This window comes from Spinacia oleracea, chromosome 6, assembly GCF_020520425.1.
Source record: "Spinacia oleracea cultivar Varoflay chromosome 6, BTI_SOV_V1, whole genome shotgun sequence".
Classification (NCBI taxonomy): Eukaryota; Viridiplantae; Streptophyta; class Magnoliopsida; order Caryophyllales; family Amaranthaceae; genus Spinacia; species Spinacia oleracea.
In genome coordinates this window covers 147,510,955-147,655,133 of record NC_079492.1, presented here as the reverse complement: position 1 = coordinate 147,655,133, position 144,179 = coordinate 147,510,955, and the positions used below count along the sequence as shown (strand labels likewise).

The 144,179-nt window shown below is 34.4% G+C and overlaps 5 protein-coding genes across 6 annotated transcripts; 4 read left to right on the top strand and 1 right to left on the bottom strand.

The window, feature by feature from the left end:
• Positions 1-642: 642 nt before the first annotated feature.
• LOC110781740 (BOI-related E3 ubiquitin-protein ligase 1) lies at positions 643-3,070 on the top strand. Its single transcript, XM_021985790.2, has 4 exons — positions 643-1,360; positions 1,470-1,594; positions 1,693-2,096; positions 2,217-3,070. The coding sequence occupies exons 1-4, from the start codon at positions 1,314-1,316 to the stop codon at positions 2,748-2,750; spliced, it is 1,110 nt and encodes a 369-aa protein (XP_021841482.1). The 5' UTR covers positions 643-1,313; the 3' UTR covers positions 2,751-3,070.
• A 17,447-nt stretch (positions 3,071-20,517) lies between these two features.
• On the bottom strand, positions 20,518-24,785 carry LOC110781741 (chromatin-remodeling ATPase INO80). Its single transcript, XM_021985791.2, has 2 exons — positions 24,526-24,785; positions 20,518-23,170 (listed from the first exon to the last, which is right to left on the bottom strand). Exon 2 carries the CDS (start codon positions 23,117-23,119, stop codon positions 20,723-20,725), a length of 2,397 nt encoding a protein of 798 aa, XP_021841483.1. The 5' UTR covers positions 23,120-23,170; positions 24,526-24,785; the 3' UTR covers positions 20,518-20,722.
• A 29,530-nt stretch (positions 24,786-54,315) lies between these two features.
• LOC110781743 (FCS-Like Zinc finger 1) lies at positions 54,316-55,504 on the top strand. The gene is made up of 2 exons (XM_021985793.2): positions 54,316-54,783; positions 54,908-55,504. The coding sequence occupies exons 1-2, from the start codon at positions 54,404-54,406 to the stop codon at positions 55,101-55,103; spliced, it is 576 nt and encodes a 191-aa protein (XP_021841485.2). The 5' UTR covers positions 54,316-54,403; the 3' UTR covers positions 55,104-55,504.
• A 12,656-nt stretch (positions 55,505-68,160) lies between these two features.
• On the top strand, positions 68,161-130,671 carry LOC110781744 (uncharacterized). Its single transcript, XM_021985794.2, has 64 exons — positions 68,161-68,479; positions 79,392-79,495; positions 79,996-80,130; positions 80,221-80,274; positions 80,534-80,628; positions 80,702-80,819; positions 80,969-81,070; positions 81,164-81,352; positions 81,433-81,593; positions 84,280-84,450; positions 85,569-85,655; positions 85,761-86,079; positions 86,161-86,265; positions 86,355-86,447; positions 87,240-87,307; positions 88,401-88,521; positions 88,609-88,812; positions 89,015-89,215; positions 89,395-89,504; positions 92,474-92,576; positions 92,700-92,798; positions 93,090-93,254; positions 93,335-93,409; positions 93,485-93,895; positions 93,976-94,320; positions 94,425-94,556; positions 95,390-95,503; positions 95,577-95,761; positions 95,871-95,979; positions 97,065-97,208; positions 97,340-97,630; positions 100,471-101,073; positions 101,186-101,371; positions 102,856-102,959; positions 103,561-103,850; positions 103,956-104,040; positions 104,125-104,454; positions 104,734-105,087; positions 105,168-105,654; positions 106,146-106,309; positions 107,093-107,255; positions 107,362-107,631; positions 108,696-108,896; positions 110,111-110,153; positions 111,673-111,788; positions 111,893-112,393; positions 115,221-115,991; positions 116,097-116,170; positions 116,272-116,626; positions 116,705-116,803; positions 116,885-117,040; positions 117,741-117,919; positions 118,253-118,759; positions 119,224-119,398; positions 119,488-119,624; positions 119,945-120,071; positions 123,667-123,888; positions 123,963-124,322; positions 126,421-126,579; positions 126,681-126,965; positions 127,042-127,263; positions 127,690-127,742; positions 129,118-129,226; positions 129,903-130,671. Exons 1-64 carry the CDS (start codon positions 68,383-68,385, stop codon positions 130,254-130,256), a joined length of 12,948 nt encoding a protein of 4,315 aa, XP_021841486.2. The 5' UTR covers positions 68,161-68,382; the 3' UTR covers positions 130,257-130,671.
• A 2,003-nt stretch (positions 130,672-132,674) lies between these two features.
• Positions 132,675-138,924, top strand: LOC110781746 (uncharacterized). Of its 2 annotated transcripts, XM_056831246.1 has the most exons (8): positions 132,675-132,816; positions 133,953-134,103; positions 134,209-134,301; positions 135,214-135,279; positions 135,376-135,444; positions 136,279-136,887; positions 137,341-137,412; positions 138,398-138,924. In XM_056831246.1, exons 1-8 carry the CDS (start codon positions 132,809-132,811, stop codon positions 138,629-138,631), a joined length of 1,302 nt encoding a protein of 433 aa, XP_056687224.1. In that variant the 5' UTR covers positions 132,675-132,808; the 3' UTR covers positions 138,632-138,924. The 2 variants fall into 2 exon arrangements, with proteins under 2 accessions (XP_056687224.1, XP_021841488.1); XM_021985796.2 differs by lacking the exon at positions 132,675-132,816 and having other exon boundaries at positions 133,715-134,103.
• The last annotated feature ends 5,255 nt before the right edge of the window (positions 138,925-144,179 follow it).

Genomic DNA, 144,179 nt, shown 5'->3' with positions numbered 1-144,179 from the left:
CCAAATTTGAAAATAAAGAGATTGATTGCAAACAGAGGGGGTGGTCTGCAACTCAGTCTACCTTCAAACTCTCCTACCAAATATGACTAATTGACTAATCTAAAAATAAAACCAAGAATAAATAAATTGATTACTAATTAAAGTAAGTAAGAAGTTAATCACATTTGGTACTGTACTCAAAATTCCCCTTTAATAATGGTAACAAACACGAGACTCCCTCCTCAAGAAAAGCCATTTCTATCTCCATCTTCCAACCCACGAGAACATCATCAATTTATTTAATTATTTAATTATATAATTATATTATCTATTTTATATAAATAAAAATAATTTTTTTATATATATAAAAATAAAATATGTTTCTCTCTCATCTGTTTTCTCTCTCTAAAAAGGACTTATTCGTTTCAACCGCATCTCCCCCCTCTTTTCTTTCTTTCAACATCATTTCAGAAAAGCAACAAAAAATAAAAACTTACATTTCCCACCAAAAAAAAAATCCAAAAAAAATAATAAAAAAAGTAGGTGAAAACAAAAGATGTGAAATTTCTTTTCATTTCATTTCATTGCTTTAATCTTTGCCTTACTTTCTTTCTCATAAACAGACACAACACACACAAGTCTTTGATTCTTTCTCTCCTCCTTTCCTCCATCAAAATCATCACATATCAAAATTCTACGATAAATGTCGTGTACCGCCCTATTCACCTCCTAAAATTACAGTCCACTCACTAAAAAGTAAAAACTCAAAAGTCACGGTGAGTGTCGTATACCGCTATTTTCTCCCTTTTCAGGTTAATTATTTACCTCCCAAAATTACCATTCACTCAGATTAGATTAAAAAGTCTATAGCGAGTGTCGTGTACCGCTATACTCCCTTCTATTCACCTCCCAAAATTACTGTCGTGTACCGCTATTTATTGACCCTTTTGTCCCTTTCCCGGGAAAATTATTTACCTCCCAAAATTACAGTGATCGATCCGCATAATAATAAAAACATTGGGTTAGATTATTATTAGATTAAAAAAAGGCATTGAAGAGTCCGCCTTAGTTTTCCTGAATTATCTTGACAATTAAATCTCTCTTTCTTTCTATATCGTTCTGCCTCCTTCCCTACCCCTACCACCCTCCTTATTACAATCTCTCATGCATCTTCTGTGTTTGCCTTAATTTTCCCACATCTTTCTCTCTCCTCTCTTTATTTGTGTGTGTTTTCTTCCCCCCCACATTGCTCCATACTCTTCTCTCTCTCTCTTTTTATATCTTCGTAACCCACACAAATCAAATTTATCCTCTTCTTCTTTTAAAGGGGTGTTATGGCAGTTCAAGCTCAATACCCTTCTAATGTTCTCCTCTTAAACAGGTTTTTCTTTTTTCTTCTTCTCCCTCTGTTTTTTTTAAAAAAAATTCAGAAGATTGCGATTGTTATGAATGAATGATTTATTGATTGGTTTTGGGTATTATGAATGCAGAAACGTTCAGGAAAACAACGATTATTCTTTGCATCATCATACTGGTGGTGGAGGAGGTGGTGGAGGAGGTGGCGACAGCGGCGGATTCATTGACCAATCCCGAATGCTTTTTAACAATAATGGAGGTTAGTTTTTGTTTTCTCGTTAATTATTCAAAACGCTTTAGTTCTTAGTATTTTCTTAATGGGGGTGAATTAATGGAATTGATTGATTTTTATAACAGTGGGAGTTAATCCGAGAAAAAGAAGCAGAGAGGTTGCGGCGGCGACAACAGCAACAACGACGACAACAACGATTAATTCATTCAACTTCTCTCTCCAAAATCAACAACAAAATCAGAATCATAATCAAAATCATCAGTTGATCGATCTTTCGCAGCTTCAAAATCACCAGCAACAAAATCATCAACAACAGACTAATGTGGTATCGACTGGCCTTAGATTATCATTTGGAGACCAAAATCATCAGCTTCAGCAACTCCATCATCAACAACAACAACAACAGCAGCAACAGCAACAACAACAACAACCCAATAATAATAATACGTTTCTCTCTCTTCTTTCTGAAGAATTCGCCCTTCAATTTAAACAACAGAGTGATGAACTCTCTTACTTTCTCCATTCCCAGGTAATTTTCCTTTTTTTATTATTATAAAATATTTTGTATAATTCTCCATTTTGGAATGGAAATGGTCAACTTCTGCCATAAATGCCAACGGGTTGAAGTTTTTTTTTAACGTAAATTCAGGGAGAACAGTTGAAGCGCACGTTAGCAGAAAAGAGGCAGAGGCACTATCGTGCGCTGCTAGGCGCAGCGGAGGAAGCTGTGGCGCGACGGATGAGAGAGAAAGAAGCGGAGGTGGATAAAGCAGCAAGGCGAAACGCTGAGTTAGAAGCCCGAGCGGCCCAATTAAGCGCGGAGGCCCAATCATGGCAGGCTAAAGCTCGGGCCCAAGAAGTCCAAGCTGTGTCCCTTCAGGCCCAACTACAGCAAGCGATGGTGGGCCCTGGGAATGTTAACGGCGCACTACAGCAGGATAGAGAGGGGAGTGTGGTAGGGTGCGCCGGTGATGCGGAGGATGCCGAGTCGGCGTATGTTGACCCAGTGAGTGACCGGCGAGTTTCGTCGCCGAGTTGTAAGATGTGTCGGACACGTGTCGCGTCGGTGGTGCTGTTGCCGTGTCGGCACTTGTGCGTGTGTAGGGAATGTGACGACGTCGTTCAAGCTTGCCCACTTTGTTTGTCTCTTCGAAGTGCCAGTGTTGAGGTCTACCTCAGTTAGTTTGGCCCACCTGGCCCATTACAGGAATTCAGGCCCATTAAATGCGACCCAAAAAAGAAAAAAGGACCAAAAAAATTGAAAAAAAATAATGAGAAAATGGTAGTAATAGAAAAATTATATTAAAAAAAACAAAAAAACTTCCGCAACTTTGAAAACCGAGCCCCTCAAAACGACAACAAAATGAACTTTTGCTACTTTAATTTTGGGTCGTTTACAATGGGTGGTGAATGTACATGGCCAATGAGGCATTTTTTTTTCTTCTTTCTTGAAATTTAATTTCATACATAAAATTCTTTTATTCTATAATTAATTTTTGTTCACGGATTTTTTACCATTTACGTAGGCTTTTTGGAATTATATATTAAATGGTAAGTTATTGGATTGGTGAAATGTGTGCACATGAAAAATGAATGCGTATTCTACTCGTTAAATAAACTATGCATTGGTTTACCAAGTTTCAGTTAGAGAACGCGATTTTCAGTAATTTAATGCCACGGATCGGAATAAAGAAAAAAAAACTTTTATATAAAGCGGTGTTACATAAAATACCACCTTGGTGTCATATATGAGCAATGTAATCAATTAGTTATGCACTAGAACTAATTAATTAAGTAACGAAACCAATTAGTTAAGCAATGGAACTAATTAGTTAAGCAAAGAGGTATTTTCGGTAAGGCAATTTTACACAAAAGTTGCCAAAAATACAATCAGGATTCTTGGGAAAATAATGATTCCAAAAAAAAAAAAAGAGCTTGGTGCATTCTCCATATACAATATCATTTCAAACCAATCTAAACCTAGGAACCTAGCTTGTTGACATAGGACTCATCTAGTTTTAACTTTTAAGATCAGAACAAAGAAATTTGTACTAGTATTATTAAAGTGGGCAAGTTTTAGTAAATTCTTAAATTGAATCTTGAAAAATTAAGAACCAACTTAAAACTCAATGTATGAGTTGAATATAACTATATGGTAGTCAAGTTATGAAACTTTTAATGAGTTTATGAAGGCGAAAAGCTAAATTTGGTGAATATAAATATATAGTAGATCGAGTTTAACAAGAATTTAAATTATTTAACGTTAGTGGAATGTTGATGTGGCATACGAGAAAAAAAACTTAGACAGACCTGAAGTGTTAGTGAATATAATAGTGTAGCAACCAGAGTTGAAATCGAAGAAATTAGAAATGGATTTCGGCAATCAAATAAGGAGGGTGAGAGCTAAGTACATTCATAGGCCTAAAAGCTAGACGCTTTAACCAATTAGGCATTTTATTATTTTTTTACTTAGGCTAAAATTTGCATAAATAAAATTACTAATATCAACAGTATTGTAAAGATAGTTTATGTCCTTCGAGTAAAACAATCGACAACCGACAACCTGCCTGCCTCGTAAGTTAGTAATTAACATTGGATGAAATTGAAAGGTGTTGCATTAGCAAATCACTTAAAAATGGGAAAGAATATAATGTCGGAGGTCTATTCATTGGCTTGATTGCACATGCATGATAGGGGGATTAGGGGCCGGTTACCCTTCAAAGACCAGCAATCTAGTACGTACCATTGATTTTTATGTTTTCTACTGGTTCATATTTATTTGGAGAACTCTTTTATTTTGGCCACGAACTTTTTTTTTGTGCTTAATAAAAATCTAATTAGGGTATTTTGTTACTATGCATTACGCATATGTTTAACCTCTATAAATAAAATTAATTATATCTAAGGTAAATAATGACCATGCATGAGATGGGAGGTTTAATTATCATTTATCAACCTCTTATTCATGGTTATATTGTTTGAATTTCAAACCATTATTCAGATTAGGAAATTCCTCAATAGTATTCCACTTAAATTTAATTCAAATGTCTTTCCTTTTTCTTTCTTTTTTTGTTATAAGCTCTTTTAAATTTTAGTCCCTCCGTTTCTAAATATGTGTCACTTTTTCTAAAGTGGTGTTTCCTTATATGTGTCCACTTTCTATTTTTGGACATATATTTTTCTCACTTTTTCATAAATCATGATTACTTTTTCTTACACATTCCACACTTTTTCACTTTTCAATCCTCACATCCACTTTTATTTGTACTTTATCAATAAATAATTATATACTTTATCATTTCAAAAAAAAAAAAAACACTCACAATCATTGTTTTTCTTACATACTTCTCATTTTTATTAATTACCGGACAAAATTCATAAGTGACACATATTTAGGAACGGAGGGAGTAATATTTTTAAAGTCATATATTACGTAAAGAACGTGTTGCCTGCATTTAGATAATCGAATGTAGTAATATAATAATACCTTTTGGCAAAACAAAAAAAGTCACAAAAGATTATGTACGTGTATCCAAATTTAGGGAAATTCGTAAATAAAGTTGATTTAAATAAATATAGTCCCTTGAATTAATTCAAAAGAAACAATAATCAACAAACATAGTCTCTAGCATCCATGATTATTCAACAACAATAATCACAAAATAAAAAGGGCCAGATCGATAAACATGTCATATATTGAGAGTTGTGTGGGTGTTTGATAATGAATAAAAGCACTATCAAAAAAAGCAAAATGTAGTAATTGTATGATCAATATTGGTGGCATATATAGACACCAAGAATCCTTTTATAGGTTTATGATGATGATCCAATTAATCTCTCTTAGACTTGCTTGATTTTACAATATTGATAATTTTCTTTTTAAGGAACATTTTTTTTTTTTTTTAAATATTGGGGTTGTAGGAAGTATTAGTCAATTCTCTGCAAATGTCATAAAAATGACCGCGTTATTAACCATATCTTAATATTCTAATGTGTTTCTTTTTTTTATATCGACTATCTTATTTACATTTTTTCATAGTAAAAATATCGCATTGATTGTAAAAATATTATGATGAAGCATAACTTACGTGACGCCTATATGTACCAATTAAACTACGACACGTAAGATTGCGACAACTAAATAGTGTCACAACTTACGACGTTTATCATCACCCCGCTTTACGGAATACTTGGTATGTTACAAAAGATAAAGGAGGACAAGGACTATAAACAAAAAATGAAGGTCGTGAATGGTGATAATATAATTTTTGTAAACCTGTGAAAACAGGTCATATAGGCCATAGTGGTAATCGATCGACGAAATGATCAAATGCATTAAGAATACTGACAACAAACTAGAAGTTGACGTAAGTTTACTGGCATTCCCTGTCCCTTCTCAAATTATAGGTACTTAATTAAATAATAATGTTAGATATAAACGTTGAAGGCCGGACAATTACTAAATAATAAAGTATTGATTAATTGGGAGTTTTAATAATATTAAAAGTGTTTCTATTACTCCGTATATATTTTGGGAGAGTTGTACAAAATAAGCTAAAGTTTATAAAAATAAAAGAGAATTTAAGGTGGTGAAAAGTGGGCACACAAATATTTCTGTTTTAAATTATTAAGATAGATTATGGAATAAGAAAGAGGGAAGAAAGAAAATATGAGAGTTGCTAATTATCTTTTGCTTCATGAAAGGACACTTTGAAAAATGTTAGTTACTAAGATTATTGGGGAGTTTTTTCAAAGAAAATAATATTAAATTAGAAAAAATAAGGAGATGACAAGTGGCACTCCAAACTCCCTGCTATTAAATAGTATAGATATGGATTACATTATTTGCGAGATTGAATACTGACCGTAAATTCGTAATGAACGTAAACAAAGTGATAAAAGTTGGTTCAGTAGTGAACGTAATCAATTGACTGTTGGTTCAGTGGTGAACTGGTGATTGGAGATTGAAGTTGATAGGGAGGAGCCTGTGTTCGATCACCCGAAATAACAATTGGGAGGGGACTGTAACCTATCCACCCATAACTCGCCTCAAATCCGGATTTCCCTAAGGATGAATCGGGTGCTAACACAAAAACAAAAAAAAAACAAAGTGATAGAAGTTGTAACTTGCGACAAATTATTTGTGTTGCAATTGTTTTTCTTAATTACATAAAAATATATCATTATATTATAATTTCTAATTTTTTTTTTAATTTTTAATTTACAAGATAAAAGGAAATATATATTTATTATAACTATAACTAGATTAGGTCCAGTGCACGCACGGATATTCGAAAATTATTATTTGACCATATTTTTTAAAAAACATTTAACTGAAAGATTTATCTCTTAAATCTAATGCGTAATTAACAAAAAATTTGAACGTACTTATTTAATCATCTACTCCAATATGAAATTTTCGCCCTATGCGTATTATATACTTTATATGTTGATGATAATTTGACTAAAATATTCGATATGGTTAATATGATTATATGACCAAAATACTGAGTAAATATATTTTCTATAATTGATATGTAGATTTGACTAAACTATTACCAAAATCGTTTAATACTGTCATATTCTATAATTTTTTTTCCATACAACATTTATACAAAAAGAAAGAAAATCTAATGGTTTCGACTAATAAAAATAAGATTTCTAATTCATATTTGAATTAAAAAAAAATTGGTGCCACGTAGATAATTAATTAGGTGCCACATAGTTATTTTAATTAGTTAATACTAATATATACAACTTCATTCAAAATCAAACACTCAAATAATTAAAAAATAAATCTAAGGTTTTGTTCTATTCGACTTATTTTGACTTATTTCAGATAAAATAAGTTCAGTTAAGTTCAGTTAAGTTCAGATAAGTTCAGGTGATATAAGTTCAGCAAAAATAATTTTTTTACAGACATTTTCACACACAAATAAATTTATTTCAGACAAAATAAGTATTTTTCAAATAAAATAAGTTCAGATAAGTTATGTTAATTCAGATAAGTTCAGATAATATAAGTTCAGTCAAAATAAGTCCTATAGAACGGAGCCTGAAATAAAATTCATCTAAAATCAAACAATAATCTAAAATAAAATAAAATCCAAAATCAAACACTAATCCAATGTTAAAGTGACACATATGAAATCTAATGGTTTCGGCCAATGAAAAATAAGATTTTGTAATTATTTTAGAATTAAAAAAGTCGAGTGCCACGTAGATAAATAATTAGGTGCCACATAATTTTTTTTATCAATTAATTACTAATATTACGCATCAACTTCATCCAAAATCACATATTCTTATAATTAAAAACTAAATCTAAAATGAAATTCAATCCAAAATAAAAAACTAATCTAATCTAGTCTAATATACTCCTATAAAATATAGCAGTTTGTATGTATAGCTCACTCCAATTGTTACAAAAGGGACATGCTCACAAAAAAAAATATGAGCAGGTAGCCCACCATTGGTACAATAATGACATAAGCAGCTGTTAAAACATTATAGCTATTTGGGTTACGTGGCTCAAAAAAAATATAGCTCAAACAAATATATTGTTTAAATTAAATATAATAGGGAGCTACAACTTAAATTGTAATTTTAATCACTTGTAGTTAGAAATTTTATGTGGCAAGCTTAGCCACAAATCTTGTACTCCGTAGTTCACTATTGGAGTTGATCTAAGAGTTTATTTTTAACTTAATATTTTTTTAGGAAAGAGATTTTTAAAGGAAATTTTTTGCAACAGGAAGTGACATGTGTCATTCTTAGTGTCTATCTAATGTAATGTAATAGATAATAAACTTGTTTCCCTCTTTTTTTTTTTTTTTGGAACTAGTATAAAATAAGGAGTACATTAAAATATTTTTTTCCCGTAGTCTATAGTATAAAATCAGTACGTTAAAAAAATTTAGTTAAACAGTAAAACTTATAGTGCATTATTTCCGTAGTCTATAACAATTTTTTTTCCATATATAAACAATAAATAAAGAGCATATAAAATTAAATATAAATAAAGTAGTGATATGGCAGGAAATTTTGCCCAGGAAGTGACACGTGATATGTACAGAATATGAAGTATAATGAGATCGATGTATTGGATAGGTTACTTTGTTAATAAATAGCTAAAATTTTATTGATTAAGGAAGAACACTATTCCTAGTTGGAGCACTAAACCTCCCAACTACACCACTAGGACCACAATATTATTGTCAATTAAAACCACCATAGCTAGCTACTCCCTCCGTCTTTTTTTGTTTTTTACGTTTGCCATTTTGTACGTTTATTAACGACTAATTAATGTGTATTGAAATTCCTCTATTTTTTTATTTAAACAAAAAAAATTACGTTTATTTATAATGTTTTTACTTTTATCAAAATTATGATATTGGAAATATGAGAAAAATTTAATGTCCTAATAGAAAGATGTGAGAAATTAAATAACCAATGAATTTAATTGGTTAAAAAATCATTTGACACAAATTTTGATAGAATATTAAATCATTAATGTGATGATATAAAAGGAAATGTAAAGAACATTTTGAGACACTCAAAAAGGAAAACGTAAAAAACAAAAAGAGACGGAGGGAGTAGATAATTAGCTACCGGCTACATAACCATCGATTATTGATTCCTTGCCATCAGTTTAATTACTACTCCCTCTGTCCCTTAATACTCGTGCCGTTTTAACTTTTTGCACTATTCAAATAATTCATTTTGACTCAATTCTATTTCCAGTATATGAAAATAAATGTTAGTATATAATATATTGTTCGCTTCATCATAATATATATTTTCAAAATATTAATATTTTTATAAGTTTTCATAATATGTAGTTAAAGATATTGGTGGTCAAAATTATGCATTGACAAGTATGTCCAGTCAAAACGGTGCGAGTATAAAGGAACATAGGGAGTATTGAATTTTGTCTACTATATATTCAACATATTATGTCATGATTCAATTTTAGAAATTGGATCACCGTTGCATATGTCTAGCTCTCGCATGTCCATTGACTTTAATTCACTACTGATTTTCGTGTTGTCCAATTAAATCATGTTCAAATTCACCTGAATTTTATTGAACTCGAATTAGTTTTATTGAGTGAAATTGATTTTTGCTGATTACTAGGTACAACTTATTTTATACTACGGAGTAGTTCACTAGTGTTACTAATTAGAATTCTATAAACTTTTATATAAGGCGGTCTTACACAAAAGACCACATTGGTGTCATATAAGTTAAGTAATGAAACCAATTAGTTAAACAATAAAACCTATTAGTTATGAACTGTAATCAATTAGTTAAGTACTGAAACTAATTAGTTAAGCACTGAAACCAAATAGTTAAGCAATGCAACCAATTAGTTAAACAATCAAAATTGTCTTTTCGGTAAGGCGGTCTTATACAAAAGTTGCCGTTAAAATTGACATTTACTAATTAAGTATTATAACTATACTTAATAATATAATTACTTCCTTCAAAACAATTATATACGAAGAAGTATATAACTACTGACTTTTATTGAACATTTTATTTTTGTATTAATGTGAACTGAAATAGTCGACTTTAAGGGGATTTTGATTCACGAAATAATACTCCGTGTTAATTTAGAATCAATTGATATCGTATTGGAACTTCTTACTGGGTCGAGTCAGGTTTCTTGACCCAAAATTTTGTTCAAAACCAAATACATTTAAGTCGGGTCTATTTTATAGATTATATTCTACTCAGGGGCGTATCTTTATTAGTGTTGGGGTGGGCCCGACTTTCCGGCCGAATTTTTTTGTAATGTATTTTTAGTTACAGCCCCTTAAAATTTGTATATAAGTTTATAATTACATAGTGTATTGCTTAATTATTTCCTACCGGCCCCTCTCGTAAAAACGTTCAAGATCCGCCACTGATTCTACCCGATTCGCCTTAACGTACGCTTTGTTTTGTTTAAAAGTAATTGTACCAAGTAGGAAAAAACAGAAGAAAAAAGAAAACAAATTACTCGTAAATGGCATCATAAATTATAAGTGCTCAACTAGTACGTTGATGTAAGATTTCTTCTCGCAACCAACAGAAGTGGGAAGGTGATGACTTTTTTTCCCCCAATAAGTAAAGTGCATGCTAATTGAATTTAGTACTACTTTTATTGATCGATCAACCACAAATATTAAACTAAGTAATTAATTAAATAAATAAATATTGAAGAGAAAGTAGTGGGGTAATCTATAAAGCTTTTGGGTATATAACTTTTATTTTTCTTTGATGGGTGAATATATAACTTTCTTTTTAAGGAAGCTTTCTTTAATGAGAATATATACGAAGTACATTTTTTAAATATTTTTCATAAATAAAATGGGGTTATATAAACAACATGAAGGAATTCATTTAGTAGTAATGTAATGTATCCTATAAATAAATATATAAAAAATGCACTTAGTCATATATACCATAGTAATAATAATTAGATTATTTGTAGTTGTAAGTGTAAGTGTTATAACGGATGAAAAGAAAGATTAAATTAATAACGTAAATAAAGAACGCAGAGATTTAACGTGGTTCACTAACAATGGGTTAGCTACGTCCATATGCAGAGGGGAGGAAAGTTTTATTGATTTTGAGGATTAAAGATTACAAGATACAACTAGGTTATGATCTAGAGAGTTTATACTATACTCTCAAAACGTGCTGGGGAGTTGCAGTAAGGGGGCTCGTCCGATTCAAGGCATTATTCTAACAGTAAGATATCGAGTTCGATTTTAAATATGCCCGGACATAAATTGAAGATTGATTCCAAAAAATTGTTTTCGTTGTTTCTATTTATCAAACAAGTATTAGACAAATGTTCCTAAACTTTGTACTCTATCACACACTCATATTCCTGAAATACAGAAAGTCAGAAAGAAAGAAATTCTGCGGTCGAACTGCCAAAAGGGATAGAAATAAGAGTCCTAAAAAATCACTTTGTATTTTTTTTTGTATCGAAAAGCTAGAACTTTCAATTCTAAAATCTATACTATATTCATATGTAAACTTTTCATTAAATAAAAATGTGTAGCTAGATTATTAGTCGGAGATAAGGAGGAATCAAAAGATTTATAATGTGTAGGCCACTTGATTTGATCATGTATACCACATTCCTCAATGCAACAATTTCAAGTGACTTTTGGTTGTGGGTGATGATATCATGATTCCCTTGAAAACCCTAGTAGCTTAGCTTGTTCATAATAAATAAATTAAATTATATCCATAGTTAGTTTCAAAAACACATTATTGTCTGTGTTTTAGTCTGTAAAGATTCTAATCACATAATTAACGGGCTTATATTAACTAATTGATTGATCTAATGAATTAATCCCCCATCTCAAAAAACAATATATTTATGTTAAAGTGATGGACAATCTTTCTTTCTTCATTTGACCAAGTCAGAAAATTGAAGAAAATGCATCAAATCTAGAGATTGAGATTGATATTATTTTATATTTTTCAAATAAATTGGAATTTTTGGGGTGTAACCACTTTTTTAATTTTTAGTTTTTAGTTCTTTTACATTTATGAATTGGCATAGAAGTATATATTTTGCATGACATGGTACCATGTTCTGAGGGTGGTCACATGACTTTTCTGAGCTTAGAGTACTGCCATTTGCATGGTTTGCCTAATTCATACGAAGTATTACAACAATTATTTACCTCTATTCTTTTGGCTTTATCTTCAAATTATTATAGTTCATCGATTTGCATGCATTATTATGTATTTATGTGTGAATTTGTAGATCATAAGGCTAATCCCTGTCACTACGGTGCATTGTTTCAGAGTACAGGATCGAGTAATCTTGGTTAAAAAAACAAGCCGGTAAATGATATAGATGAGATTCGATCATTGATTTGGATATAACACCTCTATATATACATTTATAACTAAGCTAGTTGATATTAGAGCGGATCAATATGGGCCCGGCCTGCTGGCCCAACCCGAAAATTACCGGGTTTTGGGCAGAATATTTTGGCCCGATTTTGGGCCTGTATAGGCCCGAACTTTTTTTAAAAAAATGTGTGCTTTGGGCAACTTAAAACCAATCGTTAACTGCTGTACCCGGGTACAGCCAGCTCTGGTTGTACCCCCTAAAACGACGCGCTCATATTATTTGTTCATTCTTGTCGACAGTTTGTTCTTTTTTATTGTACCGTTTGTTCATTCTTATTGTACTGTTTGTTCTTTCTTGTTGTACTGTTTGTTCTTTCTTGTTGTTTTTTAAATTCATCATCAAATTTTCATAATTGTTGTATTTTTTGTTCTTTTTTCTGGAATTTTATGTTCTTTTTTATATTGTTTGTTCTTTCTTGTTTATTTGTTTGTTTATAATAATCATATGGTTAATGTTCATAATTAAACTCTTCATTAATCTTTTTATTCTTTCTTTTTGTATTGCTTGTTCTTTCTTTTTGTACTGTTTGTTCTTTCTTTTTGTTTTTTAAATTCATTCATCAAAGTTATTGTTGTATTGTTTGTTCTTTCATGTTGGCTTTAAAATTCATCATAAAATTGTTCATAATTGTTGTATTGTTCGTTCTTTTTTCTGGAATTTTACGTTCTTTTTTATATTGTTTGTTCTTTTTTGTTGAATTATTTGTTCTTTTTTGTTTATTTGTTTGTTCACAATAAATATATGGTTAATGTTCATAATGAAATTGTTCACTTCATTGGTCTTTTTATGTTTTTACAAGCGCCTATATTGTTTATTTCCAAATAAATAAATAGATGTTCATTTCCAAAATAGTAAATGTTCATTCCAAATAAATAAATAAATGTTCATTTCCGAAATAGTAAATGTTCATTTTTGTAGTTTATTTCCAAATAAATAAATAAATGTTCATTTTCAAAATAGTAAATGTTCATTCCAAATAAATAAATAAATGTTCATTTCCGGAATAGTAAATGTTCATTTTTGTACCAGTATATTAATGTTCATTTTAAACAACACAAAACGACATCGTTTTGGATAGGGGTACAGCCAGCTTTGGCTATACCCGGGTACAGCCAGCTTTGGCTATACACGGGTATAGCCAAAAATTTGCGACTTAAAACAACAGTTTTAGTTATAAATTTTGGCCGACTCGAACAGCCCGTTAGGTTTGGCTCGAAATAGCGGATTTTGGGCACAAAAAATGGCCTGAAGTTGGCCCGACCCGCCTTTTGATCAGGTCTAGTAGATATCTGTTAGAATATGTCGTGAATTGGTAAAATCCACTTACGTACTACAACAGTCCATCACTTCCGTATATGTCTAGAGAGTATTATGTAAACTTTTTAGGTCGTAACCTAGTTGTATTATGCAATCTGTATTTCTCAAGATCAATAAAGCTAGCTCTGTTCTCCTCCGCATGTGGACGTAGCTAACACATTGTCAGTAAACCACATTAAATCTCTGTGTTTTTTTTTACGTTGTTAATTGTCTTTCTTACTTCCGTTATAACAACCTCCATATATATATGCACTTACACAGTTATATATGTACGTGTTTGCAGATCATTGTGATAAGTCTAGTCCTTAGTCTTTACATAACAATTATGTATGCCCGTATTATGACAATAATAATCCAACATTATAACTTAATTAGAAAGAATAGTAGATATTATTACTAGCTGTTTCGGTACATTGCAAAGGGTCCATCGTCCATGTCCTTTCTTCATTGCTTGCATCCAGGAGCATTGAGTATAGACTCGTTTCGGTACCGACACGTTAAAGACACGCGCAATATACACATGTCCCTTATTCATCTATCGATGTTTGTCGTTCATCTGTTTTCTAATCTGCACAAAATAAGTGGGATACAAATATGTAGTTTGATTGTTAGTAATGCAATCCGATAATTTAACTCTATCAATGATTTTAATCTTGAATATAATTATATCGAAAATGATAAAGGTCATAACATCCGACCTTTAAGCCGGGTTAACATGATAACATAACATGCTTATGTGTCATTATTTAAATTGGAAATTAAAATATTTAATTTATATATTCTACTTTCTCTGTTCTTTTTTAAATGACACGGTTATTTAGACACGTTTGCCAATGCACGATTTTAAACATTAATATCTTCAATTATGGATAAGAAAAAATTATAAAAAGTTGATGTTTAAAAAATATTTATTGAGATGAATCAAATAAGACCCAACACGACTATGTTTTTTCTTAAATATAAATCACAAAACGAAGTTAAAGAAGCGTGTGTGAATAGTGTCAAAAAAATCCAATTGTGTCATATAAATAAGAACCGAGGTAGTATTACACATGTTTCAAAAAAAGGTAAAAAAAAACTTAAAATCCTAATTTGTTTCCTTTTTTATATCGACTACCTTATTTACCTATTTTTATAGTAAAAATATTGCATTGATAGTAAAAATATTATGATGACTCATACAGAGTAGCTTACGTGACACCTATGTGGCTATGTATACCAAATAAACTCTAACACGTAAGATTGTCGCAACGTACGACATTTATCATCACTTAAGTAATGCAATCCGATAATTTAACTTTATCAATGATTTTAATCTTAAATATAATTATGTAAATCTCCTTAATTTTGAATTTGAATTAATTAAAAAGCATCTGGATTTTCATTGATCCAATAACAAAGCGATTTTCTAATGACTTCTAACTTCAAATTTTCACGGCGATGTTTCAGCACGAGTTACAGTGTCAAAGATTGGATTATTTTATATTATTTATTTAATTTAATCTAGTTTAATTACACTACGGACCAAAAGGAGAAGTACCAACAGTACCATCCGTTCGCTTGCATTTGGCCCCGACTTGATGTGATAGGCAGTGGGTGGAAAAATTAACCATAAATGATAATTGGCCTCATCAAATTACTGAAAATTTCTTGTCAAAAAAAAAAAAAAAAAACCCCGAAAATTCACTCTTCAATCAACACACTACCATTTAATTTTTCTGTTAGTTTTTGGATTTTTTTTATTAGGTTAGGTTGTCATGGGTTCATTTACCGCTCAACTAATCGGTTAATTATCTTTGTATTAATGTATTATATTCACCAAAACTTTTGGAACTGGGGTTGGAGTAGTTCGAGGTTAAAATGTATTTTGTTTGTATTCTTTATTCTCTTTATACTTTTCTGTGGTCTTCGAATCATTGGTATTCACCATTTCTGATAAACTGTACCTATTTACACTTTTCACAATCTGCAATGTTTACCTCGAGAGCTTTTTAGTTAATTAGCTCAATGTTACGAGTTACGTAGTAGATTAGTCACTGAATTAAAAGTTTAATTTAAAACTAAAATAAGTTCAGATAAGTGAATAGAACACAATCATAACCACTTAAATGAGGCTCACAACTTCACTAGATCTAGTGAATCAATAAGGAATACTTTATATAATGGCTTTTGATAAGAATCGAATCCATTACCACAGAAACTAGCTAGTTTGCATAGATCCGACCCGAAACAGTGCTAATTACACTTTATATTTTAAGATCTTCTTTTAATGTACCTTTCTTTTATAAGATCTTTGAGAATTTTAATCCTTGGATCCATCATCCATGTTGACATGTTGAGATGGTCTTGTCAATTGTGTTTTCTCATCGAATAGAATAGGGTGAAAACTTGAAAAGCATAACAGAACAAAATACAAATCATTCCTTTGTATAGTTTCAAATAAAGAGTTGGTGTTTGGGCCATGTGGCCCATCATGCACGAGGCATCGTCAGCAATCTTATTTGGGCCGCAATCAACGGCCCACAAGAAATCGGAGAACCAAAGAGATGTAAATCTAGTAAAAAAATATAGCTACATTTTCAATATAAAGATTAAATAAATTCTTTTGAGGGGGAAAAAAGAAAAAAAAAACACTCATCATTGAGAATTTTTGGCCATTATTATCCAAAATATTATCTAAATTACAAAATATTTATATAAGATTAACTTTTACCAAATGTTGTCAAAAAAAACTTTTACCAAATAGTTATGCTTCGTACTTTAGAGCAACATCAAGGGGGTCTTATCTTAAGACTTTTCTCATATGCCATGTCAGCTTTCCACTAATATTATAATTAATTAAATTTTGTTAAGACTTCCTAAGACTCATTTAAATTTAGTTCTTCGGCCCTCAAACTCATTTAAACATCTCAAATAATATAACATTTTAATTTATTTATTTTATTTAACTCATATATTGAGTCTTAAGTTCATTCTTAGTTTTTCAAGTCTCGATTTAAGACTAATCCACTTCAATGCTTCAAATCGATATGTCTGGTCTTAATACTAGATGAGTCATATGCCATGTCAGCAAAATTCAAGTCTTAAGACTTGACGCTGATGTTGCTCTTATAACCAAATTGTTATAGTTTCTAATCAAATAGTTATCTTTTCAATACTGTCATCAATGATCTTATGCATACCAAAAAATAATAATTATTTGTTGATTTCTTAAGCTAAGTAAGTAACACCAATTCAACAATGTTATTGTCATCAACAGAACAGTTTTATGTACACTATTATCATGTCTCCTTTTAAATATGATTGAATAGCAAATTGGGTATTCATATATCATAATGTTAGGTCTGTAGTAGTAGCTAGTTTGGCAGTTTCTTGGATATAATCAGGTCACTGAAAGTGAAGATACCTACAACAGTACAACTACACCTACACATCGCATTTGTTTGTCTATTTAATTTATGAGACTCAGCTTGTGGAGACATTGAGTCATGGTAGTTGGTAAATTAGGAGCCAATTTTATTATGTAAATTGTACAATTTTGGTTTTCTCACCTCCATAACATGTAAATAAATATGGAAATAACTTATCATCTAAGGCATTGATGTTTCATCATTGATGTTAATGGAATTATTTAAAATTTCAAATCCAAAAGGTCTTGCACGCACTAGGTGTATGTACAATAAATTTATTGTATGTTTGGATAATATTTACTCTGTTCTTGTTAAATTAAATTTTAACATGTTTGATTAACTTTTATATTATAAATTTTGTATAAACATTTTAAAGGGTTACATGATTATTCTTATACAATACGGAGTAATTTTTAATCATAGCGGAAAATTGTATCATTAAAAAATAAGAATTTTAAACATTTTGGCTTAACTTTTAATCCGATGTACAACATTTATTGCAAAATATGGTTTATGCACCAGAGTGCACAATGCTCATTGTGTACCCTGTTTTTAAATGAACATATAGTTCAAATACAAAGAACATATTGTTCATACTCAAAGAACATATAGTCAATGAACATATAGTTAAAATCCATTAGAACATATAGTTTAAATATTTCACTAGTACATGTACATTGAAATCACCCTCCATGTTCATTAGATTTTCAATAAATATTCAACGGGGTGCACAATGAGCACTGTGCACCCGGGTGTATAATCCAAATTGCGCATTTATTGTACACCACCTATAAATAAGAATTATGTAGTACTTTTAAGCCTCGTATGTTGGAAGTTTAAAATCAACACGATTAATACAATTTTTTTTTAAAAAAATAACGTATTTTATAATTCAATCTAAATTATGTCACTTTCTAAATCATAAAAATCAAATTTGGAAACTGACAGTGGTATCGAACATGTCTTTAGATACTCGAGAATACACATGTATTAACGAAAAAAGAGATCACCTTCTACAAGAAGCTAATAAACAGGTCATGATGTGTACAACCGTTGCAAATCGATCTACTCCTTATTTATTTCAAAACCAAAAGGAAATGAGAGGGCCCGAGCCTTGAAAGCAAAGCTAGTGGTAATGGCATGAAACATCGAGGTAGACAACGAAACAAGACATGAAAGTAGAAAAATGAAAGTCTATGAAAAATCAACCAAATATAAATAGTACTTTGCTTTGTTTGTTTGCTATGATCAAAGTTATGAGAGATAGCTAAGTAAAGCTGTTTTTGTTCAGTATTTTAGTTTTCTTGTGTGTTTATGATTATGGACTATTTATTTGTTAGGTGGTGGGAAAATATTCATGAGTTTAATCTTTTCCATGTTACTTCAATTTCTTAAAGCCCTGCCAAACAAGCCCTACATATCAATTAAAACTTGTAGGATATTGTATGATTGACATGCACTCATGTACAAAATTGGTGGTTCCAACTTTCAAATCATGTACTCTTGTAGAAAAGAAATGTCAAACACAAAGTTGAGAATTAAAAAGAATGCACTAGCTAGATGTGACAATTCTTCTAAATTGGTGTATACAAAATTGTACCATATCTCAAACTTCCATAACGTTAAAGAAATGTTATATTGATCGTTTATTTTTATACTTTGTACTCTATGGTTGGCTTAAATGATGAGTGACAACATGTCAAGATAGTTATAGTTTAACGTGGTATCAGAGCAATACTAAAACCCTAAACATACAATAACTGTAACAGTTATTGAAATAAATATCAAAGAAGAAAAACAAAATTGCACTAAAGTTCACAAAGGAGGACATAAGCAATCATAATTAACATTAGAGGAAATGTCACACGGTCTATATTTAAGCTTCGTTCCATTTGAATTATTTTGTTTGAATTTATATTTTCTAAACGTATTTGAATGTATTTTGTCTGAAATAAGCTTATTTATGTTTGAAAATGTCTAGAAAAACTTATTTTTTCGAAGTTTATTATCTAAACTAATCTGAATTTATTTTATCTGAAATAACCTTATACTCCATAATGACTTGTTGTGAGATATGTCTATACGATAAAATTTTGGGAAATTACATCATTGGCTAAAAAACGTACGACAGAGATTAGATTAGGTGAGGGGGAAATGAAGAATTTTTTGAAAGCAAAGAAGATTTATTTGGTTGATAAGATTAAGATGCATGGGTCATGGGTGGGTGAGTGGGTGAGAGTATTACCCATTTATTATTATTTGGACATGCGAATATATATATTTGGAACAAAATGGGACCATTACATTTTTCAGTTTTCAATTTCCAAACAAAGATATCATAATTGGTCCAATCCTAACACACCTAATGAAATGAAGATTTGATTTAAGGCAATGTAAAAATGGGAAAAAAAGAGAAAGGAACTTGTCAAAATAAAAATTTGAAAATGGACCACTCATTGAAGCATCAAACTTTAAGCCTTTGCTTGGGAGTAAATGGATTCCTATAGTTGATCCTTTATACTCAAGTAAGTACATGAGAGTAAAGATGATACCTAACACGAAAAAAGCACGAACGACACGAGTAAGGAGTAGGCATCGTGAGATGGGCTTGGGCTACATTTTTTTTTGGAAAAGCACGACACGATTCGGTATGACAAAGCACGTTAAATAAGTAAGTGAAATTAAGCTTAGGCAAAAAGACACGTCTCTACGCAAGACGAAAGAACATGGGCTTGGACCGTGCTTGACCCACTTTTGAAATTTTTTTAACTCGTCACAAGACGTGACCCGACCGTACCCGGCCTGAACCACCCTACAAATTTTGGTGAATTGAAAAATTAGTTCAAAACATCAATAGTAGACATTCTAGACAATATCAATCAACACAAGTGGTTAAACATGGCCGATTTTGTATTTGTTTCAAGTTGTACATTTATATCCCACAAGCCACAAGGCCCACAACTAATCTCTTGATACAAACTTTTAATTGAGAGCTACTAGTATTGGGTTACAATATAAGGTTACATTTTTGTTTATAAGAAACTCAAAGGCCCAATACACAAATTTTAGTGGTCATTTTGGTCCTTGAACTAATTAGAAACAATTAGTGTTTGCATAACATAAATAAGTAGAAATAAAACCATTAGAGTGGGCTTCATTTCTTAGTTGATATATTGGGCCTGTCCTGTCCAGCTCTAGAGAAAAAATAGCCCAAACCAACACTTCCTCCGTCTAATTTTAGATGAAACGTTTTAACTTTTATGTTTAATCGTGACGAAGAAATTCTCCAATCCGAGTTCTGAAGAACATGAGAAAGAACTTTTTCTTTTACAAAAGAACAATGATGAATCTACTCTACTATCTCTAAAGACTACTATCTGTCTATTCGTTGCGAAGGTAGCAAAATTTTCATGTATGTAGTAGCATGATCTCTATCTACAGAACAACAATGTTTAAATCATCCTCTTAATTACATTTTTTGAAAACCAACAAACTTCTTCATTACACTTGACCATCAGAGAAAGAAAACGGCGTAACTTTACCAGCGCTAGAAGGACTCGAATCATAGACTGGCGGCTCTATAATCCCGTGTTCTTCCTCCATACTACCGGGGTTGAGATCTGACATGGTTGAAGAAGCTTTAGGTGAGAACACGGATTTGTTGACTGCTTCATCTTCTTCATCTTGGCCCATTCTTTCTGAACTGTGATCCTTTTCTGATGCCATTGAAGTACTTGTACTACTCGTTGCATCATCATCTACGTTCTCATGAACTGCTTCTTCTTTGTGAAAGATATGATCAGCATTTACTTCTGCATTTGCTTCTAAACTGTCAACCAACTCTTCTTCTTGATCATCATGTAAAGAATCTACCATGTCAGAAGATTCACTGCTCGTTTCTTCAGAATGGTTAGAAACATGATCACTTTCATCAGCAACCAAGTCCTGTTTAGGTTCATTATGATCAGAATCAGAGGAACTCGTATTGGACTCACTTTCATGGCTTGATTCAGAATCATGTCTCACTTCTTGATCACCACCAACCACCTGTTCTGGAACAACAAACACAGGTCTCACTTTGAAATGAACAAACTTCTCTTGTGATGGAGTAAAAACATTTCTAAAAGCTGATCTTGTGTTAAAAGTTTCGTGCCTACGTAGTACTGCATCTCTTCTGTCTATTTCCATGAAATCCTTTCTAGAAGCTTCTCCTGTGTGATTATATCCAGTGCTAAAACTTTCATACCGGCGAAACACAGCATCCTTACGGTTTATTTCCACAAAGTCCGGTTTCAAAACGTGATTATATCCCGTGCTTGAACTTCCAGTTTCGTGAAATCCTGCATTGTTCAAGTTCGGTTTCAAACTGTTCCCTGTGTGATTATATCCTGTTCTTAAACTTCTAGTTTCTTGAAAAACTGCATTGTTCAAGTTCATTTCCATAGTTTCTTCTTTACGAAGTTCTTCTGTGAGATTCTGAACCGCTTTTGGAGAAGTGCAAGGAGATTCAAAAGGATTTCTCCTAGGCACACGTACAGATGGAGCAGAACCAGGAATAGGTGGAAGATTAAACTGATGCTGATATGTATTATTCACAGAAGGGGTATCAAAAGGGTTAACTCTTGTGGTAGAAATAGGTGGAATTTGAAAAGGAATATCAGGTCGGTCTAAATCTATCAAATTTCTCTCTGAAATCATTGAGAAATTCCTTTTCACCCTTCTCCTTGCTAAAAGATTCTCCAACCGTAAATCTCTTTCCAACTCGGAATTTCCCACAAGCCGTAAATTTTTCTCATCTTCTTCTGTCCATATAGTCACTTGTTTACTTACACCCTTTTCCACATTTGAGTTTTCCTCTTCATCATCATCATCTTCATCATCATCATCATCAGCTTCAACATCTTCAGAACTATTTTCATCATCTACCATTTCTTCCTCCTCATCAACTTCATCAATTGTTCTAGTAAACAGGCTTTCCAATTGTTGACTCTTCTCCATTTCAGCTTTAAGAGTTTCATTTTCATTAATGTTATCAGTTTCATCACCATTTTCATCATCACTTGAATCCGCACTACTGTGATTTGAATCAAGGGATTGCAACTCGAACTTAAGGGAGGCATTAGATGTATCAGGATGTGATGGATCCTCGGAGTCTAGAAGTGGATGAGTCTCCTGAATTGTTGGAATAATATCTGCAACCAAAGCATCAAAAGCGGACTTCTCCTTCTCATCAGACTCAGTATCTGAAAACACGTGATTAACAGTATAATCAGCATTTCTGTCCTGTTTACCAATATCACGGTGTAACTTTATAGAGTTATCATCAAACTCTCGATCCCTGTGCATTTGAACATCTGCCATTTCAAAGTTAGCAAAACCAAAACTACTCTTGCTCTTTTCCTTGTAATTTAGGCTTCCTTTACTACGCTTTCCATTGCAATAATCCCAGCCAATTTCATTAGTCAACTCTTCATTAACACTAATTCCAGAACTCAACATCCCTGAACCTCTCATTCCCTTCTCTACAATGTCTTTTCTAACTTCAGAAAATCTATCTTTAGAGAAGATTTCTTCCTTATCAACAGAATATGCATGATCATCAACTCCATTTCTTAGAGTCACATGTGTGTTACTCATTTCTTCGTGATTTTTGTTATTGTTGTCATTTGGTTCGCCATAGATCAATAAAGTTCCAAGCAAAATCGCAGTGCAAATAATGACAGGGGAAGCAGATACCAGAAGAGAAAACAAGAAAGGGAAATATCGGTGCAAGCATACCAAAAATAGTAGCATAACCATAAGAAATGGATGATTTAATACCGATCTATAAACAACTCGGAAATATGTCATCTTGAATATTCCCTTTGGCTGTTGATGTCTCAGAGAACCAATTGCCATTTATTTTCTCTTATTCTGAATACCTTTGTGTATAGTTTCCCCAATATGTTTCTGTAACAATAAGGATGAGATACATTAAAAACAGATCAATAACTAACTTGTTTTCGAAATATCATACAAGGGATTCACCACAAATATTTATATATTCTAGAAATTCAGAAAATACCACATTGTCTAAGAGAAAAATTAAAGAGACGTTGTGGCAACAATTCCATTAACAGTGTGGACGTATCACGTATGGTAACAAGTGGTTATCAAACACAAAGAACTAATAAAACATTGGAATGGCGATAGTAAACTACCACATAAGCTAATTCATTCTTTGTTTGGTGTGGGGGGTTCAACAACTAAAAACTTTCACTATATCAAACCAGCATTATATGAAAACACATTGGTTTATTATATTCATGACACTCGTGAATCGTGAGTACATACTATACTCAGCTAAAGAGCACTGCATTAGAAGATGGAAAGCCTGAAATGGTGGATTAACATTGGAAGATGTTGATTTATCATCCAGGGACAAAAATGCAATCCTCCTATTGCATTATTTTCAGGAGAACACTCAACAATATACGAATTAGGGAAAATAGATCTCTCGCTCTCCGTTATGCGTAATTTGGATTATACATTCAGGTGCACAGTGTTCATTGTGTACCCTGTTGAACATTCATTGAGCATCTAATGAACATGAAGAGTGATTTCAGTGTACATGTACAAGTGAAATTTTTGAACTATATGTTCTTTGGATTTGAACGATATGTTCAATTATTACTATATGTTTTTTTGTATTTGAACTGTATGTTCTTTGTATTTGAACTATACGTTCATTTAAAACATGGTGCACATTGAACATTGTTCACCCAATGCATAAACCATATTTTGCATACCCTTTCCTCAAAACCCCTTCATCCAAACACATTGTTTCGACTTTCGAGTATGCTCATTATTCAACTTTTGCTCCCAAGTGATACATTGTTCGACAAGCATTGATTATTTTAAATCAATGGAAATGCTCATTAACATTAGGCTAATTACAATTAGATAAGACAAAAAAGTAATCTCTAATGTTCATAAAATCATAAAAATCAGGGTTAACAATTCTATTTCAACAAATTCAGCATTTCAGCTCATTTCCTGATAAATGAAGATCGTCCAATTTAATTTCTTGAACATAATCGCAATTACAGCAAACTATTCTCAATATTCAAGCTATGCATGAATGTCAATACTCAATAATACAAACAAACATGATTCGATTCAATTCAATTCAAACAAAAAAAAAAGGGTATTCAAAAAAATCACTAATGAATCGAAATTTCTGCTCAAAAACAAATAAAAATGCAAAATAAATTCTGAAATCAACCCAGAAAGGGAAAAAATAGCACGATTGGATTAGAACGTACCTTCATAAGATGATCGCAAGAAAAATGTGCAAGCTTTTGAGGAAAAAGAGGAGAGAGAAAATGAAATGTCAAAAGGGGAGAAAATGAGAAGCACGTAAGAAAATTTGTAGCTTGAATTTAGAGCTGAGTCTTCGTTAATAATACAAACACAGAAAAAATGTCCCAAAATGGGGGCTTTTCCCCCCTTCTTTTGAGGAATTTTTAAATGTCAAACCAGAGCGGTAGGGTGGAGGAATGCAAGCAATATCTCACGATCTTACCATTATTCACTTTTTAATCACTATTTATTACTAATAATAACGTTAATTATGATTTTCTTGTTGGTGCCAAATAAGTCATTTGTATTGTGCTTGATTTGTATTAACTGATGTTTAGGTGATCATTATTCGTGTAATAATCTACTCCCTCCATTCCTTTTTGTTGTACCCATAAGGAATGTTGGGGTTTTTTTAAGAAAACTGAATCTTGGGTTGTATTGGGATATGAGTAATGATTGGGTGTAAGAATAATGATTGTGTGTAAGAAATAGAATAAAGTAAAGAGAGAGAAAGTATTAAATTAATTGGGGAAAAAGTAGATATTTATTAAAGTATTGAATTAAATCAACAAACATTTCAGTCACATGGGCTAGGGGACCCAACAGAAATTACATGGACCAATCAGATTACAATGAGTCACGTTTTTTTTGGCTGGAATATTTGCCCAAAAAACAGACTCCCAAATTTCCCTCCAAAATTTCCATGAAATTTTCCCAAAAAATTAAACATTGACTTAGTGTTTCCCTCCAAAATTTTGAGGGGTAGAAAAAGTGATATGCCTTTATAAATAGGCTGACTTTCCCCACAAAACACCAAAATTCTGATCCAACTCAAGTTCAATAAATACAAACACACACCAAAATTTATTCCTCAACTCAGCATTAAATAGCTAAAAAACAGGGGACTTAATGGCTTCAGATCAAGAGGAAGACGATTTCCTCGGTTTTTCTGATGATGAAGGCGACGGCATTAACTCCGATTCTGACTCGGAGGAAGGTGATGATGCTGCTGACTTGGTACAAGCTTCTCAAAATACTGCTGCTGAATTTGGGGACATTGGGTTTAATGAAGATGTACCAAACAGCACTGAATATGTACAGCAAGTACCAGAAGTAGAAGGGGAAGGGCAGCAGCAAACTACCAACTTTCAAGAGGTACCATTTATTTTTGATTTGAACTTTCCACCACCATCAGAAAATGCATCACCTCATCATCATCAAACAGCAACACACACAACAGATCATCACAAGCCAAGGACTCCAAGAATAAATAATGAATTGAGGCTAGAAATATTGGTGTTCCTGCTCAATAGAAAGATTCCAGATTCAGAAACTTTGTTGTATGGGGCAATAAGGGATGCAGTCATAGAATATGATTACACCAGAAAAACCATAGGCAAAATATGGGACAAAGCAAAGAAACAGAAGGCAGCAATGAATTCATATATTGTGCAAAGCCAATATCACAGATGTGGAAGGAAAAAGGTTCAAGTCTCCTATGACTCAATTGCAAAAATAGGCATGGGGGACAGAACATGCATCGTAGATCTTGCAAGAATGCTGAATTTGGGACCAACAACAGTATGGAGGCTCATCAAGAGGAAAATTATAAAGCCACACTCAAGTCCCTTGCATCCAGGCATTTCAGAAGCATGCAAAATGGCAAGGATAAGGTGGGCAATCAGACTGATAATGGACTACACTATACCACAGGAACCAACATATTACAGCATGTATGACTTCATTCATATTGATGAGAAGTGGTTTTATTTGACTCAAAAAAACCAGAGAGTTTATCTTGCAAACAATGAACCCTATCCACACAGAAGTGCAAGTTCAAGAACCAAGATACCAAAATTCATGTTCATGGCAGCAGTAGCCAGACCAAGGTGGGGTGAAAATGGGGAATGTGAATTTGATGGTAAAATAGGCATATTTCCATTCACAAATGCAATTGCAGCCAAGAGGACATCAAAAAACAGACTCAAGGGGACCATTGAAACAAAGCCAGTGAAATCTGTAAATCAAATAGAGACAAGGGCAATGATGATCAACAACCTCCTTCCAGCAATCAAGGCCAAGTGGCCACCACATGAAGGGGAAAAGGTCATCTATATCATTCAAGATAATGCAAAGGCACATATATTGCAAAGTGATCCTGAATGGCAACTACACTACAAACAAGATGGGTTCACTTTTGTGTTGACTCAACAGCCAGCAAACAGTCCAGATTGCAACATCTTGGACTTGGGATTTTTCAGGTCAATACAATCACTTATGCACAAGAAAATGCCTAAAACTGTGGAGGACTTAAGTGGAGCAGTGTATGATTCTTTTAATGAGTTGCATCCTAAGACATTGTCTAATGTGTGGATGACATTACAGTTTGTTTCTAATGAGATTCTAAAACACAAAGGCAACAATGATTACCAACTTCCACACAACAAGAAGAAGATTTTAGAAGATGAAGGCAGACTGCCAGAGCAAGTCAAGGCACCTATATGGGCAGTTAATGAATGCATGCAACTCTATGATGAATGGAAAGCAAACCAGTGAAGCAAAGTGAAAACAATTAGATAACTTTTTGTGTTTTGGGGACATGTTTTTAAATTGACAAGTAAAACCAATGTGTCACTTTTGTAAGCTTAAATGCAAGCATAACATGTAGGCAAAACATTTTGTAAGCATATCTTTTGGAAGCATCAATGAATGAATCTCATGTTTAAGTTTAGTAAAGTTTGTTTTCTTCATTCTTATTCACATCAATATAGAGTAATCAAGGCAAGGCAATAAAAAAGGCAGCATTGGCAGAAAAAGTACAAGGCACAAGAGGTAAGGCAGCATTGGCAACACTATAAACAAGGCAGCATTGGGTTCTTAAGAACAAGGCAGCATTTGCAATATCACAACTCTAAACACATCGGCTTCAAAATGGAAATAAATAATAATATCACATCATTTTCAGATGGAAATTATTCCCATTTTGAAACCGATGCGTCAAAAGATGTAATTTTGACAAAAACAATCAATTCATCATTGATAACACATGGAATATGCCTCACATAAACAAAGATTCATAAATATCTCAGACTGTCCCCAAAAATCATTGAATCAAACCCTTTCCAATTAAACTTAGCTCCTGAAAAACATCATGGATGCTAATGGTGCATGAGTTTGATTGAAAAACAAAGGGTTTGACACTCATAAAATGAAGACTCATCACAGATCACAAGGCATAAGTACAAAAACTTTATCACATCACATCTCTAAGCACATCGGCATCCAAATGGAAAGAATGCATATCACATCATTTTCAGATGGAAATTCTTCCCCATTGGATGCCGATGTGCCAAAAGATGTAATGGACAAGGAAACAAGAACAAAGCAGCAAAAACAAGGAAGCAATGAACAAGGCAACATCATTGACTCTCAGTTAAGTTGTTTTACATCATTGACAGATTTGTTTCTAAATGATTTACAACCTCACCACCAATTCACCAAAGGGGATACTAGATCAATCAATGATGTGACATGATCTGTATTCCCTTTGGTGATTGGTGGTGAGGGACATGTTTAGAATCAAATATCTCAGGTTATCAACACATACATCACAGATCAGAAACACTAACTTCATTGAATATCATAAACACATTATACATGTTTTGCAATACATGAATTGCCTCTCCTGTCTAACCTGACATAAGATCTCAGAATGTCCCCAAGCATCATTGACACAAACCCTATCCCCTAACACTTAGCTCCGGAAGAGCATCAATGATGCTAATGGTGCACAAGTGTTATTGGAACATTGGGTTTGAGTCTCAGCAAATGAAAGACTCATCACAGATCAAGCATAACAATATCAATCAACAATGCATCAGATCACCATGAACTGATCAAAACATAGGGTTTGAACCTCATCAAATGAAAGACTCATCACAGACCTCCACTGATTCATGGGACATGAAGCATTAAACAGATCATTAACATGTAGGGTTTCATTTCTCAGACATATTGACACACATCATTGATCAAGTAGTTTCAATACTATCATATCTTTAACATTCTTCTGCCGAACGGAATGATTGATATTCACATTCCATTGTGTGAAATGACATTCACTCCGTTCGACAAAAGAAGTTAAAGGAAAATTATCAAAACAAAGATCTCAGAATATCAACAATCACATCATTGAAGATCACAAACCTCCTAATATTGATCTCAGAATGTCCCCAAGCATCATTAAAACAACTCCAAACCACAAACACTTAGCGCCCGAGAAATATCATTACTGATACTAATGGCAGCACGAGCATTTGTGGTTAGTTGGACTTGTTCCTCAGCAAAAAAAAGACTCATCATCGATCACAACAAATAAAGGGACATTATTGTATCCTAAAGGGACATGCTTGGACATTAAGCATTCAACACCAGGCCACACTGAGAGGACTGAAATAACCCAAACCCTATCCCCAAATTATGATCATTTCATGCCCTTACTAATCCAAAACATAGTTATACTGATCAAATCTCATACTCACCAAAGCATCATATTTATCATACACAAAACATACCATAAAACAGGGGACATTAAGCCATCAAATCATGTTCATCACACAGACAACATTCCACAAAATTTCATAACCATATGGAAACACCATCATCCAATCATCATTATCAATATCAATTTCATAACATCATTATCTAACATCAACATCCATACAACTAATCACAACATCATCATCCAAACAACAACACCCCTGGCCAACAACAGATCACAGTTGTTGGCATCCACCTTATGACTCCACAGCTAGCCAGCATTCAATAAAATGAAAAAAGGGAGAAAGGAGACAGACTTATCTAAGCATCATCAGACGCTGAAGCCGATTTTTTTCCCTTCCCTCCTTTCTTTGAGGAGGGATAACCAGATGAAAGTTGTCCTGGAGACCCAATAGCATCACCATTCTCATTTTCACACTCTCCAACATACACCAGATCAAATGAATCAGACCCACTTGGTTCCTTGCAATCAACAGGGGACAAACAACATGATTAGTGCCCTCATAAAATAACAGGGGACCATGAATTAAAATCAGATTTAATCAAACAACTCAAAATAAAGTTCCAAATAATTTCAGATCACCATGGTTACCACATGCAATGAGATAAATGAGAGCAAATCACACAATAATTCCATTAAAATCCAACTAATTATCCGAATACATCCAGATCCCATTTTTACCCAAAAAATGTGAAATAATATCCCAAAAACATCCAGATCCCATTTTTAACCACATGCAATGGGAAATCAGATCAACAAAACACAGGAATATTCCGATTTTCTTCAAATAATTTCCAAATACCTCCAAATAAAATAAGAACTCAATTTTAACAACATGCAATGAAAAAACAGAGCACAAAATACCCATAGAACTCAATTTTAACAACATGCAATGAGAAAACAGAGCAAAGAATAACATAAAAAGCCCGAATGAATCCAACAGATCTCCAAAAAATTCCCAATCATTTCGAAATAATACCAGATCTGCATTTTTAACACATGCAATGGGAAATCAGACCAACTTATCCAAAAAATAATCCGAGTTTAATGAACAATACTCCAAATAAATCCAACATTTATCAAATCCCACTTTTTTAGACATGCAAACAATCATCAAACCATTTTATTAAAACCGACATCAATAACCCTTAAAAAATCGCAAAAAATCAAAAGTAATACCTCATCGGAATCTCCTTCACCGAAAAAAACGCAGATCTGAGGGAGTGGGTTTCCGATCGTCATATTTTGACTCAACCTCCTCTCCTGGCTCCACTTCCCTCTTCCGAAACCATTCTTCCAAATAGTTTCGAGTACTCGTATTTTCTTTTTGGGCCAAATACAGATTGTTTTTATATTCGGCGGAGTAGGAATGCTCGTTATTGGGACAGTTGCACTTGGATCCCCAATCACAGTTGGAATCGGGGATTCTTTGACCAGTAGTTCCCACCCCAGAATCACCTCGAGTTCTAGAAAAAGAAGAACCCATAACGTACCAGAAAAACAAAGATCAGCGACGATTAGGGACCAAAAAGGGGACAAAAATAGAGGGGATCTGATCGGAAAATCAATCCGAGTAATTTGTATGAAAGTTTTTCGGCAAAAACGTTTCAGATTTGTGAGATTTGGAGAGGAAAACCTAGATCAGAGGCGGAAAACCTAGGGTTTTCTCAAGAACAGGGGAGGGATTTTAAGAGAGAGAGAGAGTGAAATAAGAGAGAGAGAGAGATCCGAAGAGGTGAGAGAGAGAAATCAGAATGAGAGAGAGAGAAATCAGAATGAGAGAGTGAAATCAGAGGGATGAAAGGGATGGGTAATAAAGGGAGGGGGGGTAGGGTTAGGTTAAATAATTAAATAAGGTGGGTGGGGTAAAAGTGGGTGGGAAAGGGTAGAATCTTAGGGTATTTTTTGTAAATATTGGGGAATCTTAGGGTAAATTGGTAAAAAAACTATGGCCAAAAATAGTAAAGATTCAGTAGGGGAACAACAAAAAGAAACGCCAAAAAAGAAAATGGGAACAACAAAAAGGAATGGAGGGAGTAATACTCTGTAGGTTTCTCTAAAATAGTTAAACTCGATAAATGTTGGACTTATTAAGTTAATTGTCCCGAGTGAAAGTTATAATTCATATTCTTATCCGAAAGCTTCATATTAGCTTGCAAATTTGAGGTGGTTTTGAAGGGTTTTCTGTTATTTTATTGGAGAGTGCGGTTGATTTGTAGGGGATGGTGTATGCAGTTGACTCTCTGCCTTCATTTCGAAAATTCATACTTTTAGTTTTCTAGCTTTGTTTTTCTTGTTGGGGTTTTTCCCCTCTCGCTCACCCAAAAAAAATGTATCCCGGAGTTCGCAGTAAAATAATACGGAGTATTATTAACTAACAATCTAGACCTGAATCAATTCTGTATCTTTGTTTTTAAAATCAAACTAATTACTCATCACACTCAAGTAACTCATTTTTCCTCCTTGTAGTTTCATAAGGTTCCATTTTAAAACCAAAAGGTTGATAACTTGTACTACATTTTCCACTTAAACATCTTCAACTCCGGAATCTTATAGGGCTAATAAACTTCGAACAACCCTTTTCGACACAGCCATATTTAGGCTATGTTTTAAATGGAACCTTATGAACTACAAGGAGGAAAAATGAGTTACTATGTATTTAGCCCTTTAATTTTATATGTTTAGCCCTTCAATTTTGATATCAGGCTGCCCCGATTTCAAGGAGGAATGATAAATCAATATCTGATATGTATTTCACCAATACATATCACTCACTAAACGAAAAATATATGGATAAGACAAACGCTAAAGGACAGAATCAATTTTTTTTGAAAACGACATCCGTTTTTGGAAAATGACATTGATTTTTGAAAAACGACATTCATTTTTCAAAATGGCATTTGTTCTTTGAAAAATAGCACCTGCTTTTATTTTAGTCTTATATCTATTTTGTCGTTTAGTGGAGTGATAATTATCTTGAAATACATATCAGATATTGGCCTCTCCGCCCTCGATTTCAAGTGGTTTGTTAGGTTGTTAGCCTTAACCTAAAAGTCTGGCTTAGCAAAAGCATGCCCATTTTAGACCTTTTGACAATGGAACAATTCCCATGATCCCATCTATGTCATTAATTAATTACCCATTTGAACAACATAAGCTTTATGAATCCCATTATATTATATTACAAAGCCCACCCCATCCAGCCAAGCCCGGAGGCCCGTGACAACCATATCCAAAATAAGGAAGCCATGTCCACACTTATTTATGAGAATTGGGCTTTTCAAACTTGTTTCGACTTTGACCCAACTTAGACATATCTGTTCAGAATAATGGCAAATCTAGTAGTAATCACTTTTTTAGACACTTAACAACACGAAAAAGGTAGAGCTGTTCATGGGCCGACGGCCTGCTAAGCCGAGTTCACCTGCCCCGTTGAAATAGTGGCCAATTTTTGAAAATAATAATAATTTGGGCGGGTTAAGTTTGGCCCGTGATTGTTAACGGGCAGACATAAAAGCCAATTAATACTCCGTACTCCGTAGTAATCACTCTTTTAGACAGCAACAAGTCAACAACACAAAATAAGTAAGATTTTGGCACTGTTTGGTTAGGAGCTGTTAGCTATTAGCCGATAGATGGGTTGACTAGTTATTAATTGTTTGCATTAGCTGATTTGACTAGCTGGTTAAATTAGTTGTTTCTGTAAAAGTGTTTGGTAAATTAGCTGATAGATGTTAGTTGTTTAATATGTAAAATGACCATTAAGGACATTGACACACTTTGTTTCTTATTAATACTTCGTATTAGACAAATAGTTTATTGTGTTAATTTTTTTTTTCTCTTTATATTTTTCTAATAAACATTTACTAAATAAAATAAATTTATTTTTTAAAAAAAATTATTCTTAATTTAATTTTTTTTTTAATAATATATATTTTCAAATAGAGAATATTACTGATGATATTTCAAGTATGATTGCAATATACTTCAATTGCTTCAAAGTACTAATATAAAATTTCTTACAACAAAAAAACAAATTTAGTAAATAAGGTGAAATGAAAAAAAAAAAGTGTGAGTAATGTTTTTAGGAGAAAAATATGTAGGGTACCAAGGTTGATAGTGGTTGTAATTTTAGGCAATAGTAGGACAAAATAGTCATTTTCATCCACTTTCTCAAACCTCTAATTGCAAAAGGCTCCTATATTGAGCTTTTTTAAAATTAGATTTTTCACCCCATAACTCTCTTCATATCCTCTTCTAACTACACTCCCAATTAGCTTTTTCTAAAGGTCAAACCTCTAATTCACCTCCAAAAAGCTTTTTTTCCCTCAAATCTTTCCTAACCAAACACCCCGTTAAAAAATATAAAAAAATAATAGAATTATGTTAGAGACTCCCTCTGCTTTTATCTAGTATAACACTTTTGCAATACAAAATTATTACATCCCCTGTTCTATTTTAGTTGCATCATATGTAATCTTTGCCCAGTTTTTTTAATTGCAATATTTTTATTTTTAATAACTTATTCACTTGACTTTATCAAAACCATCTTCTTTTATATTTAACAACCCTATTTATTTTATCTCAAAAAAAAAATTATATCTAAAAATGAGGGCATAAGTTTGCAACAGTAAATTAGGGTGAACATTAAATATTGCAACTAAAATAGAACAGAGGAATTACATTACTTACCAGTTTGCAACTTGAAAGTTTACACACTTGCTTTGAAAAATGTACCCTTATTTGTGAGCAACTAAGCGGTCTTTTATTTTTATTTTCCTTTCTCAGTACATGAATCAATAATTCAACATGACTCCTCTCATTTTCTTGTTCATTCTCTATGATTGAGTTTCAATTCACTTGGTTGCAACTGAATACAAACAATGGAAGTATTAAATTATTGAGTGCACTAGGTTGCAACTTAATAAATAAATATGTATAACTCAATTTTATGAGCACTTATAAGTTATTGATTAATAATTGAAACATTATGAACATGTAGTACAATTTGTTCAAGAATCATGAACACTTAGTTCTTACATAATGTTACAACATATATACTCCTTAATATTTCTTTTATTATTTCAACATCAAAATTGAAAGTTTAAATTAGTTCAAAAATTATTTACATAGCAAAATGAAGGCTATCTTTAAATTGCTTGTTTTCTATTATGTGGTATAAACTTATTTATTTATTTGCGACCAAGATGTGTATTTGTACTTGGGTTAAAGATACAATGATTTGTAGAATTCTTGTCAATATTAAAAGCAACATAAATGTCTACAAATTTCTAAATAATACGTAGAAGTTTTCAATAAAATCATTCTACCCTCCTTAGACGTTTTATGTTAAAGAATTTAGAATTATATAACACTCGCAAGTCACATCAATCAATTATACTTCACCTATATTACACATTAGTCTTATAATTGGGGAAAAAATATATTATTTCTAGAGCTTCATATATAATTCTTTAAAATATAGCAATTAATTGACTGAAATTTGAAGACTAAGATGCTAATAATTTGTTAGGAGTGAAGAATCAACATAAAATTATACATCAAATTTTAATGACTTGTTCATCAACAACAATAAGATCCAATTGAATCTAATTTGTCAATGAATTTATGTCATGAAAATTCACAAGTCTTATTCCTCCAAATACGTAGGAATGACCCCTTTCAAATTAAGTAATTCAACCTAACATTTTTTTAATACTCCGTACTTCGTATATGAAAAAAAATATCCCATATCCAATCAAATTAACGGACATATAATATATAATACATAATAATAACATAATATATACACCTCATCACCCCGGGAAAATTGCATCAAAAAAATATCATCTCTAGATTCAATTATGATAGAAAAATTAAATATGTAGCTATCAGTCATCAATCAATAATATGTTAGATAATGACTACTCCTCCTTAATTAATTGAAAGTTTGATACAATCATACGTGTATTATTCTTTAATTAATTGAATAGTTGCAATTTGCAAACTACATTTTCCATTGTCATCAATGATGACAAGTTCCTTCTAGACGACCAATTAGCTTAGTCTTGTCTTTCACTCATATTCCATCCATAATTTAGGTATCATCAAACATTGTCATTAAGTTTAATTGTATATGTTATCACTTAGTAATGGGAGGTTACGACTATGAGACACCTTGAGTGAAATAGGTCATGCTAGTAGAATGAGACATCAACCCTTCAATTATTGGCATCCAGTTCATTCAAATTTCACATTATATATTGGCAAGTATCAATTGTCTGTTGGTTCAGTGATGATTGAGGCTGAACTTGGTAGGGAGGATCTCGTGTTCGATCCCCCACGACAACAATTGGGAGGGGACTGAAACCCATCCACTCATAACTCGCCCCAAATCCGGATTAACCCTAAGGGTGAACTGGGTGGTACACCAAAAAAAAAACATTATATATGGCAAGTTACCCTTAAACAATACGGAGTACGTCAATACCAATAAAATAAAGTTACCTTTTTATTTTTACACGAATAATATGCACTATGTACAAGGGATGTATACCGACCTGGCCACGTATCTTACAAATCTATACTAATATATTAAAAGGCGTTGTGAAAAAAGTAATGTGTCACGTAGTACTCTTCTCTTTGCGCCACATCATTCACTCATCAAGTGGTATGCCATGTCATGGACAACCAAAAATCATTACAACGTGATTTGAACCCCAAACTTGAAATGTGGATGACAACACTCATTACCATCTTAACCAACCACCAATTGTGTTTTATCTCTTCACATGAATTTGTAAATAAATGTTAACATGAAGTCTAAAATAACTAATTTTTATGTGACTTTTTATTTACTATGGATTATTTGGAAAAAAAGTTAATAATTAAATAATTATGACAAACATAAAGAAATATGGTGTCATAAAGTCTAATAAGCATCAACTACAAAAATGTCTTGCATGGCTGCATATATCTAATTTGGTATTTATTAATTGGAAAAACATAATTCAACTAGAAAATTAATTATACAAATTGTAAGATGATCTAATTGAAAAATTAGATTGTATGATAAACTACGTAATGTGTCTGTGTAGTTGACGAATTTAATGGAATATTTTCACTTTATGGTACACATGTGTTTTGTCAAATATTGAGCTCAAGAAAAATCTAAAATTTTAACTATTCGATGTATCAATCGGGGCATCGCCCGGACCACTCACTAGTTAATTATACTATAAAAGTTCGTTATAATCTCATACAATCATACTTACATTTATGGTATTAGTACAACATTTTGATTGCTATTACTATGATGGAGTAGCTTAATTGAATTAATTAAGTAATTATAATGACCTCTCATTTGCTACCTTCTCATAATAATGAGCATAGAATTTTCTGTTGCCTATCAAAATTTAATGAATTAATTACCCGTACTGTTTGACTATGTCTATACCCACTTCATTATAATTACGAGTACGATGTTATTGTACATTTGTAGTTTTGTACTATCCATCCGTTTAATATCAATCGGTTTCAATTGCATTCATTCATCCGTCGGTGGATTAAGTGACTAATGGATGAATGTTTATATTAAAAATATATATACACTACAACTCTAAAAAATAGTAATTTTCACTACAAGAATTTGTATCTTTAACGACAATCTAATTATGACGGGTCAAATTTCCGTCGCAAAAGTCTTTTGCGACGGGGCTAACAACCAAACAATGACGGGAATAACCGTCGTAAATGTATTTTACGACGGGTTTATTACGGGATTTTCTATTAACGACGACCCCCTTTTATGACGGGTTCGCGACAGGAAATCCCGTCGTTAATCAACGATTATTGGCCTTTCGCGACGGGATTTTCCGTCGTTAATAGTATAATTTCTTGTAGTGTTTCAACAATAAAAAGTAACAACATGCTGGTTTGTAAAAAATAATGTGCAACAAGAAATAAATATATTTTCTTGAATATGAAATTTAATAATTTTACTAAAATGTTGGAAGAAATGACCCGATCCGTTTCATCCATATAATTCAGGTATTTGTCAATTTAATAGCGGGTGGATCAAGTTCATGCATATTCATTTAGTATTACCATGCCAAATGGTAATCATGGGTTATTTTTCCAACAAGACCAACAATTATATTTTCTTCGCGTATAAATTACAAACATTGGTGATTAAAGTGAATTTTTAATTTTTGGTGTAGGGAGAACCACAATACCACATAGGACTAATGGTTAAATGGATTTCAATCCAGATCTTGGACGTCATCCCTTAAAATTTATCCACTATTAGTCAAATTTGTAAATAATGTTAAAACAAAAATACTAAAAACATTATGAAATGGATGTAGTGTAATTAAATAGAAAGCCAATAGAAATTCTTCAATCAATAAATTGACCAACTAATTAAAAAGATTTGGACAGCAAATATTTTCATAATACTTCGTACAATATAGATAAAAGTCAATTGTGTAGCATGGAGGAATAATTATTATTTTTGTTGAAATGGAGGAATAATTATAGGTGAAAAATGTAAGATTCTAGCACATGCCCTTCACTAGTTCCCTATAGGCTATAGCTATTTTTCTTCTACTTAATTAATTTGTCATTTAATTTGTAAATTACGTAAAATATAATACTATATGTAGACAATCAAGGTACCACTTGAACATTATTTGTAAATCAATCAATTATCAATCGTATAATTCGTATGGCTAAGGTCCTTCATCCTTGTGCACACTGCCAACACGTGTTGCACCAATCAGTGTCCGATGGCCGAGTCACGAATTTTCATTATTGATGGAATCCAAATAAAACTTTGAAAAACTAGAAATTGACCATTGAAGGAAATTGACAATTGAGAGCCAAATACAAAGAAAATTTATATAATTCTATTAAAATGGATAGACATTGCTTGAATCCATGTATGAAATCCGTTTGTCATGGATGAAGGAATTGGGGGAGGGTTTCAGCAGAGAGAATAATGAGGGTGAAAGAAACCAGATTAAAAGTACGAATGAGAGGAGAGAGACGAGCGGAGTTTAGTAATGTAATTAAAAGGAAACGCGTCATTTCAATTACTGTAGATAAGGTATAATAGTATTCCTCCCGCTTTTTAAAGGTTATAGATATACGATCAAAGGTTTTTTTAAGGGCATAATTATATATGGCATAATATTTCATATGATTAAATGATGCAGATGAAATTTTACATACACATCACGGCTTTACGTAATTATGCTAAGCGTATTTTTTTATATATTTTCTTTGACAGGTAAGAAGTATAATACTGAGTACTTCCTCCGTCTCTTTTTGTTCTTTGCGTTTTCCTTTTTGGGTATTTCAAAATGTTCTTTACATTTCCTTTTATATTATCACATAAATGACTTAGTATTCTATCAAAATTTGTGTCCAATTATTATTTTAACCAATTAAATTCATTGTGTCATTTAATCTCTCACACTTTTCCATTGAGACATTAAATTTTTCTCATTTCCTAATATCAGAATTTTTCTCGATTTTAATATGTTGACCACCTCTTATGTTTGAATGAGCGTATTTGGTAGGGCTAATTACGTTTGTTTCAAGTCAATTTTTTTGGCTATTCTGAGAAGTTTTTCAAGTAACTTAGCTGTTAACCCGACCATAGCAAAAACTAATGGCCGAGAGCTAAGATTACTTTAAAGACAATGATAATCACGGTCTTAATTTCTTCATCCTATAGTTTATTTCTAACACCTATCGCTGCCGAACAAATATCATGGTGGTGCAATATTATTACTAGAAAATTAGATAAAAAGAGTACTTACGTAAGACTACATTCGTTTCAAAATAATCTTTGAATTTTTCGTTTTAAGCTGTCTCGTATGTTCTTTGCATTGTTCTTTATACTTCGTACTATTTTTTGACATTAAAATTTACCATCTTGCCCCTCTTATCTCATTACATTTACAAGATTCTACTAACTTTCTCTTACTTTATTCATTCTTTCTCTTACTTTGTCCATATTTTATTACTTTCATCTATCTTTTTACACAATCTTTTACTTTTATTTTAATATTTATGCAAATATTAACGGTAAATATCATTGCTCAACGTAGTTAGTACTCCCTCCGTTTCTTTTTGTTTGTTACGTATTCCTTTTAGGGTGTTTCACAATGTTTGTTACGTGAGAGAATATTTCCTTTTATAAACTTATTATACTATCATTTTTTTGTGCCAACTTTTAATTTGAATTGGTCCAATTTTTTCAACTCATTAAATTTCTTTACAATTTCTCAAGTATGTTAAGTTATCAATCTTTGTGTTTTTCCATTATTGGTTCATTTTGATAAATAAAACAATCTTATTGATTGTTGTAATGATTAGGGGATTGAGGTTTTACTTGAGTTTACTTTTTTAATAAAAAAACAAAAGAATCTTTATTATACGTTAATAAACGTGCAAAAGTCCAAAGGGTAATAAACAAAAAGAAACGGAGGAAGTAGAAACATGAAAAGTGGGGCATATTTCTCCCAGTAAAGAAAGTTGAGCATAAATAAAAGAAGAAATGCTCTTAAATTAAAATTAAAGAAAAATAAATACAGAAAAGAAAAAAGATTCGCGAAGGGAATCGAGAAGTTTTAGATTTGAGTAACATGCCGGCCAATTGGAAACAAGATTATAGTTCCACGTGTCAACTTAAAAAATTTGTGCTGATAATTGCCGTCGACGCCCAGAATCAAATCCTTTGCCGCTGCAGAAGATAACGTCTATTACAAGAAATTCAATATAGTACGGACTACTCCATAGAATTTACTTCGTTTGTTTTTAGGAAAATTTGCCAAAAAGGACCTTTTATAACTCAAATTTTGTGAGAAAGGACCTTATATAACTTTTTTTGTGAAAACACACCTTAAAGTAATTTTTTTTGCGAGAAAGGACCTAAGGAATGTTTCCGGCATTGACTGAGCTTTTCCGGCCATTAACTTGCACGTGAGCAGCACGTGTGGCTTACGTTGGCTAAAGACAATGATTTTCCTGACTCTTGAATTTTCAAACTTGATTTTATTTCGGTTTTTCTTTTCAACTTTAGGTTTTAAAGCTTAGAATTTTGGAGGAAAATTGGGTGTGATTAGCAAAATAATGCCACACGTGCTTCTCACGTGCAAGTCAATGGCCGGAAAAAACTCAGTCAATGCCGGAAATTTACTTTTGGTTGTCTTTCGCAAAAAAAATTACATTAATGTGTGATTTCACAAAAAAAAAATTATATAAGGTCCTTTCTCGCAAAAAAATTTACATTAAGGTGTTATTTCACAAAAAAAAATATATAAGGTTCTTTCTCGCAAAATTTGGATTATAAAAGGTCCTTTTTAACAAATTTGCCTTGTTTTTATTTTCTATTTTCGTGTGAACTACATAAACCACAAAATAGATACTCCGTAGCTAGTACGGAGTAACAAAAACTTCTACGAGCTACTACGTATGAAGTATAACACTAGTACGGATTATTTCATAATTTTATAAAGAACCGTTCATAAAATCACAAATCAAATAATGTATGTTTAATTTATTTTCACCTAGGTTACTCTTTTGCTAAAATAATTTTATAAAGAACTGTTCATAATTCATAAAATCACAAATCAAATTATGTATGTTTAATTTATTTTCACCTAGGCTACTCTTTTGCTTTTAGCGTTTTGAGGAGTTATGTATTTTATTATCCTTTTTAGTTAAGTACGGAATAATTGAATAAAATGAAATGATGATTAATTAAAAAAAGTTTTTTCTCTCAGAAAAATGCTCATAAATAATGAATAAAAACATTTTTTTTGTGCGAATGAGTCATAAGAGCAAGGCAAATGAAAAATGGGAAAGGAAGATACAAACTTGTAACATGCTACGTACGAGTCATGAAAACATTAGGTTCCGTTCTATTGGACTTATTTTGACTGAACTTATATTATTTGAATTTATTTTAACTTATCTGAACCTATATGAACTGGAAATAAAAAAAAAACTAATTTTGCTTGAAATAAATTATTTGTGTGTGAAAATGTCTGAAAAAATTTATTTTTACTTTTATAGAACTTATATTATCAGAACTTATCTAAATTTAACTGAACTTATCAGAACTTATTTTGTCAGTAATAAGTCAAAATAAGTCGAATAGAACTGAGTCTTAAATATGACCCTCTACGTAGATTATGTATATTAATTAGCAACAGTGTAATTATGTAAAGCAGTAATTAATCCAAAGATTAAGTAATGGGGTACGGAATGACAATTTGTTTTCCGAACAAGGAAAAACCTAGGACACTTATTGGAGGATAGTCTAACCATTAATTACCACAAAAGGATCGAACGAATTGCATTCGGACTTAGGAGGGTACTTGATTTCTCGAGTCGGGTCACAAGCAGTGGCGGATCCACGGTCCTCTTAGGGGGTCCTTGACCCCACTTGATTTTTTTTCTTTTTTTATAGTTAAATTTTCATTTTTTTTAAATACATAATTTTAATGAAAGTCTTATCAGTTTTTAAATAGTGACCCCGCTATCTTGAATTTCTGGATCCGCTATTGGTCACAAGCTAATTTTTCTCCATATAAATCAATGTCTAAATCTATGGGTGCTTATATTGGGAACTTTGACGTCAATAAGATGTCCACATACAACAATTACAAATGCTGAAATGCTTGATTAGCAAACTGCATGCCCAAAAAGCCAACATTTGAAGACTTGTTGACAAGATGACGACTTTCATTTAAATGCATAATAATAGTTTAATATTTCAATATGTGGCAAGACAAGGACTTGCACTTTGAAATTAAATGGAAAATATGACATTGTCATTTTCACAAACTATATAATGCATACGAATTTTTTGTGGGGAAAAAGAAAATTATATTCTTGTGCAATTGTGCGTAATAATCACTCTAGTGGTGGAACCTATTGGGAAGAAGAATATTATCACTTTAATTAAATTAATTAGTTGCTTGTTTGGATCTCTTTCTGTAACACATTATAGTATTAGTATTAATATTAATGAGGCAAAGCTAAAGATTACGCTAAATTAAATTAAACCTAGCGCGCTAGCATCATTACATTAAAAGCTACTCTGTTCGTTAATGGTAATCTTGGAGTACTTTGTAACTGCTTGTAGTTTTGATAATCTATTAATTTATTTCCAATATCTTTACAAAAAAAAAAAAAAAAAAAAAAGCATAGTGGTGTCACGGTCTGAGTATTTTGACAACGGATCGGGCGGGCGCACTTTCTTTTGAGACGGCAAGCGCAAGCCTTGAGCAAGAAGTATGCCTCAAGGCTTGTAGGGCGCGATCAGGTGCTTGATATATAATGATCACTCTAGCGTACTGGTGACAACAGCGAGAGTCAATCGGGGTGTTAGCTTGTGTGCGCATAATAAGCACGAGCGCGAGGGACCTACACCGAGAATATATCTGCTTTGGGGAGACTTTGTTAAGTTTGTAAAGCTTACAAACATGAGATAACACAATATGTATAAAGACTTACAGCAACATTAATAATTAATCAAGACAACTTCTGATGATGATGAGTATTGAGTCTGATCAATGAGTTATTTAAGAAATTAATAATATCAATTTTTTATAAATTTTTAATATAACATTAAAGATATTGATAATCAAATACAGAGTATGACATTGATAAATGCGCACAATCAAAACAGAAAAAACATTAAGAAACGGAGGGAGGGAGGGAGTATTGTTTAAGCCTTTAAGGGAATGATTCCTTCTTTTTATATAGCCATTAACGCGACCAAATATCTTTGATGCATCTATGAAGTTATACTGTAGGATAAAAACAAGCAACTCATAGTTGGCAAGATCTTTCTCCTTAACACACATTTTTAAGTTTTAGTGCTCTTTAGATTCCTAATATTCTCAACATTTCGTCCTACACAACTCTTAAGGTTACTTTTAAATTATTAAAAGTCATCAGAAGTGTACAAAGTAGTTGAAATAAATCGTAAATTGTTTTAAGTTATCCCAATACATATTGTTGTATAATAAAGTTATTATATATACGGCATACATAATTTTTTCTATTGTTTATGTTTTTTTAGCTAGTTTTTTTTAGTGATTGTCCATGAATTTTTAAGTTAAGCCATATTCTATACTTCGTATTTGATGAATTGATGTAATAAATAAGTATAATGAATTTGTTTTGTCATAGTTAAACATTTCTATGGTCGAAAAATTAAAACTTTAAAGTTTAAGTACTTCATTCCCCGACATTAAATGTCTAAGGTTTTTCTTCAATTTTGTTGGAGAAATTGTCAAAAATATAACTCACTTAAGCCTTAACAACTCATAAATAGACCATTGTATTTAGAAGATTTTTCACTTTTTATGTGCAACTAAAACTGTTTTTTATGTGCTCACAAACTCAAAAGGAAATAACATTTAATTTGTATTATACCATGCACAAAATACAACCGATTGTAAATAGAAATTTGTCAAGCCAGTAGACCAAGCAAAAGTAGTGTATGGCTCAACTTAATTTGACATATTGTGATTTACTCGTGGCTATGCCAACTAACCATGGACCTACTAATATGTTAATGTATTTTAAAATACTTATAATAATCATCATTATTTTAAAAGCGTATATTGATAAGATCTTGGTCTTATGGTCTAGCTTGTACAGTATATAGTTAAGAACAAGGCTTGTATATAGTAAGTCACAGGTGCAACTCTCCCCCCAAAACCAATTTCAAATAAGTATGTAATTGAAAATCGGGAAGAAAAATAACTATATTTAAGCACAGGTCCGGTCCTGACATTTTGAAGGCCCTATGCGAAATAAGGGATTTTGGCCCCTTTTAAAATAATACGTCGTTAACTGAAATAATATCTCTTTTTTTTTGTGAAATTTAATAAAATCAATAAAAACTCACTATATCTCCTTTGTAGGATCCTAGAATTTCAAAATCCGGCTCTAGTCGATTTCTTGAAATATTTCAATAAAATAAATACTCAAACCCTAGACCTCTAGTAGATATCAAAACTTTAGAACCTACTTTCTACCAATGAGCCAAGGAAATAACATGTGTATTTAATGCGTTGTTTATTAATTACTAGTACTAAATTACTGGATAGACAATTATTTTGGGCCCCTTTCCGCCTTGGGCCCTAGGCGGTCGCACCCCTCGCCTACCCCCTAGGGTCGGGCCTGTTTAAGCAACAAACTTTGCCTTTCTAATTTATCGTTACCAACCTAACAATTTACTAATTAAGATATACGGAGTAACAAGAAGATATGTTTTGTTTAAATAAAATGAGAAAAAAAGAACAAAAAATAATTTACTATTACAAGAAAGCATGTTCTGTTTAAAAAAGAAAAGAAAGGAACAAAAAGGCTACAACGGTTGAGTTTTGATCGCGGATAAGGAGGAGGGTAAATATCTTGTGAGATCAATTCATACAAGAGTCCACAATGTTGAATCATTTCAACAAAATCTATACAACTTAAATATTTATGGTCAGGGGTGACCGTGGCCTCCCGGGCCACCCCTACAATTTGAGAACTCCGGTGTACGTTGAATAGCAATTGACAAACCCTAAACCTACTATGATTACTGAAAATAACAAGCGTGCCCTTTTGACCCTTGGATTAGTTAATTTGATTATGTCCAATATTTGATATATATGACACATATAATTCCACTATAGTTAGTCAGAATCCAAATTACTTAGCTATATTTGTTGTACTACGAAAAAAATCTACAATCAATTGTAAATAGAAACTTTATAGTTTATAATGGTATATTTCATTTCTCTTCTTTGCATAAGGACATACAGAACAAACGATTAAACGACATGTACAATAAACAATCTACATTGATTAGCCGAGGCTTTGCAAATGATGCATTATATAACACGACGAAACTGGCTTAATTAATTACAATTTGAGATTTGATTCTACATTTGTCATGTTTAGCCCCCCCCCCCCAACTCAAAAAGAAATACCATAAAAATAAAAGTCTCATTTATTCTTTATAATATAATAATGTAATGAATTATTCTCAATCAAATTAAAAAAGGAACGAGTAGGTGTAACATAATTTTAAAAAATCTACTGAAGAATAATTTAAAACAATTAAGAATTCAAGAAAGCAGAATCTCGAGCTAATCAAAGAACTAAAATAAAAAGTAGTGATATAAAGTTTATAGGTGATGATCAATGAAAATGAACAATATAACATAATAATTCCGGCATTACTAATTTCTACTCAACTCTCACGTGGTTGGTTTCCCACTTTGACATACAAAATAATGCCAAAGAGAAAAGGTGGAAGTTTTAATGATTTCTTTTCATTTTTTTTAATTTTTTTTTTTAATTTTTTTGCATGAATGAAATACTTTTTGATTTGTACTTTCATACCTTTTCATTATGCATTCCCCCTATCTACGACTATTTCCTATGTTTTGATCGATCTTTTGTAATTGAAATCTCCCTTTTCCGAATTTACGTACCTCATTTTCCCCCCCTTCTTCAAGATATTTTACATAATTTTTTATTTTTTTTTGACATCGCATAATATTTTTTAAGAGGCTTTTGATACATGAGAATGAGAATATAAAAATTAATATAGATAACATTAAATAAAGATCGTTGGGGAATTTATAGAAGATCACTTTAGGTTAATTTTTTTATGTCCCTTCTGTAAAATACTAATTAATACTACCCCTATCAATATTGTGATATTTATCTCTATGCTACTACGTAGGGGATCAATTAATTTTTTGATGTCCTTCTGTTAAAATACATATACGACATTAATATTTATATGTTGTAAAATAGTCCGTATATTATTTCAAAAGTATTTAGTATATTTGTACCTAATAAATAGTTTAAAATCACGATATTTAAATGAAATTCCATGCATGCATAAACACTATTACTAATACTCCCTTCGTCTCTTTTTGTTCTTTACGTTTTCCTTTTTGGATGTCCCAAAATGTTCTTTACATTTCCTTTTATATTATCACATAAATGCTTTAATATTCTATCAAAATTTGTGTCCAATTATTATTTTAACCCATTAAATTTATTGGGTCATTTAATCTCTCACACTTTTCCACTGAGACATTAAATTTTTCCCATATTCCCAATATCAGAATTTTGATAAAAGTGAAAATATTATAAATAAACGTAATTTGTCTTGTTTAAATAAAAAAAATAGAGGAATCTCAATGCACATTAATTAATCGTTAAAACGCGTGAAAAGTACCAAACGTAAAGTTCAAAAAGAGACGGAGGGAGTAAATCATAAAGATTGAAGCTTGGTCATAGTAATTTTCATTAAAGCTCTATTTGGTTTGGGTAAAACGTTTCAGTGAAATAATTTTCCATGGAATTTTTTTTCCATCAACGGAAAACAAGATAACCAAACTATTTAATTTGTTTGCTTCCTTAAAAGAAAAAGGAAGAATATAGTGAAGATTTAAGAAAAGAAGGAGGGAGGTAAGGTTAAGCGGTTTCCTCCAATCCCTTTCAAATTGAAAAGGGTTTTCCAAAGGATTGTGGAAAAAATAAATTCATCCCTTGCCAAACTAACATAAAATGATTGAAAATAGGAAAATTGTCTTCCCATTAAAACATTTTATACCTATCAAAACGGAGTATAAGAAATTTGTATAAATAAAAAAAGTAAAAAGAAAGTCAGTTGAATTTTAAATGCGAAAATTATAAAGGTCGCAACATGCGACATTTAAGTCGTGTCACAATGATAACATGTCATGCTTGTGTGTCATGATATCAATTGGAAACTTAAATATTTAACTTATATATACTATAATACATGTTTCAAAATAAGGTAGGTAAATCTTAATATTCTAATTTATTTTCTTTTTTATATCAACCACCGTATTTACATATTTTCATTGTAAAAAATATTATGATGACTCGTAGCCTACGTGGTGCCTATATATACCAATTAAACTCCGACAAGTAAGATTGCGACAACTAAATTTTGTCGCAACTTGCAACCTTTATCATCAACCTTTTAAACAATTTGGTTTTAAACAACCGCAAGAAAGAACGGTGGAGAATTAATCCAAGTCGGTAGATGTATAACTCAGGGACAGAAGATCACGAGTTACACACCATGATGAAGATTAAATCATTAAAGAGGTTCTTCCGTAATTACTTTCTTCTGTCATTCGGTCGGCATTTCTCCATCCCATTTTGTTCATTACATATTTTGATTAGGGTGTTACATGCATTTTACTCTTCACACTGATAATTTATAGAATTTACCTTATTTGATTGAAAAAAGAAATAAAATAATCTTATTCGTTGTTAGATTAGTTATTGGATTGAAGTTATATTTTGTTTAATTTCTTAATAGAGAATAAAAGTTGTTCAAAGTCCAATTTTAATTGGTTAAAGACATAATGTGTGATTTGCGTTAAAAATAAAACTTTATCATTCTTTATTAAACGTTAAATTGCGAATATGATACCAAAAGTAAAGAATAAAATAGTACAGATGAAATACTAATTACTCCCTCTATGAGTTTATGGGCTTTATGTCCCCAAATTATTGTTCAAATTAACTTTTCATAATACTAAGACATAGGAGTATTTATCAGGAAGTCAATCAAGCAGTAGAGCATGTTGTGTCACTACTCACTAATTCTAACTTTCTAGGTCATTATCATCAAGATTTGAAACCTACCAGGATATCGACCCGTTCTTAAATAGCACATTCTATTTTTAATAAGTTACGTAGTAGAATGTAGTTTTGAGAAAATACTTATTTTAACTCCATATTTTTTTCTTTTCAACAAAATTGTAAAAAATTATTGAGAGACAGGCATAACTGAGTACTTTTTTCGTCTTTTTTTGTTCTTTAACTATTCTATTTCGGGTGTCCATTTTATTCTTTATATTTCTTTTTATATTATCACATAAATGATTTAATATTATATCAAATGATTATTTTAACCAATTAAATTCATTGTGGCGTTTAATCTCACACGTACTTTCCATTGGTTATTTAATCTTTTCTATTTTTCCAATGTCAGATTTTTAATTCTCCGTATAAATGAATAAATAAACATAATCCCTTTATCTTATTTAAATAAAAATTAAATAAAGAAAGCTCAATACATATCAAATAATCGTTAAATCACGTACACAATACTAAACATAAATATCAAAAAGGTATGGAGGGAGTAAATATTTACTCCTTACCTTTTACCATTCTACTCCCTCCGTATTTATTTAAGGGATACAATTGTCTTTTTCAGCCGTATTTATTTAAGAGATACACTTGTCATATTTAGTAACTTATCAACTCCACCATCTAATTAAATAATATATCTAATTTACCCTATGATCCACCATCATATTAAACAAATAATTTCATAAATCCATCCCATCTCCCACCCCTAACGGGGCCCAAATGACATGGTCCCACTTATTTAGTTATTAAAATATCTACCCAATTTCACTTGCATTATTATTTTATTTTATTCAACTATTTTTATTAATATCCGTGTCCGACCAAATGTATCTCTTAAATAAATACGGAGAGTATTATTCTATACTCCGTACATGACTAACAACGAAGCAAGTCAAACAAAAATATGACTGTATTATTTCTTGAAGGGTAGTAAGAATTTAAGGTGAAATTTATTGCAATGAGACTCTCATTTGAGGACAGATGTAACACACTGCTCATAAAACAAAATAAACAACGTGGCAGTGGAAAGGAGTAATACGGTGCTACGCTGGTACAACGTTTTACGGTACACGTGTAACGGTGATGAATCAGGGATTAACTGCAAGCGTACCGGCAGATGCCAGAAAATGAGTGGGTTACCTGCCCGCGATTCTAGGGCAGAGCCTGCCCGTTAGGAAACAAATACCTCGAAACTCGTGCCCTACAACTTCCACTCTCTCCCTCCTCGACCTCTAGTCCTCTCTGGATTTGGAGAAGTAATTCATTTTCCGCTTCATTAATATTATTGGCTTTGCCTTGGCTCTACATTATTTGTTTTAATTAGTTTTTTTAAGTAGTGATTGTGGGCTTGTGGCTATGCTGCTTAATACGTTTCACTATATGTGACCTTCAAAATTTTAAATTATTTGAATAAAAATTAGTTTTAATCCGTGCGGTTCCGAATTCTTAACTTATAAGTTCGATTATATACATTACGGGACGAGAACGATTTACCTTTTTACGTTTGTCAATGAAACGTATAGACATAAATTATAAATATCTCTAAATTTTGTACTCGTAGAAATTATAAAAGTTGATATTCTGAAAATATATCTCGAGACAGATCAAATAAGATCCACTCGACTATATTTTTCCTTACCCATAAATCACAAATGATAGTCAATTTGAAATTTGTGAATAGTGTCAAAGGTTAAAATGTCCATAATATTTTGAAACAAAGAGTAATATATAATACTCCATTCAGGGAAAGATATAGTATAAAATAAGATGCATTTGTAGCATAGTAAAATTAAAATTAGAATGTGAAACATAAAAGGGGAATAAACATCTAAATAAAACTTGGTGAAGCAATAATGTAAATTTTTTTATCAAGGTTTATTTTTACCCCACATCTCATTTTACAAATCTTATTTTCAACAAGCTTTTTGCTAAAGATTTATGTTTGGACTCATGCACAAATAAATTATTATTTTGTTTTTTATTTACTTTTTTTTTTTTTTTTTTTTGGTTCTACTACGAGGAGTTCCCACCGCCTTCGGCGAGTGGACTAATCTCCCGCAGGGAGTTTGCATGGGTACCTCGATGGGCAGCATCCCTCCCAGTTGAGATTTTTTCCATTCCCAAGGCTCGAACCCGAGACCTTGGTTAAGGAGCAAGAGGCCCTTAACCACTCATGCCAACCTCAATTGGTTTTTTTATTTACTTTATGAAATACGAAGAGGCTTGTTTTAGTAACCTCTCTTGGAAAAACTTAGGTTAGGAATAGTAAGTTGGTATACAAACCTCAAAACATGGAACAAACCTTGTTAAGAACCTTTTATGGCTATTGCCCTTAACTTATTTAAGGGAACAAATACAATTATGACATTGTGATTTTGTAATAGTATGTAAATGGATATTGTAGCATGAATATCCTTAAAATACTGTAAATTAAGGTTGTGCAAATGATTAATTTTAATCAATAAATCCATTGGGGAGCTAAAATTTTCCCACCATTATATTCATATGTTAAATCTTTCACACTTTTTCAATGTCATATTTTGTATAAAAGCTAAAATATTATTAAAAAAAACGTAATTTATATTGTTTAAATAGGAAAAACTAGTCTTATGCATGGGAAAATAAATAGAAAGCAAAAATCATTCTATAGGAAACCAAAAGATCATTACGTTAATGACTAGTTCCTTTACAAATGAGGAATCTTTAGACCTGATCAATATGTGTCCGTCTTGAAAATTGGCGGATTTGGGCAGACTTTTTTGTCCGGTTTCGGGTTTGGTCTAATTTTGACGGATTTTGAGCAACGTAAAACTAACTTTTAGTTATAAACTTGGCCCACCCGAAAGTAACCCGGAAAACCCGACATCACAGGGCCGAATCTTGGCTGATCCGGCCCGGTCTGATATACGAGCTGGTTTTTATGTTTTGACCCAACCAGGATTCGACCCGGCTCACATTTTGATTAGGTATAGGAATCTTAATCGATATTAATTAGTTTCAATAGCGTGAATGTCTTAAAGAATAAAAAACGACGAAGGTTGAAACAACAATTAAACTAAAATTTGTAAATATTGTTTTTTTTTTTTTTTTTTGGTGTTAGCACCCGATTCATCTTTAGGGCTAATTCGGATTCAGAGTGAGATCTGGGTGGATAGGTTCCAGTCCACTCTTAATTGTTGTTGTGGGGGATCGAACACGAATTTTCCCTAACAAGTTCAGCCTCAATCAGCATTGAACAAACATATATTTGGTAAATTTGTAAATATTGTCCGTATTACGTAAAACGGAGGATGGTAAAAGTTACAAGTAGTGGTAAAAAATAGGGCACACGTCATGATGAAGTTGGGACCCAATTGAGGTCGAAGAGAGGGAGTATCATCGAGAGAAGGGACCCACGCAAGTGGGGGGAAATGGGGAGAAAACGACAAAAGAATCTGGCAAAAAGTGAGGGAGTTAATGACGTAACCTGTTTTGTACGGTGGCTAGTAAAAAGGAGTGAGAAAAGTTAAAATAAAAAAGGAAAAAGTTTAACGGAGTTTGAGGGAAATTATATTTTTCTCCTGTAATTTATGAAAAAGAATATTGGCTTATTGTGGGTGTTACACGTACTTCTTGGGTGCCTGATTGGGTTTAAAAGTTGTTAGACGTACGTCTAGGCGTTTAGGGGCCCGTTTAGCTATATGACGTTCCATCACGCGCTTACTTATACAACGTTTGTAAGCTACTCCCTACGTCCCTTAATACTCGCACCGGTTAGACCGGTGTGGAGTTTAAGACATTTGAATTGACTTACTAATTTAATGAGTGTTAGTTGATGGTGGGGTATTTTTTTTTTAATATAGTTAGTGAGAAATGTGTAAGGGGTGGGGAGTGGTGAGTGAAGGGTGTAAATTTTTAAATCATTTTTTGTATGCAGTAGGGTTGTAGTTGGGTTAATAGGTAAGAGTGGGAAATAATATAATATTGGTAAAAGTTTTCATTTATAGAAGCGGTGCAAGTATTAAGTGGGCCCGAAAAAAAAAGTGGTGCGAGTATTAAGTGACAGAGGGAGTACGCACTTCGTATTTTGTCCGGTTTTGTGTCATTATACACCCAAGTGGATGTGTACTACGTGATTTAAACTTGTTTTACAAGTGACAAGCATCACCTTAGAGCAAGTCTAATGGCTGAGAAAAGAGTCTAGCTGGTAAATATTATAAATGTTAAGCTACTAGCTAAACCATTGTTGCGTATTTTCCTATATTAGCTTTGTATTTGGCAAATTAGCTTTGTGAGCTTACAACATATTTTGCTTGAAAACATTAAAAAACCAAATATATAAATTAATAATTGAGAAGTAGTCAGAAAATGGACCAACGAATAGCTGAGAATTGTATAGCTTAAAATTTGATGTGGCTTTCAAACTATAAAATGATTTAACTGACCATTGAATTGAAGTTGCTTATATAATTGTATGTTTGGTTAGTTAACAAAATTATATAGTAACTTAATCAACCATATAGTTAGTATGTTTGGTTATTCCGATCCGATTGCCAATGTAAGAAGGATGACAAAATTTTGGTAGGATATGTATATGGAGTACGGAAACTCTAAGCAAATTAACCTAAACAGAATAACATGCAATTAAACTTATTATTACTCTACAATTAAAGTAAGATCGACATCAAAATAATTCATAAATAATTTCATTTAAAGAAGTAAATATGCATATCTAAGGATGGTATATAACAAATTAGAATTAAAAACAGATATTTAATTTGTGTGTATATGTGAATGAACCACAAGTGTAATATAAATTACAAATGAGGACGGGAATTGAGAACAATAATCGAAATGATAATAACATTGATCGAGCATTGTTTTTACATGAATTTGTAAATTATATACTTCTTAAAATAAGGCTTATTTGGATATTAGGTAACCGTTGTAATTTAATAACAATTTTTAGGGTATTTTTAAAATACAAAATGTACTATAAATGATATATGTTGATGCTTAACATTTCCATATGATGTATCGATTGATTGGGATATTTACCCACCAACTTAATTTTCCTTTGACAATGAAGTCGATCTAATGCTTTTGTTAATGCTTTATTGAAGAGCACCACTCCACTAAGTAAACGAATTAATTTTGATTTAGTATTTTATAAAAAAAAACTTCAATATATGTAAACATATCTGCATGGACGCATGGTGACCGTACAACAAATCTTAACATTTTGCCTATGTGCTCAAAGTTAAAATAAAAGAGTAAAAATAAAATAGCTTGTATGTGCTCATAAGTCATAACTAGGGTACAAATAAAAGAGTACTTCATTTTCAGATAAATGGTGGTAAATTATGAAGAGGAAAATACAAGGAGTTATTTTTCAAAATATTTATTAGTTTAAGTGTCATTTCTAAAAATAGGAAATAAAGAAAATCAATGCAAGTATACCATTTGCATGCACAATATACAACTGATTATACACTTAAAAGATGTCAATTTTGTAAAGTTTTTCCTCAGTCTACCTACTCCACTTAAATTAACTTAATTTCTTTAAAAATGTTTCTCTTTCAATCTATTGATTTTTTTTCAAAAAAATGAGTATTACCTTCGTAAGGATCGTGACTAAAATTTATTTCCGTTATCCGTAATGAAATTTTTTAAAAGCTTTTCCTACTGTTAATAATTCCATAATTGACATGTAAATTTTACCATAATAACCCATATTTTCACATCACTCTATAGTCAATAATGCATGTCCACTTCTTATTTTTTTTAAATTTTTTATTGTCTTTTGAAACTTTACATACCACTACTTAATATAAAAAGTATAACATTTGTACTTCCATTGCTTTTTTATATCAATTAGATTAATTTTCTTAATCGTCTCCCAAATTACAAACGGGATGAATAAATAGTGACGGGGAGTAGTCGAAATGAACATGGCCTAAATTTAGTGAAAATTAATCAAATTACTCGTATATTTTTGCAAGAAAAAATAATAAAAAAAAAGCTCTTTAAATGTAAAATGTACTCCAATCGCGTGTAAACCACGAGCTTCTATAGAGAAAAGGGAAGAAAAAGAAATACTCCGAAGTTGTCGTTTTCTCCGTCCGCTCAAGTGACGTTGAGAAAAGCGTTAAGAGTCGTGAGTCGGGACCCACAATGGCCCACCCTCCCAAAAATGAAAGCAAACATAAAACTTAGCGAACCCACCCAAAATAGACACCACCCCCTTCAAATCCCCATAATAACCCCAACAATAGAAAACCCAAAATACGACGAAGGGGTAAATCAGTAAAACCACACCCCACATCAAAACAGCCAATGGATTCAGTCTCACAGGATTCCATACACCCGCTCGTGGTTTACAATTTCTCTCCCCTCCTTTTTTATTTCTTTTTTTTTATTTAAAATTTTTCCATTTTTTCTTCTTCTCTTTCCACCAAACCCCTCTTTATAACCTCCCCTCATTTCTCCCCACTCTCTTCTCCCTTAACCCATTCACCCTCTCTTTCTCTCTCCTCAAAGTTTTGCTCTGTCTCCAGAAAAACTCCATTAAAATGGAATCATCTGCAACATCATCTATCAGAAGGCCTTTTTTCCGCGGCGGAGAAGACGACGGTTTAGCTTCAATCGCTGGTTTTTCCGGTAACAACCACCCTAATACTACCAACAATAACAACCACGGATATCCCGTAAATCATCATCAGAATCAGCCTTTTACGTGCTACAACGGCGACGGCGGTGGTGGTATTATGATGAGAAGAAGGAATAGTCTTAGAAATATAACTTCTCTTTCCCCTGTTTCTTCTCCTACTAGATCCGTATCCGCTCGCCTGTTTGATGCTAGATTTGAAGAGCTCCATTCTCCTCATTTCCTCGAATCATGCCATCTTTGCAAGAAGCCTCTCGGCGGTAACCGCGATATCTTCTTGTACAGGTCAGTCACTTTTCCAGATCTACTTTACAACCTATATTCCGCATTTTTTGGTGTTTTTAATTTTTATTTGTTTTTTTTTTCTTTTTATGATTATTGATTTGTTTTGGGATTGATGAATTTACAGAGGGGATACGCCGTTCTGCAGTGAAGAGTGTAGGCAAGAACAGATTGATATTGACGAATCCAAGGAGAAGAACAGAAAAATGAAGGCGTTAAGAAGCAAGAAAGAAGCAAATAAATCAAGTTCTGCTAATTCATCATCTTCCCCTAGTAAAACCCCAAGCTACCCTTTTCGGACCGGAACTGTCGTCGCTGCGTAAACTTCACTACTTACAATAACAGCGAAAAAAAATAAGGGAAAAAAGATCCAAATTTCCCCAATTAAAGACTTCAATTGGGGAAAAAGAAGAAAAAAGTGTTACATAAATATAAAGGAATTAGGGGTTTTTGTTTACTGATGATGATCTTGGAAGATCTATTTTGGGGAGAAGTTTGTGAAATTGTGGATTGACTTTGTTGATTTACAGTCAAAGGAGAAAGAAAGAGAGGAAAACAGAGCTCATGAGAGTGTTATGCAACAAGAAGAAGAAGAAATCGCAGGGATGTGCATATGATGATGGATGGGTTTATTTTAGATGGGAAATTACTCTATGAATGGCTCTTTTTTTTGTTTTTGTGAAGTAATCCCAATAAAATGGGTTTGGAAAAAAAAATAAAATAATTTTTGGGGGTCTTAGTAGTTGTAATTTTTATCTAGTTTTTGATAATAGTATATGAAATCAGATGTTAATGTTTACCACTTTTACTAAATTAATTAATGGAGATGAGATGCAGATGGAAAAAACTTGTTCTTGTTTGCAGTATTTTTCTTGTCCTTATTATCTGGTTATAAACTTATAATGGTATTAGCACTTGACAAAGAAAGGTTCATTAATGGAGAAAATTGACAGATTCTTCAACTTTTAAGAAGAAATGATTAAAAAATTGTGGGTTTGAGAACTGGAAAATTTGGTTCTGGGGAGTGTGGTTTACTGTAAATTTGATTCTCTGTTGATTTCCAGCAAAGGAAATATTTGGGAGAAAACTGTACTGCTACTCTAAAGATCTTTATTTTGGGAGTATTTCGTAATTTTAAAATTGAAGTATAAAATACGGAGAAATGCAATTAGACAAGTATACATCATAATCAATTCTTAATTATGCAATAACTTTTGTCAGTTTCATAAAAATAATGTACATGTAAAAAAGTTGTAAACTTTTGAGTACTGAGTAAGATTGTATGAGTGTCTTCTCCATGAAGTTTTTGTTTTCTTTGTATTGTCAATTTATTCAATTTATTACTGTTAGTTCTTCGTTTTATGTTATGCGGAGTACTCCTACAGACTACAGTAGTACTGGACAAAATAAGGAAGATGATGATAAAGTGGATTGAAAACAGACTATGGATTTACGGGGTATTTTCACTGTTCCTTAGAGCAACTTTAATGGTTAAAAAAAAAAAACATACTCACAAAAAAATTAAACATGCGAGTAAGTAGTTCATCATTGGTATAATAATGACATAAGCAGCGGTTTAAAACCTTGTAGCTATTTTGGTCAGATAGCTCAATAAAAATTATTTAAATTAAATATTACTCCGTGCATGGATCTATAAGTATTGTAGCTCATCAATCTGAAAAGTTGTAACTTTAATCAATTGTAGCTAGAAATTTGATGTGGCAAACTTAGCTACACCATCTTGTAGTTCACCACTAGAGTCGCTCTAAAAGATTGATGATCAAAAGGGTTCATTCTTTGTTTGACCTACATGGCTACGAGGAGTTCCTCCTTTCACCTAGTTCGGTTTCTCGTTGATCAAACGATGATCCCTCCATAATCAAATTGATTGGTTTTGGCAAAGGTCTTAATCATTTCGATCATGTTAAGTGAACCAAAAACTTAAAGAGGAGTTGAAATTTGGATTCCTCGTATAATAAATTTTTGTATGTTAAAAAATTATTGTTACTCGTACTTTGTATGAATTTTACCCTAGATTTCCCCCTTACTTTATGCCTCACTATACGCTCACCCCGATTATGGTATCCTTGTAAATTAGATGAAAGACGTGTTCGGCGGTAGCGTTTGAGGTAGTGGGTAGCGTTTTGATCTAGTAAAACATTACTTGTAAAATTTGTAAGCGTTAGGCAATGTAGCGTTTTAGGTAGCGGTTAGCGATAGAGGTAGCGTTTGAGTAGCTTTTGTCAAACGTTAAAATTAGTAGCTTTTAAGGTAGCGGGTAGCTTTTGACAAAGTTATAATAAAGTTCAAAATAATATTCTACCTTTTATTTTATTTAGAATATCAACCGCTACTTTGACAGCTAACTGTTACCCGTTACTTTGACAACTAAGCGTTACCCGCTACCATTCACTGCTACCCGCTACGCTACCGTTAATCGCTACCCGCTACCACTCACCGCTACCCGCTACTCAACCGTTAACCGCTACCATTCAACGCTACCCGCTACTCAACTGCTACCCGCTAGCGCTAATTTTGCCGAACAGGGCCGAAGTATTCCATTCTTTTTTATTTGACACATTTATTTCATCATGTTTTACAATGCAATATTTCAATCATTATTAATCTAATTATTATTAATTATCAATGCGTACAATTTACAAAAATTGATACTATAAATGCACACAATAATAATAATACTCCATATCAATAAAATTAATTTATACATAGTACATACTCCGTAGTACCGAGTATTTTGTACTTGTACACTTGTAGAGTTGTGGTAGCTTGTACCCCAATATGAAATGAAGGTACTCTTTATTTGAAAATGAACAATTTAAAGGTACTAGGTGGTCAATGAACGAGGTACTACGCATCTGACAATCGAACAAACAAAATAAGGTAGAAAAATGCAGCAAGTAGAAGCAGTGAGATTCAAATTATAGCTAACGTACTCCATTTATTAGAAAGTTTGAAGTTATAGAAGACCTCCTAATTTGGTTGTTTTTCAATACGGTAGTTTTATGACAATTTGATTTTACACACCAAAGTTGGTACCGTTTTAAATTATGCAATTGGTTCAAATATTCATTGGTCATCGTCTTTAGTGGACCACAAGTTGCAATTACACTCTTTTTTTTTTTTTATTTCAACATGAACAAAATTTTGGACCACTTTTGTGGCGTGTCTCTAGTAGTTAAACATCGGTTTCTTGATTTATACTTGTCATTAACTTAGTATTTGGAAAAGGGTTAATAGTGTTTGGTCAATGAATAGACTTGAAGGGAGTACGGAGTCGTAATCAAGGTTAATTTTAGTGGGTGTGTAGCTATATTTTTCCTAGTCATGAAATTAGGGGTTTAGTTATCTATTTAATCTCTTACCATAATGTCTTACACTTATTTAAGTGTCTTATAGTACCTAATTGGCTAGTTTATTTTTATTTTTTTATATATTTTTTATAATTTTTTATTTTGGTGTATAAAGAGAGCCACTAAGGGCAGGGCGACAAACGATATAGACTAGTTTCAATCTCATATCTTGGATACCACCCCCCTCAACTACCAACTAAACTAGTTAAAATCCACACCTAATTGTCCACTAGATTCACAATATATGTAAGATGGGTAGAAAAGGTAGAACAATAGAACATGCATGTAATTTGCTCTATTTAAAAGAAATTTTATTAGTTGTCATTTATTACAATTACAAGTTTTCAACTCTTTAGTTATAGTGAGTGTGTAACTATATTTCTCTTAATCATTAAATAAGGGGTTTAGTTGTTCTGTTAATCGATCTCTTATCAAACCGTCTTATACTTACTTAATTATCATATCATTCTAATAGTATTATAATACGCTAAATGGGTTGAGAGTAAGTGACATATCACGTAGTTTGATAATTAAATAAGTATCAGACAGTTGTTCGCAAGAACTTATATTAGTTTTCATTTATTACGATTACAAGTTTTCAATTCTCGATTTAAGAATGTTTTCAATATTTTAATTGGAATTATTGATTAAGAGTAAACTAGATGTTCGACATTTATTATGGAGTATTCTACTTTAATTACTTGAGTATGGAAGTATTTCTGATACCTATAAATGATGTGTGAATTGAAGCTTCTGAGAAGTTTACAATACTATTCGGAGATTGTCGCGTTTGGTAGAATTTTTGTGGCGTTGTTGTTAATTGCAACTTCTAGAGTAGTAGACTTTTGTGTAATATCGTTGGAAATATGTAGGTTTTGTTTTAATATTTTTTTATATGAAGGATTTCAATACCATTAAAACAACTTTATTTTGACAAACCAATGCATCCATCATATCTTCGTAAATTAAAGGAAAATGATATATGCAGCTTCAAGGGTTACATATAAGAAGCTAAAAATTAAAATATTAGTCTATGTTACTCACTTTGTTTCTTAATTTTTATATCTGTCTTTTTTCAAGCTTTTCTGAATACTAGCAACACTTCTTACTTAGCATAGAGTAATTCTTTATTGGATCTCCATATCACTAACCTCACTTGCAAATTCTTTATTGTCATTCTCTCCTACTAACTCTATTAACACCAATTCTTTATTATTTTTCTCCCCCGCACATAATTAAGCCCTATTAACTTTACTTGTACATTTTTTTATTCACATATTTTGGCGACAAACATATCTAAAACTATTTGCAAACACAAATGTTATGAGTATTAGGGAATAAAAAAGTAAATATTAATAATTACACCGATTTAGGCATACATATTACTCTGTTTTTACAGTAATTTATGGTGTTTTCTTGTCCTAGAATTATAGTGTCAGCCTAACTCTATTCAAAAGTTCCACTTTTTTTTTTTAGAGAAAATCTCTCAAACCCCTTTGCCACTTTATTAAAAGCCTAAAAAGTAATTAAATCTCACTAAAGCCTTCATACAAGTGCTCTTTAAGTTATACTATATATAATTAAAGTACTTGTTCTCAAGAGAGTTCCTAGGAGAGAGATTTTAGGAGAACTCTTTTAGTTCTCACTTCTCACTTCTCACTAGCTACTAGACTAAGCACAATCTCAGTAGATTATTGATGATGGTTTGTTGATGGATTTTTAAGGAAAGTGAAGTATACAGTTAATTCAGGATTTTAAAAGCAATATATGATATACTTTAAAAATTACACTAAGTAAAACTACACTAAGTAAAATTAAACATTTTACCGATCATAAATTATATTAAATGTTGATTTTTTTTTATTTTTTTTTTTTTGGTGTGAAAATAAGGGCGAAGCCCCTGAAAGAAGCTTGTCGATTAAATGTACCGATCATAAAGTAGATTAAATGTTGATAACTAACTAACTTTTTAGCTTGTACGATACACAAGTTTTATTTTTTGATTAAAGGAGAATATGAATAATGAAAAACATAAATTAGTTAAGTAGTATATGTATCTGAAGATGATGAGTTTGAAATAATATTATTTCACCTGAAATGACATTTATTTCATTATTAAATGAGTTTATTATTTTGTCTCTTTTAGTTATACATCAATTATAAAAAAAATACCAATAATGTCAAATGATCATCAAAATATGCAATAGATAAAAAATAAATAATTGTACGATTTTATAAGTAAGATTATGAAACAAAATGAAAATAGTATTTAAAGAAAAATAATGAATGATTGAAATTTGGCCACAAAAAAAAAAAAAAAAAAGACAAATACCAATAAGTTCAAATGATCATTATATCCTTTAAAAGTTGCTTACTTTAAAGGTGAAATGAAAAGAAAAGTAAATAAATATTATTTCACTTGAAATGACATTTATTTCATTATTAAATGTTTTTTTTAATTTGTTTGTTTAGATATACATTAATTAAGACAGACACTAATAAGTTCAGATAATCAATTAAAATATTCAAGAGAAAATACATAAATTAAGATTGTATCCTTTTATGTACGATACAAACAAAATGTAAAAAAGTATTTTAAGGCAAAAAAAATACAAATGACTGAATTTTGACACACAAAAAAAGACAAATATCAAAAACTCAAATGATCATTGTAATAATATCTCGGCCAAACGTTTCCTTAAAACTAATAAATTCAAATGATCATTATATATACTCTTTAAAAGTTGTTTTGCACTAAAGGTGAAATGAAAAGCAAAGTAAAAAAAAAAAGAAAAAAAAAAGGTTAACTTTTTGTTTATGAAAATCAAAGATTGGCCATTTTTAATACTATGAAAGTATGAATGTATGATTTGTGGGCTTTGAGCTGGAACAAGCTCAGCTATGGCCCAGTGGGCCCCATTGCACTAATAGTTGTCTGAAACATGAGGGATGTCAATTATATGCGGTCATGTCTAAATCATGAGGTCTTCTCTCATAATTAATGATTTTGGCAAATCCATGAACTAAGGGACAACAACCTTGCTTGGAAGGTTTTTATGATCTATGCCCATCATAATTCAATTTAAGAGGCTATAGAGGAGGAACATTGGAGTTATTCCTCAATATGGGCAAACCTATCTATCTAAGTAATAAAAGTAATAGTACATCCTCGACTGTTTTGTTGTGCATGATGCACTGGATGAGTTGAGAAGAGGATATATATAGAGAGAGGAAGGGTACGGAGTTTAGGATTGTGTCACGTTTAAGGGTGTTAATGAGCTAAGTCGAGACATAGGCTCAGATTGAGTTTAAAGCTCATCGAACCTGGGAATATCTTAACAAAATTTATATAATTAGGATCGTATGAGGTTGATCATCAAATATATAATTAGGAAATATCTTAACAAAAATTTCCATGTTTTTTATGTTAAAAATAATGTATATTAAAAACTAATTTATGCAAAAAAATATTTTATAAAAAAAATGCATGTATTAAAAAGAATTTGAGCGTGTTCCCAAACTTTTGAGTTGTGCTATTGATAGCTCAAGCTTGGTTTTCGTGCCGAATCTGAACTCAAGTCGAACCTGCTCGAATCGAGATATGACTGAGCTTTGTCGAGCCTAGTATCTAGTTGTTCACGAGCAGACTCAGTTCATTAACACCCCTAGATTGGGGCAGGCCTAGGTGGGCAAAGGTCCACCCCATTATTCAGAAGTCCTTTATATAAAAAAAAAACTTGTAGAAGTATTAAATTTAAATATCACTACAAGAATTTGTATCTTTAACGACAACCTAATTACGACGGGTCAAAAATCCCGTCACAAAAGCCTTTTGCGACGGGGCTAACAACCAAACATTGACGGAAATAACCGTCGCAAATGTCTTTTACGACGGATTTACGACGGGATTTCTATTAACGACGACCCCCTTTTATGACGGGATCGCGACAGGAAATCCCGTCGTTAATCAACGATTATATTATTGGCCTTTCGCGACGGGATTTCCCGTCGTTAATAGTACAATTTCTTGTAGTGTATGTGTCGGATTGGTGTAGTTGGTAACTTTTTGATGTGAATAATAGATCTAACAACTTGTACTGAAGTAGAAGTTTCAAACATATATTATATTTTATCACATATTATATCGCACTTATATAATAAAAATATTGTACATATACTATATTGTATATGTTCATAAATTGACACATGTAACAATATATCTCTAAAATTGGTAGATTGCGTTGAACTCACATGTTATCTTTTTCATTTTAACTAGCTAAAATAAGCTACATATATTCATATTCGTAATTAAAAGAAATTTATGCATTAGTAATGTCAATTGACCCGTACTATTTAAGCATAACTCCGCTATTTATCAAAATATAAACTTAGTTTTTGTTTGAGAACAAAATATAGATCTAATTTATATTACGGTTATTATAATTATTTTTAAGGAAAATTAGTAAAAATTGGTTTTCGACCCACCTAATATAAAATTATTGGATCCACCATTGCCCCTAGTCATGCCTTGGTTCGAGTCTACAAAAGTGTTTTTTTTTTTTTTTTTTAGGTCGTTTGAATCCGCCTCGTTCCTAGCCTCCTAGGTGTTGTTCGCTATATGGCATAATGCATGTAAATATGTACTCCCTCTGTATTTATTTAAGGGATATAATACTTTTTCCGACTGTATTTATTTAAAAGATGCGAAGGGAGTAATACATTCTATTTAGGAAAATTTGGCCCTTGAAAAAGATGACAACAACAACTATGGCTTGGGTGTAAAGGATGACAACAACAACTATGGCTTGGGTGTAAGGAGCTGCACCACCTTTGACTAGTATCACACTATGATACGAGTCAACGAGAGTTTTGTTGATAGAGGAACATTGGAGTTATTCCTGCATATGGGCAAACCTATTTATCTAACCAATAAAATTAATAGTACATCCGATATTGTTTGGCAATAAAAGTAAACTGTAGTAATGCATCTTCGATTGTTTTGTTGTGCATAGTACATTGGATGAATCAAGATGAAGATTTATAGAGAGGAGGTGTACGGAATTTAGGTTTGTGTCATGAAAAGTTTTTATTTATTTTAGACCTTTAGTTTAAATAAGACTGGTTCCTAATGTTGTTCGTTACACTCCCTCCGGATTTATTTAAGTCTTTTTCGGCCGTATTTAGTTAAGAGATGCACTTATCATTTTTACTAACTTATCAACCCCACTATCTACGGAGTAATTAAATAATCTATCTAATATATCCTATGTCCCACCACCCTATTAAACAAATAATTTCAGAACTACACCTCACCCCCACCCCCACCCTTTAAATGACATGGTCTCCACTTGTCTTATTACTTTATTTCATTCAATTCTTTTTCTTAATACTCGTGCCCGGCCAAGTGTATGCCTTAAATAAATACGGTGGGAGTATTGCATAATGCATGTAATACAATTTCTTTTTTGGGGGGAAACATCTATTATTATTATTATTATTGTTGTTGTTGTTGTTGTTGTTGTTGTTGTTGTTGTTGTTGTTGTTAATTATTATTATTATCATACTAATCTGTCATTTAAAAATACATACACAATGTTTTTTTTTTTTTGGTGTTAGCACCCGGTTCACCCTTAGGGTTAATCCTGACTCAGGGCGAGTTCTGGGTGGATAGGTTCCAGTCCCCTCCCAATTGTTGTTGCGGGGGATCGAACACGAGTTCTCCCTACCAAGTTCAGCCACAATCACCACTGAACCGACACACAATTGGTACACAATAATATTTATTGATTCATTAGAATCATTTTTTCCCGCAAGGGTTAATTGATTAATTATTTATTTTCCTTTTTATTAATACTTTTTCTACTTTAAGCGAATGGGAGATATTCAGATTGCGTGGACCGTAAATGAGATCATACAAACTGCCTTACACCTTCTCACGTGTGTTGTCTTCAAAGCTGATAGCTAGAAGTCAGGTTCAACGGGCGCATGATATAGCAAACTTATGGCGGATGAGGTGTCTCTCCTTTAATAATCTTACGTAATTTTCTTTGTCTTTTTAGCTATTGTCAATTTTATTTTATTTTTGGAAATTTTGGTAATTTAATGTATGTTTATATTGATTCCCTTCTATGTTGGAATGTAAAAATATTTTTACCTTTAATTTATTTTTGTTTTTCTGGTTTTATTAATGGGCAAAATAGAAAAGCATTTTTCGACGTCACCTCCTAAATTCCCTTATGTAATAAAGATTATTTGAATCCAGGTAATGTGAGTATATACAAGAGAATTCGTTATTTTAGTTGGTGTTGGATCCAACTAACACTACAAGAAATTGTACTATTAACGACGGGAAATCCCGTCGCTAAAGGCCAATAATTGTTGATTAACGACGGGATTTTCCGTCGCGAACCCGTCATAAAAGGGGGCCGTCGTTAATGGAAAATCCCGTCGTTAACCCGTCGTAAAAGACATTTGCGACGGTTGTTCCTGTCGTTGTTGGGTTGTTATCCCCGTCGCAAAAGCCTTTTTACGACGGGATCTTTACCCGTCGTTATTAGGTTGTCATAAAAGATACAAAATTTTGTAGTGTAAATTTTAACATGCATTTCTAAATTAGTTCCAATTTATAAGTTCATTACTCCGTACATTTTTATTGCAATCCTGATGCCTGGTGGTAAGTGGCGGAGCCAGGAATTTTCTTTTGGGGTGTCGGCAATGACGTTCCCAGGATTTTTAGAGTAATGTGTCTGGTGATCCTCCACAACACAAAATATATTACTAAAAAAAATGTATCGTCCTTAAATTAATCAATATTCATATTACAATCGTACAAAATTATTACAATTATTCTCTACGATTTTCATATGTGTGGTGAAAACTGAAAAGAATATCTTAATTTAAGAGAGCGGGTATTTAAATTCAAAACACCAAGAGACCAGTTATTTCTAAAGACTGCTCTCTTAAGATAACCCCCCTGTAGTTATTCAAACCGCTAAAAGAACGGTTGTTTCTAAAGACTGTTCGCTTAGAATTATCTCTATAGTATACTGATCTCTTACGTATGGGGCGGGTGTTTTTAAGTATAACATACGAGATCGGTTCTATATAATAACTGGTCTCTTAGCTCTCAGCTATAAGTTTTTTTTTTTTCATTTTTTTTGGGGGGGTCGGTGGACACCCCATGCACCTACCTAGCTCCGCCACTGCTGGTGGTGTCTTTAAATGCATGTGTAAGAGAAAGATATTCCCTCCGTATTTATTTAAGGGATACACTTGTCTTTTCCGGCCGTATTTATTTAAGAGATACACTTGCTATTTTTAATAACTTATCAACCACCATCTAATTAAATAATACATCTAATTTACCCACCCCACCTCCCAACCCAAAATGACATGGTCCCCACTTGTTTACTTATTAAAATATCTACCCAACTCCACTTATTTTATTATTTTATTTAATTCAATTCTTATTCTAATATCTGTGCCCGATTAAATGTATCTCTTAAATAAATATGGAGGGAGTACAACGTTACTCGTAAACTTACTAGGCCTAAACAATTACTCGTAGGTTACTTTGTAAGTATTGAACAAGACAAATATGATAAAGAGGGGGAATATTGTTTGGCAAACCTCAAGAAAAATAACGTTTGATTCGTCATGCTAAACTACTAGTGTAATAAATCACTCTATCCTGCAAAGTTCCCTAGACTCAATGAAATTTCTACACGCTTCCAATGATGATCCAAAAGCTTTGTCTCTATTCAAAGAATTTTGTTTTATGGAGTAGTAGTCATGCCAAAAATTCTCTTATAAAAAAAGTTTGATCGTTATTGGACTTAAAATTGTTATTTCTTTTTTATTTTTATTATAAAAATTAAAATTTTAAAGTAGCATTTGCCAAAATAGTATGGTGTGAAAATTTTAAATTAGGTAAACAAAGCTTTTTAGTATAAAATGTCCAAATCTTAAACATGCATATGGTACTCAAATTTACTTGTTTTTTTCATGATTTATTTTAGTTGTTATTTGTGCTAAATCGATCATCTAGCTTTGCTAATGACTTACTTATGCTCTACAAAACTACAAGAGTAATGTGACCTCTTTATTCCATAGGCCCATTTTATATTGTCTGGAGTTTACACTTTTAATTTTACCGAGGTTTTTTTTATCATTATTATCATGTAATATATTGATGAAAGTCATTAGAGCCAAAAGGATACAGAGGTGCGACCTATATAATCGTTCTTGTTCAAGTGTGGTCGTATACTGATGAACATCATTGTTATTCTACTTTTTCTTTTTTTACAATATACGGAGTAGCTAGTGGTTTTGCACACGACATGTGCGCTGTGCATTTTAATTTATAAAACAAACGTCATACAAAATATGTAACTACCTAGATAATTGAAAAAATTCTCAATTTTTGTTGTTAAAAATGATATTTCCTAGATAAATGAATTAGTTTTATTCATTTAAAAAATTTAACGCGGTAGTAAGGATAAAATACGTACTTCAAAGTTCAAAGAGCACAAAAAAATTCAAAGATATGTAGCATTCTCTTATGTAATACGGAGTAATTTTTTTTAATTTTTTAATTTTTTATAAGTTGTTTACAATATATTTGCAACTAGTTTCTTATCATGCATTCATGCCATTAGGTACACGCATTTTATAATTGGATGGAGGCCATGGAGTCATAGTCGTTGACTCGTTGCTTTCATAATGAATGAAGGGTTCATTGACCAAACTCCCAACACTCCCAACTCCCAACTCCCAAGTGATGTTGTTGGGCCTACATGAAGGTTATATTGGATCCATGAGTTAATTTTGAAGCATTTTCATGGTGGACCTATTTCAGTATGGGCTAATGGGCTCTATAGCCCCAAATGATTCCTCTGGGGTTTGGGCTTGTGGTTGAGTGAGGATCAATATCAGTTCCTAGTTCAAGACAAGTTTCCTCCGACTTGAACACGTTCTAACTGAATTATCTTAGTACACAATACTCGTTTAAGGCCCTGATATATTCACCTAAAACAAGTCATGATAAGTTCAGTAAATTTCATACTTGGTATAAGTTTTGGTCATCTTATTTTCAGTTATTTAGAATTAAAGATGATAAAGTTTAAATAAGGATTAATAAGTTAAACTACTTTTTGATAACATAAATTCAAGAAAATAAGGGATAACAAAGTTCAAATAACAAACAAAATGATTTCTTACAAGTTCAAATACGGAGTACCTTTTTTGATACACTATAATTAGGTAAACATAACATAACCTAAAAATATAGAGTACTCCGTCATATACAAATAATACAATCTAGAGATCAGCTTGGATCATATTTTGATATCGTCAAATCAACTTATTTCAAGCAAATCCCGGTTTGGACTTGTGGTTGAGTTGGACCATATCAAGGCTTAGATTCCGATCGTCAGTTAAAGATGGCGGTGGACTGGCCTGACCCGACCCGGTCAGACAACATGAAAAATGCACGGCCGGAGATGAGCATGAAAAAAGCACGGCCCAGAGCACAAAGTCATGGGCCGTGGGTTACATTTTTTCGGAAAAAAGCACGATAAGACACAACACGATTGACCCGACACGAAAAAGCACTCTAAATTTAGTGAAATTAGGCTTAGGCATGACGACCCAACCCGACCCGACACGAGGATTATGTTTGAAACTTTCGACCCGGTCCCGTCCGATGTAAAGTGGTCTTGACGTGAGCCAGACCCGTTCAGACCCAAGACCCCAAGCCCGACCCGACTTCAGCCCACGTTCATCATTCAAAATTCAGTTCTCACTTCTCACTCGGCACGTGCCATTCTATTTTTTGTTTTATTGTAAGGGAAGCACGTGCCAGTCTTAAATACTCCTCCTCCACCTTAGCAAAGTATCTCCGTCTTCCCCTCCAAAAAATGCTCCACGTGTCAAGCATGTGACCTGCCTTGCAGGCGAATACTCTTTTTCTATTCCTCCTCCCCCTCTCACACTGAAATAAAATATCTGTAAACAAAATCAAAGTACCTTTTTTTTTTCTTTCCATTTTCTAGAAACTGCCGACTTGTCCTTCGAATCTCTCTTCTCAATTTCTCTCTCCTCTTCCTAGATTTTTGGCGGTTTCAATTTCAATCATTTTCTGCACAGTAGGTGTTCGACGATTTGCCTCAACGAAACCTTTTTGTTTTTCCGGATGAGATTGTTTGCAGTTTGATCGAGAAAGAAGAAGAAGATGTTGGAGGATCAGGTAGCATACTTGCTGCAAAGGTATTTGGGCAATTATGTCAGAGGTCTCAACAAAGACGCTCTTAAGATCAGTGTTTGGCAAGGTATTGATCATTTCTCCCTTGTCTTTGTGATTTTTTTGATCAATTTTGCATTATTGTCAGTATATATACTGTGATTGCTCATTGAATTTCATGTTCGAGAGTAATTTCATTCTGAAATGTCACTGCTAATTACTTGAATTTAACTGAGAAATTTATTCGATTTTGTTATATTGTTAGCTAATTAGCTAATTTAGTAATTTCATTTTGAAACTTCACTGCTTTGCTTGAATTTAAGTGATTAGTTTTGTTAGTTTTACAGAGTTCCTCAAGAGGGGGGTGAATTGATATTTTACGTATTTATAAAAATTAAACTACAAGGAACAGAAATAGTAAAATATGCAAGCAAGATTTAGCGTGGAAAACTCTCTAGGCCCAATAGAGAGGAAAAAACCACGGCCCCTTTGGGGACTTAAACACTTTCACTAATTAGGCAAAACAACTTAGTTTCTTTACAAACCTAATCTACTCGGGCCACAATCTGCCAATCGCCTCTGATTGCAGATGACTAGGAACAACCCTCTTTGTTCCTTCCCTTATGGAAACAGTCCCTCAACTGTTCCTACTCAACTGATCTCTCGTGAGATATTCTCTCTTGCTCAAGTAAGCCTGACTCAGGCTTAACATACAATAACTCAACACTTTAATCAAACGTATAAGAATTAATTAACTACTTAACATACGATATAAGACTAAGTAACAAATACTGCTCTATATGGGAACAGGAACAGACTTCTTTAAAGATTAAGACTTTAAGGGTGATACCTGAAAGCTTCCGGTTGATGTAAATAAGTCTGATGAAAAGTTTCGCAAAGAACAAAGGTTGTATTTATACGAATCCAAGTGTTTAACCTAGATTCAAATCCAACCCAGTTTAGGACTCTTTTTAATAGATAGATTTTCGCAAATCTTACTTCAAACGCGTTTAGGAAAATCAATCTTTTCGTATTTTGAAAGTTATATGTTAACTCAAATTCAAGAGTATAACTTCAAACAGTTTTGTAAAATCAGTTTAAAACATTTGATGTTTATCTTTTTGTAAAAGTAAAACTGATTTATTTCGTTTCACGATATAACTAGGACTCTTCAAAATACTCTGTTCCCATACTAAGCATGTACTAAATTACATTGGTCTTATACCTTTCGACCCTTATAGAATTTGCTTGACTTGATCCTTGATTTAATCTTGCCCGTACTTTGAACTTAATTACTTCAAAGCTCCCTAGCTTGCTTCGGTTGTTGCATTTGTCCTTCTTTAAATATTAACCTGTTCCCGACATTCTCCAAAACGAACTATTAGTAGAAGGTAAGCTTGTCATCATCAAAACCAGGAATCAACAATTTCCCCCTTTTTGATGATGACAACCTTACAACTTGATAGGAGTAAATAACTTAAGGAATGAGATATGTAACCTGACAATCCAGAGTCAAAAACTTAACCAGGAACAGATGAGTCGCGTAGGTGGGAACCCAAGTATAAAAGCAAATATAATGGAACACAAGTTGTCCTCTCAATATCTTCCCCCTTTGGAATTATCAAAAAGGGAGTAGGGAAAAACGCCGAACCAAAGGAGAAGAAGAAGAAGGAGGATTTGGGAATCATATTACCCTAGCAAGCAGATAGTCATCATGCAGCTCAAGTCGGTCAACGAGTTTGACCGCACCCCTGCAAGCAGAACAAGAGAAACGCAACATATAGCACAACACAAGCAAAAATTCTACAAGTCAGAGTGGGGCAACTATCAGAACGTAGGAAAAGCGCACTAATGAGCATTAGTCATAAACTTGGCGCATCCAAAAACCAAACCAAAAAAATTGTTTAAAGAGCCAGCAAAACAAAATAAAATGTTTGATGGATAGCAGATTATATGGGGTAGGATAAGCAAAGATTTTGTAGCAGGGTCAGGTTTGGGGAGATCCAGGAGCAGCATCCTCAGCATGTGTCACCTCCTCGACGATCATGTCAGCAAGACGTTCTGTCATGTCATTGAAGAACTCTGCCTGGTCCTGCTGCATCTTGTGAATGAGCTCCTGCAAAGAAGTAACAGCTGACAACAGAACCATATTGTCCAGCTGCAGTTGATCCACTTTAGCCACCAAGAGCTGCACTGAACCGTCTGGTGAGGGAGCAGCAGATTGGGTTTCACCATCTTTGTCTGATTCTGAATCCTCGACTCTGTAGACCGGAGGAATCCCTTTGGAAGAGCTGGCTAGACGGCTACTGCGACGGATAGGCTGATAAGATGATGTGGTTGGAATGTTCTTGGGAGAGGAGGTGGCTTTGATTGGACTTGTCTCCTTTGGACATAGGTCAACAGGAACACCCTCTGTCTGACCCTCTGTCTCATGGCAAGGAAGTGGTGCCTCCTCTTCCGCATCTGACAGTTCATCTCCCTCATCAAGCTCTTCTTCTACTCCTTCTAAATCCTCCTCCTCCTCATCGACATCTTCTTCTCCCTCTTCCTCCTGAGGTGTAGTATCTCCCACATTCGTCTTACCAACACAGACGACTTCATCCACTACACTCAGGCTAATCCCATTCAAGCAAGCTTTGTTAAGGATATGGGCAGGAGTAAGAGGTTCAGCTGAGTAACGAGTAAGGTCAACCCCAACCTTTCTCATGATGAAGGTGAGAAGAGACCCATACCCAATCATATTGTTCTGGGAGATGGAGTGAGTGAGATGGGAGATAAAAACGACAGGAAAGTTTATTTGACGCTGAGATTCTAGGAGAAAGATGTAGATCAGATCTAATCTGCTTGCCAAAGCACGCTTGTCATGACGCAGAACAATACCTCGTCGGACCACATTAAAAAGGACCTTTTGAAAAGGAGTGAGGACAGACTGGTTGAGAGCTTTTGGGTGTTTCCCTTGACCACCAAAATATGAGTAAACTTCCTTCATTGTTGCACCCCCGAGCTCAATTGGACCCTTTGCCTTGTGATAGACCTCCTCCCCTAACACTGGGACTTTGAACCAAGACCCTAATTTCTCAGAATCGAAGCTAAATTGTTTCCCATTGACTTCAGAACTACAAATTCCCTTTTGATTGACAAAGTTTGAGCAAAATTCCCCCATTGCTTCTGGATACATGCAAGCTTTAGAACAAACCTCAAAAAGATAAGTCCAACCTTGAGACTCGATCGTCTCCAACAATTCTACAAACCCTATTTCCCGACACCAACCAAAATCTATGCTAAGACCAGGGAGCATACGATCTGGGGGAAAATAGAAAAATTTTGTGGGTTCGAGTTTTACCTTCTTCTCAGCTGGAAGATGAGGTTCCCCCTGAGTCAAAGCAGCAACTTCCTTCTTCAAGACCAGTTTTCGTTTGGTGGCGAGTTTTGTAGTTGATTTTGTGGCTGGTGGTTTTGGTGTTGGTTGTTTGGGAGGCATTGTTTCCGGATAAATGGCTTGAAGAGGTATGACGGTGATGATGGGTGTAGAAGGAGAAGATGAATTTGTAGGGTTTGGGAATTGGAGTTTGTAGAGGGTCATGATTTTATAGGCAGGGCTGTTGCGATTTACTAGGAGAGATAGGTGAATTTTGAATTTTAAAATTTGGAATTTGATAAGAAGGAGGGGATGTTCCGAGATTTTTATAGGCGGAATGATTAGAATGGGAAGAGTTTTGGTGTTGGGAATCGGAGTGTGGGAAGCGTGTTTGAGTGACTAAATATGGAATAGTAATGCATGCACCAGTTTTTGTAAGATTCGATGAATCAAATTAATTGCTTTCCATTCATTTTTAGTATTCCCACTTAGACCTCGAATTGAATGCAAGTATTGGGAAAAAGTGCGATTACCTTAATAATGTGCAGACGTGGCTGTGGTAATGCACAGCTGGTTTTTGCAATCCGAACCTGGTTGTTAGTCCATTCAGAAAATATGGTGCATACACAAAAAATAATTAAGAACATATTTTTTTTTTTTTTTGATATTTTCCAGTGAGGTTAGAAAATTGTTAAGGACAACCGGTATTATTGTATTCGTATCATACCGAGTTCTAACCTGAGCTTGTCGTGTCTGTCCCTGTTAAGTGGTTTGGTCAAGATGTCAGCTACTTGATCTTCTGTGGGACAGAACTCAAGTTTGACTAGTTCCTTTTCCACATAATCTTTCAAAAAGTGATGTCGAATGTGAATGTGTTTGACCCTTGAGTGGTGCACTGGGTCTTTTGATATGCAGATTGCACTTGTGTTGTCGCATAGAATAGGAACACACTTTAATTTCATACCAAAATCTCTAAGTTGTTGTTTGATCCATAGCATTTGGGAACAGCATGAAGCCGCAGCTACATATTCAGCTTCTGTTGTGGATAATGCCACTGTGTTTTGTTTCTTTGAAGCCCAGGAGACTGCACATGCTCCTAGGAATTGAACCATTCCTGATGTGCTCTTTCTGTTTACTAGGTCACCTGCATAGTCAGCATCTGTATATCCTTTGAGATCAAAGTGATCATAGTTAGGGTACCATAGGCACAAATCGTCTGTTCCTTTTAGATATCTTAGAATTCTTTTGACAGCTGTAAGGTGAGATTCTTTTGGATTTGATTGGAAGCGGGCACAGACACCTACACTGAATGCAATGTCTGGTCTGCTTGCTGTAAGATAAAGTAGGGAGCCTATCATACCTCTGTACCTTGTTTGGTCTACACTCTTACCTTCTTGATCCTCATCCAGTCTCGTGGTTGTTCCCATTGGAGTGTGGTTGCTCTTAGCGGACTCCATTCCATATTTCTTGATGAGATCTTTTATGTATTTCTGTTGATGTATCATGATCCCTTGTTCCGTTTGCTTGATTTGGAGACCTAGGAAGAAGTTGAGTTCTCCCATCATGCTCATTTGAAATTCTTGCTGCATTAGGTCAGAGAATTCCTTGCATAGATCTTCGTTAGTTGCTCCAAATATAATATCATCAACATAGATTTGAACAATTAGTATGTCTGTATTTCTTGACTTAAGGAACAGAGTTCTATCAACCTTACCTCGATTGAACTTACTGTCTAGCAAAAAGTGTGAGAGACGTTCATACCAGGCTCTTGGTGCTTGTTTCAGTCCATACAGTGCCTTATCTAGTTTGTAGACATGTGCGGGATATTCTGGATCTTCAAAGCCTGGAGGTTGTTCCACATAGACTTCTTCCTTGAGATTGCCGTTTAGGAAGGCACATTTTACATCCATTTGATAGAGTTTGAATCCCATATATGATGCAAATGCTATTAGTATGCGTATTGCCTCCATTCTGGCAACTGGAGCAAATGTTTCTTCAAAGTCTATTCCTTCTTGTTGGTTGTATCCCTTGACAACTAGTCTGGCCTTGTTCCTGGTAATCGTAGCATGCTCATCTTGTTTATTTCGAAATACCCACTTGAGACCTATTACTCGATTGTTCAATGGTATAGGCTCAAGATGCCATACTTTATTTCTTTCGAATTCATTAAGCTCCTCCTGCATAGCAATGATCCAATCAGAATCAGTTAGTGCTTCTTTGTAATTTTTAGGTTCAATCATGGATAAATAAGCATAGAAAGCACAAAAGTTTTTGAGTTGGGATCTGGTCGTGGTTCCACGTCCAAGATCACTGATTATTTGGTCAAGGGGATGTGAGCTTTGATGTTTCCAAGGTCTGGGTTGGAAAGGTGTGTTTGTTTCCACAACAGACTGTTCAACTTGCTCATTTGTTTCTGCTTGATCTTCGGCCTGTGCTGGTTCCTCTTCAACTATGTTATCTTCAGATGTTTCTTCGACTTGGGTTTGTTCTTCTGTTTGGGAACTTTTCCTTATCTCTTCGTCTTCTGTTTCTCTAGTGAGTCCTAGTTCGAAGTTTCCATCAGAAGTTGTACCTGCAACATAGTTTTGGGAGTCAGTTTCATCAAATATAATATGTATGCTTTCTTCCATGCACATGGTCCTTTTGTTGAATACTCTATACGCTTTGCTGTTTGAGGCATATCCTAGGAATATTGCTTCATCACTTCGTGCATCAAATTTTCCCAGTTGATCCTTTCCATTGTTGTGAACGAAACACTTGCAACCAAAGATTCTAAGATGGGTTATAGAGGGTTTTCTTCCTTTGTACAGTTCATATGGAGTTTTGTTTTTGATAGCTCTAATTAGCACTCGATTGAGCACATAGCATGCCGTATTTAGAGCTTCGGCCCATAAACTTTTTGGAAGTCCACTAGCAATCAACATAGTCCTTGTCATGTCTTCAAGAGTTCGGTTCTTTCTTTCTACAACACCGTTTTGTTGAGGTGTTCTGGGAGCAGAGAAGTTGTGATCTATTCCTGAACCTTTACATAGATCATCAAATCTTTTATTTTGAAATTCTGTACCATGATCTGATCTGATGTGGACCAGCTTATGATTGCTTTGTCGTTGAACCTTTGTGGCGAAAGCCAGGAATTCTTCAAACGTCTCTTCCTTGTTGGATAGGAAGATCACCCATGTGTATCTTGAGAAGTCGTCTACAATTACGAGTACGTACTTCTTTCCGCTTCTGCTCTGTGTCCTCATTGGTCCACACAGATCCATGGGGATCAGCTCCAGTGGTCTTGTTGTGCTGATTACCCCTTTTGATTTAAAGGACGTTCTTACTTGCTTTCCTTTGATACAAGCATCACAGACTGATTGTTTTGCAAACTTTGTATTTGGGAGACCTGTGACTAAATTTTTCAATTTTAATTTGTTCATTAGAGAAAAGCTAGCATGACCAAATCTTTTGTGCCATAACAAAGGATCATCTTCAATAACACTGAGACAGGTTAGATTGGAGTGAGGGACCGAGTTGAGGTTAACCACATATGTGTTCCCTTTCCTCTGTCCCTCTAGGATCACTGTCTCTGTGTTACTATTGATGATTAGACATTTATTTGAGAAGAATTTTGCATAATTGCCTTTGTCACAGAATTGAGAAATGCTTAATAAGCTATGACCTAGTCCCTCAACCAAAAACACATTATCGATGGAATGAGACTTTGACTTACCAACCTTACCAATGCCAATGATGTTACCTTTCTTATCATCGCCAAAAGTCACAATTCCACCTTCGTAGGTCGTGAGTGAGAGAAATCTATTTCTGTCTCCAGTCATGTGCTTGGAACAACCACTGTCTAGGTACCATGTGTTGTTCCCCCTCACTTCGACCTGCATGAAGTTTTTAGTTAGAGTTTTTAGGAACCCAGCATAGCTTGGGTTCCTTACTTGGAATCAAATCACTTTTCTTTACCCATTTAGTTTTGGTGAATTCGATGTTCTTTTCCAAGTACCTTTGGTTTTTAGGGCAAGAAACTCTATAGTGACCGATTTGACCACAGAAGGTGCATACTATGTCACTGTATAAATCTACTCTGGTTTTTCTAGGATGATGCTTTTTGTGGTTAAAACCTAAACCTTCTGTGCGTTTGGTTCTAGCTTCTTCTATCCATTTTGGTGTTCCCTCTATTTTGTGTCTGGTCCTTTTAGTCAATTCACTTTCTAGATGGGTCTTTTCTTGGTGAATTTTCACTAGTTCTAACTGAGCTTTTTCTAGTTCTTCTTTATAGAGGTTCTTGGTTTTGGCTATTTTTAGGTCAATCAGATCTTGTTTTAGCCAGGAGTTTTCATTGCGTAAGGCTTCACACATTTCTTTTATATGAAGGTTTTGATCAAAGAGTTTAAAGAAACGATTGTCAATATCTAAGTTTGAGTTTCTGGTCCATTCCAACTCCTCTGTGAGTTTATTGACAATGTCTTGGTGTTTTCTGTCTGAGTCTAGTTTTTCTTTTAGGAGATCCTCATAATCACTAGTGAGACAAGAAAGTAAGTCAAACAGTTCTACTTTAGACATGGATTCAAGCCTACTTTTAATATGAACAAGACTTGCCTGGAATTTATCAGATTCTGAGTCGGATTCTTCATCTTCATGTTCAGCTACAAGACACAGGTGAGCAATTTCTTCGTTGGGTTGTTCTTGTTCCTCATCAGAAGAAGTATCTCCCCATGCAGCGATCATGGCTTTTCTTACCTCAGTTTTGGAAAAGGAGTTTCTGTTGTCTTTGAATCTATCTTTTGTTGTTTCCTTTCCCTTTCCTCGTTCTTGATCCCATAGAGGACATTCCCTAATGCGATGTTCCAAGTTTCCACACTTATGGCATCCAGTGTCAGTTTTAGGGAACTTTCTATTTGGTTTGCTTCTGTGTTCCACATCTTTGTAGTTCCTAAACATTCTTCTGAACCTCCTAGCAAACAGAGCTGTCTCTTCATCTTCTTCAGAGTTTTCATCATTTTCGGTTTTTAGAGCAAGAGCTCTATTTTTGGTATTCTCTGAAGGTCGCGCGTTTAATTGCAGTTCATGAGTTAGGAGAGATCCAGCCAGTTGTTCCAGGTTAAACTTTGTGAAGTCTTTAGTTTCCTGGAGGGCTGTGACTTTAGCCATCCAGGGATCTTGTGGTAGACTTCTTAGGACCTTCCTGACTTGTTCCTCAGGAGTTATGATTTTGCCAAGAGAGTTTAGTTCATTGATAATGTTTGTGAAGCGAGTAATCATGTCTTGAATCGTTTCAGATGTCTTCATGGTGAACAGCTCGTATTGGTGCATTAAGAGATCAATCTTCGATCTCTTAACTTCGTTTGTTCCTTCATGAGTAACCTGGAGCAGATCCCAAATCTGCTTCGCGTTCTTGCAGCCCATTACTCTGTTGTGTTCATTTGGACCTAGTCCACAATGAAGGATTTTGACGGCCATGGCATTGAGTTCAAGCTTTTCATAGTCGGCTTTGTCAAATTCATCAACAGGTTCGGGAACAGTTTCTCCAGAGGAGTTCAACTTAGTGACTTGGAAGTCTCCAACTTCAATCACTCTCCATACTTGATAGTTTTCATCCTTAATGAAAATCTCCATCCTGTTTCTCCAGTAGGAATAGTATTTGCCACTAAACATTGGAGGTCGTTGTGTTGAGTATCCCTCTTCTAGTTTCTCCGTAGTGTTCATAGCTTCAGAATCGTTTTTCCCGTCAGCGTTACCTGCAGTTTAAAGGGTTCTGGCTCTGATACCAATTGTTAGTTTTACAGAGTTCCTCAAGAGGGGGGGTGAATTGATATTTTACGTATTTATAAAAATTAAACTACAAGGAACAGAAATAGTAAAATATGCAAGCAAGATTTAGCGTGGAAAACTCTCTAGGCCCAATAGAGAGGAAAAAACCACGGCCCCTTTGGGGACTTAAACACTTTCACTAATTAGGCAAAACAACTTAGTTTCTTTACAAACCTAATCTACTCGGGCCACAATCTGCCAATCGCCTCTGATTGCAGATGACTAGGAACAACCCTCTTTGTTCCTTCCCTTATGGAAACAGTCCCTCAACTGTTCCTACTCACTGATCTCTCGTGAGATATTCTCTCTTGCTCAAGTAAGCCTGACTCAGGCTTAACATACAATAACTCAACACTTTAATCAAACGTATAAGAATTAATTAACTACTTAACATACGATATAAGACTAAGTAACAAATACTGCTCTATATGGGAACAGGAACAAACTTCTTTAAAGATTAAGACTTTAAGGGTGATACCTGAAAGCTTCCGGTTGATGTAAATAAGTCTGATGAAAAGTTTAGCAAAGAACAAAGGTTGTATTTATACGAATCCAAGTGTTTAACCTAGATTCAAATCCAACCCAGTTTAGGACTCTTTTTAATAGATAGATTTTCGCAAATCGTACTTCAAACGCGTTTAGGAAAATCAATCTTTTCGTATTTTGAGAGTTATATGTTAACTCAAATTCAAGAGTATAACTTCAAACAGTTTTGTAAAATCAGTTTAAAACATTTGATGTTTATCTTTTTGTAAAAGTAAAACTGATTTATTTCGTTGCACGATATAACTAGGACTCTTCAAAATACTCTGTTCCCATACTAAGCATGTACTAAATTACATTGGTCTTATACCTTTCGACCCTTATAGAATTTGCTTGACTTGATCCTTGATTTAATCTTGCCACGTACTTTGAACTTAATTACTTCAAAGCTCCCTAGCTTGCTTCGGTTGTTGCATTTGTCCTTCTTTAAATATTAACCTGTTCCTGACATTCTCCAAAACGAACTATTAGTAGAAGGTAAGCTTGTCATCATCAAAACCAGGAATCAACAAGTTTATTCTAATTTAAGGATAATGATACATTGGATTAAGCTTGCATTGTGGAGTTAGTAATTTACTCGTTTAGTCAGTGAAGAGTCAGCAGCGGATTCAGGAAATTTTCAATTGGAGTGACAGTGATAATACGAAACAAATATTTTGTCCGAATTGATGTTATATGAACTCAAATTTGTACTTTAAAGTCCATTTAAAACTACAATAATCAGCCAAAGTGGCCACAGCATTGATACTAAGCAATGAGACACATGAATTGAGTGGATTGAAGTGAGTGATACAGGATCATGAGCACGAAACAGATCTGTACCTGATTTTCAGGTTTGTGGCACAAAGCCACAGTTCCTTGGACTGATTTGATCTTTACACACTGGTTTTCAAGTGGATGTATCTGAAGTGAATTTGGGAGTTCTAGTACTTATGAGATTTGTTTTTCTTTTTTTTTTCTTTTAAGTTTGGGTAGGAGTACGTGTCTAATGAAAACAGTTTGGTTAGAGAATATTTCTTGAGTTTACTTTCGGATTGTATCTATTATTTCGATTAGTGAGACTGTGAGAAGCATTGGCCAAAATCAGGTTTCTTTTGAGGATGGTTTTAGAAAATAGGAGGAGGATAAATTCCCTACATTATTGAAGTTACTTTTTAGATAGTGATTTTATAAGCTCAGTATTGGTTTCTTCGTAGGTGAATACTTAAATATAAAACTGTTTAGGTGTGGTTTTTATGTTTTGTGAATTCTTCTGAGGTCACACAGTTTCTGATTTTCTTTTACTTTTGAATAGGTAATGTGGTGCTAACTAACATGCAACTAAAGCCGGAGGCACTTAATGCACTAAAATTGCCCATCAAAGTTAAAGCTGGATTCCTTGGATCCGTCACACTCAAGGTAGGTGATTTTTACATGCCATTATGCCATAGCTTTAGATGAAACATTTTCTTATTTCTCTCAAATTTAAAATTGAAACTAGATGTGTAAGTATAATTGTAATTCCAAAACTACTTATCAGAGCAGAGTACAAATGACGTTTGGAGTCATGTATACGAAAATGAAGATAAGAGGACTTCTCTGGCATTATTATTCTCCTAAAGCAGTCCTTTATTTTTATTTTTATTTCTTTTATAGGTGTGCAAGTAGGAGTACATATCACTTTCACCTACAATATTTTGATCTGTTTTTGATGGTATAAGAATCATACAATATCTAAATATGTAACAAATATGGAAAAGTTGCACTTAGTGTACATATCATGATTATATGTTATCTTATGTTATGTAAAAGAGCTGCTGGTTCCACAATCTGGTCTGGTAGCCTTTATTTGGAATGCTTTAGCGAGGATGTTGGTGTTCAGTTTTTTTGAAGGTTTACATGATGGACCTTGATTTTAGGTTCCTTGGAGTAAGCTTGGTCAAGATCCAGTTATAGTTCAACTGGACGAAATTTTTTTGTTAGCTGAACCTGCCACACATGTCGATGGAGACAGTGAAGATGCTTTACAGGAGGCTAAAAGAAATCGTATACGGGTATGACTTCGTTGATCTTCTCATTGAAGGCATGTTCTTGACTGTCCGAGGTAGGAATTTTAAAATTGTTTCTTGTAATGGTTGCAATAGGAGACGGAAATGAAGCTGTTGGAAAGAGCAGAACGGTTTAAGACTGATGAAGTGGTATGTCATGATCTAGTTTATTCTTTGTATGTTTGAGCATGTAAATACAATGATGAGCACATTTATGCTGGGTCATTTAGTGGTTGGGATCCTCCCTCTCTCTTTCATATACATAACCACAGGGGATGTGGAGTTTCCTCTGAAGTTGTGTTTATTCTAGTGTCTACATCTTGGTTTTCCAGTTGTTGTGAATTTGTGATTATAAATTGTTTTAAGCTTGGTGCTTATGCCATTTACTGGTTCCATTTCCTTGTTCCAGAATAAATCTTGGTTAGGATCACTAATAAGCACTATAATTGGGAACCTGAAGCTTTCGATTTCAAATATCCACATCAGATATGAAGATGTCGAAAGGTATCTGCAACAGCTTGCAACACCTGAAGTTTCTTGTCTATTATACAGTTCTGATTGTGTTGTTTTCCTCCAGCAATGTCGGCCATCCGTTTGCAGCTGGTGTAACTTTGGACAAACTTTCAGCTTTCACTGTAGATAACAATGGGAATGAAACTTTTGTTACTGGGGGTTCATTGGACAATATCCAGAAGGTTTGTGTATCTCTTGTATTAGAAATTAGAGCCAATTGGATGGCTACTTGCTTGTAGTTTATTTTATCTTTAGATGATGTTGCACATGTTTTGCGTGCTTATATTATTACTCATGCTTCAGCCAACAATTTTTTCCCCAAATTATGTAGTCTGTGAAACTGGAGCGTTTGGCTTTCTATTTCGATTCTGATATTTCTCCATGGCATCTTGACAAACCATGGGAGGATTTGCTGCCTTCAGAATGGCCTCAGGTGTGTACTACTGTATTACAATACTTGTCTTGGGTATGTGTTGTTTGCTCATATCATGGAGCAGGGTAATTTACTAACACAATGGTGAGTCAGGTTTTCAAGTTTGGCACAAAGGATGGTAAAGTGGCTGGGAGTCTTGTACATAAACATAGTTACATTCTGGAACCAGTATCTGGAAATGCCAAGTACTTAAAACTGCGGTCATATGATTCTTCTGTTACGAGTCAACCTTTGCAAAAGGCAGCAGTGAATTTGGATGTTGTGACAATTTGTTTATCGAAGGTAGATTTTTTGACTTTAGAATCCATTTGTTGTGAGATGATTTGAATGGTGCCAAGGACCTTACTGATGCCATACTGCAGGATGGTTACAGGGATATGCTGAAGTTAGCAGAAAATTTTGCTGCTTTTAATCAGCGTCTGAAGTATGCACACTTTCGCCCAGTTGTCCCAGTTAAATCTGATCCTAGGTCCTGGTGGAAATATGCGTACAAGGTCGTGTCAGATCAAATGAAGAAGGCTAGGTTTGGGATCTCATACCTTTTTCTTTTCTTTTTGGGCTTGTTGCTTTTTGCTGCAGTAACAATTTCACTCATGTTCTTATGAAGCTGCTACTTCCCGTCTTCGATCTTTCATCTCTCTGTTAAAAGTCATGCTCAATTAGTGTGTTAGTGGTCCTTAACTTTAGGAACATGATTAGTTATGAATATCATTAGTGGGCAGTAATGTGTTAGTGGGTTATTCCACATTCTAGCTATGTAGTATGTTTTTTGAGCCTATAAAAGGTCTTTTGATATAACGTCATTACTTGGATTGAATGAAATAGTAGTAAAATTTTGCTATATTCTTTCCCCTCTCTCATCTCTATTATAATTTCAACACCCTCTGCTTTTGTAGCATACACCATTTTCTTTTTCTGTCATGTTCTATTTTCATTTAGAGCATGTCATAATTCATAATTACATGGGGATTGAAGTAAGGATTTTGTTTATAGCTTTTGAGGTAAACTGTGGATAGTGTTTGTACTTTACTCTTCAGAAGTCAAATTAACTCCAGTGGTAGTATTTTTTTTTATAAGGGAGGGGAGGTATTGCAGCATTTGAATTGCTATGTTTTAGCCCAGAAATGAAAATTAGGAGTATTTGGGTGTTTTCTAGCATGGGGAATGAGAATTTGTCTCTTCTTCTCACCTGACTGAGTGTGTACTTTTGTTTTTGACATAGAAGATCTGTAAATCATTGAAAGGGGAATACATTATTGGATATATTTACTTTTTACTCCCTCCGTCCCACATTAGCTCGAGGTTTCGGATGCACATAGTTGTAGGAGAACTCATACAAAAGTAGATGTGATCGGGGGTAGTGGGGTGTTATATTGTTATTATCCTGAAGTTGTAGTGTAGTGGGTCCAAAAGGAGGAGTATGAAAAAACAAAAAACTATTGGGACCGTACCATAAAAGGAAGGGTTCAAACTGATTTGGGACAAACGAAAAAGGAAAGTGCTGAAACTGTTACGGGATAAAGGGGAGTAATTATTTTCTTGAATAATATTTTGGAAAATATTGACATCAACAATCCCGACTATAACTCTTCTTCTTCAAAGAGTGCCAATTATTGAGTAATTAGGAGCAGTCCAAGTTTAGGAGTGTCTTTTGGAATGGTCTCCATTGACCGGTGAACTGGAAAAGAGCTAACCCCCTCACCTCCAAGGCAGTAGTACCCCTCCATCTCTTTCAACTACCGAGGATAAAAAATAGATCCCTTTATAACATTTATGATCTTTCTTTATCTCCGTTTTATTCCTTGTCCAACTACCTTCTCTTCCATCCCATCCCATCCAATACCCCTTTCCTCTTCTGTCCCCTGCTAAGTTTGCCTTCCAAATTCTCATGCCCCTTTCTCTTTCTCCAAAGAAAAAGAAATCACCATTTTGACGGGATTCGAACTCTATGCCCACTCTGGACGAATCAGCTAATAGGTGCTGCTGGTATTGAAGCTGATCGACGAGAAGGAGAGGATTTGATGGGTTCGGGTGGGAGCCTGTAAAGGACAGTCCACATGGGAGAGGGGGGTGGGGGTGGGGAATAGGTTCATGTAGTGAGGAAGTGCAACGATAAAGGTAAAGGCCATGCCATTGCACAAGGCTGCTGCTATTTTGCGCAGGGTTCAAATGTACGAGCCTTAACCCTTATTTTCATAAGAGGCTGTTTCCGACCCGTGACCTAGTGGATAGCAACTAGCAAGTAGATACTTGACCATCGCGCCATGGCACGAGCTTAGAGGTGCAACAGTCTCGGGAGAAATTAGAAGGGTTTGTTTACATGGAAGGAGTTACTACTTAGAGGGATGGTATGGGTTGCTGACTTGCCGGCAAGAATCGTGTACAAGAGGATGTTTGTGTTGTACTGTTATGCCTTTCGCATTCATGTCCATTATTTTTTGAAGAGGAATGTTAACTAGTTTCCTTTTTTTTTTTGTTCTGAAAAGGGATTTCCAATAATTTTTTGGCTGCTGGTTGATGCAAAGTAAGTTTCTTAGCTGCTAGAACTAGTGTCAAATGATGTACACGTTAATGGAGCTGAATCAGTTTGGGGGATAAAATCGGGCAGCAATCTTGTAAAACAATAAATAAATTGGGACACTAAATCACTAATTAAATTATGACATGTGGCTTTTGACCACATTAGCAGGTTATTTTCTGTCAAAGGACCGTTAATTCCTGGTTAATCAATAATTGGGACTTTAAGACATCAAAATTAGGACTTTTGGTTTCATTCTTTCCTGTAATATTTATTTTTCTAAGTTGTGTAGCCAGGCATTAAGTTCCGTTGCTCCCTCTTCTGTCCTTTCTTAGGACAGCTTGTCCTCTTGCTTGTTTATCTTTGTAATGTTTCTATCATATCTATTTTACTTACCTGAAAATGCTAATGTTCCGTCAACATTTCAAGATGTCAGATTGCAAGCTACTTGTATAAAATATTGTTCATCTTATTTAGAATTTGGAATTAAGAAGGCGTACGAAGCTTTCTATTGCATTGTTCTACAGTAAATTATTTCTAACTATATTGCTAATTTTTATGTTTGTTTGTTGTTTTGACATCTGACTACTCCTTTTGAATCCTCCCAAGTTTAATGTATACTCCGTATTTTACAACAAATTGTTTGGATTTGTATGTAACATACTCTCTGCCATTTTATTTTCCAATGCAGTGGGAATCTATCTTGGGAGCAGGTGCTGAGATTTGCGAGGTTAAGGAAGAAATACATATCTTTGTATGCTTCTTTACTGAAAATGAATCCAAGTCAGGCAGTGATTGATGACAGCGAAGAAGTTGAAAAACTAGATCTTCAACTTGATATTGATCTCATTGTGCAGTGGAGGTAAGATTTAAGGTTGATGTCTAAACTTATTATCTAACATGTCTTTGGTGATTATTCTAAATATAAGGAGAACTGATCTGTGCCCATGGATCTCTATAATCTAATTAAGCAGATTCCACCGTGTTACTAATGTCTATTTCGTATTTTGCAACAACACAATTTGGTTCTAATTCTCCTTACCTTTGAATTGATTTGATTTGCTTCTGAATTTATTTTGTACACTCTTATGAGTTCTTTTCCCCCCTCTAAATTCAATGAACAATTACCTATGTATGGAAAATTTTAAGGAAACGAGATTAAGAAATTTGTGGCCAATGATTATATTTGATGTTTATTGATGTGTTTTCTTTTCGTTTAAAGTTTAAATGTTCGATCTTATAGAATTCTTCAATGAATATTTAATTTTGAATTCATACGACTTACTTCAATGTTTTTCTGCTCTACTTTCGACAGATGATATTGGTTAGACTTGGTTTTACATAGTATGTTGCGGATTAGTAATAGAGACACATGAAGGCCCCAGGGGGCTGTCACAGTGTCACCTATATACAAACGCGGGGTTATGATAAAGAATCTCATGTGCTCAAGCTATCATGTAACATTTAAAAAAGTTTGGTCTGAGTAACTGAAAAAAACATGAAATCTTTGCTAATTTGGACTTCTGGCTGTGTTGTATAGTGAATCGCAAGTATAGGCACAATAGGGTATGCTGGTTTTTGGCTTATAACGCTTCTCGATCTGAAATGTTTCTACATTTGATACCAGTAATGGTATATGGACCCGTACAGAAAAACAAGCGATTCAGATAGCGTATAGCTTTTTTTCGTTGGCAAACAGTAATCACAACAAATAACCATTTAATGCAAAAACTAGCTTGTGGTTTAATTTTTTTGGGATCTACAACCAGCTTTTGGCTGAAATATTACTTAACCTAGGACCTAGATTTATTGCTACTTCAACCTCTAACTCCTACTTAATTCGTTACATTACTGTAAATAAGCACAAGTATATTACTTGAGAAGGCTGTTGCAGAATACGTGGGCATTTCGTCTGGTTTGGTTTTTTTTTTTTTTTTTTTTTTTTTTTTTTGCGATTAACTTGGTCCTTCTGTTGTCCAGGATGGTTGCTCACAGGTTTGTGGAGCAGTCCATAGAATCAGACTTGAGGAAACAACGAGAAAAGAAATCATGGTGGTCACTTGGGTGGTAAATATTTTCTTTCTTTTTCTTTCTTTTATTAGAACTTGGCTCTTACACCTCGGTTGATGTACCTCAGAACGCTGAAAGTAAGAATTAACTTTCTTCTCTCAGGGGTGGTGGTGAGCCATCTCAGGCAGAGACTGAAACATTACAGTTCACTGATGAAGATTGGGAACGTTTGAATAAAGTCATAAGATACAAGGAAGATGATGTAGGTCAAATTCTGGATGCGAAAAAGGATGTGATACATACTGCATTTGAGCTTTATATGGGACGTAATGCATCAAAGTTGATTGATGCCGATGAATGTGTCGCTGAATTGTCGTGTGAGAGTTTGAAGTGCTCTGGTAGTTTGTATGCAGAGGCAAAAATTTTGGACCTGAAGTTAGACTCATATCGTCTGACATCACCACGAGGAGTTCTAGCTGAGGTCTGATTCTGAAGCCTCTCATTCATGTGACGTGGTTTTACTTTTTCATGCTGATGACAGGATGTATTTTCTTGGAAGCAGAGTGCCACTGCTCATGATTCTCTAGCTGGCACCTTTGTTTACAAGCCTTTTGATGCTGAGGTTGATTGGAGTTTCATTGCGAGAGCCTCTCCGTGTTATGTGACAGTGAGAATGCTTTCCCTCATAAATAAAATCAAGTTTGTGACCATAATTGGCCCTGATTGTGCAGTAATATCAATAATTTTTTATTCCAGTATCTTAAAGATTCGGTCGATCAGATTGTGAAGTTCTTCGAGAGCACCTCTGTTAGTCAGACATTAGCGGTGGAGACTGCAGCCGCTGTTCAGGTATTCTTCAGTTCTCTGTACAACTTAGTGGGAAGAACCCAGTTGATATACGAGGGCCTTTTTAGTTGTAGAAATCATATTCAATTTCATTTCTTTTGTTATTCCCTCTTTTCTTTTTTTGTCGTGCATATTGTACAGGATACATACTACGCAACCTTTTGGATCAATAAAAAGATTAACACGGATGATTCAAACTTTTGATCATCTTCTTAGAACGATCCCATTGTATCAACTCTAATTTATCTCAATTTTTGGGGTTGTATGACTTGTATCTTCATAATAACAACAATTGATAATTAAGTTCTCACAATAATACCAGATAATGTCCAAAAATGTTGGTATGAGACTAGTTGAGAGCTGAAATTATTATAAAGCACAACTATAGATGATGGGTTTAATCTTAGTTCCTATCTAGGTGGGATTAATTTGATTAGATGGTTAAAAGTTGAATTAGTATTGTTAATTTTTTGCCTCCCTAGTTAATTTTGGTTAGGTTCAGGGTGCGTTCGATTCACCTGATTTTTACTTGTTGAAACTATAACTTATGTGCACTTATCAAAATTTATCGGAATTTATTTTGGTTGTAAATTGAACTTGGGTATCTCTTATTTCTCCTGAAATAAGTGGAAAGAAGGTGAACAAAATATAGTTTTATAAACAACACATATTACTGGTTTTGTGTTTTATTTTCTAGGTGAACTGGATTTACAAGAGTCCATCGTAGCTTTTGTGGCTTCTAGTTCTTTTGTTGTTTATGTTACTGTTTTTTAAATCTCATTCTGTTAATCTCAGATGACTATTGATGAAATGAAAAGGACTGCACAAGAGCAAATGTCTAGGGCTCTGAGGAACCAAAGCAGGTAGCTTGTCTGTGAATTTGACATTGCTAGCTTTTTTTTTTTGAGCGTCTCTCTTTCTTATGTATCTTTTGAACATTAAGATATCTTATTTCACTGATAATGAGAGGGATGCAAATTAAATATTTATTTAAAAATTTTGGCCTTAAAATATCTTCTATTGAATCAATTCTATGCATCTCCAATATATCTGCACATTTTTATTTGCGATCTCTTTGTCCGGCTTATTTATTTGTATATTTAGGGCTTTATGGCAGTCAAAGTATGACTTATGCAGTAGCTTTTGATAAGATCTGTGTTTGGTTGTCTGTAATTCCTCGTTTTGACCTTTAGAACTTAGTATCAGTTGAAAATTGTAATTATGAATATGATGAACGAGGTTTTTACCTATCTTATATCTCGACCATTTGTTACGTGTTTGTTGTTTCATTTTCAATTATATGGTGATCGGTATGCTGTTATTTTATTCTAAGGCTCTTTTGGGTTCTGTATAGCTTGTTAGTAAAGATTGTGGTGCTTTACTAGGGTTCAGGTTACATGATATAGTTGAAATATTGCACACATCCCGGTTATAAAGTGCTGAAGGGACTGGTTTCTTGCTTGATGTGCCAACTAGGTTGTTCTTTTAAGGTTTTATCTTGACTCAGCAGAAGTCAGGTATTTAAACATGAAGGATGCTGAGAGGAAGGCTGCTGTTGTTTATCTCTTGTATCAAAAAGCTATTTTTCTAGTACTAAATGAAAGATAAACTCCAGAAGGACTGAGCATGCCAGATTCTAGTATTAGAGAAAGCAATAGAATGAACTAGCCCCAATAGAATAATCACATTCTCTAACTGTATTACTGTATATGAAATCACCCAAGATATAATGTGCTAAATTCTAAGATGTGTTTGACTTATAAAGTTCACCTAACTTGGTTGTTCGAAAATAGGGGTCAGAGTATGAACTAAAATTTTATTTTTCTTCAAATGGGCTGAAAGAATTTAATTTAATTATTTAAGAATGCCATATGGATCTGCCAATTGAAGCAAGATTATTTCACATGATCTTATTTTCTGAAATTGTGAAGGCGTGACAAAAATATTTGTTGTCAGGTTTCTGCTCGACCTGGATATTGCTGCTCCCAAAATCACTATTCCTACCGAGTTTTGTCCAGATGGTGATCATCCAACAAAGCTTTTGCTTGACCTGGGGAATCTGATAATACGAACAAATGTGGGTTCACTATAGCTGCTGATAGTGAAGGATAAGCATAGTAGGTCTTCAGTTGCCTAATACGCCTGATATTTACTGCAAATGCAGGAGGACCGTGGATCAGAGTCAGTTGAGATTATGAACTTATACCTGCAGTTTGATATGGTGCTCAGTGACGTATCTGCTTTCCTGGTGGACGGTGATTACTCTTGGGGTGAAGCCTCTTCGGTTGGGCATCATGGCTCTTCCAAGTTATCTGGTGTTTTGTTGCCTGTTTTGGACAAATGTGGTGTTGTTCTTAGGCTTCAGCAGGTAATGGTTTCTATGTTCTCCAGCTTTAGATTTTAAATTATTTGGAAGATGCGATCATGCTCTAAATCCGTCTGCCATATACTTGTATTATTAGACCTTGTGGGAGATCTTTTCTACTGTACTATGCAGACTGCACATTTTCTTCATCGCAGATTTAGCTCCATTCTGTAGATTATTCTTGCTAACGCCGTGCTACTTTCAGATTAGGGTTGAAAACCCATCACATCCATCAACCAGGGTGGCTGTTCGGGTGCCGTCATTGGGATTTTATTTTTCCCCAGCTCGCTACCATCGTTTGATGCAAGTATCAAAAATATTTGCAGAGGATGACCATAATGCTGAACGTTTACGTCCTTGGAAGCAAGCTGATTTTGAGGGCTGGCTGTTTCTTTTGACCTGGAAGGTTGCTACTTCTTGAATCATCCTGCTTTCGTATTTAATTGCTCAAAATTTTCTGATTTTTGGTTCTTTGATATCCATTCAAAGATTAAGAATGAAAAAAAAAAACAAACCTTCATTGGTTTAGCTCTTAACTTTCAGCTGTAACCTCAAAGCGCACCTGGTTTTGTGTTACTTCTGCAGGGTGTAGCGAACAGGGAGGCTGTTTGGCAGCGAAGATACTTCTATTTAGTTGGCCCATTCCTTTACATACTAGAGAACCCAGACTCCAAGACCTACAAACAATATCTGAGGTTTGGGCTAATATCAATTTTCACTGCTTGGTGATGTTTTTTCTTTCAATATGTGGTTTATTCTCAATATAGAGTATAGAAACAGTCTGTAAGTTTTTCTTTTTGTCCTTCCATGTAGAGACTAGGTGTACCTTCTACTATGTAATGTTGCATCTGTGTGTTGTGGAAATCTGAACCCATGATGACGGTGCCCATTTTGGATGCAAGCGACCCATATTGGTTATAATAAGTGTATAGTTGCTATCCATTTGTACCAACAAAGAAGTATATTGGTACCAACAAAGCCCTGATTCTAATTGGTACCAATAACAAAGTGTATTTATACTTTTTTGGGTACCAAATAAGCATGTAGTTCCAACCTGACACGAATTAGTACCAATAAGGGTTGCTTGCGTTCAAAATGGACGTAAGCCATTGTTGATTTAGCTAACCCCTCTGTGCTAGTTGTTACTTTCAGGGGCTATCCAAGAGTGACACATTTGGTGGACAAAAATAAATTTAATGAAAGGATAATATGATGGACCCCCAGGACCCACTTAGTAATTAGTATTTAGGTCAGTGCTGTTTGGTTCAACAAACAGAAAAGTAATCATGAAAAAGAAAGGAAAGGGACCCCCCCCTCCCCACCATCTTTTTGCCGTTGTTCTGTAAGACAAAAAGAACACCGTCTCATATTCAACCATTTTCTCTCTCTTGCCTTCCTTCCCCTCCCTTCAACTCTTTGTTACCTCACCTACTGGTAACACTTTCACAATCTTTACCGCTCCCAAATTACGCGAAGGGGTACTTTAGGCAGAAGAGTAAGATAGGTAGTTTGTTAGAAGGAAAGCTTTATATATAGAGCATATTAGAGAGAGAAATATGCTGAATATTGTTTAGAATTTAGTTTAGAATTAGAGAAATAATTGGTAGAGAATCAAGCCTCTCAAAAGCTTGCGTATCATTTACAAAAGTTATAGTTTCCACTTTTGTTAATCAAACATCTTCTTCCCTTATATAATCTGCCATTAAATGGGTTCTAATCTAAGTTAATTCTTAGAATGCTCATGCACCGCCCGCTTATTTCCTCCACTGAGTGTATAAATCTTGTTAGTGAAGATAACTGTTGAAACCAAGAAACAATAATAAACAACGGAAAATATATTATTGATTTTAGATCTCATTAGAACAAAGTTGGGCCGTGGTATGATGACCACTGTCTTAGAAGCAATATTCGACACTACCAGTGTGATCTTCATTTGAGGGATGCTCCCTAGGCTAACACAATAACCTGAAGCCGCTCCCTCAGGAACTGCTTTTATCTCTGGTGGCTATGTTAGTATTTGTGTAATTGTGTTTATATGTTTAGGGGTTAATGTCTCTCTAAAATATTGAATAATAAGACTAAGAGTAATAGGAGGGTATTTATAGGATTACGAATAGGGAACAAAGGAATCCCAAAATAACACCGGTGTACCGCGGCTACGGTCTCATCAGGAGACCAGCTGGACGAGAACCAACCTCTCCGAAAGTCTCCGAAAACATGGAAAATGCTGCAAAAGGAGTGGGTAAAGCTCCACCCCGGGTTAACATACCTAGTCGGGCACTAATGCTCACGAGAAAAAAGGGAGGAAAAAGACGACTAACAGCTCCGCCTGGTGGGCAGGGAAAACTCATGTGGCACAGCACGAGCTGAAGTATTTCGATTGCATTACCGATTTCCTACAGATCTTAGCCTAGACCTTTACCTTGTGTGGTTGGATTAGGCCATCAAGGTACAATTCTTTAGCTAAAGCTTTAAGAAAATGAAAATTGTATATTTTGGAGACGATAGGCATAGGCTAAGCATTGTTGGATGGAAGTAGGTGATTGTAACACAATTTTTCCTTGCAAACAATAGAATAAGTTGATGGGGCTGTCTAGTATGAGGTATGCCGATGAGAGAGACTATAATGTACTTTCATGAGGAGTTTGTTGCTTTTTTCTATGAAGAACGCCTTATAAAGCCGCCTTATAAAGCCGCCTTATGAACTTCATAGAAACATTTTTAAAGCAGGGAGTATGGATGCAATCAACGAAGTCTGTGATGGCTTCAACATCACTTTTTCTAACACTGTTGGCAGGCCAACCCTTGTGATGGGAGAGGTAGTACCATAGTAGACATTTTCTCTAATTTTCAGGAGAAAGGTTTTATTTTATTTTTATTTTATTTTATTTTAAATTTTAATGAAAAGAGGCTGAATTGCTTGAATGCTGCTTTTTATAGTTTCTTGTTTCTGGGCTGTGCTTGTAATACCTACATTTTAGGGCCATTGCAGCACTCTTGCGTTTCTATAATACAATTTAGATGCTATTTTTATTGCAATTGGTAGCATTGATTTCTTGTGGAGGTCCAATTAGAATGTTTGTTGTGCAAGTTAGATTTAGATAAAGGTTTATGATCATGTTTCATGGGATTTTTTGACGTTAACTCTGAAAGATTGGGGTTTCTCGTAAACAGAGGTAGTGGGTTTGCCTTTGTATTTCTACGTCTCATTTTTTCAGTGTTAGTCAATGAATGCTAGCAGATTTTGATTTATTTTCTAGCTCTTGTGGTCATGTTATGGCGATCCTATTTAACCTCTCCTCTTCATTCTTGTGATCGAGACTGAGTCCACTTACATTTTGAATAATACTCTTCAACAACTCATCATCTCTTCTTTGATGACTTTCTGATATCGCAAGTATACTATTTTCGTAATTGCTTATGTCATTCATACTCACTCCTTTATTTAATGATCTGGCTGCTTAATTAACTTGTTTTTAGGTTTATCAATCACTATAAAAACCAATTTGTCATTTTTAAATTACCTTTAAAATATTACTAGTCAGCTTCGAAATGTTATCCGTTACAAGTTCGGAATATGTGTGCATAACCTTGATAAACAGTTACTAAGGGATGGAAGAATAACTAATAATGGTGATTTGGCCAACTCAATGCATTCTTGCAGTTTAAGAGGGAAACAACTGTATAAGGTGCCTGCTGAGACCGTTGGCAATGAGGACCGCGTACTTGCTATCCTTGATGCTACACGTGCCCATGCACTGGGCAAGGTTCTTTTACTCTTCCCTTCTCTTGAAATAAATAATCGCAAGACAACAAATTTTATATTATTCAAATTTGAAGGATCAAATCAATCCGTTTTCATCATTGAATCCTAATTTTTGCATTAACAGGTCATTGAGCAAGCAAATGCGTTGATCTTGCGCTTTGAGTCCGATGAATCTGAAAGCGTTTGGCATACCCGCCTACGGAGTGCTATATATCGTGCATCAGTATGTGGAAGTTGTCCCTTGATACTGTCTTTAATTTTCTTCGATTTTCAGACTCGAGGCTGTTTATAAATTCTTCCTTTGGCTGTAAATTTTCCATCTTAATATGTGGCTGTTGGTCCACTAGTTTAAGTATATGTTTTCTTTCCGTCTGATTTTGTCTTTGAAAAGTAAATGTCTATAAATTGTTGATGGTTTAGTCCAATATTGATTCCGTCTGGTCTTCTTTAGTTGCGGTTGTTTTCCCTTTTCATTTTTAAATGCTGTATTTTTATGGTTTTATGTTAAATGTAGATTTCAGCTCAAATTAATTCATTTTCTGAATCCTCATCGGATGCTGAAAGCTCGGAATCTGAGGCTCTTGAGCAAAATGGTGCTGTTGATGTTATAAATATAGAGAAAACTTATGTTACTGGTGTATTAGATGAGTTAAAAATCTGCTTCAACTATAACCAGGAGGTAGAACTACACTTTCATTCAGTTGTCATTTAGATTTTTGATGAATAGCTTACCAGTCTTTTTGCTGCCTTGAAACTTAGTTTGACCAGAGTTTTATGAAGATGTTACTATCTGAAGAGAAGCTTTTATTCGAACTTCGAGCTGTTGGTGGTCTGGTATGTTTGTAATCCTTGTACTTTTGTGTGATGTATATAACTATAGCAGCATGGTTTATTTATTTATTTGAACAGGTGGAAATTGCGATTAAGGATAATGATATGTTCATAGGAACACTCTTGCAATCCTTGGAGATAGAGGATTTAGTATGTGGAGGAACATCGCAACGTCGTTATTTGGCTAGGTCATTCATCCAGGGCCCTGAAGTTAGCACGGTCTCTAAAGAAAATAGACAGAGCAGTATTGGTGATGATGATAACTTCTACGAGGCTCCAGAGAATTTTCAAGAAACTGACTCCACCAACCCTGAAGTATCAGCATTCAAACCTCCCAACTTTAACAGGGTGCCTGGTCTTCTGCCTGATACCCTTTTTCTATCTACAGCAGAGAAAACTGGGCAGGATGATGAGTTGGGAAGTTTTGTTAAAGCTCAAATAGTTATATATGACCAGAACTCTCCTTTCTACAGTAACACTGATACCATGGTGAGTTGCTATATTTATTCTTTGCAGTGATGTTGATTGGTTTCTTGACGTCAGCATGGTTTTTTCTGTGGTGTCTGCAGGTTGTGGTGACCCTTGCCACATTATCATTTTTCTGCCGTAGGCCTACACTTGCTGCTGTTCTGGATTTTGTGAGTGGTATTAATTATGAAGATGCAAGTGGTAAATCATTAAGTAATGGCTCATCAGTGGCATCTCAACAACATGACATCCCCGTCGAGGGTGTTGATCCACAAAATTCAACTGCAGTTGCGCAATCTGTTGCCATAGGTCTCTTAGGGAAGGGGAAATCTAGAATAGTTTTTTATTTAGTGTTGAATATGGCACGTGCCCAGATAGTTATTTTGAAGGAGGATGAAACTAAGCTAGCTACTTTTTCACAAGATAATTTCCTTACTGATATTAAGGTTAACTTGAGCTTGCTTCTTACCTTACCTTTGGATTATGCTATATGACTTTCTTCTATTCTTGTGAAGTTGATTTTAACTAATTCTACTTCCTTTTGTCGTAGGTGTTTCCTTCATCATTCAGTGTCAAAGCTTCCATAGGTAATCTGAGAATAAGTGACGACAGTCTTTCCCAGGAGCACTTTTATTTTTGGGCCTGTGATATGAGGAATCCTGGGGGAAGTTCATTTGTGGAGGTACTCTATTTCTATGAATTTCTTTTCCGTGTTTCCTCCAGGAAATTTGTCCTCCAAAAAGTTCTGCATTTGTACGGACCTAGAAAATTTCTGATGTGTGCACCTTATGAAAGTATCTTATCGGAGGTTGGAGTTTGTATAAACTTTTTTCATTTATTTCCCAAACATTTACTGTATTTTGTATCATTAGCCTCTTGTTAACGTCAATTTTTGTTTATATTGATGCTACAGTGTAAAATGTGCTAGCATGGACCCTGGTGTTGTATGGTACTGGGTTGTCATTTCTTGTCGTATTGGTTTTATGTCGATTTGTCTTCTATGTATGCTGCATAACTTTTTAAGAAGTAATTAGTCTTATTCGATGTGGAAATGAATGAACAGAGGTTATAGGCCCTGTAACCTTTTATTTGGGTACATTTATCTCGCTGTAGTCTTTTTTTTTTTTATCTCAACAGCATTCACAAATTTGCTGTGTACATTAACAAAATTTTGGTACATACTTGTGTTAATGATGTCGCACAATGTGTCTCTTTGTTTCTCCGTTTTTGGTTAAATTGACAAGTTAAGTTGGAGTGTCTGAAAGGCTGAAAAATTTTCTTCGTAATTTTTCTTCGTAATTTTTCTTCTTAATCTATTAGATTGTCCAACCTTAACCATCTTACTTTGTATCACACTTATATCGCACTTATCTTGTCTCATTCACAATCATTGGTTACTTCATGAACTTAGATTGACTGCCCATTTTCTATTTTGTGTGGTCAATTCTGATTGACTGCCCATTTTCTATTCCCTCTGTTTCATCATTGTTTTACAGTTTGACTCTGTGCATGCAGGTGTTTTTCTCTTCGTATAACTCTGATGATGATGATTATGAAGGGTATGAATACAGCCTCTCAGGGCAGCTTTCTGAAGTGAGGATCGTGTTCTTGAATCGCTTCATCCAGGAGGTAATCAATTTCGCCTCAGCTACCTAACTCTGTTTTGTATTTTTTTCTTCTCACGGTTGGAAATGTTATGCAGGTTGTTAGTTACTTTGTGGGCCTCACTCCCAATACTTCAGCTGGTGTTGTCAAACTGAGGGATCAGGTCACTGATTCCGAGAAGTGGTTTACTACCAGTGAAATTGACGGTTCACCTGCTATGAAGCTCAATTTATCGCTTACAAAGCCCATAATTATAATGCCTCGGAGAACAGACAGTCTCGAGTATATTCTTGTTCTTTTTTCCCTTTCCCTAATCAACATAGTTATCTGTTTTTTTCCTTCCCCTAAAAGACAGTGGCTAATAGTGTAAGTATTGAATTCTACGCTGCAGTTTTTTGAAGCTTGATGTTGTACATATAACTGTCCAGAATACCTTCCAGTGGTTCAATGGCAGTAAACATGAAATGAATGCTGTTCACATGGAAACATTGACTGTGATGGTAAGTTGTGGCCATATCAGACATTTAATAGTATTTTTCAGTGTGATTTTTATCAGATTTTCTACTGATGGAAGTGGTTCTACTGTCTTTTGGTCCTTTGTCTTCCTTTGTAGTTGTAAAGTTTAAACAGAGTTCAAATCTTCTGCTGATATAGTCTTGATGTGTTGAAGAGTCTTTGAATTAACATGCTTTTGGTAAGAAAAGGAGACTATATTATCAGCGGAAAAGGGTGATAAAAGTAGGACAAGCTTACCCTCCTACAGAAAATAACGAATTAACATAGTTTGAATTTCCCCCCCTGCAGCAAATAACGGATTAACATAGTTTGAATTCCCCCCTATTCAGTTACTTCCTCCGTTCCGGAAATATCGCACCATTTGTTTTTCACACTATTCACACTACTTTGGCAATTTTTTGTGATTCGTACGTAAGGAAATTTTAGTCATGTGGGTCATGTTAGATTCGTATCGATATATATTTTCTACATATTAATTTTTTATAATTTTTACTTGCACACGATTTGAAATATTAAGTCAAAGTAATGGTTGGATGAGTAAAAGTCAACCATGGTGCGATATTTCCGGAATGGAGGAAGTATTATTCTAGAGTCTCCGCTTCCATAGTCCAAAAAAATCAACTTCATCCCACTACAAACTACACGATAAAGAAACTCACAAAGACGCCGAGCATACTTTTAAAAAAATTCTATGGAGCTATTTGAGGCAGTTCCCGTGCCAATTTTCAAGAATAATACATGTAACTATGTCAGGCACTGAAGTTGGTTATTGTTCGACCTAAAAATTCAGTGGACTAAATCAATGTCTCAGTTATTTACGTATTTATTAATTTCTTGTTTTCTGTAAATCAGTAGATCAATAAGTTTCTTTTTGAATGGAGGGTCCAACTGAAACAGCCCCTTTGCAATAGTACGGGTAAGGCAGAAAAGTGTATCTGCTATTTCTAGTGAGGTTATGTACACCTGACTTACCTCGTACCTTGTTCAAGAAAGGAGCCTTGTTAGACGTATTGGGGTACTGATATGGTTTGTTATCTGTAAGGCTTCAAAGTCAACTATTTTTGTGTAGGTTGAGGACATCAACTTAAATGTTGGAACTGGACAAGAATTGGGTGAAAGCATAGTTCAGGATGTCGATGGATTATCCATTGTTCTTCGGCGCTCACTTCGAGACTTGTTACATCAAATTCCAAGTACAGAAGCAACAATTGAGGTCATTTCATCTACCTCGACACATAGTCTTTCCTATACAAAGTCGATCTTCGTGGTTTCATATCTTATTTCTACGGGTTGCAAGTTTCATGTACTTATTTTATTAAATTCTTTGCTTGTTTGTGGTTGCAGATGAATGTACTGAAAGCTTCTTTATCTAACAAGGAATACCAGATCATCACGGAATGTGCACAATCAAATATATCGGAGACTCCAAATATTGTGCCTCCCTTGTTATGGCAGAAAAAGACGTCCTCCATTGACATGATTGAGTCTGTTGGTACTTTAGAGTTAGAACCAACTGAAGTTGAACCTGATACTAGGGAGGTCTGGATCAGCATGAAAGTCATTGTTGCTATTAATTTGGTGGAATTGAGCTTACATTCAGGTGTTGCAAGAGATGCACCATTGGGAACCGTGCAGGTATTTTTATTTTTATATTACTTTCAATGAGCATGTTGTCTCCTTTGTACCCCAAGGCTGCTGATTATGGTCAAGGATTCAGAATTTAGTTCAGAGTACTAATTCTTATTCAAGGTATTAAATGCTGGCGCGCCAAGGCATTAGGGGTCCTGCTGCCTCACTTGGCCAAAAAAGGCGCTCCCCCTATCGCCTCGGCATCCCTTTTTATACACTTTTCTTATTTCAAAAGTTGATAAATATAGATGATGGGTTATGTAGTGGTAGATGTTAGAACTAAAAACTAGTTTATGGGAATGCATAAATGAAACCAAATGGAGATGATACGTATTGTAAATTTTTTAGTTCCAAAACATCATGTATGATCTTCATGCAGATGGTATATGCATGTTTTTTTTTTCTATGGTCAAAATGATTGCAATGAATTATGTCCCTTCTTTTGTTCCACAAATTTTAATGTTCTGTAATTAACTTTTTTATGTGTAGGTAGTATTTGATACAAGTACTCCCTCCGTTCTTGTTTATTAGTCCCCTTTCCGTATTGGGATGTTTTTTTTATTAGTCTCTTTTAGAATCTTTCCTTATTTGTTCAACAATTATTCCCCCTTTACCTTTATATTACAATTGTAATTCCTTTTTCATCCCAATTAAATATGCAAGTGGTCCATTTATTTTCTAATTTAACAACACACTCCACCTACCCATATTCTTAATTTTTTCCTCTCCTACCCACATGGGTGGGATTCTTTAGAGATTCACATGTAAGGTGTTCTTTTAGTGGAGCGTTCAATATTCCACAAGGGACTAATAAAGGGAGTCCTATTGCTCTTTTTAGTACCTTATTTTTTTGCGTATTTTCTCTTTCTAGTAATTGCTTTTGGATACTTGTGTATAGAATTTTACAAAATGCCTCTCATTTTTACAAGAAGTATTCTACTATCTCCTTTTCATATTGTTCTCTTTCCGGTTTGGTCCGTCATAAAATGTTCTTAACATTGTGTTTTATTCTATGTTTGCATACCTATTTTACTATCTTACCCCTCTTACCAACAATTACGCATTTCCATTCTCTCTCTCTTACTATGGTCACCTTTTTCTTACATCCACGGACCCACCCACCTTTTTACGTATTCTCTCTTACTTTTTCCATCTTTTTCCTACACTTACTCACCTTTTTACCATCTCTCTCTCCTTCGTCTTAATATCTATTCAAATACTCCCTCTGTCCCAGATTAGTTGTTACACTTGTCTTTGCACAAAGTTTCAGGTGATAAGCGGTTGTTTGGTTATCAATTGTTATTTTATTGAAAAAGTAGATGTGATAGGAGTTAGTGGGGTATTTTTTTTAATTGAATGAGAGAGGATGTGGGGACAAAAAAAAGTTAGTGGAAAGAGAGAGACATTATAATAATTGTGGGGTCATTCCTAATTTAGAAGTGTAACAACTAACCTGGGACAGACGAAAAGGAAAGTGTTACAACTAATCTGGGACGAAGGGAGTAGTAAATGTTCATAGCATTATAAAACGGAATAGTATATGGCTCACCACGGATGTCTCGGAGGATCTTTTGATGGCCTTCAATCTGAAGCTTGTCTAGTAGATTTTAATCTTACCTCTTTCAGTATATAGATCTTTGAGTTATAAGGATCGGTTTGAACAATTTTGCTTAGTGTTTCCAGGTTTTTTTTTGGTAAGCAAGAGGTAAGTATATTGCTATAACCGGTCAAAAACCTTTCTACAACCTATTAGTTTAAGAGTACAAGCACTCCTAAACCCGAGACAAAAACAACGCATACATGCCTTGAACAAAACTATACAAACTTCAAGTTTGTGAACCAACTTCTATCATTGCTACTAATTTTCTAAGGTATTATGCTGATTCATCTGCCTATTTCCTCCTTCCAAACATTTCCTTGTACAACTCAATTGACAGAACTTTGTAGTTCCAGTGAGACTCATTTCTCACAATCCAAATATTATATACAGTAGCCGAAATGACAACATAATAAACTCCTTTCTCGAATTTACTGACCTTGCTTCGGCTCTTGATTCAGTTCATAACACCCAGTAGAGAAGAGACTCGAGCGGCATTGCGGCAATACCAATCCACTCTTTGAATCTTTGGTAGCAGGTTTTCGTAGGGGCATTAAAAAAATAAGGTGGAGGTTTCTTTTGAGGCTTTAGGTTGTATTGGAAACATTGTGTTTAGGCGGAGGTTTATTTCGAACTTGGAGGTCGTGACCTTGTTATTATGTTGGGTAGTACCCTAATTATTCTGGGTGAAATTACCACTACTTCCATTTCAATTTAAAAGCGGAACTGCTAAAGTTTAACGGTATATTTCCCCCGTTGCTCTAACATCTCTACACTTTCTTAGTTGGGATGTTTAAAAAATAATAGCAACACTTCCCTTTTTGGTAACTTTTGCAACTTGTCCTACTTACTCATATTTAACTCTTCCTCTCTTCCTTCCTCTCTATATTCTTAAATTATTACTTTTGTATAATCACACGGGTAAGCTACCCACACATTCACTCTTCTCTAGTCTAAAATGTTGTGCAAATTGCAAGTGTTGCAATTTTAGTGACCTTGCAATTTTAGTGAAACAGAGGAAGTATACGTCACTGCATCACTATTTAAACTGGATAGTATCATTACATTGATAGATCTGTTTTATAGCGTGTTTTCTTGTGTATAGATTTTTCCTTTTTGATTTTTCATTACTTTGTTAGACAACCAAATGTTGCTTATCACCTTTTAGTTAATTACTTTTACTTGGAATATTTTTTATTGTATTTGTTTCATTTATTGTGGGGGGTCAATATTGTCTTTGCTGTGGCAGGTCAACAATGCATGGGTTCTTTACAAGTCTACGACAGGTGGGGAAGATTTTATATCTGTTACGCTCCAGAGTTTTAATGTACTGGATGATCGTGAGAGTACACAAGAACAGTTTAGACTGGCAATTGGGCAGCCAAAGAGTGTTGAGTATAGTTCTTTAGGCATTGAGAATGAAACCGGGCAGATAGATGCTACAATGCTCATTGTTGATGCGACATTGAGCGAGAAATTATCATCGATATCTTTGTGTCTACAAAGGCCTCAATTGCTCGTTGCACTTGATTTCCTATTGGCAGTTATTGAGTTTTTTGTCCCAACAGTTCGTGGCATACTGTCTGAAGATGATGACATTCCCATGAGTTTAGTTGATGCAATCATTTTGAATGATTCTACCTACATCCAACCCTCATTTGAATCTTCTATTTCTCCTCAAAGACCTCTTATTATTGATAGTGAAAGATTTGATAATTTTATTTATGATGGCAATGGCGGGACACTATTGCTGAAAGATCGGCAAGGTTCTATTGTTTCATCTTCCAGCACAGAAGCAATAATCTATGTGGGAAATGGAAAAAGATTGCAATTCAAAAATGTTGTCATTAAGGTGGCTGGCCTTTATTTTTTTTATTTTTCGATAAAGTCTTTTGAGAAAACTTCTTTCTCATTATATGGAAGGTAAGGAAGAAACACTAATCTAAGATCTGTGTACTGTTCAGGATGGGCGTTTTTTGGACTCTTGCATAGTACTAGGAGCCAATAGTAGTTATTCAGTTTCCGAGGATGACCATGTTGCTTTGGAGCACGAAGATGAACCTTCACCAGATATTTCTGGGAATTATCAAGTTACAGAGAACCAAAATGTTGAAAATGGCGAACCTCCAGAATACATAATTGAGTTACAGGTTATGTTCAGTTGCTTCTTCCCCTTATTTATTTTTATTTTGCATTGGAGATTGTTAGAACTTTGGTTCAACTTTTTATGTAAGCAAAGAGGGGAACAAATGACAACCATGCAATTTTTTTACCATGGCATATCAGGGACAAAATTTCTCGTGATTACAAACTAAAGTATCTGGTAGTCGTGAGTCCAATGCAAGTCTGAATAATTTTTAGGAAAATATCCACTTTGGGTGGCTGAGGTTAGACATAATTTCATTTTGGGTCCTCAAGTTTAGATAATTCCATTTTAGGTGCCTCAAGTTTGCAGGTTATTCTGTTTAGGTACCATCCTTAATACCTTAGAACTTTCCATCCAAATAATCATGTCACATACATATTTTTAAAATAAATTTCATTTAATTGTGAAATGTAAATGATTGTGAACAATGGAAAATTTTCCTAATTTTATTTGATTCCAACAAAAGCTAGAAAAATTGAGATTCTTTTTAAAAGAAATCTAGAAAACCTATGTAAAATCTGTAGTTAATGTTTAGAAAGTATGTTAAACTTTTTCAACAAAATTTTTCAAACATCTACCCAATATTACCATATTTATATATACAAAAATTAACTGTATACAAACACTTCTCTAATTTTGCTGCTAATTGTGTATTCACGTCTAGGCACTAAAAAATAAATACAAATAGTTGGTTTAACAAAGAAAATTTTTTAAATTATTTTTTTATAATTTTGGGGTATTATGACCATTATCAAAATTATATTGCACATTTTGTACTATTTTCAAGACTTTTCTTGGTAATATTTTGGATTAATTTTCTATTTTTACACAATCATCAAGAGTTAATAAAAAAGGGTTAATAATTTTACTTTTTTTTGGTTTTGTTGGAAGAAAATAAATTTAGGGAAAATTTTCATTTTTCTTACAATCATTGTATTTTAATTATAATGAATTATATGAAAAAAAATTACGTCATATATATAATTGTGCATGCCATGTCATCTTGTTTGGATGGAGAGTTAACGGTGTTAGGAATGGGTACTAATGGGGATGGGGGATTTTGACACAATTTGGCCTGAAGATTCTAAAATAATAGACTATTTGTTGTTCTTTCTGGAAAAACTCAATTTGAGGATTTACATAGATTGTAGATCGACTTTGGCAAAGTAATAGTAAGGGATCATTGGTGAAGGGATGCAAACACTTATCCTCATTTCTATTATTGTGGCAAACATAGTTTTTCGTTCATTCTTATTATTTTAGTCTAATCATCTAAACCATTATTTCTACTCCCTCCTCTTTCTATTCCCCACTTCTATGTTAACCTCATAATAAACTATAGTTCTCCATATGCTTACACTACGAAAATAAGAGATATTTTTTTTTTGAAAGTAGAATAAGAGATCTTGATCGACCATCTGAGGTTTTCATTAATCTTAAAGGAAATTGAGTAACTTTCTCAAGGTAGGGTACCATGGATACTTTCAGGCAATCAATCCAGAGCTTACTTTCTATAGCTCATCGAAAGATGTGGGGAACTCGACAAGTTTATCTAACAAACTGTTGCATGCGGAGCTGGATGCGTTCTCCAGGTTAGAATCTCATATTGAATATGGCACAAGATGTCAGCCTTTTCTTATGAAGTTCAAAGAAAAACTGTGAAATATGTTGGTTTCATACTTTCATCAGAGCTCCATGGACTAGAATTGGTATGATATCGTTGTTGTATTGTATGTTCAGAAACATGTTTATCAAGGTTTTTAAAACTGGAGGGAGTAGTAGACAGAGGAAGTATACTTTCTCTCTCTCTTTGAAACCAAATAATAGCTAAATGAGTTGATTTGCAAAGAGCTTTTCTCCTATTATAGCTCCCCAGTCCCACATAAATAACCAGCATTGCTAGGTATAAGACGAGTCATATTTTCAAGACCGACAAACCCAATACAGCAAATACTTATTCCAGAGTTGTCGCTATCTTTCAGTGCACAAAGAGATGATTGTACTTTTCTGTAAGCAGAAGACACATGCATCTGGGGATATAAACTCGGATACCAAATTTATGTTATTTCAATTGTCTGTTGATGGATATAATTCAGATGCGGCATGAATGTTGTTGAATATTCCTTTTCTATTTAAAGAAAGGGGACCTTTAATGCTCTGATGTTATGTAATGCAGTTAATATTTGGTTTTAGGATTGTGTTAAAAGGTGACACTATGGAATTGACTGCAAATGCACTTGGATTGACAATGGAGAGCAATGGAGTCAGAATTTTGGAGCCATTTGATACATCTATCAAGTTTTCAAAAGTTGCTGGAGAGATGAACATACATCTCTCATCCTCTGATATATTCATGAACTTTTCCTTCAGCATCTTGCGTCTTTTTTTGGCTGTTCAAGAAGACTTCTTGTCCTTCTTAAGATTGACATCAAGAAAAATGACAGTTAGTTGTTCCGAGTTTGACAAAGTAGCAGTGGTGGAATGTGAGTTTGTATACTCTTGGACATCTGTTTTGGCTGGTGTTCCATAGTGTTTTTAGCTGCTATAGAATTTCTTACCACTATGTTCTAATTATTTTAATTCCTCAGGTCCCAAGAATGACCTCGTATTTTCCTTTTGGAGACCTCGTGCGCCTCCTGGTTTTGCTGTTCTCGGTGACTATATGACTCCGCTGTTAGTATAATCTCATAATACTTTTTTTGCCACAATATTTTTATATTATTCTTTAACTCTTATAATTCCATTTTTGCTTGTCAGAGACAAGCCACCAACCAAGGCTGTTCTTGCAGTAAATAAGAACCTTGTTAAACTCAAAAGACCTGAGTCTTTCAAGTTGATATGGCCACATACTACATCTGGTAATATCTCTGGTGCAGATGGCATAAACGGAACACCATTTATCCTTCAGGAGGGCAATGTAAGCTGTTCAATTTGGTACCCCGTGGCGCCAAAAGGTTATGTTGCACTGGGCTGCGTGGTTTCTTCTGGAACAGCACCTCCGCCACTGTCGTCTTCGTTTTGCATCTTGGCTTCTTTGGTTTCTTCTTGTCCATTAAGGGATTGTGTTGTGATTGGAACAGGCAATGAGTATGTGGATGTTATAACACTTTCTGACATTATTTTGCATAAGAACTGCAAGGAAATGAACTAGATCAGTTTCTCCAAGCTGTGTTTAGCATTTAATTTTGTCAAGCTATGATTTTATGTTGACAATATTGGCTTGAGAACCACGGAAAATTCTGCAAATTGTTGTATGGTCTCAGTTTTCGTGATAAATATGAACTCTTTAGAAATATGGAGTACTGATGTGATTTTATTAGTTGAAACATATCTATTTTGTGTAATCTTGTTCTTTGTATAATGCAGACCCTCGATGGATTTACCCTTTTGGCGTGTGGATAATTCTGTTGGCTCGTTCGTGCCAACAGATCTTAATTCAATGAAGTTAGTGGGTGGAGCGTATGACTTGAGGCATATTTTTTTTGGGATATCAGAGTTCTCACAAGATATTCCTAGGAGTAATCCCTGTCATGCCTCACCACGTAATGGACCCCTCTCTGCAGAATTAGCAATTGCAAACTCTGGCAGGCTTTTTGAGACTGTGACCAATTTTGATCTGGTGTGGAGCAATCAAGGTTCCAGGTCAAAGAAAAAAGTATCGATATGGCGTCCAGTGGTCGCACAGGGGATGGTATTCTTTGGTGATATTGCTGTTAAAGGGTATATCAAATTTGTAATAGATTTTAATCATTATACTGGTTTCTTTCCTAATTATTGACTGATAGACGTATTGGCCATAGGTATAAAAGTCCAAACGCCTGTGCTGTTGCTGAAGACATTGGTGATGAAGTTTTCAAAAAACCTATAGACTACCAAATGGTTGGGAGAATTAAGAAGCAACGGGGTATAGAGCCTATGTTATTTTGGTTGCCTCAAGCTCCGCCCGGTTATGTTCCTCTGGGCTGTATTGCATGTAAAAGTTCACCAAATGATCATGGTTTTAGCAGCTCAGTGCGATGCATACGAAGTGACATGGTTACTGGGGATCAATATTCTGAAGAAAGTTTGTGGGATAATGATGCTGGGATTAGAGCAGAACCATATAGCATATGGACAGTTGGTAGCGAGTTTGGGACTTTTCAGGTTTGGAGTGGAAACAAGAAGCCTCCCAAAAGATTTGCAGTGAAGCTTGCTCATACATATGTAGCAGATGGCAAGGAAGATACCATCATTGATGCAGAAATCAGAACATTTTCGGTTGCATGTTTTGATGACTATGGTGGCTTGGTAAGTGATGCCTTGTTTGCAGTCGTTTCAGTATATTCCAATCCACTTACCTTAACGGGTCAATGTATCATGCAGCCATTGGATTTCCTGAGTAGTCCGCGATATTTTCTGTTTTCCATGGATCGTATTTTTTAATAATGACTTATAGTTGTCTAAGTTGTCAATTTTCCTGTTATAATTTGTAAGATCCTTTACATTTGTCAAGAATTTCTTGGATATCATATTATCATTCTGATTATTGGATTATTGTTAGGCTATATGGTTGATATAACTTGGGACTTTTATGTGTACACATGTTAGAGATAAAATGCTGAAGGTTTTCTGTTATTTGCTGGGGCAGTTAGCTGCACAAAATTTAGGGAATGTTGAAAAGTTTACGTTGTCTTCCTTATCTTGAGGACTTCTGAATGTTTCTTTTTTTGTCGAAACGCGTAATTTCCTTTCTTAAATAACCAATTTGATGGTCTTGGATTATTTTTCAATTACTGCAGATGGTTCCGTTATTTAATGTATCCCTGAGTGGTATTGGATTCAGTTTACAAGGACGGCCTGACTACTTAATTTCCAATGTCAACTTCTCTCTTTCAATGAGGTCATACAATGACAAGTATGAGTCTTGGGAGCCTGTGGTAGAGGCAGCTGATGGATTTTTGAGGTAAGTATTTCCTTTACGCTGCTCATGAGCTGTTATAGGTGTTCCCTTTGAACTGATGAATGTGAAGGCTTCATCTAGAATTCGGTATTGTTGACATTTCTATATATATTATTAAAACCCCAATACATGTCTCTAGTTCTGCCTTCTTTATTGTGTGGTTGATATGTACGTAAGTTTTGTTTTTGGATTCTGTAAAAACTAGCTTTGAATTATTCTCACCTAGTGGTACTGTGGCATATAAAAAATTCACGGATGCGGTCGCGATCGCGTAACGGTTGCGTTATCGCGGAAACCGCTTGTAACGGATAAGTAGAACGTATCGCTGCTAACACGGTGTGAAGTTTCTCAAATAATTCACGTTAATAGGTTTAAGCTTTCTTTATACTCTTCCAAGTTTAGAAAAGCATTATTTCAGCACAATATAACCAACTCTTATCATAATTTCACGTTTTTTAAAATACATAACTAATTAGTAAAATATTTTTGGCCAATTTGTACAAAAGAACGGTGTAACGGAAAAAAAAGGTTCTAATGCGGCGAGGCACTGTTATGTAACGGACGACGCGGGGAGCAAGATATGATTTCTGTCACACCGTTATGTAACGGGGTTTAGCAGAACAAAAAATCCAAAACCTGGAACAGACGAGTTTTAATTCCATGTACTGTGGTAGACAGGTTTTGTAGTTTCTTACGCTGTTCGAGGGGTACTCATTTTAAAATGGTTGTTTTTATCTTTCTTGGATGACCTGGCATGAATCGCTGTCTCATGGTAGCAATATGCAGGTATCAGTATGATATGCATTCCCCTGTCGCTGCTACACAGTTACGTCTCACTTCAACAAAGGATCTAAATGTGAATGTTTCTAGTTCTAACATTAATATGATTCTTCAAGCTTATGCTAGCTGGAGTAGCCTCAGTGAAGTTCAGGAGTCCTACATTAAAAGAGTACGTTCTTTCCTTTTCCCATTTATTAACGTATTCTACATAGTGTAACTCTAGATTATCTTTTGTTAAGCTGTAACTCTCTGTGGCGATGCAACCAATTCTTCAGGAAATTATTTCTCCAACTTATAAGGATACCTCAACTGATAGCGTGCATCACAAAAGAAATTATTTTATCATTCCACAAAACAAGCTTGGTCAGGACATTTTCATTCGGGCTACTGAAATCAATGAGCTTTCAAGTGTAATCAAGATGCCATCAGGGGATATGAAGCCTCTCAAAGTCCCGGTACTGAAAAATATGCTGGACTCTCACTTCCGAGGGAATATTGGCCAAAAGACTCGTACAATGGTGACGTTGATGATTGCAGAAGCACAGGTGTGATCATCCTTTCATTTTTAGCAAATGATTCTAAAAGTTTCGATTTAGAAAAGAAATATGTTCTGATCTGTTTTCAAAGTTGTAATTGGTCTGTATGATAGGCTCTGTTTGAGTGTCTAGTATATCACATTCCATATTACTTATGAATTTGTATCTTACACGTTCGATTGATTGTTTATGACTACTGCAACGGTGCAACCCCATTTGGATCTTTATGCAAGTAGGCTATTAAAGTATAACATGGTTATTATCATTCCATGGTTGGAAGCTTGGTGTTGTGAACGTGTCTGTTCATTTTGTTAGTAACTGTTTGTTGGCTGGAGATGATCTGAGCTTCATTCAACAACAGCTGGTTGGATACTCTTTTTCGTGGGACATTGTTGTCATATTTCCTCTTAGTTATAGGTTAAACAACAGTGAGGGTTATATACAAGAAAGTAAGTGTAACAAAATTCTTTAGTCAAGTAATAAGAGTTCCCCAACACTAAAGGAGATGAATTTTACTGAATACAAGTCTTGTACATGACACCTTGCGTTTGCACATGGAGGAATAATTCTTGTTAAGCTCTGTTCCATTTTTTGTGTGTAACAATGTTATCAGGCTCGAAATTAAATTTGTTGTTGCCAGACACAAGCAATATTAATGCATCTGATTGTCTATGGAATTGTGATTCTCTATTGAAAATAATGTTTAAGAGTTGGACATGTGAATCTTCAAAATTCGAAGACTTGCCTTCTCTCGGTAAATTATCTTAGAAATTTTTCACTGTCATTACCAAAGGCAAAGCCGTTAATAATCCTGATAGTATATGCATCATAGCAGGTGAAAAAGTGATATTGCTGCTTTGCAGTTCTTCCTTTCATAAATATCTGATTGGTACAAATGGTCTGGAAATTGAAATTCCTGTTCTTTTCATGCACCAAGTGAATTGCTATTGATGTAGATGAAAATTCCATATCTATAGCAATGCGTGCAAATGTATTTCTAGAATTTATATTCGTATTTTGTTTTTATTTTAGTAGGGTTTCCTCATTTGTTAAATTCCTATTTTTCAATACAGTTCAAAAAACTGGATGGTCTATCTTCTCGTCAGTATGCTGTATCAATACGCCTTAGTCCTGGATCTGTGCTGTCAGATGCTACAGAACTGTATCAGCAGCAAAGTGTACGTACGTGTGGGCGCCACTCTGAGTCTTGCAGTTCTTCGGAGCTTGAATGCGTTAAATGGAGTGAAGTTTTCTTCTTTAAAGTTGATTCTCCGGTATGTCAGAAGTGATTCACAAATTTTTTAAGTTTCTCCACTAAATTTTACTATGGGTTTGCCATCTCTCTTTCATGGTTATCTCCCTGCCTCCCTCCACCCTCTCTCAATCTCTGCCGGTAACTCTTATCTATTTTACTATTTATCTGTATGTCTCTGTTTACCTATCTCAGTTCAGCAATGTATGACTACGAAGAAGCAATTTTGAGTTTTGTGTCTGCATAGCCTAGCATGTCACTGGGGTGGATGATGTTGACACTGTAAATGCAACCCCCCACCTAGAGATGGCCAGTGGGTCCGGTTTGACCCAGCCCACCCTGATACAGCCCATAATGGGTCACGTGGGTCGGACACACTTATGATCCATGATACACCCCGCCCAACTCGGATATTTTTTTGATGTGTTGTGGGTCAAATTTTTTCAACACAGCCCATTTTGACCCACCCCATCGAACCCGACACAACCCGCCACGGCACACCCGACCCACCCAACCCAAATCACGAACCTAACCCACCCAACACACGAACCCAACCCGCGAAACTCTTCCTAAATTATACAATTTTGTATTGTTAAAAATGCTAATAAATTCTAATTTTATTGTGTAAATATACATTAACCTCATTTATATAAGTAAGTGAATAACATAAAAATTTATTAATGTAAGTTCGTACAATATTTGTAACTTTTTAACGCTTAATTAATTGCCCAAACCCACCTGATCCAAATCAGTTCCTAAAACTCATGTAAACCCACCAAACCCACATGACCCATCGGAATCATATCTGTCGTAATCCACCAAATCCATCAGACCCACCCGACTCGCACAACCCACCTCGACCCACGATCCACATAACCCACGACCCACCAAACCCACCCACCCAACCCGCCACGTTGGCCATCTCTACCCCCACGCCAAAAGAAAAAAAACGAGGAGATGAAGTAAGGTTTATGAGCAGAAGTTGTTGCTTCAGTTGAAATTCTATAACCCTGCAGTTAAAGACACTTGGATTTTATTGCGTCAAAATTTATATTGCACTTTTTGATGGATTGAATTCTCTTGGTTCTATATATGTTGTAATGATATAGGTACATGTGCCTGTATTGTGAATGCTAACCCAAGGAATTGGTGTCACTTTTCCCTTAGTTCATGCGGACAATAATACTGCTCATAGTTTCTGAAATTTCACTCACTTTTTGTCTATTGTCTGAGCAGGAAAGCTACCAGTTGGAACTTATTATGACTGACGTTGGAAAAGGTATAGATTTATGTATTCAAAGCATCTGCTCTCTGCTCTCCTCCTTCGGGTATACTCGGATTTGGGATCCATATTGGCAAAAAGAGATTGATGGGATAGTTCCATGTTTTACTCTCTGATTTGGTAGGATGAATAACAAACATAAAAGAACAAAATGAATTAAAAACCTTTCAGAAAACATTACAGAATGCTTCTATTCCAAAATCCATTATATTCTCGATAATTAATTAATAGGCTGTGAAATGATTTTACAGGTTAGCGAAGGATGTGGTTCGGTATTATTTCTCCATGCAAGAATAAATGTTATGGCCAGATAATCTTTCTGTATTCCTAAAAGACTTTGGAAAAGTGCATCTTACTATGATTGTCCTATATAACGTTTTTTCGTCTTTCCTTGATATCAGTAAAGCTACTAGAGTTACTTGTCACAAGATATAGTAAATTGAGATGATGTCATTCTTCTGTAATTCTTGATCTGCATGAAATTAGAACTTTGTTCTGGAATAGGGATAAAATTGTGGGACACTGGGGCGGAGATAAAAGATGGGATGCACAACTTGGTAGTGAAGAATATTAGATTTAACATCTAAGGAAAGCATTTTTGTTTTCTCTGATTTTCGAGGTTAAAGAAAGTGGAGAAACTTACCAAGTTTTATTCTCATATCCATTTTCCATAGTGATGTTTAATTGAATAGCTATGATTGAGATTCAGAGTCAACATCATGCTTCAAGTCTAAAGAGTTGTATGGTGACAAAAGATCATTGGCGTATAAGTCATATCTTTTAATGTTATAGTAGGAGTCCTACACGGTTTTACTAGTCCCTTAAGGATCAGGGTTTACGTGTAGAAAAATATGTATTTTATTTTTGTTAGAACTTAGAAGTCTTAGACTCTAGTACAATTAGATGTATTTTTTTTCTATTGAAGTTAGAATTCTTATATTGGGTATATAAAGGGCCAGAGGTGGTTATTTTATTTACAATGTGTGATTGGATTATTTGAGTTTAGAGTTGTGTGGTAAAACTTGAGAGTAAGTGAGTTGCGTATTTGTACATACTAGCGTTTCTAGTTTGGTTTATTTCCGTTTGATAAAATTATCTAGTTTAGGTCCTTTCGACTCTCAATTAATGCCCTGGTTTTGTTATGTCGTCTGACCGAGCATAATCGTATCACAGGGCACTTGCATGGAATGTGCTTTGTAATTTGGTGTCAGGCAGTGGTATCTTGGAGTCACCTTGCACTTGAGAAAATAACTTATCTGATATTCAGCACGTTCACAACACTTCGACTATCTACTTTTGTATTAATTCAATAGTTGGATGCATTCCCATTCTCCTGGTCTAGCATCCAATTCTGAACATGAAATAAAAAATTCTGGAAAAGCGGGCACAATGAGTCCGATGATACAACAATGGATACTACTTAATCTCTTTAATCTTCACGTGCATGTTTATTGCTTACGCCTATATTGCTTAACTTCCCTCTTGTTCTGTGAATTTATTATGTGTGTTTTGGCAGGTGATTCGGTTGGATTTTTCTCAGCCCCATTGAAGGAGATAGCTGCTATGGAAAGTTCTTCTCATAATGATGACAATGAATGGAAATGGATTGATCTATTTCCTCCAGAATCAAAGGTGCTTTTTACTTATTTATATATTTTTCCATCTCAGCCAAAATTTCCTTGTCCTGAAGTTCTCTAGAGTTAGAACAAACCTGAACCATGATTGTTTCCTTGCAGATTTTAACTAAGGGAAAGGGTTCAACCGGATCACAAGGGAGATTATTGGTTTCTGTTCTTTGGTCATCAAAACAGGAAGTCGAAAACAGGAACCAGTCATTTGCTGATGGTAGGAAGCCTGGGTTTATCCAGATTAGTCCTTGTAGGGAAGGACCATGGACTGCAGTAAGGTTGAATTATGCTGCTCCTGCCGCTTGTTGGAGATTAGGCAATGATGTTGTTGCAAGTGAAGTTAGTGTCCGGAATGGCAATCGATATGTAAATATCAGATCCCTAGTCACAGTACGCAATGATACTGATTTCACACTTGATTTGTGCCTGAAAGCAAAGGCCCCAATTGAATCCAAGAGAACCTGGACTTCTGACATGTCTAATTTAAATGATGAAAGGAATGAAACAGTGGAATTTTTTGAAATAGAAAAATGTGTACCAAATGTTGGTTGGGTTTGTTGCTCTGGAAAGCCTAGTAATACTCAGTCAGCTGGTGGAGTGCCTGACACGGTGAGTTACACTAACATTGTGCTTTTTGCTTAAAGGGTTTAGATGATCAGGTTTGCTTTCCCTCCTTTTATGTATACTATTTTGACGATGATGTTATATATTGAGTGCCAATGTCCTTATTTCCAAGTATGGGTTGCCTGTTTTCATTAGATTAAAATCATCAGCTCTCTTAAATATGCGGACTTTCAGAGATGGTCTGGTTAATTGGTGTCCATATGACATGATTGATTTACTTCCATGTTTTTATAGTCACTTCTTTTGTAGTAGTGCGTAAGCTAACAATGAGCTTGTATTACGGAACTTAAACTCTAAACTTAGAAATAAGTTGGTAATTAATATGAGAGTATATTAGAAAGATACCAAGGGGGTGTCCCCATTTACACACAAAAAAAGTAAAAAAATGGAGAGATAGGTAAAACATTATAAATTCAACCTCAAAGGGGTTTTACTTACTGATCATCGAGGAAAGTAAGATATTTAAGTAATAATGCTTTCAAGTATTTAGGCTGTATTAGAGTCTCTCTCTAATTCAGTGTGTCTAGATGTCTGGGACAGTGGTATACTAGTGGTTTACTACTGTGTATAGACGATATCGTTGCCCGCCAGAAGTGGTTTGAGTTTTGTTGAATAGTTTAGTGTTCTTTTCTGTCTCATTCCCCAGGCTGATTGGTGGGTAGGGATTCAATGCTTTGAGACATGGTGAAGAGAGCAAGGGGTGTTTTGGTGGGTGGAGATTTCGAGTCCTTCTGCCTTCCATCTTCCCTTCTAAATTATGGAGTGGCTGCATTCAATTCATGAGGTTTGGAAGGGAAACGAAGAAGAAGGTGTTTTGGAGAAATGATAAATGGCTAATCCTGTGGCTATTTGGTTGGAACGGAATGCTCAGGTTTAATGGAGAGGCTGTTCCCTGATAGTTTATGGGATTAGGTTTCTTTGTTAGTGTCTTTATAGGCAAGTCTGCTGGAGCATTCATAAATTACCCAACTGAGGACATAAAAAGGATTTGGCTAAGGTGTAGTTATTTATGCTTAGTTTTAAAAAAGGGGGCCTAGGCTCAAAGCGCCTATCCTAGCGCCTTAGCCGTGACAGAATCAGGTACCCACAAAAGGCGCACGTCTTATGCGCCTTTTCCCTGGCTCAAGGCCCAGCGCCTTATGGTATAAGGCTCCAATTGCTGACATGTAATAATCCTTTCTTACAAAAGCTAAAACCACTTGACTTTAATGGTTCCCCAACGGTTTAGAATTTATAATGAAAAGAGAAGAGAGAAAACCCCAAAATTTTCTACATTTCTTTCTTGTCTCTTTCAGCCAGGCACCGACAAGGTGACGAGTAATGTAAAACCCCTCCTTTTATTTTAATTTTAAAGTAATAGTTTTTGTAAGGTGTGACATACTTCTTTTGAGAATCTAAATAAATAGTCAGTTATTGAAAACCTTATTTCGTCCCCTTTTTCCGTATTTTTTAAAAAGGATTTTAATTGTACTGTACTCCCTCCGTATTTATTTAAGGGATACACTTGCCTTTTCCGGCCGTATTTATTTAAGAGATACATTTGCCATTTTTAGTAACTTATCAACCCCATCATCTAATTAAATAATCTATCTAATATATCCTATGTCCCACCACCCTATTAAACAAATAATTTCATAACTACACCCCACCCTCTACCCTCTAAAATGACATGGTCCCCACTTGTTTTACTTATTAAAAAATCTACCAAACCCCACTTGTTTTATTACTTTATTTCATTCAATTATTCTTCTTAATACCCGTGCCCGGCCAAGTGTATCTCTTAAATAAATACGGAGGGAGTATTTACTTTTTTACCCATTTGTGACAAACCTACAACAAATAATACTATTTTGATATTTTTTTTACATAGAATATAAATACCACAAAAAAAAAGAGTATGTGCTTGCCTAAGAAAGGCGCGCCTTGTGCCTAGGCTCTAGAAACTTTTGCGCCTTGGTGCGCCTCATGTAATTTTTATGAGGCGTCTTGTGCTCTACCTGTATTCCTTTCCTTGTGCCTTCAATAAAATCTTTTATCTTAGCAAAAAAACTTAATAATGCTTCCAAGTTATAGAATAGCTCATGATCTAGTTTTTCTTGTCGAGTACTGGCAAATGATGTTCTGAATGAAGTGCTAGACTCCAATTATACAAATGCGTAACATTTGATAACTTTGAATCTTAACGTAAAACAAGACATACAACTCGCCCACTTTCCATGTCCACAGAAAACTAGTCCTTTTCGTTTGCCTTCTTTTTAATTCTGTAGAGCATCTATATCTTCGTTGAACCAATGCTTAAATTAAAAGAAAAGCAATATAGTAATGTCTCATTGGGTGAAGCTGTTAGGAAAAGCTTTAGCATGCTAATGAATTTTTTTTATTTGTTACTCCATAACTATTGACTTTAAGAGTAGTTATATATATCTTACCCTTCTAAGTAATTAACAACCTGCTAAAGTGCGATCCTTGTTTAAAATCTCAAACAATCTCATAGAAATTGAGGTAATCTGTATTCTAGTTTTCAGATGAGAGGACAGCTTGTACTCGTTGTTTCTTCTCCTTTTTTCCCTACTTCCAATATCATATCTTTTCTTATATAAAAAAAACTGAACATTTTGATTCGCTGTATTCTACATTGTGAAAGGGAGGGATGCGGCTGTGCGGGGGGGGGGGGGGGGGGGTCAATTTCTGGTTGCAAATTTTTTGAATTCCTTTAATTTTGGCCTGAGTTATCAAAGGGATGTTCATTTTTATCCATATTTATCAATATTGTCTTCCAACCATTAATCCTACTAAGACCTTTATAATGCAGGGAATTTCTGGGGTACAGCCGCCATCTGACTGGATATGGGCAGATGATTGGCATCTTGATGAGGCGTCAGTGTGTAGCACCGGTGGATGGGTTTATGCACCAGATCAGGAAAGTCTAAAGTGGCCTGAGTCTTATGATGCTGGAAGTTCTGTGAATCATGTGAGGCAACGCAAATGGATACGAAACCGGAAACTGATCTTAAGTGATGCACAACAACATGTATCCGTTGGGCTACTTAAGCCTGGTGACTCTGCTTCCCTTCCTCTTGCATGCGTAACGCAGGCTGGCTCATACGTTTTGCTGCTACGACCGTTAAATTTTGGAATATCAGATGAATATGCTTGGAGTAAAGTTGAAAACCCTGTTCAATTACAGGGTTCTAGCCAACCTCAAAAAGAATCTGAGATTTGTGTGTCAGATCTTGAAGAGTCTGAGAAATTGCTGTACTGTAAACATGTTACTGGAACCTCTTCTAGTGGCTCCCATAAAATTTGGTTTTGTATGAGTGTGCAGGCTACAGAGATCGCAAAAGATATTCGCTCAGATCCTATCCAGGACTGGAGTCTTGTGGTTAAGTCCCCCTTAAATATTGCCAATTATCTCCCCTTGACAGTTGAGTATTCAGTTCTTGAAATGCAATCGAGTGGTCACTTTGTTGCACGTTCTAGAGGGATTTTTTCCCCTGGGAAAGCTGTAAATGTCTACGCTGCTGATGTTACAAAAAGTTTATTCTTGTCATTGCTTCCACAAAAAGGGTGGCAGCCGCTGCATGTGAGATTCAAATAATATCTAATTGTTCTTTTTCTCTTGATGGTTTCCGATTTTGGCATTACATTTGTCATAATCATAGTTCTTATCCCTCACTGTTTTTTGCAGGAAGCTGTTCCCATATCTAAGCCTAGTGGAGCATCATCCAACACTCTGAATTTAAAAAATTTAATTTCTGGAAGGTCATCTCATACAATTAATGAATCTATTTGCTTGATTTATTTTCCCTTGCGTACGTCCTTTTTGTAGAGCCGAAGTTTTAAAATAAAATAAAATTGTGCAGGATCGTCCAAGTTATTCTGGAGCAATTTCTCGGCAAAGAACAAACAGCAATGCCAAAGTCTGTCCGGATTTATGCCCCGTATTGGTTCTCTGTTTCCAGATGCCCTCCGCTTACTTTTAGGCTAGTTGACACGGTTGACAAAAAGGCAGAAAAGTTGAAGTCAAGAACTAGCAATTCCGAAATAAGTGGGAAAATAACAGAAGATGAACTCCAGGAAGGTTGCACTATTGCTTCATCTCTGAACTTCAAATCTGTGGGACTACAAGCATCTATTGCCCATGATGGAGCATCTACTTCCCATGCTGGTGATGATTTTTTTGGCGCTATTAAAGATCTTTCTCCACTCGGTGACATGGTAAATTGCCTTTGTAACTGATCACTCTGTTAGCCTCTAAAAGAGTGAAATAATGACATGCCTTTATCCGATTTATAGGATGGATCACTGGACCTGTCAGCTATTGATTCTGCCGGTAATTGTATTCGGCTCTTCGTCACCACTAAACCATGCCCATATCAGTCCATTCCCACGAAGGTATTTTTAGAAGCCAAGCCATTTTGATACTCGTGGGGACAATAGAAATGATGAAGCTCTTTCTTTTTCTTATTTTTTCAGGTGATCTCCATTAGAGCATACATGACTTTCACTAACAGAACAGGTCAGGATGTTTTCATTAAGTTGAGCAGCAACGATGAGGAGAAGATCTTAAGGGCATCGGATTCAAGAGTGTGCTTTCTTTGTCAAGAAACAAGTGATTGTAACAAACTCCAGGTATTTAGACTTTATACTGAATTGATCAATTTTGGCGTAGGGTATCTCCCTTCTTTCTTAGCATCCATTGGTAAGGGATCTTTTTGTGTCCTCTAATAACATTTTCGTAAACTTTGAGTAGTAAAAGGGTTCAAGCAACTAATGTACACTATGTATGTATAATTAACTAACATCTTAGGGTCCGTTTGGTATCGTTTTTTATTTCCAGATTTCTGCTTTAGGAAACTAAAAACAAAAATATGGAAACCACAAAAAATGGTTTCCAACATTTTGTTGAGAGTTTTCAAAATAAACATGATAACTATAGGTATGATTAATTTTTAATTCATGATTTGATCTAAATCATGAAACCAAAAACTGACAATGATTAATCTAATTTCATGTCAAAGGTTTTGGATGTGACCTCAGTGGTATTGACTTCTTTTCTAGATATGTGGAGATAACATTGCTTTAAATTCTTATTTTGATTGCCTTTTCTGGAATTACATAGAATTTTTTTATTTTAATTCCATTTTTAAAGTTCCCTTAACATTTTCTCACTGTATGGTATTATAGAAATCAGCTTAAATTTTTAAGTTAAGTGTATTTTAATTTTAAATAAGGTGATTAGACTTACTCTTTCAAATCAGACCTTGTTGAAAATTTATGGTCATTCGTATGAGAGCCATGTCAATCTTTGAAAGATGGTCGAATGTTGTAGGTTCGCTTGGAGGATACGAAATGGTCATTTCCTATTGAGATTCTTAAGGAAGACTCCCTCTCTTTAGTTTTGCGAAAAGAATGTGGTGAACGGATATTTGTAAGGACAGAAATTCGCGGTTATGAGGAAGGGTCACGTTTCATTGTTGTTTTTCGTCAAAGCTCAAGAAGCCCTATCAGGTATTTATCCAAACCTAAATCAGCATGTATCACAAATATCCTTCGGGTATTGTATTCTGTAATTGGACCTGCATGTATTTACATATTATGTTCTGCACATTCATCCATGAAGTGGCTTGTAGTTGTAGTAGCATGTACACACATATTTGTTCTTTTTTTTTGGACAAGGAAAGAAAACTTAGGCGGACTACCTGAAATCATCCTTTGATGAAGTAGTGCATTCATATTTGTGGTTGTCAACTTGTGCTAGATGATTTTGATAGGAATTTATGTACTCCAGTTGTGAGGGATTTTCCCGTTGATATTTTGATAAGAAAAGGTTATTTCATACAGGATTGAAAATAGAACGAGAAAGACAATCAGCATCCGTCAGAGTGGATTTGCTGATGAATATTTGATCCGTCTGACACCTTGGTCTACAACAGACTTCTCTTGGGATGATCCATATGGTCAAAAAAGTTTTGATGTTAGTGTTTATAGTGACAGTGGTGTGAGCACTTCAACACTCAACTTGGAAACTGCTGCCACGTGTTCATTAGAGGGAGCAGGAGTACAATTTCAACTGACGGACACTGGTAAATTCACAGTCGCTCGATTCACAGAGGAGCAGGCGTCCAGGTTGAGTACAGAAGGAAATGACCAGATAATGATTGAAAATGGGGAGAGTCTTCAGATGCAGAGAATTGTGCGAAATACTGTTCCACCATTTGAACTTACTGTTGAGCTTGGTGTACTTGGTCTTTCTGTTATGGACCACAGACCTAGAGAGCTTTCCTATTTATACTTGGAGAGAGTCTATGTTGCATATTCCACTGGCTGTGATGGTGGAACTTCAAACAAGTGAGGCTTTTATTGCATTTATCTGTATCCTTCTGTTATATTCATGTCATGTAATTATGACTTAAGCTGGTCACTTGCTCTTATCTCAAATAAGTGTGAGCTCTTATTCTACGAGAAGCAACTCTGGGACAATCAATGCATTCACTGATGAAATAAACAACAGAACTTTTAAAGAAAATAAAATATTTAGTCTCTGATGGGATGGGATATGGCCGTATGCGGAAAGCATCTTGAAATGTTGCATTACTTAAGTCCTTTTCTTTTGGTTCATCTTTCATTTAAGGGGATTGAAGAAGTAACATTAGCTTTATCTCAAGTACTTAGACTTAATTTTTGCATATTTGAAAAATATACTGCACTGTTGGTACATTACAAGCCTTTAGTTTCTGTTTCCATCATTTTAAAGAGTTAACAGCTTTCAGTGAACCTCCTTAAGCTGACTGGTTAACTATCATGTGATACAGGTTCAAGCTTATCTTGGGTCATTTGCAACTTGACAATCAGCTTCCCTTGACAGCGATGCCTGTATTACTAGCACCTGATCATATTGATATGCTGCAGCCAGTATTCAAAATAACACTGACCATTCAAAATGAGAATACTGATGGAATTCAAGTGTATCCAGAAGTGTATATACGGGTAATGTCAACAGTTTTTTTCTTTTCCTTTCCTTACTTTTCATTAGAAGATGTCTGTATCCATTTCTGACGACTTTGATGACTGGACAGGTAACTGAGGAGTGGTGGAGGCTAAATATTCATGAACCCATTATATGGGCTGCAATGGATTTCTACAATAAGCTGCAGCTTGATCGTCTTCCAGATAACCCAAATGTCACACAAGTTGATCCAGAGATACGAATTGAGTAAGCACTTAATTTGTCCCCATCACTTATGTGTCTGAGACTCTGATAGCCTGGTTCTAATCCCATTACCGGTCGAAAAACATGAAGTTTGATAAACTTTCAAACTCGCTATTTGTCTGATTAATTTTTGTTTTGTTTTGTGGATTGCATATGATAAATGTTTGGCGGCTGACCTGCTGTCTTGTTGTCATCTTTTAGTTGCTTGAAGATTATGTAAATCATTTCCATAAGTTCCATTAGCTCCGTTTGTGGTGATTTTGGACTTAGTTGCCTTTTCTATCTGCAAATATGAGGTGGTAACCTTTATCCATATGATGCAGCCTGATAGATGTTTCAGAAGTAAGGTTGAAAGTGGCACTGGAAACAGCACCAGCTCAAAGACCACATGGGGTGTTGGGAGTTTGGAGCCCCTTATTGTCGGCTATTGGCAGTGCATTTAAAATTCAAGTGAGCTTTCTGCAATTCAATCTACTATGTGATGGAACCTCTTTTCCCTTCTTTTATTTTTTATTGATCAGTAATAAAATTTGTTGTTTATGTACTCCAATTTCCCATCAGATTTTTGGAACTAATACAAACTTGAAAAAGTACCTGCTAAACAACTTACTTTGATATTAACATATAATTTGTAATTGAGAAGAAAAGAGATCAAAATAGAAGTTTCATATACCAGAAACAATTTTAAAACTCAATGTAAATTAAGTTGGTTGATTTATAAGTTTTATATTACCAAATTCCTGATAAATTGAAATAAAATCTCAATAATAAAAACCATAGTACTACATTCCTTTCCTGTTTGTTCCTTATCCTTTTCCCTATATAGTTGTTCCTTAAAATTATTTACACTTGCTCTCTTAGTTTTAAAAAGCGTGTGCAGTAAGGTGGCCCCGTGACAGGTGCAGGCACCTATAAAAGGTGTGCGCCTTATGTGCCTTTTCCCACATCCTTTTGAAAAACCAAAACTACGTGACTTTAATGGCTCCTCGACAATGAGAATTTTTTTTACTTTAATGACAAGAGGAGAAAGAGAACCCAAAATTATTTGCCTTTCTTTATCTTGCCTCTTTCAGTCAAACAACGACTAGTCATGTAAACCCCCCTTTTTTCTCCCTTTTCATTATAAATTTTGTTGTTTATGTACTCCAATTTCCCATCAGATTTTTGGAACTAATACAAACTTGAAAAAGTACCTGCTAAACAACTTACTTTGATATTAACATATAATTTGTAATTGAGAAGAAAAGAGATCAAAATAGAAGTTTCATATACCAGAAACAATGTTAAAACTCAATGTAAATTAAGTTGGTTGATTTATAAGTTTTATATTACTAAATTGCTGATAAATTGAAATAAAATCTCAATAATACTTTTTCTCAAAAGAGAAAAAGTAAAAACCATAGTACTACATTCCTTTCCTGTTTGTTCCTTATCCTTTTCCCTATATAGTTGTTCCTTAAAATTATTTACACTTGCTCTCTTAGTTTTAAAAAGCGTGTGCAGTAAGGCGGGCCCGTGACTGGTGCAGGCACCTACAAAAGGTGTGCGCCTTATGTGCCTTTTCCCACATCCTTTTGAAAAGCCAAAACTACATGACTTTAACGGCTCCTCGACAATGAGAATTTTTTTTACTTTAATGACGAGGAGAAAGAGAACCCAAAATTATTTGCCTTTCTTTATCTTGCCTCTTTCGGTCAAACAACGACTAGTCATGTAAAACCCCCCTTTTTTCTCCCTTTTTTCTTTTTCCTATTCTCCTTTGCAAAATTCTATCATTTTTTATTTAAAAAAGAAACATTTTGTGCCTCTTCTTTGTTTTCTTGTTCCCTATTTTTCATGCCTTGTTACCCGCACCTTTACTTTCTCAATTTTGTGCATTGATTCTCTCTAGCATAACCTTTTGCGATTCAGTTTTTCTCTTCTATTTCAAGCTATGCTTCGTCATTTGAATCTAAAAAAATAAACCTTTTGCATTTCGTGCTTCACATTTCGCAAACGTTTCCTTATCATGTTTGTCGACCCCAAAATAATTTTGGACTAAGGGTTGTTGTTGTGGACTTGTTATACGGCACGGAATGCTGGGCGGTGAAACATTGTCACGTGCATAAGATGAATGTGGCAGAGATGCGCATGTTATGTTGGATGTGTGGGCATACAAGAAATGATCGTTTGAGGAATGAGATTATTAGGAAGAAAGTAGGGGTTGCACCGATTGAGTTTAAGATGATGGAAAATCGTTTAAGCTGGTTTGGACATGTAAGCAGAAGATCAAGTGATGCCCCGGTTAGGAGGATAGAAGGGTGACAAAGTGATAGAATCGCAAGGGGTAGGGGAAGACCTAAGAAAACTTAGAGGAAGGTGATTGAGCACGATATGAGCTTTCTTTGGATTGAGGAAAATATGGTGTTGGATAGGACAGAGTGGCGGGAGAGAATATACATTGATGACTTCATTTGACTTATACAGCTTCCATTTTTCTGTTTCTTTTTTTTTTTTTTTTTTTTTTTTTACTTACTAAAATTATTTTAATTTTACATGCTATGTTAAAATGTACTTCTTTTACTTATTCATTTATTTTAAACTTTACTTATGTTTATTATCTCTTATAATATTTTTTTCTGTAATATAACATTTTCTTCTTACCTTACTTTCATTAATTCCACTTTCTCTTCCTTGTTTTTATTTTTTAACTTCCCGCTCCTTTCTGGTTTGATTGGTGACAATGACGATCTCGTACGACGATTCATGTTAGCCGACCCCAAAACATTTTGGGACTAAGGCTTTGTTGTTGTTGTTGTTGTTGGTTGCTGTTGTGGACTTGTAGTTATTTTGTTTTTATTTTTTCGTAACCTACGAAAAGCATACGCCTTCCCCTAGAGTCCTAGACTCTAGGGAGTTTTGCACCGTGGTGCGCCTCAGCGGTCGGCGCCTCTGTTAAAACCAAGTCTGCACTTTATTCATTTTTGGTTATTAATGGTTACATGTTTAGCCCTTTACCCTACAAAAAGGACCCACATTCAGCCCACTTACTTACTTTTGCTCACATGTTATCCACCTTAACACTTAACAAACTCTTTTTCACTCCTCTTTTCTTAATTTTGTTGTAAATAGTAACCTTGAAGAACAAATAGAAACAGAGGTAGTATATCTGATAAATGATGTCTTGAGCTGCTTGAAGTTGGAAAAGTTGTGTCCTGCCATGACCGGTATTTAGGGGGTAGGCTCATAGACAAGAAATTTCGAAATTCCAAACATTGCTGCTCATGGGTCTTTCTTTGGCTTAGAAAATGGCAATTATGACTTATGAGTCAGTGGAAAAAGAGGGGAGGACATTTTGTTAGATTTTGGCACTTGCGTTCGCCCGAATGTTTAATGTGGGCCAGCGAAAAGAAGTAGGAGAGAGTAGTCGGACGTCAGCGTATTTTTTGTTTCGGATTGAGTGTTTGTTTGGGATTTTAAACTGAATTTTAAGGGCTGTTATGAGTGGCCAGGCCCCAGCTATACCCTATAGAAAATCCACCTCTGATGATGTATTATATGATATGTTAGAAAGGATGTCTATGAATATCATATCATTTAAGAAAAGCATTATAAATGTTCACATTTTGCATTCGGGCCTTCCTCATTTTCCAAGCAAACCTGAAGAATGATTTTTGTTTATGTTCCCAATTCCGTCTAGATGTTTTCTCCTAATGTTGATTAACCATCTAAGGCTTGCATGGTATCTTACTTCTTACCATTTTTTTACATAAAAAACATCTGTATTTAAATGTATTCGTAGCAAGAACGTGTATGTAAGATCCATTTTGATGTAAACAAGTACTTTATTTAAGACTTTTCCAGAGTGGGTCCTTACTAGAAAGCTTCTCAGTACTTATAATGCCCAAGTTTACTTTGAGTATGCTTTGAAACTGTCAACGTTTTAGGTGTGTATCATTCCAGTCAATACATTAGAATTTGTGGTTTTTGCAATATCGATACTACTGGATTCTTGAACTTCACATTGCAATGATCATCATAACTGTGTAAAATGCATCTTTTGCAGATTCACTTGCGGAAGGTTATGCACAGAGACAGGTTCATGCGAAAGAGCGCTGTGGTTCCTGCCATTACGAATCGGATTTGGAGGGACTTAATACACAATCCTCTACATCTAATACTATCAGTTGATGTACTAGGCATGACGAGATCTACTTTAGCTTCCCTAAGCAAAGGTTTTGCCGAGCTTTCTACAGATGGACAGTTTCTACGGTTACGTTCCAAGCAGGTCCTTCTCTCTTTGGTTTTATTCATTTGAAAGTTTTATATGGACATCTTGAACTTAATTGAAAACTTCTTCAGGTGTGGTCCAGAAAAATAACAGGTGTAGGTGATGGATTTATCCAAGGAACTGAAGCTTTGGCACAAGGTTTTGCATTTGGTGTGTCAGGAGTAGTCAGGAAGCCTGTTGAGAGTGCTAGGCAGAATGGCGTTCTAGGACTTGCTCATGGTCTTGGGCGAGCTTTTGTGGGATTTATAGTCCAACCAATGAGTGGTGCCTTAGATTTTCTTTCGTTAACTGTTGATGGAATTGGTGCAAGTTGTGCCAGATGTATTGAAGTTTTAAACAACAGAACCTCCCTCCAAAGAGTCCGAAATCCCCGAGCTATACGTTCAGATAGTATTCTTCGAGAATATAATGAAAAAGAAGCTCTTGGACAGGTAAACTTTTCTACTAGTTTTTTTTTTTTTTTTTAAATAATTAATTTGGTCAAGTGATTAAGAATTTCATTGGACAAAACCCAAGGGAGTGTCACTCATATGCAAAAGGTTGGCTAAGGACAACAAATGTAAGTCATGCCCTTGAGCTATGACGAAGAAATTTATGTTTATGTGATTGTTGATGACTAAATTATGGAAGCAATTTATGTTATTGGAATTTGCAATTAAACCTTACATCTTACTAGTTAGTTACTACCATTAACTAAGTGGTTACTAATATTCTACTCCCTCCGTCCCATAATATAGTGCCCGTTTGACCAAAATCACGGTTATTAAGGTAAAGTATAATATTGATAATAAAAACAATAATTATTTGTTCTTTCAAGATAAAGTACATGTTAGTTGGCTTTTATGGAGAGAGAAATTAGAGATTAAAGGTGTGTACATAATAAATAGGCCTAAAAAAGACAAAAATCAAGCACATGGGTTGAATAAAAGTCAAAAAATACAATTTTCAAAGTAAAAATTAATGGTTTAAAATAGAAATAGGCACATCATTTAGGGACACCATTTTAGGAAAACAGGCACTATATTATGGGACGGAGGGAGTATCTGTTTTGCCATACGTTACAAATAAACTTTCATACCTACGTTTGGACTTGAATTATAAATTTCAGCTAGGAGTTGCTTGATTCCCTCCCCTTTAACCTAGTTGTGTTTAGTACTTGGTCAATTAAAAGAGATAGTAGGATAATTTAGATATCATCGGCAGAGATACTAAAAAGATGCACCAATCACTAACATTCTGTTTATGCTGGGTAGCCTAAAGTACATTATTTGATTTTCTTTTATTGGTCAACACTTAAAATGTTTCTTTTTTGTAATCAAAGGAGTAGTTAAATTTAATATATTTTAACGACGTTTTTTCTTTGTCCTTTTTATTTGATTCTTGACTCATTTTGGGTAAGCTTGCAAGTCGTGCAATATTTTGACCTCCCTAGATCCCAGCAATATATGGATCCAAACTGGGTTTTGTTGTGGACTCAACCAAAGCAAGCCTTCCCATGCCACATCCGTGAGTTATGTAGCCTGTGTCTAGAATATGATTAAATCCTTTTTGTCTTTATAAATATAAGAACTGATCCCGTTACCCCTCTATCTCTCCTTGGGAAAGATGAGTGGAAAAGGACCTCTCTAGGTGAAAATTTCGGTCAAAGTAAGCACCATCATGAGAATATAACTAGAAGGTTGTGGAATTTGAAGGACAATCTTAAAATATCATGTTCCAAATCCAAACATCTAAGTTATGAGCATGCTCCCAAACCAAGCATCTCTCATCATTATCATTACCCCATTGCCTCAAAGAGGCTCCCGCAAGAAACGGGGTAGGGGGGGTGTCGGGTGTACGCAACCTTACCCCTGCAAATGCAAAGAGGTTGTTTCCAATTGACCCACAAATTATAAGGTACACCCAGTTGTATGTGGTTCTACATGCAACCGGGTTAAAAGCACATATTTTTACGGCTTAAAAGCACATTTACATAGTTAAAAAGCACATTTACATACTTAAAAAGCACATTAACGATTTAAAAGCACATACTTGTATATTTTTCATTTCCTTTTACTTGCAAAATTTTTCTTTTCATCTGTAACAATGTGCTTTAAAACTGTAAAAATTAAAGTGCTTTTAATTTGTAAATATGTGCTTTTAAACTATAAAAAATATGCTTTTGAGGGGTTAAAAGTATAAAATGAACTGGTTGCACGTAGAACTATTTGCAACCGGGTGTACCTTATACCAATTGCAATTGACCCAAAAGCGATAACGGGATGACAACGAGACGACCATCTTCTACTTCATGGAAAGGAAGCGAATAGGTTTTAAGAGCCATTTTGATTTAGCCCATTACATCCCAAACAAAGCATCTCTCCCAGTGTTAATTTAAGGCAAGAATTCAGAGGATGTGTGCGTGTAATAAATTGCTGGGTTTCCCGGGGTCCGCAAAAGTAGCATTTTTCCTGCATCCCATCCTTTCCACTTGATCCCTTGTTTGTTGTGTGTATCTGATCCCTTCATTGCTTTCATGTTTTGACACAGATGATTCTTTGGCTTGCGGAAGCAAGTCATAACTTGGGATGCACAAAAATCTTCAAAGAACCCTCCAAATTTGCCTTGTCTGATTACTATGAAGACCATTTCATGTTGCCTCCACAACGGATTTTGTTGGTGACAAACAAAAGGGTTATGCTTGTTCAGGTAATACGAGAAAAATGGCCCTTCTAGCTCTCTATCATATCTCAATATTAAAAGTTGATAGAATTTTGTGTGTGTGTGTGTGTGTGTGCGCTTGGATCTAGTTCAAAGCTTCAGAGAATTTGGACAAAAGATCTAGCAAGATTATGTGGGATGTTCCCTGGGAAGATCTACTGGCTCTTGAGTTGGCCAAAGCTGGAAGACTTCAACCTTCTCATTTGATTCTTCACCTTAAGAACTTCAAGAGATCTGAGCCATTTGCTAGGGTTATAAAATGCAAGCCTGAGGAACAATCTGAAGACGAAGAACCATTAGCAGTTAAAATCTGTTCGTCAGTGCGGAGAATGTGGAAAGCCTATCAATCTGATTTGAAAAGTTTATCTTTAAAGGTTAAAATCTGTGTTCTATTTCATAGGTCCTTCATTCTGAGGTACAGTCTGTCCTAAAGAAGTTATCCATGAGCAGGTACCTTCAAGCCAGAAACGTGTGCACTTTTCTTGGACTGAAACTGGTAAGAAAGATCTCAAGAACCAGACCAAGGTTACTGTTATGTCAAGGGAAACATCATCGGCATCGTCTAGTTCTGTCTCCCATGAGACAAGGTTTGTGGAACACAGCATCAACTTCACTAAGATTTGGAGTAGTGAACGAGAATCTAAAGGCAGATGCACATTGTGTAGAAAAAAGGTGAGAAATATGGTAACCGGCAACCTGTTCTATGCCTTTTGGAAAAATTGATATTATCGGTCCCAACTATGGCCGATTTACTTTAAAAGGTCCCAACTTTTGATTATCTCAGAGTGGTCTCAACTATAGAGAGTCCTTTCCAAAAATGGTCCCTTAGTTAAAATTAAGTGATATATAATTTAATTGAGACTCATATCTCTCATGTAATAATCTTATTTTTTAATTAAATTAAGTTAATAGAATAGTGATATGCTTAAATCAACTTAATTAACAGTTTAATTAAGCTAAATGACCATTTTGGGAAAACACACCTCAAAGTTGAGACCACTCTAGAATAATTAAAAGTTGGGACCCTTAAAGTGAAGTGACCATAGTTGGGACTGTCAGTATTGAGTAACTATTGTCTAAGTTGATTTTTTTATTCAGGCTGATGAGGATCAAGGCAGATGCAGCATCTGGAGACCAACTTGTCCTTCTGGGTAAATCAGAATCTCTCTCTCCTCACTCCTTGCCTTGGCAATTTACGATTTCAATTATCATTCAAGAAAAATCTCCTATTTTACTTCTAACGCATAACCTTTCTGTGGTGTTTTAATCCAAGCACTAGTAAAAAGCTGCTCACTATTCATACTGAAGAAAACAAGAGAAAATCTAAAAACATGCATGATACATGATTAAGGAAACAATTGAAGCAAATTCAAATAAAACTAATGCACCTATTTATAACATATAAGTGTATCATTAGAATGCTACGCAAACAGGCATGGAAAATATAGACATGTAATCATCATTATCATTATCATTACCCCATTGCCTCAAAGAGGCTCCCGCAAGAAGCGGGGTAAGGGGGGGTCGGATGTACGCAACCTTACCCCTGCAATTGCAGAGAGGTTGTTTCCAATTGACCCAAAAGCGATAACGGGACAACAACGGGACGGCCATCTTCTACTTCATGGAAAGGAAGCGAAGAGGTATTAAGAGCCATTTTGATTTAGTCCATCACATCCCACAGCCAAAAGAACAAATGAATCTTTGGCTCCATCGGAAATGGACAAAATATAGATATGTAAGAGAAAGTAAAATACTTATGAAGCTTCAGAGGAAAAACACTAAAATCTTCAACAATTACACAAGTTTTCTGATTCACCATTGCAATTCCGGTTACCTGTTTAGTATATGAGCCAAAAACAATTAATGCAGTAGTAATCAGCCAAATTTTCTGTAATATAATAAGTCTCACTTACTCCATATTAGCTGTATGCAACTAATTACTCATTCATTTTACAAGAACTGAGGGCTTGTTCGGCATGTTCGGCATCATTTTCAGTTTTTAGTTTTTCGTTTTAAAAAAACTAAAAGCTTGGTGTTCTTATTTTTCCAAAACTGATACTGAAAGTAGTAAAATAGAAACAGAACTGAGGAGCATTCTCTGTATCAAAATGAAGAACATACGGAGTACTTAATGCTCCAATATTTTTCACTTGTGCACCAAGTGGCAGCAATTTGTGCCACCTCATCAACATTTTTGTGCAATTAGTGCACAAAAAACTACTCTCTTGACAGACTTGAAAGAAACCACCATCCGTCAGATTAAGAGTTTGATCTACAAGACTACGACCTTGGGGATTTGGAGGATCAAGTATGGGTTTGAAGGATTCCAACCCTAAAATGCTGAATCAAAACTGGATTTTAGTTTAGGGGTGTATGTTCTATCTAAACTTGTGTTCTTAATCCTAGTCCGTTTTCTTCCAATCTGATTTGTCTTGCTTGTAATTTGCAAATTTTTGCGTATATTTCTTGTGTTGTCAAATGAGGTAGGAAAAAAATCTCAGAACTGTTTTTATTATTCTTCAGGTATGTGTCTATTGGGGACATAGCCCATGTTGGTGGTCATCCACCAAGCGTTGCTGCTGTCTATCATTACGATGACCAAATGTTTACACTTCCTTTGGGATTTGACCTGGTAAGAACTGTTCACATGCGGAGTATTTCGCTGCAGAATGTCATTTATCTTGCTATTTCATATTGTAGGAATCAACTTCTATTTTTAGAAACATCCTTTGCAGATGTAGGGTGTTTTTGTCAGCTTTATGGGCATAACACTTTGGCTGAAGCTATGCGTTACTTGCCACCTTTTGTCTTCATATTCAGCAACACCACAGAACCAACTTCTTTCATTTGGCTATTCGACATCTAGGCTCCGTTTGGTTTGGTGTAAAAATATTTTCAGCGTAAAATGATTTTCTATGGAGAACATCTTCCAAGGGAAAACATAATTCCAAACTAGTTTTCCTTTGTTTGGTTCATTAAAAAGAAAATGGGAGTAGATGGTGAAGATTGAGGGGAAGAAAGGAGAGGAGGTAAGGAAGAAAGGTAGAAAAGTGGAAAAGTGGTTTTCATCCCTTTCAAGTAGAAAAGGTTTTGTCCAGGGGGTTATGGAAAATTGTTTTTCATCCCTTGTCGAACTAAACAACGTAAAATAATTGAAAAACGTTTTACACGAAAACGTTTTTCACCCTACCAAATGAAGCCCTAGTTACTTAAAAAGTGGGACCACATATTTTTCTTCTTGGTCGTAGATTGGCACATAAAATTTCTTAGTATTTGACATATCATTTCTCTTTTGGGGTTTAATGTAGGTATGGAGGAATTGTGAAGACGATTATGTCACTCCCGCGTCTATATGGCTTCCACGAGCACCCGAAGGATTCATATCTCTAGGATGTGTGGCTGTCGCAGGGTTCGACGAGCCTGAACCCAATGTTGTTTACTGTGTGGCAGAATCATTAGTCGAGGAGGCAGAATTCGAAGGAGAAAAGATTTGGTGGGCCCCGGATTCATATCCATGGGCATGTAACTTGTATCAGGTGCAGAGTACTGCTCTTCATTTTGTAGCTTTGAGACAGTCTAGGGAAGAGTCTGGATGGATGCCAAAGAAGGTGCGCGAGGGTGCGGCTTCTTCGCCAATCGCCACATCACCACCCGGGACTTGATGAGTTGATGTTGTACTATTGGTAATGTTTTGCAAATAGTTTTCAATTTTTACCCCTTTTCTATTGGTTTTGTACTCCTGTGCTTGTTATTGATGTATATATGTCAGGAAACTTCGCCGGAGATACTGGTGTTGAGAATAAAGTGTATATGCTATTATACATACATGTAAATTACGGAGTTTTGTTAGTCCGGGAAGTGAAAATTTTGAACTGTTGAGTATATCAATTGATGATTGTATTATTCTTTTGTTTTTTGGATAGGCAAATGACAAATGTATCATTTGTCATTCTAACTTGCCATTGTAAATTCGTAACAGAGTGGTTAAGAACCTTATAGAGTTACAGACAATGTACACTTTCCTTATCTAAGGAAAATATAAAGTATCACTCGTAAAAAATTTATTTTACTTATGAATTTTGCTTTTAATAATTTACCTTTTCTGTACGTTGTCCGTCTTGGTTGCATTTTGTTTACTACGTGAAATCATCATTTCGGATGAATTACAATGACTCGAGTAAATTAGAGTATGTCTTGATTGCATGAACAAGAAAGAAAAGTTACTATTCGTAAGAGGTTTGATACTATTATTAAAAAATATTACAAAGTTTCTTCCAAAACCTTGAATTTTCTTTACCTAAATACAAATTCGCTCTTAATTTTTACAATTCGTTTAAGAGGTTTGATGATATATAAAATAACTTTTGTGTTTTATAAGAAAACTCAAAAACAATCTTTTTCTACTTCTGAAGCGGATAAATTAAAGGCATGTTTGGTTGACATGAAAATTTAATTCTTATAGGAAGTTGTAAATCAAGGGATTAACCCTGGTTGAATTCCTAGATATTTCCTAAATTTGTTAGGTTGACAATTAGAGCTGTCAAAAACTGACCCGACCCGAGAAATCGACCTGAACCGACCTGGATTTTTAAGGACCCGGACCCGACCCGTTACCCGAAATTTTGTTAAAATAGGAAACCCGTAACCCGACCGTATCAAACCCGTTAAAACCGACGACCGATTTCGACCCGTTAATGCATGACCCGGACCCGAACCTGATACCCGACCGAAATATAACCGATAACAAAACTGAGTCAGCTTACCCGACCGAAAAATGAACCGAATCGATTCAACACCCGACCCGATGTCAACCTGAAACCGATTATAACCCGATGAAACCTGTTATTGACTCAACTCGTGACAACCCGTTACCTGATTTTACGTGACCTGTTGACAACCCGATTTGTCATTTACCTAACTAAATAATAACTTAAATCAAGTTAATATTATTTTTTATAATTACCTAATCTAGAACAAGTGAAAAGCGTGAAACCAAATTTAACCAAATTTATAAAAGTTAATTATAAGGTTAAAACTTGACTAATCCTGATAGCTATCGTACACGGTCTTAACTCGTGTCCGATAGTGAACCCGACCTGAATTTTAACCGACCCGATAATTATCCGATCCGAACTTGACCCGACTCGTTAAGACCCGAACCCGTAATTGTACCCGGCTAAAAAAAGACCCGACCCGAACCCGAACCGAACCCGACCTATACCGAAATGGAAAAATAACCCGACATGACCCGATAAATATTCAACCTGACCGAACCCCACCTGAACCCGACTTGCAACCGGTGATAAAATGACCCGACAAGACCCGACCAGATCATGACCCGAGACCCGAGATGAGCAGACCCGGACCCGACTCGAGTAACCGTTTTGACTGGTCGGGTGCCACGTAGTTATTTTATCCTTTGATTATGGATAAAATTGTATATGCGTAATATTAATAATTAATAAATAAAATAACTACGTGGCACTCGACTTTTTTAATTCAAAAATAATTTTTTTATTTTTTTCATTGGCCGAAATCATCAGATTTCCTACGTTACTACGTAGTAGTTTAGTACACTATTCACAATGTGAGAGAATAATTTGAATTATATTCATATAAGAAAAAACATAGTTGTGGGGTCTTGTTTCATTCGTCTCATTGAATACTGTAGCAATATGAAAATACTATAGTTTTTAATAACACGTAATTAGACATATTAACAACGTAAATTGTGCATTAGCAAGTGTATGAAAGGGAAATGAGAAAAACATTCCGTATTAGAGGGAGTAAAAAGACATCGTATTAGAGGGAGTAAAAAACATTTAGTATTAGACTGGGGCGGAACCATGTAGACCTCAAGGGGTCCACAGGGGCTCCCTTATTTTAAAATAAAAAACAGAAAGTAAAGACAAAATTAAAATCGCAGCTAAATATCTGGAATTCTGGATTAATACTACGGAGTACTGTATTGTGCATAGGGAGAAGGTTAAGTAGGAAACAACCCAAGAAGCACATTGCACGTGAAATTGTGAAAGTGGAAAGAATAAATAAAATATACTGTAAATAAATAAATAAAAGTAAAAGGCTAAAAGTGAAAAACTCTGTCATTTCTCTCTCTTCCATACATGTTCGTCGGATCCGCCATTGCTAAGTTGCTGCAGCCTTGGAAGCTTGTCGCTACCGATTTGTGCCTCCATCACCTCTCGAGTCTTTAATGTTCAAGTAAACAATTGAATCAAATTTTTTTAATTGAAATTTGGGTGATTTCAATTTCCAGATAACATCAATGAGTTAATTTTGTGGTGTTTGAGTTCAAATAATATACGGAGTAATTGATTTATTCTTTTAATGTTTGAGTCAATGAGTCATTGAGTGGTTGCTTGATTTGATTTGTATTTTTTTTGTACATACGATTTCTAGACTTCTAGAGTTCTAGTTGTGGCAAAAAGTTTGTATTGATTTGATTTTTTTTATTTATCATAGGGAGTTCTCCTTCGTATTTATTTAATGGATACACTTGCCTTTTTGACCATATTTATTTAAAAGATACATTTGCTATTTTTAGTAACTTATCAACCCCACCATCTAATTAAATAATCTATTTACACCCCACCCCCGCCCCCACCTCCCACCTCCCACCTCCTAAAATGACATGGTCCGCACTTTTTTACTCATTAAAATATCTACCCAAACCCACTTGTTTTATTATTTATTTCATTCAATTCTTTTTCTTAATACCCGTGTCCGACCAAGTGTATCTCTTAAATAAATACGGAGGGAGTATGATTTATGGTTTATGTCCCTTTGTGGTAAAATGTCTTTGTGTTGTTGTTTTGATCCTGGTTAGCTTGTCAAAACTTTCAATTTCGAATGAACTCATGACTACAGTGATTTTCTACATTTTAATTAGTCCGTCATATTTTTTAACATATGAACAGTTAGTTATTTTGGTTTTGGGAATTGGGAGTGTATATTTTTTTTTGTTCTCTGTGTATAACGGAGTATAAATTTGGGACCCCCATTTTATAATTCCTGGATCCCAGGTATTAGTGGGAGTAAAAAACATTTAGTATTATTGACCATTTACGTGACATGTCCGATCCGGGTCACCGCGTGCGTTCCCGGCATTTACTTGAAGCTATATCGACAACTGACGTTACCTTCCGTTTATCTTCGTTATTTCTTCTAACATTATTTAAATCTCTACTTTTCAACTGTCACTCCCTCTCTTTCTTTCTCTCTCCATATCAAGAAAAAAATCTCACATTTTAATTTTAATTAATTAATTATAGTCGCTTTCTCTATCAATCTCTTGCATTCTACTACTACCGGAAAAGTTAACTTTAACTTTTTTTTAGAGAGAGAAAATCAATAATGGAGGGTTTGATCAAGGGTCTCGTCGACGTTGCGATCGGCCACCATGATCGACGAAACGACGACGACGATAACAACAACAACAACAACAATTCTGAAGCAATAGAAGAACGTTCTAGATCCAGCTGGGCGCAGGTTTGCTGAATTACCCTCCTATGTTCCATAAACATATAGAATTACTCTGTATAATGGAATTCATTTTATATTTGTTGATCGTTGGGAATTGGCTAAAATGCGCAGGTTGTATCTGGGGAGCGGGATAACGATCAAACGGATCAACACAATTCTTATGCTGCTGAGAATTCCGAATTCCGTAAATCCAGACCTCACCAGGTTTTTTTTCTTGAATTTTGAATTTTGATCATTTTATTTAATCATGGATTAACAGTTAATTGTTATTATTTGTTTTGAGATTTATAGTTTTTCAATGTAAGGTTTGGTTAATGAAGTGAATGAAATTAATTCAAAAAATTAAAAAAAAATGAAGTGAATGAAATCGAACAATTAAGGGTTATGCATACAAGGATTATGAAAGAAATTGTGATTAATTTTGGATTAAATAGCACGATCAAATGTTATGAGGGTTATTTTGATGAAAATTGTTGAACAATCCTTTGATTAGTGAATTTCTACCTATCAAATTTTGCGAAAATATAGTCAGATGCACATCATTTTATTTAATCATGGATTAAAAATTAATTGTTATTATTTGCTTTGAGATTTATACCTTTTCAATTGAAGGTTTGGTTAATGAAGTGAATGAAATCAAACAATTAAGGATTATGCATACAAGGATTATGAAAGAAATTGTGATTGATTTTTGGATTAAATAGCACGATCCAAATGTTATGAGGGGTATTTTGATGCAAATTGTTGAACAATCCTGTGATTAGTGAATTTCTACCTATCAAATTTACGAAAATATAGTCAGATGCAGATCATTTTATCCACTCCTAGTGATTGACTTTATCATTTTTCGGGGGGATGACACTTGTGAGTTGTGATGCTCATTGTTGTTGTTATTCGTAATCTATGATTCAAGGAAACAAGACATGTTTTCAGGGAAATCGAAATCTGTTATGTGCATCATCAACTTTAGTTTCATTTATTCACAGGAATGAGTGATTCGATCAAGCTATCTAGTACAGTACATTGAGTGTAATTCTGATTGTGGCAATTTGTCTCTCTTCAGATGCATTTGTACTAAATTAACTTGTTTGAACATTCTTTGGCATCTGTGAGTAGACTACACAAGAGAATTATCAACAGGATGAACATCAAGAGAGGCCTAGTTATAACCGAAATGAAGAGGTTAGTTTTGTGTACAGACTGCTGATCTATTGTGTGTGTTACTGTAGGGAAGTCATTTTTGTGGTTTAAAACTTTTCTCTTCCTTGGTCCATGTAGAACGAACAAGAGGAAAACGCTGATGGTTGGCAACCTGCCCACAAGAAGCATCAGAAGCGGCCTCAAAAGGTATGATGTACAGTTGTACACTTCCCATATGTATGTTTATGTTTAAGTTAGGATGTAGTTTTGAGAGAAGATTATCCTAATTTCTGTTCACTTTTCTTTATAAAAAGAATAAAAAAGAAAAATAAAAATGTATGTTTATGTCACACTTCTTTAGACTTTGATTAATTTGCTTGTGGCAAAGATGATCATTTTTCATTTCAAACTGAGAACTCTTTGGTGATCACTTTTCTATATGGGAATTGGGGAGGAAAATTGCATGCCTTTGTTTTGTTTAGGTTAACTACTTTCTCCAAGAAGGATCTGTAGATTGCAATGGTCATACATGCAAAACTTGTAACTTTTGAAGAAATAATTTCCGTAGGATTGAAATGTGAAGAGCAGTAGTGCAGTGCGGAATGGAAAGGAAAATGTAAGGTTGAATAGAAGAAATATGAGTCTTCTACTGGAAATTAATACTCCCTCTGTTTCTTATTAGAAGACACAATTGGGTTTTGGACAATATTCACACAAGCTCATTTGACTTCCTTTTGTGATTTATACTTAAGAAAAAACATACTCGTGTGGGATATATTAGATTTGTCTCAATAAATATTTTTTAAATATCAACTTTTTATAAAAAATTTCTTATCCATAATTGAATTCGTGTATTGGCAAACATGCCTAAATAATTGTGTCATAAAAAAGAACGGAGGAAGTACATTATTTACTGTTATGTTTTGTGTTGGTAGAGTTTGAAGCAAACATGAGTCTTTCCGCCATCAGATACTATGTATTGTAATGTTTAACCATGGATAGGGACTTAAGATTCTAACTTTATCTTTCATCAATTAACAGATTCATATGGAACATTGGGGTTCATATAAATGTCCAGCAAATGAGCAGCAATATTCACAGGAAGTCAACTATGATGGTGAAATGGACCCATCTGAAAATGAGCTTTCTGATTACAGAAGAGCTTGTGCAAGGCTATGGGAACTCGATTTAAACCGGTTGACACCTGGAAATGACTATGAACTTGATGTTGGTGAGGGAAAAAGGGTCCATGACAGGGAAGATATGGCAGAAGCCAGTCTCTTTTCATGGGTTAGTGAAGATGTTTTGAGGAAACCTACTTTTTCTCGTTTCTGTGCCTTGCTTGACAACTACAACCCACATGAAGGATATAAGGAAAAGGTAACAGAGGAAGAAAGACGGGAACAAGCCGCATTTGTTGAAGAGATTAGTAGAACTGCACCTATCAAGTACCTTTACAAGTATCTTTCAAGCAGTGGAATTTTCACTGAGAATTACCAGGAATTTAAGAGAATGCTAATAGATCTCTGGTTCACTCTTTATGGCCGAGGTGGTACTTCTGGATGCTCATCTTCTTTTGAACATGTCTTTGTTGGAGAAATCAAGTCGCGTGGAGAACAACAAGTTTCAGGCTTTCACAACTGGCTTCAGGTACATGCCTGTATTGCGATTACTACAGTCATAGGAAACTGGAAGTAGTTCTTACAAAGTCTCATCTAACATAACTAAATTGACATTATTGTTTATTAAGGCTCTGTTCTGTTCACCTTATTTCCACTTATTTTAGGAAAAATAAGTGCAATTTAAGTTCAGATAAGAGAAGTTCAGGAAAAATAAAGGTTGACCAAGTACAACTTATAACTAAAATAAGTTTTGATAAGTTCTAATAAGTTCAGGAAAAATAGGTGAAAATCAGGTGAATAGAACGCAACTTTCATAGTATGCATAATGATTAGACATGTAAACTTGAAACTTCTGTCGCTTGAATGTATACCTTTCTTTCCTTACTCATTTAGGTTTCTGTTAAGTATCGATTCTTCTGTGTCCAACGGAGTTTGTACTTTCTGAAGTCTTGACATAAAACACTTTCTGTTCTTTCTGCAGTTTTACCTTGAGGAAGCAAAGGGCAAAGCAGATTATCAAGGTTATATCTTGCCTCGCAGAAACAGGCAATTTGTAAGTGATTAACTGTGATCCTTTGTTTTCATTTTGGAGCAAATATGTAGCAATTCTGAATTATATGAAAATTAGATGATCACATCTCTTGATCAGTTAATATTATCTCTGCTTCTTATCATACTTTTGGGTAATCCTGTTCATAATCTGTCATTCCTGTTATGGCAACTGTTATACAAACCCCTCCAGAACAACAAGACTAGCTTTCTTGTTTTGCTGAACAATCTTTCCTTCTTCCAACTTAGGTACCACACACTTTTAGGTGCGATAGTATGCTAGTTCAGGCAAGACTAAGTGAGCTTCACTATATATTGACCCATTACCTGTATTAGCTGACCTTCGCTTTATAATATCGAGTCTTTACTTGTAATAGCCTATTAAAAAAGCATGTGCATAGAACACCTAAGAGAGGGGTCCTATGTAAGAAGTGTTCCTCATCTTTTGTTTCTTTTTTGTACAGATTTTTATGTGCATTTCTTAAATCTGTGGCAAAGTAAATATTGATTGGAGAATAAAACTAAGAGTTACTGTGTTCACACCAGATGATTATAAGAACAATAGAAAGCATCTCTAGTAGGCTCTCACTTTTCACTTATTTCGGGTCTTAGATAAGATAAGATAACATAGCATAATGGTCAATAAGTCCAGATAAGATAATATAAGGGTCAATAAGTTCATATAATTAAGGGTCAAGATGATATAGGATAAGTTTAGGGTCAATAAGATAAGTAAGTGAAATTTAGGTGAAGAGAACGTAACCTACGTGTCCAAAGCTCTAATAGGGTTGTGAACATGTATTCACAAAGAGTAGTGGGCATGTCTCTCGAGATATTAGACATCCCAAACTTCGCGCTATTTTGCATTTTTTGATTATTCCAAGACTAAGCTAATTTGTAGTGTTTTTCATTTTTGTTTCCTTTACCACTAATAATATTTGTATCACCTTAATAAACCTGGTTTTTCTCTGTCTATGTTTCCTCTGCAGCCTGATTCCGAGACACAGTTGCTCACAGTTCAGTTTGAGTGGAATGGAATCCTCAAATCTCTGTCAAGCATGTTTGTAGGAGTAAGCCCGGAGTTTGAACTAGCCCTGTACACATTGTGCTTCTTTGCAGGAGGAGAGGAAAACCACATAGAGGTGGGTCCATACCCGGTTAATATCAAGTGTTATCGTCTAGGAAACAAAATTGGTTCTGCATTTCCTATAGCTCAGGCCTGATCTGATCTGATCTGATCTGAATAAGCTATTATTGTATTTTGAAATCCATTATTGATATCAAGACAGAAAGACTCAACATTTTTCTGCTACATAATTTAATTTCATTTTCTGATATTTCTCAAAGAAATATCTAAATGGGATCACCCAAAAATGACTTTCAAGGGGAATATCCATCATAATCTTGTAGGTGCCAAAAAGAAACCAGAATAACTTCTCTTTAAATTATCACTCCAACTCTCCAAGGGAGTATGAGTTGTATTGTTGTAGCTTTTGAAATGGACTTGTTTATGCAACTTTTGTCTTAGAGTTCGATATAATCTTTTTGGTACATTTTAAAATAAGCTTTCATTCCCTTTTTGGTAAGCGGTTAATATTAAAATGTTTAGTTAAAATATTGTGATGTCAAGTAAATATTATATGAGGTCTCGAGTGTCTGTGTACGATAGGTTTGAGGTTCGAATCCCCTCCCCTATTTGTAATTTATTATTACTCTTGTGGTTCATTTGCACCAAAAAATATGTATTATACGAATTACGGAGTATTAACTTATATGAACTCAATCCCCTTGATGCATTATCCTAAACAAAGTTTTCATGAGATGTTTATAGGTTCCATTTTAATGTTTGGTGAGACAATTTTTTTTTTAAAAGGTGGAGTAATCGGGAATCAATCGAGCTCCTGAGTGTACAAAATTCAGAAATTGATTTGGCACATCGTTTATTATTGTGTCATGTCTTCTTTAAATAGAGCACAATATTTTGTTTACCCTAATGCATAGAGATTTTAGTAGGTCATACTAAAAAAATAAGGTATAAAATCAATAAATTCCAAATGATCTTTAAATAATGTTTTTTTTTTTGAGATTGGAAAATAATGTTATGTTAGTTTTAACATATGATGTCAAAAGCTTTTAGAGCTAAATCAAGATAGTTGTAATATTTCTCTATTTATTTTTGGTTTGCAGAAAAGAAATACAAATATAAACATAAATAATTGAACTTGCATTAGGCTAAAACCCGAGTTATAAATAAACCAACATTTAATTATTTTCGCATTACACTTAAGTTAAAGATTGAGAATGCATAACGAGAAATAGGTGCACAAATTCTTATTTACAATTGGTGTACAATAAATATTGTACACCGAAATAAAAGTTGACTCAAAATACTTAAAAGTTACGTTTATATATGTAAAAGTTATCTATTTTTTAATGATAAAATTTTTCATTTCAATAAAAATTATTTCTTCAAAATCACTAATAATGTATAAATTAATCATTTAACCCTTTAAAATATTTATCTATCAACTTTTTAATTTTATAATATAAAAGTTACAGAAAAATAGGTTAAAGTTACGAAAAACTGCATAAAAGTTATCTTGGTATACAATAAATTTATTGTACACCTTGTGCGCGCAAGACCTTTTGAAATAGGTGTTCTTTAAGAAAAAAAATTAAGTTTATTTGCTTATATGTCATAGTCTTAAGATGGATAGCTCAGTTGGTTAGAGCTTCCATTCCGGTTCCAGGTGATCCTGGGATCGATTCTCATCCCCCGCCCTTGTGGCTCATTAGCACCAAAAAAAATAGTCTTAAGATATACGGAGTACTTCGTAAAATGAAACAAAAGAAGTGATGATCATAACATCACGCATCACTAAAATATCTTGGGGAATGCACTTTTCTTTTGTGATTAGGACATCAAATATTGTATGAACTCAAAATTAGTTCATTGATAAAATAGTCATACGACATCTACAATAGAAATCAAAACTAACAAATACTCCGTACAAAATAATTTGAATCAAACAAAATTCTAATCCGGCAAAACCACGATCGTTGTGGATGAGATCTGACAATGATGAATACCCTCTGTCACATCGCTGTTTGATACAGCATTCAACGAGGGGGTCTTTCGATCTGTTGTAGCTTTGGTATTGAATTAAATTAAATTCGATTCAATTATGAACTCACCTCACTTTGAGTTCTTACATTAATAGGCGTTCAAAAATTAGGATATTTTCTTCCTTCAAAAGAAAAATAGGATATTTTCTTCCATAACAAAAATATTAAGATATTTTCTAGAGTATTGAGGACCTTTTTTGAGATTGAAGAAGGATGCGACTATTCATATTTAACTTTTTCTTAACTTATAAAATATCTACTTAAACAAATAAATAAATAATAATTATATCATAATTATTAATTACCATTTTAGCTTCATTTTAACGCTAATTAAATAGTTTGATTTGTAAAAAATGAAGTATATCAATCACCTTTTATTAGGTGAGGTTCGACATAAGTACTGTGCAAGAGAAATGCATTGACTAAAATATGTAAGTTAGTTAACTAACGTCAATACATAACTAACAAATGCATGCAAAAGTAACATTGGGCACATTTCTACAAAGTTCGCCCGTTCTCGTTACAATTTTTCTTTACCACTTTTTCCATTGGTTCACTCCCGAATTAAGTCTTTTAGCCTTTAACTCGGATTTCGTTAGCCCGTTCAACACAATTTTTATTAAGTGTTTCCACATACGCAAAGCTAGACTACTTTTTTAACATAATCACTACAAAAACGTGTATCTTTTATGACAACCTAATAACGACGGGTAAAAATCCCGTCGCAAAAGGAACAATCCAACAAAGACGAGAGCAACCGTCGTAAATGTCTTTTACGACAGGTTAACGACAGCCCCTTTTATGACGGATTCGCGACGGAAAATCCTGTCGTTAATCAATAATAATTGACCTTTAGCGACGGAATTTCCCGTCGTTAATAGTACAATTTCTTGTAGTGAATTGCTCATTGAGTACAAAGTCTTTATGGAACATGGTCAATATTTTTAGTAGTTATGACAAAAGATAATTATATGCATAGCTTCATATGCACTTGTGCTTACCTTTATCTATCTCCATTCTCATTAATTTTTAATGGCTCGTTTATTGGGTTGTCAACTACCGACAATCTATTGACCTTGACCTGCTTCAACATTCTTCAAAGTGACCCTTTAATGACCCAACCTTTTTTACTATGTAACGACTTTGTCCCAACCCGCACAGTAACCACAACTACATAGAGCTAGGTGTACCCAAAAGACCCAAGATTTTTTTTTAGTTAAGTATTTACTCTTTAGGGTAGGGTGGCTCCAAATGAACAAAAAGTGTCGTTAAATAAGCAACAAAATTAGACTTGGGTCGTAGGGTCATAAGCTCATAATGGACACATGCATTCACTAAAACACCTTTGAAAAGGATATGTGAATGCATAAACACAGCATATCTTCACATGATCACAAGATACCACATCAAAGTTGGTATGATAACTAATATGACATTCAATTCTACTTGAAAACATCCACACGACACCTTAAAGATGATTTGATATCCTTAACCAGCATATATTTCTTAAACAATGAAGTATAACTGCCCAACATTATCTCAAAGTACTGCTACATTATTGCAAACAAACCAATATTTACCATACTACATTATTGCAAACAAACCAATAATTACCAGCAAAACCGTCAAACTCCATAGCTAAGTGTATTGCTCCCTTTTTTGCATGTAGTTGCCATTTATCGCGTCAAATACACTACAACCATCTCCATCCGGGAGGGATATACAACTCGAAGTGCCTAGCACGTCTACCACAGTACGTACGTAGTACAGTATTACATTCACGTGTTCAATACACTGCAAAATGTATGCACTTTTTTTTAAGTACTCCACAAGTATAATAAATTACAATACGTTTGATTTTTATTAGGAGAAAATATATAAGTTCTAATACTAGATTATATAGAAAAGAAACATGATCATTATGTCAATACCTCAGCACATATATTCAGATATCCCTATTGCTCCATGCCTCTCTAAGAAACAAGTCAAACAACAAAATAAAAAAATAAAAAAAAAACAATTTCAAGAGAGAACCTTGAAGAAATTAAGACTCTTTAATGGAATATAGCATTAGAACATCAACTGTTTTGTACAAATTTTGCAATGAGCAATGACATGGCACTTTGTGGCAGTGCCACGTCAATGAAAAATGAGCAGCCAATCAACCTCCTCCGTGATTTTGGATCGGATGATTCAATATGAGGTGGAAAAATCTAAAGGTGTCAAACTAATTAGGCAAGTCATGTGCATAAAATTATTTTTTTGTTCCAATTTGAATAAATGTTCCCCAACTCCTAATATCCCTTCATGCATATGCAAACTAAATACTTCTATAATTTATGTTACATTCAAAGAATATTAAAGGAACATTAACGAACTCTTATTTCCTATTCATAATTTTGCAATCAAACCCAAAAAAAAAAAAAACCAAATGCACCTTCAATCACATTCCAATAAATCAATAATACAATATTTTCATGACAAACAACCCAAAATTTAGGCCTTAAAACAAAAATGTTTAAGGAAAAAACATGGCGGTTATTTATGACATGGACCAATAGATAGCGAGAGGTTGGCTTGATGAGGTGGAAAGTGGATGTAGAAATTGCTTCATTGTGAGGATATCAAGAACCCAACAAGTGAAAGACATCAAATTAAGTTTGAATTTCACTTGTGCCATATCATGAAGTGGAGTATAACACTATATGTAAGGAAACAAATTAAGTGTGTCCGACATACATACATTAAGGACTACAATTGACAGGAGCATATACGTTAATTTTAAACAAAAGGTCTTGCGCGCACAAGGTGTACAATAAATTTATTGTACACCAAGATAACTTTTATGCAGTTTTTCGTAACTTTAACCTATTTTTCTGTAACTTTTATATCATAAAATTAAAAAGTTGATAGATAAACATTTTAAAGGGTTAAATGATTAATTTATACATTATTAGTGATTTTGAAGAAATAATTTTTTATTCAAATGAAAAAATTTATCATTAAAAAATAGATAACTTTTACATATATAAATGTAACTTTAAAGCATTTTAAGTCAACTTTTACTTCGGTGTACAATATTTATTGTACACCCATTGTAAATAAGAATTTGTGAATTTTAAAATGCTAAATCAACCGAACCTTTTATGTTAGTTAAGAAACAAGCCGTAACCACTAAAGTCTGATTTTGTTTATCTTATTTCTACTTATTTTGGAGACATGAAAAATAAGGACCGCCATGTTCAATTTACAACAAAAACAGCTAGTACTGTAACAAATTCGATTGACATTGGAAAGATGAATACAACACTTTCAACAAGTGTTCTCAAACTACAATTGGTACGGTATTGACTGCATCATAAGGCATGTTCTATTGACCTTACTTTTCACTAACCTAGGTTAATTTACTTAAGTTCTTATAAGTTCAGATAAGTTTAAATAAATCATAAATGAAAATCGTGAAAACACCACACCCAAACCACATTCACACAATGAACAAAGCATGTAATGTAACTTGTATACATATTACTATGTACTCCACATTTTACAGAAAACATTTAGTTTTACCATCGGCATTGTCACGGTCACCTACCTTTTTAACCCTCCTTCCCGCACCCCACAACCCCCCCCCCCCCTCTAAAACAG

Excerpts from the sequence above, each read along its gene's own strand:
- LOC110781740 (XM_021985790.2), top strand. The coding sequence starts at position 1,314 with ATGGCAGTTCAAGCTCAATACCCTTCTAATGTTCTCCTCTTAAACAG. Across the intron at positions 1,361-1,469 it reads AATGTTCTCCTCTTAAACAG|AAACGTTCAGGAAAACAACG; the intron begins GTTTTTCTTTTT and ends TTATGAATGCAG. Across the intron at positions 1,595-1,692 it reads GCTTTTTAACAATAATGGAG|TGGGAGTTAATCCGAGAAAA; the intron begins GTTAGTTTTTGT and ends TTTTTATAACAG.
- LOC110781741 (XM_021985791.2), bottom strand. The coding sequence starts at position 23,119 with ATGGCAATTGGTTCTCTGAGACATCAACAGCCAAAGGGAATATTCAAG.
- LOC110781746 (XM_056831246.1), top strand. Across the intron at positions 136,888-137,340 it reads GCTTTCACAACTGGCTTCAG|TTTTACCTTGAGGAAGCAAA; the intron begins GTACATGCCTGT and ends TTCTTTCTGCAG. Across the intron at positions 137,413-138,397 it reads CTCGCAGAAACAGGCAATTT|CCTGATTCCGAGACACAGTT; the intron begins GTAAGTGATTAA and ends TTTCCTCTGCAG.
- LOC110781743 (XM_021985793.2), top strand. The coding sequence starts at position 54,404 with ATGGAATCATCTGCAACATCATCTATCAGAAGGCCTTTTTTCCGCGGC. Across the intron at positions 54,784-54,907 it reads CGCGATATCTTCTTGTACAG|AGGGGATACGCCGTTCTGCA; the intron begins GTCAGTCACTTT and ends ATGAATTTACAG.
- LOC110781744 (XM_021985794.2), top strand. The coding sequence starts at position 68,383 with ATGTTGGAGGATCAGGTAGCATACTTGCTGCAAAGGTATTTGGGCAAT. Across the intron at positions 68,480-79,391 it reads TAAGATCAGTGTTTGGCAAG|GTAATGTGGTGCTAACTAAC; the intron begins GTATTGATCATT and ends ACTTTTGAATAG. Across the intron at positions 105,655-106,145 it reads TTGATGACTATGGTGGCTTG|ATGGTTCCGTTATTTAATGT; the intron begins GTAAGTGATGCC and ends CAATTACTGCAG.